The sequence below is a fragment of the Oryzias latipes genome, chromosome 4, assembly GCF_053564925.1.
Source record: "Oryzias latipes strain Hd-rR chromosome 4, Olatipes_Hd-rR_3.1".
Lineage (NCBI taxonomy): Eukaryota > Metazoa > Chordata > Actinopteri > Beloniformes > Adrianichthyidae > Oryzias > Oryzias latipes.
Genome location: NC_136240.1, coordinates 25,370,164 through 25,485,502, shown reverse-complemented (window position 1 = coordinate 25,485,502; position 115,339 = coordinate 25,370,164). Strand labels below are relative to the sequence as shown.

At 39.5% G+C, this 115,339-nt stretch overlaps 2 protein-coding genes across 3 annotated transcripts; one reads left to right on the top strand and one right to left on the bottom strand.

Moving 5' to 3' along the window:
- The first annotated feature begins 18,629 nt into the window (after positions 1 to 18,629).
- Positions 18,630 to 71,271, top strand: ghrhrb (growth hormone releasing hormone receptor b). Its single transcript, XM_011474273.3, has 13 exons — positions 18,630 to 18,933; positions 36,103 to 36,211; positions 51,449 to 51,556; positions 59,643 to 59,743; positions 60,242 to 60,339; positions 60,448 to 60,580; positions 62,577 to 62,730; positions 62,862 to 62,922; positions 63,860 to 63,929; positions 64,130 to 64,221; positions 64,299 to 64,428; positions 64,506 to 64,547; positions 66,850 to 71,271. Exons 1-13 carry the CDS (start codon positions 18,844 to 18,846, stop codon positions 67,042 to 67,044), a joined length of 1,383 nt encoding a protein of 460 aa, XP_011472575.1. The 5' UTR covers positions 18,630 to 18,843; the 3' UTR covers positions 67,045 to 71,271.
- A 3,134-nt stretch (positions 71,272 to 74,405) lies between these two features.
- Positions 74,406 to 108,305, bottom strand: adcyap1r1b (adenylate cyclase activating polypeptide 1b (pituitary) receptor type I). Of its 2 annotated transcripts, none has more exons than XM_004068130.5 (14): positions 108,030 to 108,305; positions 93,002 to 93,140; positions 87,393 to 87,489; positions 86,078 to 86,191; positions 84,544 to 84,647; positions 84,361 to 84,458; positions 83,414 to 83,546; positions 83,174 to 83,327; positions 83,025 to 83,085; positions 82,873 to 82,942; positions 82,701 to 82,792; positions 81,290 to 81,419; positions 79,916 to 79,957; positions 74,406 to 77,921 (listed from the first exon to the last, which is right to left on the bottom strand). In XM_004068130.5, the coding sequence occupies exons 2-14, from the start codon at positions 93,056 to 93,058 to the stop codon at positions 77,733 to 77,735; spliced, it is 1,341 nt and encodes a 446-aa protein (XP_004068178.1). In that variant the 5' UTR covers positions 93,059 to 93,140; positions 108,030 to 108,305; the 3' UTR covers positions 74,406 to 77,732. The 2 variants fall into 2 exon arrangements, with proteins under 2 accessions (XP_004068178.1, XP_011472574.1); XM_011474272.4 differs by having other exon boundaries at positions 74,406 to 77,934; positions 108,030 to 108,296.
- Positions 108,306 to 115,339: the final 7,034 nt, after the last annotated feature.

The following is a 115,339-nucleotide window of genomic DNA, read 5'->3' as shown; positions in this document are numbered from 1 at the left end:
GGATGGCTCCCCCTTTAAATGAAAGAGGCAACGCCTATGCACTTGAGCCGTAATGGTAATGAATGCAAGGCTTTTTGAGTGTGCAATTAGTGCAAGATCACCGGAAAGAGGAAGAGTGTGCAGCTCATCTCTCCTTTTTGATTAAACAGAGACCTTTGGAACCCTATAGTAGCTGTGATTTTTCAGAATTCTTACTTCTATAAAGGAGCAGCACGTAAACAGAAAACCTGGTTTTGGGTTGAGTAATAAGCACCCAGCAATGTATTTAAGATGAAATCCTTTTAATGCTTGTCCAGAGGTCATGCTTGTGTAGGAGAGAGCATCCAAGACTTTTAATAATTTAGGGTTTTAATATATATTGTTATTGTTGTTTTGTTTTTGTTTTTTCTTTGCTGAAAACAATGATTTTTAAAGTTACAAAAGAAGCTGGAAGAGTTAAATAAGTTAAACAAATTATGTTCTTTGTTTTTATTTATTTCTTTTTCAAAAATTGTTAACCGGTATTACTGCGTGAACATTTTTGTACGGCGGTGTAAAATAAAAAAATGAATACATTTATGAGAATTGTAAAGTTATGAGAACAAAGTTGTAATGTAACAAAATAAGGTCGTTGTGTGGAAAAAAGTCAAAAATGTATTAGAATAAAGTCTTAAAATCATGAGAAAAAAGTTTTTATTTTACCAGAATAATCTCGTAAAATTATGGTTTTACAAATTTATTCTTGTAAAATTGCTACTCAGCTGTAAAAAAGAGAATATTTTACGATAATAAAGTTATAATTTCATAAGTTATAGGTTGAGAATTTACAAGTCTCTGAGGCAAAGCTCTATCTGATAAGATAATACAAACAACAACGAAAATGAACTAATATCTTACTTCAGTATGAGAGACATTGAACGCCTTGTCAGCACTGCTTTCAGAAATAAGGAAATATGTTGTATTTAGTGAGTCAATATTGACCTCTTGTAAGTAAAAGGACATAGAAAAGAATTTGCAGAAGATTTTCAGAAGAAATTTATGGATGGAAGCTTACCTCCATGTTTTTTCTGTTTTTGAAAATACAGTTGGATATTTCTGTCCAAGAGTATTAGTTTTTTCCTCATGATTTTACGGTTTTATTTTTGTAAAATTATTATTACCGTAAATGTATTACTTTCTTCACATTAGATTACAAGTGTTTTTTCATCAATGTACAACTGTATTCTCATAAAATTATTTTTTTCCTCATGATTTTACTAATTTATTCTCATAAATGTATTTATTTTTTATTTCATGGTGGCCATAGTGCCACATCATATTTTTGTCATTAAATATGCATGAATACATATTTTTTCTTCTCTGTTTGACTGTGTCATGATTTCAAGGCGAGCGAACCCAGATGCTGGAACCCAGAAAGAGGACCGGGACGTGGCAGGTAAGAAGGATTTATTAATTTCTTCGAGGCTGGTAAAGAGAGTAGGCGAGAGGCGATCCAGATGGTGATAGGCTGTGGCATGGCTGGAGGTACAGACGCGGCGGTCCTCGGGTTCTTCCGGACAGCGGGCTTTGGTGGCTGCGCTGACGTCACTCTTGAGCAGGATTCCTGGGACAAGGAGACAAGATTTAGAGCAGAACTATAAACTAGACAAGAAGTGCTAGGACTAAGACAAGACCAGGCTAGTCACCATAATGGGTAACGATCTGGCATTGATTTCTGGCGTTGGGTCTCCTTTTAAGCAGCAGAGGTTGATGAGTGGAGAGACGGCAGCTGGGGAGTAATCAGGAGCAGAGTGGAGTCAAGCTGGAGGGGGAGGAGTCTGACAGAGGCACCATGACAGTACCCCCCCCTCAACGACCGCCTCCAGGCGGTCCAGGACGCCGATCCGGGTGGGCACGATAGAAGTCAGAGATGAGGGAACGGTCCAGGATGAGGGAACGGGAGACCCAGGAGCGTTCCTCTGGACCGTAACCCTCCCAATCCACCAGGAATTGGTGGCCACGACCCCGGCGTCGGACGTCCAGAACGCGGCTGACCGTACAGGCAGGCGCACCATCGATGAGCCGGGCGGGTGGTGGGGATGCGGAAGGCGGGCAAAGCGAGCTGTCCTGAACAGGCTTGAGCTGAGACACATGGAACGAAGGGTGAACCTTGAGAGCCGCAGGTAAGTGCAGCCGGACACAGGAAGGATTGATAACCTTCTCGATGGTGTAGGGACCAATATAACGGGGAGCGAGCTTTCAAGAGGTGGCATGAATGGGTATGTTCCGTGAGGACAACCAAACCCTCTGTCCTGGCTGGTAAGTAGGGCCCACCACCCTGTAACGATTGGCTGTACGGCAGTTGCTCTCCTTGGTGCGGAGGAGAGCAGCCCTGGTTTGATGCCAGATGTCTTGGCATTTCCTGAGGTGGTCTTGAACCGAGGGCACTGCCAAGTCCAGTTCATGAGAGGGAAATAGCGGTGGTGGGTACCCGAGGGCGGCCTCAAACGGAGACAGACCTGTAGCGGAGGAAGGGTCAGTATTATGCGCATATTCAGCCCAAACTAAGTACCTTGACCAGTCCGTAGAATTGCGGTCAACGAGGCAGCGAAGGGAGGCCTCGAGCTCCTGATTGGCACGCTCAGCTTGCCCGTTAGATTGGGGATGGTATCCGGAAGTAAGACTGATGGTAGCGCCCAAGGCTGTGCAGAAAGCCTTCCAGACTTGGGACACGAACTGGGGTCCGCGGTCTGAGACAATGTCTGAAGGCAGTCCGTGATGGCGAAACACGTTGTGAACCAGGGCGTCAGCGGTTTCAGTGGCCGTAGGCAACTGCGGGAGGGAAATGAAATGTACAAATTTGGAGAAGCGATCAATGACAGTCAAGATTACTGTGTTACCCTGAGAGACGGGAAGGCCGGTGACAAAGTCGACAGCTATGTGGGACCAAGGGCGGTTGGGAGTGGACAATGGATGGAGTAAACCGGATGGAGGATGGTTGGAGTTTTTGGAACGGGCGCAGGTTGAACAGGCAGCCACATACTCTTTGACGTCTTTGGCCATAGAGGGCCAGTAGAAGCGTCGACGGAGGAGATGAAGAGTTCTGGCTACTCCACCATGACAGGCGATACGAGAAGCATGAACCCAGGTAATAGCGTCGGACCTTAAAGATTGAGGCACATACAGGGTACCAGGAGGAGGATCAGGATGGTCGGTATCTTCACCTTGGGCCTGAATGACTTTAGTCTCGATGTCCCAGGTGAGGGCCCCAATTATGCATGTGGAGGGGATGATGTTGGTGGCGGAGTCCGGGTCGTCGTCGGAGCAGTATTTGCGGGAAAGGGCGTCTGGTTTTATGTTGCGACTGCCTGGTCTGTAGGTAATGGAAAAATTAAAACAGTCAAAATCAAACACCAGCGGGCTTGACAGGAGTTCAATCTTTTAGCAGTACGGAGATATGCAAGGTTTTTGTGATCCGTCCAGACTATGAATGGTTGTGCCGCTCCCTCCAGCCAGTGCCGCCACTCTTCCAGAGCAAGTTTGATGGCGAGTAGTTCACGGTTTCCCACGTCATAATTTCTTTCTGCGGGGGAGAGTTTCTTAGAATAGAAAGCACAGGGTTTGAGCTTCCCAGACCTCTCCTCCCGCTGGGAAAGGACGGCCCCAACCCCAGAGTCCGAAGCATCAACTGCCACCACGAGCTGCCTGGTAGGATCAGGTTGAATTAGGATGGGAGCAGACATAAAAAGTTTCTTGAGGGTGTCAAAAGCATGCTGGGCCATGGGGTTCCATTGAAAAGATCTGATGGTAGATGTGAGCTGGGTGAGTGGAGCAGCAATACTACTATAATTCCTAATGAAACGACGGTAAAAGTTTGCGAATCCGAGAAATTGCTGTAGTTTTCTGCAGCAAGATTTCTCAACAATCTTGGATACGTGACATAACTTGACAGGAACATAGAGGAAGTGCTTGGAAACAGGGGATTTTTCACCTGCCCACGGCCTGTCGTCTAGCGGGGGTCTGCAAAGTTTAAACGTGCTGCACACTGATTGACAAGATGTCCAGTTTTACTGCAATAGAAGCACGCACCTTCAGCCCGACGTCGCTGCCGCTCCTTGGAGGAGAGCTTGGAGTGCCCGATCTGCATGGGTTCCTCAGGAGAACTGCTGGAATGTTCAGACGTGTGAGCAGGTGAAGAGTATTGTGCTGTACCTTGGGCTGAGCGCACGGGGCTTTTGCGGGGATGTGAAGTCCTTTCATGATGTCTCTCTCTTAGGCGGGTGTCCGAGCGCAGGGCAGCGGTGACGAGATCCTCAAACGAGTGGGTCTCAGGTTGCGTGCATAGATGGTCCTTAATGTTATCATTCAGGGATTGATAGAACACTCCTCGTAACGCGGGATCAGTCCATCCTGCCTCCACAGCCAGGATCCTGAAATCTATGACATGGTCGCTGACTGACCGGTTACGTTGTTTCAGGGTTAGCAGATTACGTGTGGCCTCCTCCTGCTTCTTAGGATGATCAAACACCAGCTGAAACTCCCGTATGAAATGTTCAAAGGAAAGATGAGATATTGGGTTGGCCGCTAAGAACGCCTGAGCCCACTGTAAAGCTTTGTCACGAAGAGAATTAACAACCAAGGTTATTTTACTAAGGTCGGACTGATAATACCTTGGAGCTTGTTGAAATAATAAACGACACTGGAGTAGGAACCCACCACATGCCTCGACGTCGCCGAAGAATGGCTCAGGTTGCAGCCGGAAGTTTTCCGGACTTGGAGAGGAAACGGAAGTGATGACGTTACTAGGAGCCGGAAGCGTAGCGGTAGCAGCGGGGCTAACCATTTGACCAGATAAATTCATTAAAGTTTGTGTTAAACCATCCAGGCGTTGAAATAGTTCCTGCTGGGCGGACGCTATTTGAGTGAGCGCGTCGGCTTGACGCCCCAGCGCGATACCTTGTTGACTGACGGCGTAGCGGAGTCCCTCCGGGTCAGCTGGGTCCGGGGTTTGGCCAGATCGTTCTGTCATGATTTCAAAGCGAGCGAACCCAGATGCTGGAACCCAGAAAGAGGACCGGGACGTGGCAGGTAAGAAGGATTTATTAATTTCTTCGAGGCTGGTAAAGAGAGTAGGCGAGAGTTGATCCAGAAGGTGATAGGCTGTGGCACGGCTGGAGGTACAGACGCGGCGGTCCTCGGGTTCTTCCGGACAGCGGGCTTTGGTGGCTGCGCTGATGTCACTCTTGAGCAGGATTCCTGGGACAAGGAGACAAGATTTAGAGCAGAACTATAAACTAGACAAGAAGTGCTAGGACTAAGACAAGACCAGGCTAGTCACCATAATGGGCAACGATCTGGCATTGATTTCTGGCGTTGGGTCTCCTTTTAAGCAGCAGAGGTTGATGAGTGGAGAGACGGCAGCTGGGGAGTAATCAGGAGCAGAGTGGAGCCAAGCTGGAGGGGGAGGAGTCTGACAGAGGCACCATGACAGATTTAGAGCAGAACTATAAACTTGGTTTATAAGCTTGGACATCACTGCAAGCAAGCAGCAGATGTCCTCCTGGCACCCTACCCGCCAATTTTAACCGCACCTCAGACATTTAGGGCCCCTTGGTAGGGAGGGTGAGGGGACATCACTGTGAGTAATCAGGAGATGTCCCCTTAGTGCCCTACTCGCCAATTTTAACTGCACCCCCCTTAGTACACACACCCCTCCCCCTTCAATATATACATTCCAACATAAACACACACACATGCACACACACACCCTCTCAAACACACATACACGCACACACATTTTGCAAGGAAGGTGGGACCTGGGTCCATCTGTCCCCTACCCCCTTCCTGGTGGGGGGTGCGGGCCCCTTGGTGACGGCGGCCGTGTCCCTTGGGTGCCGGCTCCCTGGGCCCGGCGGTGCTCTCTCCGCACGGTGGGGGGGTTCATATTACACCTGAGCCGGGGGTGTTCGTGTCCCTGGGGGGTGGGTCCTGGTCCTTGCCCCTGAGCGCTGGGCCCCGCCAAACTTCCAACATGGCCGAGCCTGGTCGGGCCATATTTATAACACCCCTTGTGGGCCACCCTTTTTTCCCTGGGGTTCCCCCCTCCTGGGCGGGGGCGGCGGGCCCCTGCCTTGCTCCTCCCTGGACCAACCGTGGGCCGGGTGGGTGGCTGCCTGGAGTGCGGAGCGGGTCTCCCTTGGAGGGTCCTGGCTCGTACCTGGGGTTGGGGCGGGGGGATGCCCGGAACTCCTGGGTGGTGGTGGGGTGCTCGTCTGGGGCTGTGGGCGTCCTTCTCCGGTGGGGTCCTGCGTTGGGCTCTTTCGGCGCGGCGGGGGGGCTGCTTTCCTGGCTGGGCTGGGGCGGCGCTCTCTTTCCCTCCACGCCTCCCTGCTCTCTGGCTCTGGGGGCCTCGCGGCGGTCCTGCTGGCCCTGGCCTGGGTGGCGGTCTTGGTCGCCCGGGGGGCGGTTGTTCCCTGCCTGTTCCCGTGTGGCGTTGGGGGAATTCCGGCTGCCACTGCTGCTGCGCCGGGGGTCTGGGTGTGGGGGTGGCTGGGCGCTCCTCCTCCTTCTTTTCACATTCCACCATCCATTTTAGAAGAACATAAACACTCACCTGAGCACAGGTGTTAGCTCACCTTTGCACTAATAGTTTGCATGATTGAATGAATGAAAGATTTCACACTAGTTGGTTTAAAGGCATAAGTATGCGTTCTCGAACACTATCTGTTTTGTGTACATGTTGACATGTGAACATTTTTTGCAGCTAGCAGGTGTGTTGATAATATTTGAGTGTGTGTGAACAGGCCCCGCCCTTTTTGTACTACATTTGAACCGTACCGTAATGATAAGCAACCAGTAAACCTGTCTGCTCTATGCTGCTTCAAGGTCTTACCACCCCCCTCACTATCACCCCCCCCCCCCCCCCCCCCCTGACATCCCTCCCTCTTCTTCCCTTCTTTCCTTTTCCGTCCGGTCCAACACCAAAGATTTTCAAACATGGTTGAAATTAATAAAGTTTGGCCTCAATTACAAAAGGGGTTTATTCAGTCATACCTTTGGTTTGTCTGAAGATTAATAACCCCCCTTGTTAAAGTAAAATATGTCCAACACAAGAGGCCCTCAGCTTTCATGTGCCTGCCTAGCTGTTGGACAGGACAAGTAAAAAAAAAAAAAAAAAGCACTATAAACTAGACAAGAAGTGCTAGGACTAAGACAAGACCAGGCTAGTCACCATAATGGGCAACGATCTGGCATTGATTTCTGGCGTTGGGTCTCCTTTTAAGCAGCAGAGGTTGATGAGTGGAGAGGCGGCAGCTGGGGAGTAATCAGGAGCAGAGTGGAGCCAAGCTGGAGGGGGAGGAGTCTGACAGAGGCACCATGACAGACTGTTTTGATTGACTTTATGGAGATGTATTTCCTGTTTTATTTTAAAAGTATGACCCATGGGTTTGGGTCATACTTAGTTTACCATTAGCACACCTGATTATATTAGTCATATTAATACATATTCTCAATGTAGTTTTTTTTTTGTTATTAGCTACTTTCAAATAAAAATTGTCAAATGAAATTGTCTTTCTTTGACTTTTTTGCTTTATTTTCTCAAACATGTTGTAACCATAATGCAGGTCATTTTATTTTATTTTATTTTATTTTATTTTTTTATAACTGAGGAACATCACATTAGTGAGTAAATGATCAACTAAATGTTGACTCATCTGTGACCACCCAAAATAGGATGAACAGAAGCATTTTTAAAAGCTTCATTAGCTGTGCACTGATGTGACAGTTCATATTTTCTGACTATTTTCATGCTTATATATATATATATATATATATATATATATATATATATATATATATATATTTTTTTTTTTCTAATTGCAGTCTCTCTCTAATTTTCATATCTCTTCAATGTTTTTTCAGCTTTCCATACCATTGCTCTGTCATCGACATGTTAATAAACATAAGGTTTGTCATACCTACAGCAATAGGATTGGATACGTCAAAACAAAATACCATCACTATTTCTTTTAGGAACTTTACAATCATTAACATGAAAAAAAGTAAGAGTATGCTTTTGGCTTATTCATCTTTTGTTAGTTTGCCACTAATAGTCTTATACATTTTCCTCCATTGGACAGCGTCAATATGTATTTTTTTCACCTCCAGTAATGGAGTGGCGATCAGCTGAAATATGCATTTTAAAACTTGGTCACATTTCAAGTTGACATTTTGCAGAACAGAAAGAAAGTCTGACCTTGCTCGGTTGTTATTGTAATTTCATAAATTTCAGCTGCTGCAACGCCAAAAACATGACCAAAAAAACCAGCTGTGCAATCATGAACATGTGCCACAGCTGGCAAATCAGCTTTACGCTTTTCCCACTCACGCACGTGCTCACGTTCGCTCATACTCTCGCTCATGTCACCCCACCTGTCATCTCACAGTTTCAAAACAGAGGGTCATTATTACGTTTTTATTTCACCGTGGCAAACTTTTTTCCTACGGTGCGCATTATTAGAAATTGCGGATTCATGAGCCGACGCGGAAAAGTGGCCATATTTATAGAGGTGGGTGGGGTCAAAGTACCAGCGCTGCGTGAATGATCCCATGGGGGGGGCAGGGGGGTGATTGTGAGAAGAGATTGTCACTCAAGTCCGATTTTTTTCCCCCTTGAAATCCGAAAGACATAAACAAAGACAGTTCATGAACGTATTGTTGTCACATTCCCACGTGCCACAGTCTTTCCTTCTGCGTGCTACAGTTGGCACCCGTGCCCCAGGTTGCTGACCCCGGCACTAAACTATGCCGCATTACAGCGATCATCTGAAAGTATCACTTTTTGATTTGGAGATTTTTAAATAAAAAGTGTTTAAGAATAATTATATGCAGAAAAATAAATGGTCTAAGGTGGAGAAAAACATCAGATCTGTCCACAAGTTGGTACTGTGTAAACAAATACAACCTTTGCAAGAATCGTGATTTAGTTCTTGCACTATACTGCATGGTTGCACAGTGGGTTGCTCTCTCACAGGGAGAAGGCCCTGGTTCAAATCCTGGCTGGGACCTCTCTGCGTGGAGTTTGCATGTTTTTTCCCGTGCATGCGTGGATCCTTTCCAGGGACTCTGGTTTCCTCCCACAGTCCAAAAACATGCTTCATAGGTTGATTGATGACTCTGAATTGTCCTCAGGTGTGTCTGAGTTTGGGATTGTGTGGCCCTGCAGCAGACTGGCGATCTGATCTGGGTGTACCCCGCCTTTTCTCAACAGTAGCCAGGACAGGCTCCAGCAGCCCGTGACCCCGAAAGGGATTCAGCGGGATAAGAAAATGCATGGAGGAACTACTTGCAGGACTCATTTATTTAGGGAGAGGATTCTAATTGGGGAAGAGGGGGAGATTCTAATTGGGGAAGAGGGGGGGATTCAAAAGGTAAAATGATTGAGCACATGTCATAAGACGGTGAGTACCTCAATAATGAGACAGCTCCACAGTTTGATGTACAGTCTGGTCATACGTCTGTACTGGATCTTACACTGGTTTCAAAATGCCTGACTAGAAAATGTGAGTGAGAGGATTGGGACATCTAGTGACCATCAATCCACACTGAATTTTCATGGAGAAGTTTCTACGGCACTCAAGAAATATTTGAAAATATATTTGAAAAAGTATTTGAAGAAAATGTCATTGCATGACGCACAAAAATATCATGCTAAAGTACAGTAGCTTTTTTTTCTGCTTTCCATGAGGATAAACATGGTACCTTATGTCATGTAATGCAAATGAACTCGCCCTCATGAAAAGAGCAATGAAAACTTTGAAACCTTTTAACCTACCACTGATGCACAGTGGTTAGCACTCTCACCTCACTGCAAAACCTTGATGTAAATTCCAACAGGGTCCTTTCAGTATGGAGTTTGCATGTTCTGGGACAGCCTGGGATAGGCTCCAGCAACTCCATGACACCAAAAGGGATTAAGCAGGTTTAGAAAATGAATAAATTGAAACCCCAAATGTCATGAACAGTGAAGGATGTGCCTGGATCAGGTACATTAAGGCTTTTTTTTTAGCTGTGCACATTATTTTTTTAGTTCCTTTTATCGCTGACATTATTTTTTAATGGCCATTACTTCCACCACGCCACATCACTGTAAGGGGGAGTTTCCCTCGTGTTTTTTAATGGGCGATAAAGTGAAGGATTTCTTACACAAGTTCAAGTGCTTTGAGGTGGGGTTTATACATTTTTCCATCTTCTGGTGAAGGCAGTTTAGCGAAGCGGATGTTGTCAGAAAACTGTCAACAGTCTTTTTGTACAAAAAATAAATAAAAATCTTTAATTAATAGTATTAGAAAACAAAATTTACAGGAACACAATGGTGAAAAATAATGAATCACAGTTTTAATGACAAGTTTTTAAAAGGACAAAAGGATTAGTCATTAAGCTGGAGCGGTAACTTCTGGAATAAACACCATGCAAGTTTTTTTGAGTTTTTATAATTTTTTGACTTTGTGGCAAGTACAAATTATATTATCAGTCATTGTACATTCAAATATTCCCACATCTTTTTAAGAATTTTTCTCGTGATTTCAATGGATATCAAAGAAAATGTAGTAAAAGGTTAAAAACTTTACAGCAGCATAGATAATAAAGACCCATAGATGCACGAGGTGTAGTTGGTGATAGTGTTTCCTTCCTTGAATAATAATGAGCACAAGTTAGTAAAATCCAGGAAAAGGGAGTCTTAAGGGTCTGAGAGGATGTGCATTATATGTGCTCACAGGAATTCAAAAAAGAATGTTTCTTTGATCACATGTCTTCTTTTATTACAGACTTCCTCTATAGCCCCAATCTGACCTTAACACTGGTGTTTAGCACTGTGGCTTCAATGCTTCACTGACACCAGTGTTGGTTGTTCCACTTTTGCGTCTCTCCCATATCATAGCCCGCCGCTCCACATTCTGCATTAGTTACAGTAAATAAATGTTGAAAAAATATTCAGACTTTGAGCATTCAATGATAAAAGTCACAGTAAATCACAGTAATGCTCACTTGCTGAAGTGCATTAAAAGGCGAATTCATCCGCTGAAATTACAAAATCTTCATATAAACATTATTAATATAATAAAACAGAGAGGTTGCATTATTTCAAATTTTCGCAAAATTTTGGTAAGTCGAAAAGACAATGTTTAAAAGTGCTGGAGTCAGCAATGAGAAAGTCAATGAGAATGGGAGGAGATAAAAGGACTGACCAATCAGATGCCTCAAAGACAAATCACGTTGAACGTTTGAAGCGTTTGATTGACAGATTCTCCCAAGCCTGCTTTCAAGCGGTAGGGTTGTGGACTTCCAACAAGCTCACCCCTGATAGTTGAGAAGGGTTGCCATAGAAGTGATAGCTCGGACCAATTCAAGCCAGTCACTTACTGACGTTGTCTGTGTTCAACACGGTGACGTCTGTATAGCCAAAAAATGGCAACTGGATTGACTTCATTTCATTGGAGGTGGAAGCAGGTCAATTTCCATAGGTGACATCACACTCACTCTGTCCGGGTCACATATACAGTCAATGGTGACAAGTCAGATAAACTGAGCAAAATGTTGGTAAAAGTTACTGTTCCTGCAGGCTAAGTTCTTAAAGTACACAATTTCATTTAAATGCATGTATTATTTTACATTGCATTCTACACCACTGCTTTCATATTTATTTTCAATAATAAAAATATAAAAAGGATGAATTTGCATCTAAGTCAAAATGGTAAAAAAGGTCATGTTTGACTTTCTTTCAGTTTTTTATTTTAAAAAATCTCCTGCAGAGGGAACATTTTATTGCTGCTGTCAAAAAAAAGTTATTTGTGGAAAAATATAACACTGCTATAATTCAATGATTGCAAAAACAGATTTTTCATAAATAAAAGGGTTAAATGGCCTCTAAAACATTAATGTCATGGTGCCTCTGTCAGACTCCTCCCCCTCCAGCTTGGCTCCACTCTGCTCCTGATTATTCTCCAGCTGCCGTTACTCAACTCATCAACCTCTGCTGCTTAAAAGGAGACCCAACGCCAATAATCAGCGCCAGATCGTTGCCCATTATGGTGACTAGCCTGGTCTCGTCTAGCTCTAGTACATCTGGTTGAATTTCTAGTTCTAGCACTTAATCTTGTTTCCTTGTCCCAGGAATCCTGTCCAAGAGTGACGTCAGCACAGTCTCCAGCCTGCTGTCAGGAAGGATCAGAGAACTGCCGCGTCCGCACCTCCAGCCGTGCCACAGACTATCCATCTGGATCACCTCTCACCAACCCTCTTTGCCAGCCTCAAAGAAAATAATAAACCCTTCTTACCTGCCACGTCCCGGACCTCTTTCTGGGTTCCAGCATCTGGGTTCGCCCTGCCTTGAAATCATGACAGAACGATCTGGCCCAACCCCGGACCCAGCTGACCCGGAGGGACTCCGCTACGCGGTCAGCCAGCAAGGTATCGCGTTAGGGCGTCAAGCCGACGCCCTCTCTCAAGTTGCGTCCGCCCAGCAGGAACTGTTTCAGCGCCTGGATAGTTTAACGCAGACTTTAATGGATTTATCTGGTCGGGTAGCTAGCCCCGCTGCTACGGCTACACTTCCGGCTCCTAGTAACGCCGTCACTTCCGTTTCCTCTCCAAGTCCGGAAAACTTCCGGTTGCAACCTGAGCCATTCTTCGGCAACGTAGAGGCATGTGGTGGCTTCCTACTCCAGTGTCGTTTGTTATTCCAACAAGCTCCTAGTTATTATCAGTCCGACCTTAGCAAAATAACCTTGGTTGTTAATTCTCTTCGCAACAAAGCCTTACAGTGGGCTCAGGCGTTCTTAGCAGTCAACCCTACTTCTCACCTCTCTTTTGAACATTTCATACGGGAGTTTCAGCTGGTTTTTGATCATCCTAAAAAGCAGGAAGAGGCCACACGTAAGCTGCTAACCCTGAAACAACGTAACCGGTCCGTCAGCGACCATGTCATAGATTTCAGGATCCTGGCAGTGGAGGCAGGATGGACCGATCCCGCGTTACGAGGAGTGTTCTATCAATCCCTGAATGATGACATAAAGGACCATCTATGTACGCAACCGGAGACGCACTCGTTTGAGGATCTGGTCACCGCTGCCCTGCGCTCAGACACCCGCCTAAAAGAGAGACGTCATGAACGGACTTCAAATCCCCGCAAAAGTCCCGTGCGTTCAGCCCAAGGTAATGCGCCGCACTCTTCACCTGCTCACACGTCTGAACATTCCAGCAGTCCTCCTGAGGAACCCATGCAGATCGGGCACTCCAAGCTCTCTTCCGAGGAGCGGCAGAGACGTCGAGCTGAAGGTGCGTGCTTCTATTGCGGTAAAACTGGACATCTTATCAATAAGTGTGCAGCACGTTTAAACTTTGCAGCCCCCCGCTAGACGACAGGCCGCGGGCGGGTGATAGATCCCCTGTTTCCAAGCACTTCCTCTATGTTCCTGTCAAGTTATGTCATGCATCCAAGATTGTTGAGTCCCAGGCCCTCATTGACTCTGGAGCTGAACAGAGTCTCATAGACCAAAGCCTTGTTTCTCGGCTGTCTCTGCCCACAGAAGAACTTCAAGTCCCGGTCAAAACCGCTGGTTTGGGTGGTCAGCATCTGTCTATCATCACTCACCGTACCAAACCCGTACTTCTCGTCACCTCCGGCAACCATCGTGAGTCCATCCAGTTTTTTGTTACCCACTCCCCTCAGAACCCAGTCGTATTGGGGTTTTCGTGGTTACAACGTCATAATCCTCAGTTTGATTGGAGTAATCACCGGCTTACTGATTGGAGCAAATTCTGCCTCGCTAACTGTATGCTCTCTGCCATTCCTTCAGTGGACGTCACCCCGGTGATTACTTCTGAGCAGATTGATCTTTCTAACGTCCCTGAATGTTACCACGATTTACGCACTGTCTTTAGCAAATCCAAAGCCAGTTCGCTTCCCCCCCACAGGCCGTATGACTGTACCATCAACTTACTGGAAGGCGCCCCCCTTCCTAAGGGTCGACTATTTAATCTTTCCGGGCCCGAAAAGGCCGCCATGGAAAGTTACATACAGGAGGCCCTCACCTCTGGTCACATTCGTCCCTCATCTTCCCCCGTCGGTGCCGGGTTTTTTTTTGTACAGAAAAAAGACAAATCTCTCAGGCCCTGTATCGACTATCGTGAACTTAATCAAATAACCATCAAAGACAAGTACTCTCTCCCTCTCATTAGTTCCGTTTTCGACTCCATCCAGGAGGCCCGCATCTTTTCCAAACTTGACTTGCGTAACGCTTATCATCTGGTCCGGATTAAGGAGGGGGACGAATGGAAAACCGCGTTTAGTACTCCCCTGGGTCATTTTGAGTATCTTGTCATGCCCTTCGGCCTTACTAACGCCCCCGCAGTTTTTCAGCGTCTTGTCAATGACGTTCTCCGCGACTTTATCAACCGTTTCGTGTTTGTCTATCTCGATGACATTCTCATCTACTCCAAAGACCCCAGTCAACACCCAGCTCATGTTCGTCAGGTTCTGCAAAGGCTCTTAGAGAATCAGCTATTCGTCAAGGCCGAGAAATGCCAGTTCCACTCATCCGTCATTCCATTTTTAGGGTATATTTTCGAGGCAGGCGGTATCCGTCCAGATCCAGCTAAGATTGAAGCAGTTTCCCAGTGGGAACCCCCCACCACACGCAGAAAACTACAGCAATTTCTCGGATTCGCAAACTTTTACCGTCGTTTCATTAGGAATTATAGTAGTATCGCCGCTCCACTCACCCAGCTCACATCTACCACCAGATCTTTTCAATGGAACACCATGGCCCAGCATGCTTTTGACACCCTCAAGAAACTTTTTGTGTCTGCTCCCATTCTAATACAACCTGATCCTACCAGGCAGTTTGTGGTAGAGGTCGACGCTTCGGACACTGGGGTTGGGGCGGTCCTGTCCCAGCGGGAGGAGAAAACCGGGAAGCTCAAACCCTGTGCTTTTTATTCTAAGAAACTCACCCCCACAGAAAGAAATTACGACGTGGGAAACCGAGAACTACTCGCTATCAAACTTGCTTTGGAGGAGTGGCGGCACTGGCTGGAGGGAGCGGCACAACCATTTATAGTCTGGACGGATCACAAGAATCTGGCATACCTCCGTACTGCTAAAAGATTAAACTCTCGTCAAGCCCGCTGGTGTTTGTTTTTTGACCGTTTTAATTTTTCCATTACCTACAGACCAGGCAGTCGCAACATAAAACCAGACGCCCTTTCCCGCAAATACAGCTCCTCCGACGATCCCGACTCCGCTACCAACATCATCCCCTCCACATACATAATTGGGGCACTCACCTGGGACATCGAGACTAAAGTCATTCAGGCTCAAGGTGAGGATACCGACCATCCTGATCCTCCTCCTGGTACCTTGTATGTGCCTCGATCTTTAAGGTCCGACACTATTACCTGGGCTCATGCGTCTCGCATCGCCTGTCATGGTGGTGTAGCCAGAACACTACATCTTCTCCGTCGACGCTTCTACTGGCCTTCCATGGCCAAGGACGTCAAAGAGTACGTGGCTGCCTGTCCGACCTGCGCCCGCTCAAAAACTTCCAACCGTCCTCCATCCGGTTTGCTCCATCCACTGTCCACTCCCAGCCGTCCTTGGTCCCACATAGCTGTCGACTTTGTCACTGGCCTTCCCGTCTCTCAGGGTAACACTGTAATCTTGACTGTCATTGATCGTTTCTCCAAGTTCGTGCATTTCATTCCCCTCCCTCAGTTGCCTACAGCCACAGAAACTGCTGACGCTCTGGTTCACAACGTGTTTCGCCATCACGGGCTGCCATTGGACATCGTCTCAGACCGCGGACCCCAGTTCGTGTCTCAGGTCTGGAAGGCCTTCTGCACAGCCTTGGGCGCCACCATCAGCCTTACTTCCGGATACCATCCCCAATCTAACGGGCAGGCTGAGCGTGTCAATCAGGAGCTCGAGGCCTCCCTGCGCTGCCTCGTTGACCGTAATTCTACGGACTGGTCAAGGTACTTAGTTTGGGCTGAATATGCGCATAATACTCACCCTTCCTCCGCCACAGGTCTGTCTCCGTTTGAGGCGGCCCTCGGGTACCCACCACCGCTGTTTCCCTCTCATGAACTAGACTTGGCAGTGCCCTCGGTTCAGGACCACCTCAAGAGATGCCAAGACATCTGGCATCTAACCAGGGCTGCTCTCCTCCGCACCAAGGAGAGCAACTGCCGGACAGCCAATCGTCGCAGGGTGGTGGGCCCTACCTACCAGCCAGGTCAGAGGGTCTGGTTGTCCTCACGGAACATACCCATTCATGCCACCTCTCGGAAGCTTGCTCCTCGTTTTATTGGTCCCTACACCATCGAGAAGGTCATCAGTCCCTCCTGTGTCCGGCTACGATTACCTGCGGCTCTCAAGATTCACCCTACGTTCCATGTGTCTCAGCTCAAGCCTGTTCAGGACAGCACGCTTTGCCCGCCTTCCGCGTCCCCACCGCCCGCCCGGCTCATTGATGGTGCGCCTGCCTATACGGTCAGCCGCATTCTGGACGTCCGACGCCGGGGTCGTGGCCACCAGTTTCTGGTGGATTGGGAGGGTTACGGTCCGGAGGAACGCTCTTGGGTCTCCCGTTCCCTCATCCTGGACCCTTCCCTGATCTCTGACTTCTATCGTGCCCACCCGGATCGGCGTCCGGGACCGCCTGGAGGCGGTCGTTGAGGGGGGGGTACTGTCATGGTGCCTCTGTCAGACTCCTCCCCCTCCAGCTTGGCTCCACTCTGCTCCTGATTATTCTCCAGCTGCCGTTACTCAACTCATCAACCTCTGCTGCTTAAAAGGAGACCCAACGCCAATAATCAGCGCCAGATCGTTGCCCATTATGGTGACTAGCCTGGTCTCGTCTAGCTCTAGTACATCTGGTTGAATTTCTAGTTCTAGCACTTAATCTTGTTTCCTTGTCCCAGGAATCCTGTCCAAGAGTGACGTCAGCACAGTCTCCAGCCTGCTGTCAGGAAGGATCAGAGAACTGCCGCGTCCGCACCTCCAGCCGTGCCACAGACTATCCATCTGGATCACCTCTCACCAACCCTCTTTGCCAGCCTCAAAGAAAATAATAAACCCTTCTTACCTGCCACGTCCCGGACCTCTTTCTGGGTTCCAGCATCTGGGTTCGCCCTGCCTTGAAATCATGACAATTAATTTCTGAACTTTGCAGCTCTCACTGGGTTTAGGTCAGGAAGAAAGTGGCCCAAGTTGCTCTTTTAGCATTATAGGAAGTAGACCCCAGAGCAAATCTGCACTGATAACACTGATCATTGATGTCAATTTCAGACATTCAAAAAATGTATTAAAAAAATGCATCCACCACTCCACAGACAGTGGACTTTATGGAATTTTTGTCTTTTTAAGAAATTCACAACATTTACAAAAGAGCTAATACCTTATCTGCTGCATGAAGTCAAAAGATTGGAGAAAAACGTTTGTCTTCAAGCAGATGATAAAAAAAATGTCTCTTTGTAACTCCTAATATTAACTCAAAGGCTCCTCTTTCTTTTTCCACACATGCAAGCAGTCATGAAGTTCCATAGTGACATGATGCTACATGACACATCTTGAAAAGTCGCTCCCTGCAGGCTCCTCTATGCAGACCTAGACTCTGAGACCTTCATGAGGACGTGCAGCTGCAAACAGCCGGACTTTGACGACACAAACATAAACACAGGCCAAAAGAAAGTCGTTCCTTTGAGCTCAGCAGTGATCCACAGAGGGAAGAATCTGGACAAACATGGAAAAGAGGTCAACTGTAGGTTTGAGGTTACAGAACTCAAATCTGAAGACACAACATCCTGTCAGGGGACTCACACAGCATAGCAATACAAGTTTTGAAGCTAAATTTAAGTGGTTTACTTCATGTTGAGACGTGCAAAAACTCCTCCTCACAAGTAAAGAATCAGATTCAGCTGGAGCTTAGTGCAAGTGAGCTGATGCGTTCACAGTCATCGGACCTTTAGGGGATTCAACAAATCTATATCAGTGAGACTTGTTGGGAAGAATATCATATTGGTCAATGCCGATGATTACCTTTTTATGCAGCTAACTCCTAATGTTGTTCATGCTTATAAAATAAATTAAGAATGCTTTTTTTTCCTTCAAAATATTTTCTGAAATTTCATGCAAACTTGGTTGATATTTAATTATTTTATAATTCAGTAAAAAAAATGCGTGGATCTAATTTGAGACAGTGGGTAAATGATGTGTTTTTTCCACTGAACACTTATGTCAATATTTGTGTATCTTAAACTAACGTGAGCAAAAATCTATCAAATAACTCAACGCATTATAATCTACATATATCATTAAAATTATAATTTTGAATTTTTATGGGTTTTTCGAGAGTTTAATAAACATTTTTTTTATCATTTAAAAAAATTATACATTCAGTCACAGTGGGTAACCTCGAATGTTGGGAATTACTTCTTCAGTGTTATATTAAAAAGAATAAAAATCAGAATGGTGTATTACATTTATATTAGTGTATTACATTTTTCTGAACAAACAAGTGATCCCCTTAAATTTTGGAAACGCTGATGAAAGCAGGAGTGGCGCACGCGGGCGCACACACTACCCCTCCTCTCTCTCCTCCTCCTCCTCTCTTCAACCGGAGAGCTCCTCGCGCTACTCACATGAGCATACGCTTCTCCGCGCCGCACGCGGACACTCTAACGGACCCCCTCGCGCCGGCAGACCGCGCGCCGTTCATGGATCGTTCCCAGCAAAGCACTTTTATTTTCCTTTATTTTCCGTCCATCATCCCGGAACACCTACGTGCTTAACTTTTGCGCGCGAACTTTCCTGCCCCTTGAAACATGCGCGTGCACAAGCAACCGGCTTATGGAAGCTCGTGGAGGACGCACGCGCTGCTGCAGCTGTTTCTACAGCTGGTTGTGAGGAAGGCGGTGAGTGAAGAGATGTGGCTGTTTTCAGGGGGGTAGAGCACTGCACGTCACTGGGATGGGGGACTCAACAAAAATGTCTTTCATGTTACACCTATTAACCATATTTTTAAAATCATGTTTTGATTTGTTTTCTTGCTTCCAATTTCAGCTGTTTGGCTAATATTCTGCCACACACGCTGAAGTTGCCATATTCTCACAGAGTCTGAAACATTTATGTGGATTTATGACCAGCTCTTATCAGCATTTGTGCCCTTTGTTTATTAGGATCATAATTTTTAGGCTGATGACACATTTGTTCCATTTCTGCTCTAGAATTCCCATCTCTGTGCATCAGGCATGAAGATTGAGCAGCACAAACCATAAGAAGTAGATTATTTTGCATAAATCAAAAGCTTCTTTAGTAATTAGACCTATTTCTTCATTAATGACAGCATTTATCCAACATTTTGATATAAATATTAATATCTTAATATGAACTACCTGTTTTAAACAGTATACAATCTGTGTTTTGACTTAGGAAAACAACACAAAACAATATTTTTTAAGGCAACCTTAATTTGTGTCCATGCAACCCTTTGGAAACGAATTCTTTATTTTAATATGAATTTTATGAAAAAATGCAATAGTGATTTACAAAAACTGTGTCCCCATTTCAATGTCTCATTAAACCCATTTCCGTTTAATACATTTGTTACATAAGAAGTAACCATTTTTAGTTCTGAAAGTTATGCATTCATTTAGTTGAAATTTGAGGATTTTTATTTCCAGAACCAAGAAAAAAATAGTTAGTAGTGGAAATGGATTTTATGTTGATACTGAATTTAAAAAAAAATCCTTAAATTTCGAGCTTTCAGTAATTTGGCAGTGAATCTTCTTTTCCTTTACCTCCTGCATTTACATCCCTTTGTTTTTTGCATATCTATTTATCTATGAGTAAATCAGATTCTTTCTCATCAGTCTTTTAAAATAATGTTGCCTGAGCCTAAACATGAAGATGTGGGAATTGTTTATTCCAGAGATTTTATTCTTTCCATGACACAAACAGGTGAACCTAAAAAAAAATTAAAAAGAGCGAAAAGAAGAAAGATCTGTATCTCTGGTGGATCTATTACCACCGGGCGCTCACTTCGCAAAAAGACAAGAGCAAAGAGAAAGCATTAATATTTTTCCCTCATATTCTGCATGTATTCTGAAAATTGAATAATACACGTTATTGTGAAACATTGTGCCCACATTTCAGGCCATTTTAATCACTCGTTAGCGTCGGTGCAGGCATCCCTTCATGTTTTCCGATTGATGACTGTCAGATGAGTTTTTTTGCGGTCACTTGTGGACCTGCTGAATCATTACAGCAGTTTGCTGTGTCTCCTCCTGCTGCTTCCTGTTGACAATCTCTGAAGTTGGCTCTCAGTAGCTTGTTTCATTACTTTACATCATCTCCACGTTTCCAGTGTTTTCATATTAGAGGAGCAGAAGTTGTGTTATAGCTGAAAACACAGGTTTAGCTGATGTATGAGGTCACATACTATGGAAAACTCAAAAAAAAACATTGAATGTATATTAAAATTCTATATAAGGACATTTCACTTCTAAATTACATAAAAAATGATAGATTATTCGTTTTTTTTGCTATGATTTATTCTTCTGTTCCCATATTTCTTTAATGCTTTAAAGAGCCACTCCAATGAAAATTATTTAATTGTGTTTTGAACATGTTCCTGTGGTGTTTTTCTGATAATGGAGGGCATATATGAAGAAAATTAGGCTTAAAATTGCATTTCTGAGTATTTCCTTATTCAAATCATCGTGAACCAGGAGCAGACAAGTTAATGTTGTTTGAAAAAGAGCTAAAGAGCTTATTTGTCATGTGAAAGCTACAATGGCAGGCCACAAGCCTGAGGTTCAGAAAAAAAAGGGGGGGGGGGTTAAAGGTGACTTATTCTGAGGGGCCCAGACTAAAGGGGTGTTCAAAGAGGCCCCAAACAATGATGTTATAATAAAAACAGAAAAAAGTCATCAACCATAATCACAAATATTTTATTTTCAAAGTCATGGTTACAATATTTTTGTTTTGTTTTGGAAACATCAACTTCTGCAGGCCCCCCTTCCACACCCCATATTTATTTAATGGTTCAGTCTGACTGGATTGAACTTTCGCAGGAAGTGCAGCCACGTGGTTTTTGACAGACAGGGCCACAGTGTGTGAGGTAGAGAAGACATGCCTCAAAAATCAGTCAAAAAAGGAGGGAAAAGAAATTAGGGGGGAAAATGAGTTGAAGGGTTACAAATACAGTGTTCCCCTGCTTATTCACATTTCAATATTTGTGATTTACGGTATTCACAGGATTTCTTTTTAGTCATGTGACTCCTCCTGTTCCTCCATTGACTGTAAAAACAATGGACAGCTCAACCCCTCCCCTCTCGTGTTCTCAAATACGATGTACCATCTTGATACAGGTGCCGCCATGTTAAAACCAGTCGACAGTTATTGGTCCGAGTTGCTCTGTCTGGGTCATCGTATCTATGGCAACTACTGTCACCATCTCCATACATGAGATGACTCAGAGTGACTCGGACCAATTGAATTGGTTAGTTCAAAAGGGGCCCAAGTCCAAGAGGTTTGTTTTTCCAGGAAATGATTTTAATTGCACAGCTTAAAGGGAGGCTACACCAAATGATTAATACTTTACCCAGATTTGGCACCAGTTCATAGCTTACAAATGCTATAATATGAAGCACCTCACTTTTATAATTTCAGAGGACTAGCAAACTAAAGTCTTTGGGCTTCGGCCCTTCTAGAATTAAACAGGGGCGCTGCCATATTGGATAACTAGTGCTGCTTTCTATGGGATAAAGCAAAACCCATGCAAGAGAGGCCCAAGTCCAGGAATTTTGCACTAAATGCATTTTAAATGTCAAAGCATGGTCAATACATTACAACGGAATTGGGACTTTTTTTTTTTTGCACATAATCAGATAGCTTTTCCTTTGAAGACCATTGAACATATAATATCTCTATTTTGAAAAATTATGGACTAGGGCCCCTTTTGAACTAACAGATTCAATTGCTGTTGACTGGTTTCAACAAGGTGGCGCCCGTATCAGGAACAGTGGCGGCTACTGGTCTGTCAGAGAGGGGAAGCTCATTTTCGGCCTACATCATAAAATTTTTTATTTATTTAAAAGTAAATTCTGCCCTACGTTCCTTTTCAAGAAAATGGTCTGTGACCCTGTCGTACCTTTTCAAGTGACTTGACCAGTATCCTCTCAATGGCCAGCAGAGCTAGGCTGCTTAAACGGCCTTGGCCCATTGTGTTTTGGGTGTAGGACTTGAGTTGCTTTAAACAGGATTGGCTCCTTTCTACACCTGCAGATCTAGCTTCAATTGTTGCCACTTTTGAGAACAGTTTGTAAAGCTGAGGCATTGCACTGTCCCACTCCATGTCTTTAAGGAACACCAAGTTATCACACAGCTTTCCCCTGTTACCCTGCAAGTACTGATCTGTAAACACAACTTGAAGTTCTGACATCAGTCTTCCTGAATCAAAGTGAAGAATGAACGATCAAAAAAAAAAATTAAACTCTGTAAAACTGAAACAAGAAATGTGGTGTATAATTGTGTGAAATGTATGATGAGAATCAAGCAATTTCGCCAAGCAAATATCAAAGAAATAGGTTGCAGCAGTTTTTATTTTGACTGAACTTGAGAAATCCGCGATGGGACTGAGCGAATAGCTTTAGTGATTCCTTATAGTACAGAATCACTGTCAGTCAAAAGGAGATGCAGTCTTTTGACAGACCCTTCAATCATCACGCAGAAGCTCGGAGTCCGGGCCAGCCCACTCCCCATTTACCCCCAGAGACGCTGAGCGTCCGTGGGCGGGACATAATCGCAGCGTTTATCTAGTTTCGAAGCGCTGAAAAAAAACCTTCAAAGCAGCCCCATTGAAGTCAATGGACGCTGGGCTTCCATAGGGAAATGTACTGTGACGCTGCGGAAATGTATGAGAAGAAAATCGAGTCAGCCGACCTGCTATATGTAACTGATTCTGAACGAAATGGTCTTTGAGATGAACGTTTTCTAACGCATTTTTGGTCAATAAAATGTTAATACAATACAATACAATACAATAGTACATATTTGACCATTAATTTTGTGACATTATAAGGGAAGCCGAGCTTCCTTTGCATTCTTAAAGAAATCGCCACTGATCAGGAAGTAGGTGAGGGATTTTGCCTCATTTCGTGAGAGCTGGAGGTCAGGGATTTTCTGTGGGTGACGTCACACATCGATTCGTCCATTGTTTTTACAGTCTATGGGTTCATCACAAAACCTCAGACAACCAAGACGCTTATATGAGACTTTTGCATCTGAGGGAGGTGCTGCGGGAATTACTGAAGAAGGGTTACAAAGATGAAGAGCTCACCGGTCCGTCAGTGTGCTCTTTATCTACATCCACTTTTAGATCAATTTTAGATCCTTCGAGTAAACGAAAAGCTCTCAGTTAAGGGATGTGATGGGAAGGGGGCGGGGTTGGTCTGCGCCAAGCCAAATTTCTACGGAATTCCAACGGCTCTGCTGAAACTATGTCATGTTTTTTTATTTTGGCTAAAACCGGCATATTCATAATTATAAGACATCCAACTCCTTAATGCTGAGTGTCAAGCAGTAAGGCAATGGTCCCATTTTTGGAGTCTTTGGTATGACTAGGCCTGGATTTGAACTCACGACCTTACACTACAAGGCCACTTGTGGTCCTTAAAAAAACATCCTTTGTTTTAGTTAACTTGATACTTTCTAATACTTTAAAGACAAAAGTGATTTTTCTGAAAATCTTTATAGATGTTTTATGACCACCGCATACCTATTACATAAATACAAAGTCATGTAGTGGCAGCAGCAATAATGCACATTGAAAGTCATTCTCTTTGGCAGATCTGAACAGCACCACTCGTTTTCATGAGTTGCTGGATTTTTATTTTTTTGGGCAGGCCTTAAAGCTCGCCTGAACTCTGACTATAACCTACGAGGTGTTTTCAGGTCACCTTGATGCACTCAAGTGGGAGAGCAAACCAAACCGTTTGAAGTGAGTAAAAAGTTTTGGCATTTTCCACGCAGTTGAGTCAACTCAACTGGACTTTTAGAGCACATCATAGCAACTGAACATTCTATTTGTTCTTACTATTTTCTACCTAAGCAAAAAATGTATCGTTGGAACAAAATTGTGAGAGATACTAAATTGTTTCTTGTTTTCTATCAGATGTTCCAGTGTTTTGTGTCTGTCTCCTTTTTCTAATTTCTGTTGTTGTGTCTTTTGTCAGAGATATTAGTGACATTGAGTTTGTCGATCTTCGTCCTGCATTCTTGTTGTTGCAGTAACTAACATATCTCTAACACATGAACAGTAGTTTTCCTTCTCCTTATTTCTTTTTGGTTTTATAACAGATGTTTTAGGATATTAAAATTTTCCCATCTTCATCGCGTTTTCTCACCCCTTGCAGTTAGTAATCAATTTCCTTTGTCTTATATCAGATATTCAGTGACTTTGTGCTCATCTGCTTCATTCTCATTGGTTAGAAAATTCCTGATTTATGTCTCTTGTCTTATAACAGATGCTCCAGCGATGTTCTTCCATCTACTACGTGTTATTATGGTTTTAAGACAATCTGGCTTTAATGAAATGTAATCACAGCTAATTTTACTTTGTTATGAACACCAGAGAATCATTGTAAACTAAGACTATTTGTAAAAATACGACATTTGATTATAACTTATTTGGCATAATTTTATACAAAAGTATTAAACTCAAATATAAAGACATGTGTTGACACTTGGATATTTATTTCCACATTTGTAATTAATATTTTTGGACCAAAATGTAGGACTGTTAACTTTTTTTATATTTAACTATTATTGAATTTTTATTCTTAATTCATTTGTATTAAGTGCTATTTTGTCATAAAAACCTGTGCTTTTTCTTTTTCTGGTTTCTGGACATTTCCAGACCTACCGGTAATAATTGACATGAAATGACCCACCGTCTGTCTCCAGCCTGAGGCAGACTGCTTTCAAAACAAGTCTTCACAACCTTAAAGTCGACTCTAAAGGCCACAGATAATCGGTCCAGGGAGGCTAAAATGAAGGAATGTGCTGTAATTTATTTTCTGTATCCTGAGAGTCGCCTGCTTCATTTTTTGCTGTGTGTTCATGTGTGTTTGTGTGTTCACACAAAAGTGGGGCAATTGATTTTTTTGGACAAATAATAAATGACAGTAACTCATGTTACAAAGGCAGAAAGGGTACAATCAGACAAGAGATTCATCTTTACAGATGAGAAAAGGTGTTCTGCTATTTCATGCTGATACTATGAAAACATAAAATGCACACTTTGACTGCAGAGCTTCACACAGCAGTCTGTAATCTTTGACTAAGAGAATGTAATGTGTTCTGCAGCAAAGGTACGGTAATCAGGATTACCAGAAAAAAACATTCACAGTGAGGCTTTCATAAATATCTCTGATGAAATATTACAGTCAAAAGCTACAAAATCACAGAATATAATTTTATTTAAATGAAAAGAAACACTGTAAAAGTAACTGTTGCTTGAACATGGCAACGTTTATTGAGAGTCTGATTCAAACAAGCAATTTGATAGGTGACTGTATTGATGGAAAAATGTTCAATACATTTAGTAAAGTCTGATGGTTGATTTATAACCCATTTAGACTGTTCCAGTGTCACCAGAGGGTGTCCGTTTAGGTATAATGGCCATAGACATACTATATGTGCTCTCAACAGATAGTATCTGATGGGAGCCATAAGACTCTGGATCTATTTACTTAAATGTACCCTGTTAAATATTAGCCACATGCCAAATGATAACATTTTATTAAGCTCATCAATTGGTCAGATTAACGCCCCACTTCTCTCTCTTCAATAATTCACAGATTTGAGCTCCTTTAAAGATAATTTTCTACTAAAATAAAATCCTTTTTAGGAATAAATACAAAAAGAAATATATGGATTTATGGTGCAAAGGCGAACTTTTTAAGATTGGGGAAATTGTGCTCTGCTGAAACCAGTCCTTCCTGTTGTCAACTAAGGACCTGCAACATCTGATAGCTTTAAATTGGGGAGGGCTTGTATTGACACATATACTGGGTCTTTTTCTTTGACCTCGTTGGGGTACTTAGATCTTATGCCTTAGTCACAACTGCCCTTATGGGTGGTTATGGGCTGTCTGTGGGTGAAAAATGGACAAACCTGTACACGGAACACAAATGGCCTGCAGGAAATATCAACTGGTAGACCAGTCGGTTAGCCCGAGAAAATATGTTAATTCACATTTTTCTATGGGCGACAGGTCATAGAGAGAGAACACTTAAACAACATGTAAAGGTAAGTAAGGGTGAAGTAGAAGAAGCCCCTCCTGTCTATGGCCCTCCACCGGCCCGGCAAACTGAAAAACCTCCAGCACCCGTACGCATCAACCTCCGTATGGGTGCATGTGACTAAGGCTTTAGCTGAAAATACCAGGACAAATCCAGAAAAACCTAAGTTTGGTTTCCAACTTATTCAACGAACCCTCAAATGTTTATTTAAAAAAATATCAAGGTTTCTGTCCACCAAGTCACCATTCTGCAGATAGTCCAGAAATTCAAGATCTTTATACAGTATGGTCATTCACTAAGTTCACGCAAATTATGCAGTTGATGTTTTGCATTATCATGGAAAATTACAGTAATTTAGCAAAATTACAAAAATAATTAAAAGTTTAAAAAGCACAACTTCTCTTGAATGCTACATCATCCGCAAAATTGGATTTGCTCGACTGTTATGATCTAATCACACTTGATTATGAATGACTGGAGGGGACACACGAATATCACACACAGCAGAAGCACTCAACTCGCACATATTGGGCCAAATTTTGCGATGAATCCAAAGAAGTCATGCAATAACGAGTCATTGCAGTTCTTAGTGAATAACGCCTAATTAAAGGATTTCCTATTTATCAGTCTACAAGTAAACCCTGGATTGTACCAAACCCAGAAAAAAAATAGTTTTCAATGAAAAACTGAATAAGTGCATCTTAGGGGGTCCCACTAAATGCATTTCTAAAACTAAATCACATTTAACCCATCCTGACCTACTTTTTAACTGTCAGAGCCAACAAACAAAAAGAAAGGAAAAAGACAAGAAATTCAGGAGAAACTAGGCCTGTGGAATCGTCATATATTATGTTACATGATCTTTTCATTTATCCCAACATGTCAGTGCCTTTTTAAACGGTAGATGATAAATTCAAAAAAGGCATTCCTGAAACATAATTGAATTAATTTTTGCCCGTATTCTAAAGTGTGAAAAGTGCCAGTCTTACTTTTTTTGTGACAAAAATGAGTAGTTTATTTAAAGCTTTGCACATTTCTTTTAGATCAAATTCATATTGCTAGTTTTCCACCACAAAAACAAGTGAAGTAAAGCGTTCATGTAGTTTTCAATAGCTTTTCAGTTTATAACATCTGTTTGTGGCCCTTTTCCTTTCTTTTTCCATGGTAACAAAGTGATCAATTAAAAAAGGAAAAGGGAGATGACTTTGAAACCAAGATTTAATGAGGAGATTGGCAGCTTCTTACATGTCTAACTGTTACAGTAAGCTTGAATTAACATCCCCAAATAACACACAAAGTTTGAGATTTGGAAAGACAGGAAGTGTCTTTCCTCACACTTTTAACATCTGTGACCATCACAATAAAACATGGTTCACAGCTTTGCCTTTGATTTTCTATTATCATCTTTCCAAAAGAACTTCAGAAATCCAAAAAATTAAATAAAATAAAAAGCCTCTGAGATGTCAGGTAAATAAATGAGAGTATAAAAGTAAAAAATATTTTAATAAAAAAACAAGAATACGCCAATAAATAAAAAATGAAAACAAAACTAAATGCACTTAGAAGGTCCTGCCATCCTTTCCCTTAACAATGTTCAAGGAAGTTGTTGATGCAGGGATAGATAATCACTTGGTGGATGGGCCTTCTACTGGAGGGGGGATGGAAGAAAACCAGGGAAGGGAGGGATGCAGATGGATCAGGGGCAAAAAGAACTCATTTAGGTCCATCATAAGTGTCTATTTTTGCTCAACATAATCCCTCTGAACATATCTCTAATTCAGCATATCCTTTCTCTCAACTACAGTTTATTTCAAAATATCAATTGCCTTTTTATAGTCTAAAAATCCACAAATATTTTAGCAGATGTATTTATACTCCACAGGTTTAACACTTTAAAACAAATATCTGCTGGAGAAGCATGTGTGTGGCATTTAACAAACCAGCATCAGTGTTTGCAGGACATTTATGCACAAAATATGCAACATATCATTAATAAACAGAATCATAAACTACAGTCCTGGTACGTGCCTTTTCCTGACTGGTTTAGTTGAAAATAAAATGCAATTTCTTTAAGGTTTCAACGGCTTATAACATTTGATTTAGTTTCTTTATGCATGCTAACATCCAGCTGCATGAATTTGATCGTTTATCCCTTGTGCTATCTTAGATGACCCCACCCTTACATTGACGTGTTCTCCCTACCATGACAAAGGTGGATAAAGGTGGAAAGATTTCATGTAATCCATGGACACCAGTGAAGATCACAAATCATTGAAGAAAAAAGGTTCAGGGCACTGTCTAGTGGGTCTAGATGACCCAACTCCCAATGTTAAAGTGCCTAGGATAGCACAAGGGTTAGTCCAGGACAGAGTTTCTTGTTTTGTATCATTTCTGATGCTTTTTAAAACATTTATCAAAAAACTTTAGACTATTGCTCAAAAAAAAGTTCCTTTTTTATTCAGAGAAATAGACTGAACTGTAGTGTACTTCATAATGCAATTAGGATCACTCTGTCACTCTGTTAAGTTAAGTGAGAGAGGGTTTCATCCATATTAAACACCTGCTCTGGATGATAATTATTCTCCGCCATTATCTTCCTCAGTTTATCAGGATATTTTCCAGCCGCTTCTGAGTCAGCTGATGCCATTTCTCCATGCAGGAGCACAAACTTCGGTTGGTAGCGATTCAGGAACTGGTAGAACCAGCTGTGAAATATTTCTTAGCAACCAACAAGGAAGCCGACGGGCCAGTGTGCCCTCCTTCCTCTCCACAACACCTCATTTGGACGTGAAAGTCCAAATGAGTCTCATACAAATGAAAGTCTCATACAAGCATCTTGAACTGAGTTTTTATGATGAACCGGAGGAGTCACATGACTAAAAAAAAAAATCTGCGAATACGTAAAACCATGTATAGTGAACCATGAATATGCAGTATAATAGTATATAATTCTGGCTGGTTATAAAACACAATTATTCATTTCTCTTCCATGATCAATTTTCAAACGGATGGCACTTCTGTGAATAAAAGGGATGCCATCCACTTTCAAATCCGAGTCCCCAATTGGTCAAAGTTTGACGTGGTTTAACTTTCTCTGCACATTCAATGGCTACACGTTTTGTTTGTATAGCCCGAAAACGGTCATAGAATCTTGTGTAGCTATGTGTGAATGTGAAAGTTTTGAACGCAGAAGCCCGAAACATGCATTTAGGCGCGCTAGCAAAGACTTGTAGGTGGAAGTAGCCACTTCACAAGTGGTGACATTGCTGAGGACGGTGTGAACATAGCTTGAGATGACCAATCCTAGCTCAGTTTTGACTGTTCACATGGTGCATAACTACTTCACCACTTAATTATCAGGATATACTTTGTAAGAAGTGACTCTTCTGAGAGTCACAAAAAAAACAGTTTATTGTAGCTTGAGACAATAATTAGAATTCAGAAGGCTTTAGCTACCTAGTTTACATGTGCACAAGCAAGTTGAAATTCACAAATTATTAAACTTGTAAATGTGTTAATGTCTAACAACATACACTTTTAAACACCGATGTTGACCTGTGGTTTTGTGTACTTTGCAGCACGATCAAACTTTGAACATAAATGATGGCGCTTCACTGTGTGACGGCCGGAGGCGACCGCCGCCCTGCAATAATGACCCCATTAAGGTGGTGATTGAATTTAAATGACGCCACAGCCACAAAAACCATCAGGGCTTCCCATAAATAAAGTGCCTGCTGAAGTGATGTTCACCTTCTTTGTAACACACATTCAGGTTGTTTTTTTTTTGTTTTTAATCTGCATCTGCTGAAGGTATGAAACAATCTGACAGTGTCTGCTACTCCTCACAGGCGTTTATACAGATTGTGGCCCATTACTTAAGTGTAGGATGACACATTGTGTGGCCTGAAGTCAACGTATCCCCCCTTACTATCTGCCTTGTTTAAAAGAAGTTTTTTCCATAAACCTGCAGGGCAGATATGACCTTCCTGTGATGTGTCACAGTGAGGCTGCATGACTAAACTGAGGTTTTCCAACTCGCTTGTAGCTCACGTTGACACAAACTGTACCTGATGGGAGGTTTACAGGCCACCCATTTGAAAGATATTGCTTAAACATTTAGCTTTTTTAATAGACAAAGATTTGAAACGTTTTATCAGTATTATTAAGAACACATCTCAGTTTGCAGTATTTTAGAAACATTAAGTTTTCCCCTTTATTTTTAGATTTATATTTTTCCTTTTATCAAATACAATGGAAGCATGTGAACGTTTATTCTAAGTTAGTGTAATGGAAACACACTGCAGGAGATCTATTTTATTAAATTTTCTTTAGAAAGTCACTAACTTTAGCTTTGTACACAACATGCGTTGCACGTAAAAGAGCAGTATCCTTGAACACGCATTTAGCGTGTTCAGTCTGTACTGTCGCTGTCGCTACCCGATACTGGTGCATGTACTCACAGCCGGAAGAAGCTTGGTGTGAAATGTCAAAGTGTCTGGAAAATCTTGCTTCAGGCTTTTTTTTTCACAGCGCTATTCCAATATACGAAAGACTTGGTGTCACATAATTCCAGCCAAACCGCAATTATTAATTTCTCCTCCAGGAACAATTGAAAACAGTTGAAACTTCTGTGTAACATAAGTCATTACTTACTTTTTTACTTTTTCTATTTTTGCACATTTTGTATTTGTATTTTTGCACATTTTGAACACCCCTCATTCTTTTGCACATTGCTGTCATTCTTCTCTGCTTTTTGAACTGCTGTAACAATTGAATTCCCCCAATGTGGGATCAATAAAGAATATCTCTATCTTTATCTTTATCTTATAAAAAGGACAGTACCCATGCATCACTACCTAATCCGAGTCCCTGATTGGTCGTTTAATGGGTTTGAACTTTTAAAGCTTGTTGATTGGGTGCATGTTTTGTATGCAAAGCCCGGAAATAAACCTAAAAAACGTGCTTAGCAATGTATGAACATTGGGAACATTTGAGTTTGAGTTAAGTTTGAAATTTAAAAAATGCAAACTGATAAAACCTCTCAGCTGACTTAAAAAAAAAGTCAGGTATCACAAAATTACTATATATTTTCTTACTAAAATAATTCCTTAGCAAAAGGAAATTTCACGTATACAGCTTCAAATGTGTAATTGTTGTTAAAATAGATTTTTCAAAAACATTTACATTTATTAACTTATATTATTCTAATGCTATTTACCATCAGTGGTGCAATTCCTTTACATAAAGCTTAAGTTTGTTATTTTTTTAGAACATAAGAAAAAAGATCTAAAAGTCCACAAATACCCTAAATCAAAACATATCTGAAAATATCAAAATGTTTTCAGAAATGACAAAGCTGTGACAGAAAACAAGCCTTCAAAGAATGTAAGAGAGCAAAAAAAAAAAGATCCAAACAAGAAAAGGCACGATTACAGCCAAACAATGTCATATGAAGGATTTTTCCTCAAAAACACAAACAAAAATGGATATAAATGAACAGAGAATGTTGCTTTAGTCTTTAGTGTTTTAGTGTTTAATGCTAATGAAAGTTAAAGTAGACCAAGATATCTTCAGAAGTCATATAAAACCTTCCCTTTTTAACAATTACTCATGCATATTGACGATATGTTAATTTTTCATACATTTGCAGTTAAGCAGATGTTTTGTTTGTCAGGGTATGGGATGTTAAAATAAAGTAAAAACATTTTAAGCTGAGCCTTAAAAGTCTGGAGGTAGTGTGGTTCATCCACCCACAAACGAGGTGGTAGCTTAGAACCTCAGGCTTTCTTCACTGCAACAAATAGGCTGGAAAAATATCAGAAAATAAACTTTTTTTTTTTGGCAAAGGTCATCAGAGCACGCTGCAGGGCTGATAGTCTTTGACAGTGTTTTGATAAAGCTGGCAGTTGTAGCCCTCTGCATTTGCATTTGGTGATGTGACTACAGCCAGCAGAGCTGCAACACTGTGCAAACAACCATTAAAGGACATTAGTTTGTAGTTAATGTTTTTTTTCTGAGCAGCAGGCCAACAAAATGTATGGTTCGGATGTTGTAATTGTCTAACAGTTTCTATGACTTAGAATATTTCTCTTTTATGCAAAGTTGTTGTTTTTTCCGGAGCTGATTGTTTAGGTGATTTTAATGGACTGTTGTATTACAACATTTTCTTTAGAAGTACAACTGACTGGCTGCTATCTTTTATTTTGCATCGAATGTTCCCATTCGGGGCTATGGGGCTGCCAGAACCTAACCTTGCTACCGTTAGGTGAAGGTGTGATATACCCTGAACAAGTCACCAGCCTATTGCAGGGCAAACACTCATCCATCCACAGTCGCACCTTGGGACCTAGGTGTGTGACAACTAATAAGACTTAAACGTTAGATGCAGTACAACATAGCTTTCCTGGATATTTAATTGGCTTTTTGTCAAAAACATTTCAGTAAACATTTTTAACTTAGCACATTAGTCCAGTATTTTTAGCGTTCATCAGCTTCTAATGTTGGGCGCAGGTTGTATCCATAGCTAAATTGACAGTTTCCATTTTTATATCAAGAAGTTCTACCAATGGCCAGAAAGGGCTGGCCTACAGGACAGCACTGAGGCACTCATCATGGCAGGTCAGGAACAAGCCCTGAGCACCAGAGCAATAGAGGCTCAGATCTACCACACCAGACAAGACCCAAGATGTAGGCTGTGCAAAGAAGCGCCTGAAACAATCCAGCACATAACTGCAGGGTGTAAGATGCTGGCAGGGAAAGCATACATGGAGCGCCACAATCAATGGCTGGAATAATATACAGGAACATGTGTGCAGAATATGGACTGGAAACCCCAAGGTCAAAATGGGAAACACCTCCAAGCTGGTAGAGAATGAGAGGGCAAAGATCCTGTGGGACTTCCAGATCCAGACTGATAGGATGGTAATGGCGAACCAACCAGAAATTGCAATACTGGATAAAGAACAGAGAAAAGCCCGTTGTGGTGGATGTGGCAGTGCCAGGTGACGGAAATATCAGTGTGTGAAATAAAAACAAAGCTTCTTTGAAAAATATTTATTTTGACATCAGAGTTTCAAAAAAAAATCCATTGAATTACAATAATACTCAACATGATTAAAATTGAACATTTTCAAATGCTGTTTTAAAATAATGAACAGGTTTTTAAAGCAAAAATGAAATATATATTTAATAATATAATGGTTAATTTAAAATCTGTGTGCAGGTTTTTCACAATTCCATGATCTTTTTATATGTTTATGACAGATGTGTTGGTTGATTGTGTGATTGCACAAGGTTATATTTATTTTTTATATTTATTTTTTTAATTATGAACAATTTGGGGTTCCATGTCTTTCCAGGTGGAGCGTTTTCAATTGCCTCAATTTTGCACAAAGATGTGTTGTAAGGTTAACCTTTTAGGAAAACATCAATCCTATTTTTCTATAAAGTTGGCAGTAACATACTTGATCTTGATCTGTTATTAGCTGAAAGACTAAAGAATGGCAAAGGTGCCATTATTGTCACAGCAAGTGGCCATGATGAAGCCATACTGGAAATAGCAGAAAATGCTTAGATAAATATACTTTATTATTAATGGAGTTCCTATATACAAAAAGACAGAACAAGATATGCATGTTTTTTGCCAGAAAAGTTTTCTCTCCTTGCACTGTACAGTGCCACCTGGCGTGGCCATCTTCTAGCTAGAAAATTCATCCTTTTAGTTCTATTTCTAGGCATTTACAAGTTTCTATTTACTTCTTAACAAGACTTTCTACTGCAGACAATAGACTTAAAGACCTACTCCAATCAAAACTGTGTTTTTGGTGTTTTAACATATGCTTGTGGCCCTTTTCTGATGATGGAGGACATGTATAAAGAAAATTCAGTTTGAAACTGCATTTGTGAATATGACACTTGTGGACAAATAGATCCATGTATGCCTTTGTTTTCCTCGTCCGAAGGGGTATCTGGGTCAAAACTATACTACTGGATAACTCTAATACTGCTCGCCATATTTGGTACACCGGTAATGTTAGGTTGGGGTTGTGAAGGGCAGTAAGTTAGCGGAAGAGCATGTAAACAAAGGGATCATGAGGAAATGAGGTCAGGGTTACTACGCGCCAACAGTCCCACCCACAGCTCAGAGATGAATTCCTTATGAACTCCTGCAGAAACTAAGTCCTAGAAAATGACACAGGTTTTTGATTATTTCTAAAAACAGCATTGTCATAATTAAAAGACCACTGGGAACAATTTTGCAATAGATGAAAAGATGATCGTAGTGGAACTGTAATGACTTTTTGAGGTCTGGCATTTGAAAATAAGATTTTGGGAACATAAGTAGAACATGGGTCAGTTACAAGAAGACTGGTGCACTGTCCTGGATAACTTGTAAAAACTGCATCCAACCGCATGAAGTCATCATGTGGTTGGATGGAAAAACAGGTCTTGTCATAGATGCAGTTCTTCATATCAGGAGATGTCTGTGCAGACAGCTACACCTCTGGTGTTATCTTTGAACCTGCAATGTCTCCATTTGCAGCACAGGCAGGTGTCTTTGAGATCATTTTTACTTTTGAAATAGTGGCTCAACGAAAACCAGCTCAACACCCTCAAACCAATTATTCAGAATATTTCTGACCTGACAGCCATTAAAATCATCTAATTTCCCTTCTGAGGCTTTGTGGGAAGCTACGTATATGCACAAAACATAATTAATTGGGTTTATTTCTTTATTGTACAGACCATGTGAAGGAAACCAAAAATCAACAAAAACATGAGAAAACAGGACTTCAGGAGAAAGCTTTTTATCAATCGCAATCTATCATGCAGCTCTTTCTCAACCTTAATGTCCCTCCTATTCCTCCGTCTCCCTCTCTGGTCCAATTCATCCCATGCTTTTATTACCTGCAGTTTCTCCACTTACCTTGTGGCTTTCCTGTTAAATCCAGCTTGTGGCCAAGTTCAAGTATTCACCATGTCTGAGTCCAATCCCATGTTTCTAACTAAACTTCTCTCCTTGATCATCCTTTGGTCTAAGCCCATGTTGAGTACAGTTTTCTTCCCGCCTCCTTCCATATTCTCCATAGATTGAAAGTCTCAACATGAACTGCAAATCAGGCAGACTTTCTCATACTCTTCCAAGAAGACCTTTAACTCTGGATCACACCTCCTTTCTTTTCTGCTGCCATCTTCAGTGTAAGCAGTAAAACTGTCCTTGGTTGCTTCTGTGTGAGTTTTTTTAATTCCATTGTGGTCCTTTGTCTGTCAGCATCTTGTTCTTCTGTTTTGTCACCAAATAAAAACCTATTCATCTACATCAGTCCATCTTTGTTTATAATCAACACCTCTCACTCAAAGTTCCAAGGATTTATTCAAAAGGGATGTCACAGTTATGTCATACCTCTTGTTGTGATTTTTTAAAACCAATCATTTCAAAGCTTAAAACTTTTTTTTTTAAATGTCTACATTAAATTTTGCATCAAAACAATTCCAAATGAGGGTGTCAGTGTCATTCCTGGGTGGTTGTAAACAGCCGATATGATTGGGAATCTCATGGTGAGTTCAGAGACTACTGAGGGTTTAATGCAATTTAGATCCTTAAGTTACGTAAACATAACAGAAAAATTAATCTAAGTCATCTGATGAAAATAGTCAGAAATGTTTCTTTACATCTCGTAGTAAACATTAATTCAGTGTTATGGTGCACAACTGGATAAACTTTCATTTAGAAGCTGAAGCAAAGGTGTAAAACTGTATTTCTTCTTTGTTCTCCAGGTGGAAGCCATGCACCCTGACTGTGCTTTGGTTTTGCAGCTGATGAAGGCTGAGGAAGAATGTGACCTGATAATGAAGCTGGAGGAGAGGAACCACTCTGCCAGGACTGGTCAGTGTGCGCGATGGTCTTAGAGGATATGAATAGAAAATGGAGATGCTTTGGAGGTGGTAGATAGAAATTGTAAATACTGAATGCAATCATTCATTTTCCTCACACTGAGGAAAACATAAAGGCAACACTTTTTTTTTTAACTTTCATGAGATGAACTCAAAGATCTGAAACAGTTTCTACAAGCACACAATAATCAGTTCTTTTAAAAATTGTTGAAAAAAATTTCTAAATCTGTGATAGTGAACTCTCGTCCTTTGCTGAGATAATCCATTTCACCTCACAGGTATGCCATATCAATATGTCGATAAGATAGAATGATTATTGCACAACTGCATCTTCTTGGCATAGAGTCGATCAGGTTGTGGATTGTGGCCTGTGGAATGTAGGTCCACTCCTCTTCAATGGCTGTGCAAAGTTTTGGCAGGAACTGGAACATGCTTTTGTATTCGCTGATCCAGAGCTTTCCAAACTTGCTTGAACCTCAGGATGTTAACACCATAGCAAAGACTGCGTTTTAACATTTTAAAAATATTGCCCAAGAAGCAGTACAGCAACACAAACTTCTGCATTTACATTACATCCAGAATTCATGATTGCGATGCTATTCTTTCAGCTTCATGAAAAAGACAGAAAACAAACTACAGCTTGGATAGAATTCAGAAGCTGCACATGGCACCAGTTTGGAAGTGTCTTGGAAGTGTCTTCCAGTCAGCTTTAGGATACTTTTTGTGATTTTTATTGATTTTTTGGTTCATAAATATTTTAACTACCTTGGACCTTCCAATGGAACAGAACTGGATACACTTTATGAAACTTCCAGAGTCCTCAGATACTCAGGTGTAGTGTCTCACAGTTCCCAGAGTCTACAGTTTGCAGTCTCTCCCTGTAGCTCACAGCCCCTCACACCCCTAAGAAGTCATGCAACAAAAATGGCGAGCAATGTTGGAGCTATCCAGCTGTACAGTTTTGTGCCAAATCCCAGCTCAGAGAAAAACTAAGTTGTACATGGATTTATTCGTCCATAAGAATGGGGAATGGGGAAGGGGGCTTTTGGCCTATCAATTGTAACAACTGCAAACTTTTTGAAATGGCCTAAAGAAATACTCAGAAATGCATTTTTAAGCTTAACTTTCCACTTTTACATCCTCTGTCATCAAAAAAATGCCATGAGAACATGTTAAAAAATCAAAACACCATTTTCAACAGTGAGTCTTTAAATAAGTAGGACTTGAAACCTTGTTAATCTTGTAATTTCAGCACTAAATGGGAATGCTCAAAGAGAACATTTTCTTTAACAATTTTTTTTTTAAAAGTTTCATAATTCCAAAAGATGCTTTACTAAATTTATTGGCAAAAATCATATTAAAAGGTTAAACCTTGGAAACTAGAATCATTTAGTGCTTGAATGCAAACTGAGTGTGGTCCTTTGCAAAGAACGAAACCAAAAGAGAAATAAAGAGTGGGATGTGAATCTTTCCCCCAAGATTTTTTACTACTGTTGAAGTACAAAATATTGAAAGAGCTATAAATTAAGGAAAAGCAAAAGCAGATGTACTTGTCTGCTTAAAATAACCACTATGGTGTCAAAATGTTTGTATTTCCAGAGCAATAATGCCAAAAAAAAAAGAAATCAGTATTAGGATTCTGTTGATCTGTTTCAGCTTTAATGCACATGCTTGGTTTGGTGAAGCATTAGCATTAATTTACACCATATAGTAAACAGCATATCGATCTGAGAAAACATTTATCAAATCAAATCAAACTTTATTTAAGATGGTTATTTAAATGAAAGATGCATGATTTCTGGTGCTTCGAAGGAGGTGAAAATTCTTTCTAACGTCTGCTTCTGGGGCGCCGAGTGGACAATGAATCCCACTTCCTTTGTAAAAACAAAACACTTGAGCAGCTCGTCCTTCAATTTCCATCTCAGATTACATCTGCGGGATGGTTGATTAAGTTTCAAAGATGGATCCTTTCTCTTCTGAAGTGGGTTATTACACCACAAGGTCTCTCCAGTCAGGCCTGCTCCCCCCTATCTTTTGGTGTAACTCACACAATGAGACAGTCATCGGCTTCCGAGAGCCTGTTGTCACCCACAATTAATTGCATCATTTGCCACCTTTCCAGTGTTTGTCCAAAACAAAAGATCTGACAGTTTGAATATGAATAAGAGGCCTGAGCTGATCTGAGTATGTGTTGAACATTGAATGAGAACATCGTGATTCAAATGAGGCAGCTTCCCTGGAGGTTTAACCAAATTATTTCATGCTAAGCTTCACCTGTATAAGTTTATCTTTAGTGACTTAAGGTGGGAAAACGTTTAAATATAGCTGGAAATATGCATCATCTGCAAAAGTATTTCTAACAAGAATCAATAGTTGAAGGTGTTTATGTAGATGTGTGAAGCTATGGACACTCCAGGCATGTGTTTAGTCCATGGCGTTCACATTGGACAAGCAGGGAGGGGATTCTTTTTTTCTTTACTGTTTACTAGCACATGTCTGCCATGTCTGGTGCAAAATATCGAAATGTTGAAGTGGTGCAAATCTGGGGAATCTTGCTCCAGGATTTTTCTTTCACAGCTTTATTCCGATATATGAAAAAAATTGAATTATATGACTTGATGACATATAATTCCAGCCGGGTACAAACCGCAGTTCTTAATTTCTCCCCCATGATCAATTTACAAACGGCTGACACTTCCGTTAACTAAAGTACAGTAACTAAAGTATAGTAAACATACATCACTGCCAAATCGGAGTCCCTGATAAGTCAAGGTCTGACCTGGTTTAGTTTGCAACCTGCATTCAGTGGCGACGCGCTTTGTACGTAGCGACAGAAAACAGTCACGTTTACATAGACTCTTGGAAAGTGCAACTCGACCTGCAGAAGGGGCTTTTCCTGTTTGAACACTTTTGAAACTGTGTCTTATGTATTTTTAAAAAAAATTTTTTTTGCTGACCGCTGTCTGACGCGTGCTTTGTGCATGATTGAAACAAGCCTGCATAATTAAATCAGCAGCACGCTAAAGAGGCTGTCCGTGAAATGCGCCAAAGAAGGTGTGTCCATGTGTTATAAGAAACCTGAGAAATAAAAGGCACAAAAGCTGACAGAGGGAAGCCATGAAGGTGGAGAGAAAAAAATCATTTTACTGTGTACTGAAAAGAACAAAACAACAAAGACGCTGCGGGATCATGCAAAGCTCCAAAAAATGAAAGAAGGCAATAAAAACAACATGGAGCCGGCTATTACTATGAAGTGACCACTGAGAGAAAAATGAGCAGAACATAAAACATTCAAACAAATGATCTGGGTGCTATTTACTCAAATTGTGAAACAAAAAAAGGGAAAAAGTTTCTTCCTGTATGAATACCCATTTATGTGACTCTCTTTGTTCTTTTACATCTGCATATCAGCCTATTGATATTCATTCATTCATCTCCTTCCGTTTGTTCCTTTTGGGGTCATGGGGCTGTTGGAGCCTATCCTGGCCACTTATGGGCGAAGGCAGGGGACACCCTGGACAGGTCGTCAGTCCGTCACAGGGTCACACATATCACACACCCATGCACACTCACATCTATGGATAATTTGGAGTGATGAAGCATGTTTTTGGATGGTGGGAGGAAGCCGGAGCCCCCAGAGAAAAACCAACAAGCAAACTCCACACAGAAAGGTCCCCCACTGTTGTTCTGTTTTAGGTCCCCCCCAGCCGGGTCCGTCTTGCTGTGAGACAAGAGCACTAACCACTGCGCCACCATGCACCCAGCCTATTGATATGACTATACAATTTGATCAGTGGGAATAATCAGATTATCTGTAGATCTGATGGGTTATTATATACTTCAGAAATCTGATGATCAAAAAAATACAGGGTTTATCCTTCAGGCCATTATCGGTACTATTTTCTTCCAACCTCTCATCCTGTGTGACAACTAAAACTGAATAAATAAAGGTCAGCTTCAGTTCAGCTTGATATTAAGGCACTTGAAAGAGTGTTGGAGATTTTAAAAGCAAAACATGCCCATCATTTAATTTGCTGGACAGTCAATCAATCAATCAATCAGTCCATCAATCCATCCATCTTTATCAATCCATCAATCATTGTTTCAGCTATAAATCCATGCACCATCCATTGACTGTATATGAGAACTGGAGCGAGTAAGTGTAAAGCCACACATAAAAAATGTCTTGCTTCCGGTTCCAATAAATTGATGGAAATTCAGTTGCCAATTTTTTGGCATATGGAACCAGAAATCTTCAGTAAGTAATGATTGGTCAGAGTTGTTCTGAGTAAACATTGCTATGGCAACATCTTTAGCCAATCAGGAGTGAGCTCATTTGAAGTTCACACCCTTACCACTTAAAAGGCTGGGGGGAATCTCTCAAACAAATGTTTCGAAAGTTGGACATGAGACCGCATACTTTTATCGAGGCATCTGATTGGGTGACATACACTATATATATAAAAATGTGGAAAAAAATAGGAACCTCAACGGGACCATCATCAAAGAGCTGTTTTTTGTCAAAAATACAAGTCAGGCTTGGATGCATTCTATTTCTTAATATTTTATTTATGGCACAGATTTCAAGCTAAAGAGGAAGCAAAACCTGCTGGTTCTGCTGAGACAAAGCTGCAGGAACAGAGAGATGTGGCTTACATTTCTATAGCTGTGGAGACCAAATTGTATTCAAATAAATTCAGCTTTCAATATTTCAGGATATTCAAAAATTCATTATAATTCTTTTTCTGAAACTAGATTTTTGCAGCAAAGCTGAGAAAATATTGCATAAACAAATTAGGCGTCAAAGACAGACAAAAAAACTAGTACTTTACGTCATTTTCCTCACACATGACTGTCATTTCTGTAATAGTTTGCACTATTAGGGAAAACAGTTTAAGCTGCTTTTTTCTCTAATTTTGTTACAAAAACAGTTTTACTGAATTTATTCGTGATGAGCCTTTTTTAAGATCCAACATGGAGATTTTCATGGTCGCAGTTGCTGTCAACACAAGAAAAGTAGCAACACAGAAAAGTCCTGCATCCACAAAGTAGGGAAAGTGATGAAAAAAGCCAAGACAATAAAAGAGTGCACATTAATCTCTGCAGGTGACAGCTAATCTGAAACAAAAAGTGGTTCATCATTAAAGAGCTGTTCACACAGACACACACACACACACATATATTAACACATAAAAAACACCTTTAATGAGGTTTGGAGACATAAATATTCATCCCGGTTTCATCTGTCTAGAGGAGAGGCTTTTGGGTTTTGAGGGTCACAGACTGAAGGTAGTGGAAAACATTTTATTCACTTTTAAAGACCTTACATTGATTTTTAGATTTTTTAATTTGTTTACAGTTTTCCGCTCAAACTGCCATTCCTATAGATTAGAGTTTTATGCCTACCATCATGGATCTCCTGGTGGTGCCCTTGAGCAAGGCCCTTGACCTCAGTTGCAACAACAGACAAGTCAGGGTTTGGCAGCTCCCAGCTGTGAATGTGAACAGCGTGCATCTTAAAACCCCTCGTGTAAATAAACACGGTGTTAAAAAATTATTTAAATTGAGTGCTTGAATTGGGTTTGTGAATTATTTAATTGGTGAGCTGCCACAATGAACACGTAGAAGATTTGTAATGTTGGTAGAATTTATTTTGATTAAACAACAATAATAATATGGTTTAAGTAACATTTTTAAAACATTACAATTGTCATGGTATATATTTTTTATGATTATTTTAGGAATATTATGTCTTTGAGATAAAGTGGAATATGATAATTATGATTTGAAATGAATAAATGCTTTTCGGGGGATTTTCTTCGTTATGCATCTCCCAACACATCTCACTCATGTGATCTTGAAAAAAACAGAAGTTAGTCCAACTTTCAAAACATTGGCTTTTGGCAGAATGCCGCCACTGACAATACTGACTCATCTGTTTAGTTCAATTAAGTTTTTTTTTTTAAACCACCTGGAATTTGCATTTTTAAGTTAGAGATCACTCATTCAAGATGGGAAACATCTTCAACTAAAAAAACTGGGTCCAAATGGATTTTTTGGTGCTATGGAACCATCCTTAATGAATAAGTTACTTTACAGCTACAATTGAGTTAATTTACGAAGAGCTGCTTTACAACAAAGATGCTGCACAAAAATAGCTAAACGGATCAAACCAAGTAAAATTGTCTTGTTCATTCCGATTTATTGAAAGATGTTGTCGTGTGCTCTGCGCTTTAGATAAAAGCATCTGCCTAATGGCTAAAAGTAAAAATGTCTTTCTAATTGCGTGTTTTGCTATTGCAAAGTGAGCTTTGTGACATGTCAACAAAGTAGAATTTTTAAAGAGTTGATTAGATCTGACTGGTGACAGAATATTTGACAGTCGGTTGCACAGAAAGAAGAAAAGGAAGAGAAAAAAAAGACATGCACATGTTAAAAGTTAAGAAATCTGTGCCAGGAAGGATTCCAGTTTCGATTCCCAGGGACTTGATAATGTTAATGGGTTTTTCCCCAGTCCTGCATACCAGCTGAAATACCCTTAAATAAGGCCAACCACTAATTGCTCCCTGGATATTCCTCATGAAGCTGCCCACTACTGTCTGTGGAAGCTGGTCAGATCATATGTTCCCAGACTGGGACAAACGCGATCATTTAATTTCCCTGAAGGGAATAATGAACTCAAAGAATTCTTGCAATGCACCACTCCACTGATTCTGATACAGTTTAGGAAACATTTTTTTCTCTTAAAGGAACCAGTTGTACTAAGCTCTACATTGCTTACCCCACTTAGCAATATCTTCCTTAAATATAGTATATGTCTTCACTGTTATGCTGACAACAGCCAGTAAGCATAATTTCACAACTACTCCCTGTTCTATCCCTTTTAACATTCCACTTTGACGTCAATAACCTTGCGCTGTCAGTATATTTTCTCAGCTGTAACATCAATGCCCCCTCCCCCCTTCTGCCTAGTCTAGTTCACACCTTTGTCAACTCCAGTATAGATTTTTAAAATTCTCTTCAGTTTCCCCCATTAAAACTTCAATAGGCTTCTACTGGTTCCAAACTTAGCTACTTAGACCCCTTCTACCCACCAAGAATGATTCCAAGATCTTTCTATGTGTTTTCAAAATCACCCCCCCCCCCCCCCCCCCATATCTCCCCAATCTTCTTCACATCTCCATTTCCTCTTGGTTTTCTTAGATCATCCTTCTCCATCACAGTTCTCTCTGTTCGGCTCACCACAAAGGGGATAACAGTAATTTTCAAAGTTCCGCTGCTTTAATTAAGCTCATTAAGGTAGCAGTGAACACTTACACCACACGCAAGGGTAAGTAAGGGTATAGGTTAGGTGAGATGCAGACGTAATGATTTTTCCCTTTTTTACCCCAAAATCCTGCAAACTGCACTAGGCGCTCATGATTGCCTTTCACATGACAAGTGCAGGCTCCTTGCTGTGCAGCCTGGTGTTAGAAATAAGGAAATTAGACAATCAGAGAGTAGTTTGTGTGGGCATCACTTGCATGTCACGTGTAACACACCTACCACATGCAGAACAATGATACTTTCCATTTTCTTGCAGCAACTCCCATACAGGAACATGTGACTAAGGCTTCAACAAATGTTTCTTTCTTTCATGATGTCCTGCTTGATCACACTTGATGGAACTCATCATCAAGCTCTGCAGAAGCCTGATAATGGCAGTCATGGCAGGTGTGTTTGAGCAGGGTAGGATTAAAAAAATTCTGTGCAATGTGCCCCGGAACCAGAGTAAAGAAATGTTACCGTGCAGTAATTTAGAATCTCTTGAATGGCACTCCTAAATAAAATGAATTATTATTAGCATGATTATTAGCAGGGTGGGTTGGTCACAAAATGATCTGGAAAGAAATTGGGATAAAATGTCCACAAGAAGAATATCACAACTGTTGGATCGCACCATTAGAATAATTATTGTTACTTCTTATCACAGAAGCATTTAAAAAATTACCCAGAATATTATTAAATAACCAAATTGTGCAAAAAAACTACCTCAATACTCCATGCTTAAGAACTAAAATTACCAAAGACAAAAAGAAAGATACACATTAGGTTATGTTTGCTATTCAATATTTCTTGAAATATGATGTAGTGGCCTTATATTAATGATTAGTGCTTATGTGAAAGTGAAAATCAGTAATTGACTTAATAGACTTTTTTTGCTTGACTTAGTCCTGAATATTCCAATGGCACAGAAAAATGGCAGGAGAAGAAATTGTTATTCCTATGTTGATACTCTTATTACTCTGAATTGTACTAAAACAAGGGTTGGTGTGTTGCTGCTGTTTGCACATGGCTGTCACGTTGTGCTGCCGGCATTTTCTCACATTATCACACAGCGTTGGCGTCCTGCCCTTTTCTTACTCTCCACACTTTTCAGAACTAATTATTCTGCGAGGAACTTTGCAAACTATGGTAAATGGTTTTGCAAAGTAAAAAAAATGTGAATGGCTGTGTGGAGTTGGACAACACTAGGTTGCTGTGTTTAGTGGGACTAAAACAAATTTTTGCCTCTTAACCATATTCGGTTGATAAAGGAAAACATTATCTTACAAATTTGGACACTTATTTATTTATTATTTTTATATAAAAGCATCAGGGCATTTGAAAATTGATGGCAGAAAAGTTTGAACACAGGCAACAATAAACTGGTTCTGCTTTCAAAGCAAAACCTGCACCAGCTTCGCAGAACTATGAACGTAAATTTGCAGCAGTTCATGGTATGAACAGAGTTCTAACAAGAAACAGAATCTCTCAAAATTAAGCGCAATTAATCTGTAAAACCCTCTAAAAAAAGTGATGAAATAGCTTTCCTGTCCTTTACATTGATTAAAATCTCAAAGTTTAAGAAATGTATGAAGAAATCTCTGAGCGCTTGGACATGTACAAAATCAGCAGTTGACCACTAAAGATAACAGTTTTTTCTTCTTGGAAAAAAAAACATGCATTAATTTGCAATTACGCTGTTGAAACATGCCAGCTTTGATGTCTTATACAATGTATTTATGAAAACAGAGATTTTTATTTAGCTCAACAGTTTAAAGTCCTACTGTAAGTTTATTTTTATCTATTGTAAAAGCATTCCCAGTGGTCTTTTATTTATGATTATGCAGTTTTCTGTCAAAATCATAAAGCCTGTGTCATTTTCTAGGACATAGTTTCTTCAGAGCGGCAGTAGTTCATGAAAAATTCACCTCTGAGTTGTGGGCCGACAGTTTGCGCCGCTGATATCCCATCATCCCTTTGTTTACACTCTCTCCTGCTAGCTAATAGACCCTTACAACCCCAACTAACATTAGCTAGCAAGAAAAATGGAGGGCAATATCACAGCTATCAAGTCATAGCAGTTTTTCACAGTTTTGAGCCGGATGGCAGATCAGGCGAGGGAAACGAAAACCATAATGGATCTAGTCATCTGAAAGTAGATGCATCAAAATCGAGCGAAGCAGGGAGGGTTTTTATGTGCTCCTGTTACAACATAATTAGAAGAAAAAATACTCAGTTTAAGATTAAAACACAGTTTTAAGATCATGTTAAAAACATGATTTTTTTATTGGAGTGGATCTTTAACCCTTGTGCTATCCAATGGGGTCAAGATGACCATTGACGTGTTATTCCTACCATGACAAAGGTGGATAAAGGTGGAGAGGATTTCCTGTTGTCCATGGACACCAGTGAAGATCACAAATCATTGAAGAAAAAGGTTCAGAGCACTGTCTAGTGGGGTCTAGATGACCCAACTCCCAATGTTAAAGTGCCAAGGATAGCACAAGGGTTGAGGACCTCCTTTCTAGGCACATCTGACTTTTGGGATTGCAGTGAATTTTTTAATCCTTAGCCTGAACTGCTGGATGAGAGCAGAAACTCTGTTCTACAAAAAGTGTTTGCATTTTAATTAATCTTACTGTTTTTAATTTGACTTTGCTTCTTATACAAAAACATTTAATATTTTCCTTTGTTAAAAAACAACAACAATATTTTAACTATATATATTACCTTATATATATTACCTAATATTCAAGATTTTACCTTACATGATGCTGGCATAACCCTATCACAGACTTGCCTTGTGATTTCCTTTGTGGTTTCATAGAAGGTTTAGTCACAGCTTTGATTATATTACCCTACACATTATCACTGAAGATACATGATAATTGTTTTGTTGTGCAACTTGAAGATTTTATTGTTTTGCTTTTTTTACAATTATAAAAAATCTAATGATGAACTGCATGTAATAACTTTTAAATGAATTTTACATTTTCCACCATGTTAATTCAGTATCATCCTTTTGATGTTTAATCTTCGTCTATTTCTTACTTTTTGTCATCAGGGAAATGGTTTGTGATTGCATTTTTCAGATTCACTTTAAAACCCGATGAAACCCATTTTGAGTCACATCATTGCATGTCCAGAACGACAGAGAAAGAGAACTGAGAATAACTCTTCTGGGTAATTGAGTATTTACACAGTAAATCTTAAAGCTGCCACAGCGTCTGAGTATGGATGATTACCCCAGATTGGTTGAAAGACAAGGTCAGCTTTGCGTGAAAAAGCATATATGTATATAAATATATATACACACTTTTAATTTTTATTTTACTTTTGTCAGTTTTTATTTGACTTCCTTTTTTCATCATCTTGAGGTTTTCTCTTCAAGCTCAAGTTTGACACATCATTAGAATTTGTGAGCAGTGACTGAATTGTATTATGCAGTTAATTTAAATGTCTTTGTCTTTTTCATCTGATTATTCCCACACTGTGTGCAGTAGAAAAAATAAATAAAAATGTTGTTTATCTTGGCCTGGAGGCAGATTAGATGAACATTTTATATCAGAGATCTGTGTAGAGCTAACATTTGTACATCTTTGGACTCAGACTACACAAATGACAGACTGAGTTTACATTGAAGTCATTTTTTCTGTTAGATTATCCTCCCTCTGTTTCTCTTTGATCGCGTAACAAGGAGAATAAAGGGCAGTTTTGGTAGAATTTGTCCCAGCAGAGCCTCCTTCTCTGATAACAGTTGTAGCAATATTACAAAAGCAGCTGTGTGCTTGTGCTTTATTGAACCATCAAGAAAGGGAATAGAATAGAGGAGCAAGAGGCAAAACTGTTGGAGAAGAAAAAGGAAAACATTAAGATAGTCTGAGGAGGGAAAAAGAAATAAAGGACATACGTTCAGAAGGACAGTTGATCAATCTAATTCTGCTCCTTCCTCTGTCGCTGTCCGCGGGAATGACAAAGTTTCTTCATAAGTCTGCCTCAACGTTAGTACTCGGTTGCACAAAAACGTTAAAGGGATGAATTCTTGATTAAGGCAGGTATATCAAGGACATGACTCAAACCGAAGAGCCAGGTTTGACCTTTTGCAGCTTACAGCAACATTAGCAATCTAATAAGTCATTTTAAATGATAGATGTACTTTCAAAAGACAACATGCACCACAAAAGGTTTGTTTGGTCCCAGTTTGGGGGCTTTTGTGTGTTTTTTTGTTTTGATTTGCGTGCTCGTCTCTCTGCAAACATCTGCCTGCACTTGCAGGATTCCTTAGTGTTTTTAAAGTTGTCCTCATGCTGCTTCGGGATGTCGATGCACTTTGGTTTGGTTGCCTCTGTGTCACTCCTAAATTTGCATCTCATGAATTCTTGATTTGTAATGGAATGTCGTCACATATTTTATTTTTAAAAACTAAGCATAATGCCAACTTTATTTTTTTAAAGCTCTTCACAGTATAAGAAAATATAATCTATTACTTTAGGTGAAGCCTTAAAAGGATCAGTGTCATTTTCACGAAGCATCATTTGTGACAGTCATAGATAGGAGCTTACAGTTGTTTAGTAAAGTGTTGCAGCAGATCTCTTATGTTATATAAAAACTTGCCTGTGTGAACTCGTTACACGGCGGCTCATTGCAGGAATCCTGTGGGGTTCGGATTCTTGAGCGATGTCGTCAAAATGCCGCACACTGAATGATGGGAAGGTCGCGAGGTCATTCGTCCATCCTTTCTCGTATCCACAAGGTCACCAGTGACCCTGTAATGTAGCTCATTTACCTCATCCTCATCTTTAGAGATGATACAATTAAAACTCTACCTGCTTTTAGTCTCTCGGTCTGTTTGTGTCCTTCATCACTTTGAGGGTCATTAAGGCTTTTAAGATAATGTTGTTTGACTGAAAATAGTGTTGGGTTAAAAACAATAAGCATGAATAGGAGTTCAAAGCTGCAGTTATCCAGCGAGATGTCTGTCTGCATGCAGCAATGGCATCAGGACCTGCAGCAGTAGCCAGAAGCTGTGTTTTATTATGAATGAGTCCTGGAGTGTCCCTGTGCGCGGCTGTTTTAATTGACACAAGGCCGAGCAGCTTTGATGTACGCGGCGTTGTGATGGCGGAGGGAGACGGGTGCCTCATTACCGCGCCCTCTCATCACACGCGCGCAAACACCAGCCGCCTTTCATTGGGAAGCTGCAGGGAGAGCGTGTCAGCTAGCGAGGAGAGCCACGTAGATGAGGCAGGGGATGAAGGGAGGGATGAGCACGTCACAAAATCATTGTCCCAGGCTGAGGAGGAAACCCCCCCAAAAAAACATTCTCAAAGTCAATGAGCAATTTGATGAGCGTTCAAGGTCAAACACGTTTGATGAGGATCAACTACTGGGTTGACTCTTGTATATAAAGGCGGCAAACTGACAGACATCCTATGAAAAAAATTCAAGCTAACTTCTCAGGTCTGCATTTGAAATTCAATATGCAGAAAGAAAAGATATTGTATCTCCCCCTTTGTATCTGCAACAATAGTGTAGAGGCATGGGGTTTAAACTCAAATCCAGACAACCAAATCAAGAGCTAGACTAAGTGGAATTTTTATATTTTTTGTCAAAAATGAAATTTGATTGGTTCACCCTTGATTAAATCCCTGAATTATGCAAAAACTTGAAAGACTTTGACCTTCCTCAATTTAAATCAGAGTAAGTGCAAAATAATTACTTTGTGTGGGTCATGATTGTTAAATTCTATCTGACAGCGCTGTAGGTCCTCTGAGCTTGTTAAACAAATCCTGTAGAGTAACCATAAATAACTGTATTTAATGAGAGCAGCAGATTAGTTCTGTGGTTAGGAGTGACTTTTACCATCTGAGACTTCTTGTTGAGTGTAAACCTTAACCTTTTTGAAAATATGCTCATCATGTCACATTTAAAGTTCAGATATTCTCTGCCGAGGTTAAACCAATTTTCCATTCCTCACTTACCCAAAAGGCAGCTGTACTCCTTCTTTTAAACTGAAAATTATTTTACCGGTACTTCCTTTTTGACTTGTATTTATTGTTTTTGCAGCTAATAACAGTTTGCCATGCTTGTTTTTAAAGAGCTTTTTAGATGTCATACTTCACCGAGGCTACGTTCACATCTAGCATGTGACAGTGGTTTAGGATATTATATTCACATTCAGTACTAGCATATTTCCACCACTTACATTTGCAAGAGGCTTGGTGCAAAATGTCAATGCAGTGTAAAATTTGTAAATCTTGATTCTTCTTCCTTTTTCTTTCATAGCTCTATTCTGATTTATGAAAGAAATCTATAGAATTCCAGCCGATTCCCTGGTTGGTCAAAGTCTGACTTGGTTTAACTTTCATTCAATGGACGTGCATTCTGTACATAGAACCCGAAAACCCTTGTAAAGGTTGCATGGCTACGCTTGAATGCAAGAGTTTTTAATGCGGTAGCCGGAAATGTGCATTCACACAGACTTTTCATTGATAGTGGTAGTTTTAACACCAATGCAGAAGGTGGTGTTAATGTACCTTAAGAGTTTAAGGTTCTTCCTCCCAGCTTCTACTTCTTCTTTGGCAGCCCACAACATGTGCTATAGATTTCCTTTTCATGCCAGAGCTGACCTTTCAACTGGATATTTTAGGTCAACATCAAAAAGCTATCACTTTACCCTGCTCAACAAATATTTGTATCCTGGAGCCAAATTTTTTAAAGCAGGTTTAGCTCTTTTTTAGGTTACTGTATGACTTCTTAGGTTATCAGACAAAGTTGCGTCTTCGTCGAAGAAGGAAGACATCCTTCAAAACACATCAGGTATGCCAAATAAAGAAAACCATGTCTGATAACAAAAGAACCTAATAAGTCAGTTAACAATATAGACACTATGAACATTATTGAACTAGATTACTTATATTTTCTGTTTTTAGTGTACTGCTTTGTGCAGGGGCTGCACGGTGGCGCAGTGGTTAGCGCTCTTGCCTCACAGCCTCCGGTTCAAGTCCCGGCTGGGGGACATGTAAAACACAACATTTGGGGGCCTTTCTGTGTGGAGTTTGCATGTTCTCCCCGTGCATGCGTGGGTTTTCTCCGGGATCTCCAGCTTCCTCCCACCATCCAAAAACATGCTTCATAGGTTGATTGGCAACTCTAAATTGTCCATAGGTGTGAGTGTGAGTGTGAGAGTGAATGGATGTGTGATTGACGATATTCCACCCTGCGGCAGACTGGCAACCAGTCCAGGGCATCCCTTGCCTATACGCCCAAGTGGCCGGGATAGGCTCCGGCAACCCTGTGACCCCGAAAGGTTAAGAAGATGATGAATGCTTTGTTTTTTTATCAAATGCAACACACATCATTCCATCCTTCAAGCCTGCTTAATCCATTTTGGGATTGCAGAGTTGCTGGAGCCTATCCTAGCTGCTGCTGGGCTAAGGCTAGGGGTCAAGGGATTAAACCATAAACAGGCGGCCAATCAGTTGCAGGGCCATCAAATATGCTTACATAATAAAAATACAACAATTCATGTTTGCATTTCAAAAAAAGTTATATTTATTAGAAATATGATATATCATATAAACTGAACACATTTGGGATACAATAAAGAGTCAAGGACATTTTTTGGCAACTTTGGAACCCTCAGTTTACAAAAAAGTTAAATTAAAAATGTTTAGTTCTCTGTAAGTTTGTGTGAGTCAGGTGTCTGTTGTCTTTTTCAGTTTATAAATCACACATTTGTTATTCTCTACTGCCATAAGACATAGCTCTCCAACCTAGAAGACGATAGCAGTTTTAGGAACTCGGGTGTATTTATAATTCAGTTTTATCACTTAAAAAACGCTTTGATGCATTTTTTAAATGGAAGCACTAACTTCACAGCTTTATTTTTACTGATTAAATAAAACTTTTTTTCTTGTCTCAGGCTGTCCGACGACTTGGGACAACATTTGCTGCTGGCAGGGTGTTGAGGTGGGACAGGTGATCAGCGTCTCGTGTGCAAATGTCTCCCAGCTGTTCAGCAACAATCAAGGTAAATTTCTTTCTTCCATCTTCAAAACAATAGGCCACAGCTGAAACAAAACATTTGTTGCCTGCAGGCAAAGCATGTCTTCAAATTTATAAAAACAAAAAAAAAAAACGAAAGTGTTTTTTAGCTGTTTTTAACATGTTCTTGTAGCGTTTTTTCTGATGATGGCGGAAACACAGTATATAAAGAAATTTAAGCTCAAAATTGTGTTGCACTTTACACACACATGCTGAAAAAATGCGGCTTGAAAATAATGTAGTTGTGATGTAGAAAATACAGTGGGCAGGCTACAAACTCCCTGCTCCGCTCAATCTGATGCATCCACTTGCAGACAAATAGATCCATGTACGTCTTTGTTTTCCTCGTTTGAGCTGGAATCTGGATCTAAACCGTACAGCTGGGTATCTCCAACATTACGCTCCATTTTTGTCCCCCCGGTAATGCCAGGTTGGGGTTGTGAGGTGTTACAATCTAGCAGTAGAGCGTGTAAACAGATGAGTGATGGGAAGTGGGGGCATCGTTGCTCTGTGCCATCAGTTCTGCCTACACCTCAGAGGGGAATTCCTAATGAACTACTGCTGCTCTGAAGAAACTATATGTCCTTGAAAAAAAGACACATTTTTAACCTTTTTCTAAAACCTGTATAATCATCATTAAAAGACCATTGGAAATGCGTTTATGATCGATCAAATGATGACTGAAATGAGTCGTTAATGGTTTCTTGAAGATAAAATGGAAGATATACTTTTCTGCAATGGTGTACTGTTTTTAAAGCTCTGGGTGATACTCAGAGCTCAAGATACTCAAACATGGAAATTCTATTTTTGTGTCTCAACTGAAAGGCTCACATCAGCTTGATGTGAACAGAGAAGTGATTAATAATCCTCCCATCAGTCATGCTGATCCTCTTTTTATCCCTGCTCTGGTTCTGCCCCTGATGGTCCTCCGGCACTTCTCTGTCTTGTGTTCACCAAAGCAGGTGTTTTTCATGAATTTGTTTTCCAAAATCCTCAAACAGGTAAATAAGCTTAGAACATCCATCTTTGTGTTCCAGTGCAGCAGAGCCAGCATGTGACTATGAGATCAGGCATTTTTCTCTGTTTGTTTACATGACCTCCCTCCCCAACTAACCTCTCTGCCCCCCTGTCCCTGCAGCTGGCCAGTCTTAAAAATACTAAATGTTCTCCCCGAGCTGTCAAGACGCATCAAGGATGAAGACACAGATGACAAATTGTAGTTTGAGCAAAAAGAGAAAACTGTAAAAATGGTTGGCAATGGTTATCTGGTGATAATCCTCATAAAATCTCTCTGTAATCCTTCAATAGTTGGATTAACAGATTAACTTTGTGGGAATACATTATTTTCTTGAAAATAAAGTCTACAGATCAAAACCTCCTGCTCTCCGAGGCAGTTGTATTCACAGCTTTGTCTCCACAGCGAGGCTTACCTCAACGTCTGCTGGATCCATGTAAGAAAACAGAGATACATCAGTATTTAGTGCTTTATATCATAACAGTTTATTTGTAATTAGACAGAGTCTTAAGGGATTCAGTGCATTGAATGGCTTTCACCCCTCATTATACCCCCTGTGGCTCATGAACTGTGATTTCCCCAAAAACAGGTGGGCTTCAGGTGTGCACAAATATTGAAGTGATTTTCTTTTTTTTTTGGACAGATAACAAGTCCATTTTAGCATCTTTTCATGTCTCAAGCTGATGAATTAGTGAATATGTTTTGATTTCTGTGTGTCTACTTTCAAGTAAATATGACATTAAAGAGCATAATGGATTTTTGTGTTTGGGGAACCTACAGCTTTTGGGCTGTTGTGTAAATCAGATAAAGGGTTCAGTTTACCATGTGTTTAAAAAGAACACGTTCAAACTTGACAGTGGGAGCAAAAATAAGTAACAGATGATTTATTGAATATGAAAGTTTCTGCCAGAATGTACACAAAACTTGGAAGCGTTGCTTCAAATAGATTCAATTGAATCCCACAGTAAGCTTTGCAATAACTGCTGCTGTTTTGTGTCTATATTTTGCCCATTATTTGAGAGGCAGATCCAGTCCGACGCAGCTTTTTGCACATTTATCTGCAGTCATAGCTATAAGAAGGAGATTATGATGCAGTGAAAGGCAACAGAAAGAAAGAATCCTTTATGCTAATGTAAATAGTTTGGAATACCATCAGCAGCAACTTTTCAGGGAAAAGCTGCCGCATATCCATCATCGCGATTTATGGGTTTGAGGAAGAGTCAAGGGAACTGATCGTGGTAAATATATGGGGTGTAACGATTAATCGACTTAATCAATTGATGGATTTTTATTCCTATGATCCAACCAGATTAATCTGTCTGAGGCAAATTAGTCATCGATTTGACCCATACCATCATAAAACTATTTCAAAATGAAACAAATGGCTTATAGATATTGGAAACTACCATTTGGATTGAGGTTTATTTTATAATAACGTAAAAACGACCAAGTGCGATCACAGCAGAAAACACATGTGATGGCAGCAAAAAATGATCAAGTCATCATTACAATCCAATGTGTGGAAACGCTTTGAATTTTGCAAAGATATGTCACTATACAGTGTGCTAGAATGTTATTATTTGTTTGTAATTTTCAGTACCCAGGTATTTTTCTCTGAGTCAAACCTTTTGGGCTAAAAACTCTCTGGATCAATTGTAGGTCAGTGAATCGGATTGAATCAGATCGCTCAAATGGAACAAATATTGAATATAACTCATAACAATAACCTCAAGTTGCGATATGAATCAAACCGCTGTTGAAAGGAATTGCTACACCCCTAGTAAATATTGGTGACAAGGATTATAACTCTTTGTTTTCCCCCTTTTCCCAGTGCCATGATGTACATAATAACACAGGGATCTCACAATCAAATTTAGAGAAATTTTACTCTCTGTCTACCTGTTTATGATTGAACGTCGGTGCAAATCGATAGAACTGTCACTCATTTGAAGATGTGTGTTTGCTTGGTCACGTGATGCAGCTTACTGCTTTTCAACAGAAACCTTGGATAACACAGAAGAAGAACAATCAGATAGAAAACCAACATTGTGTGGAGGGATTAGGAGGCGGAGGTTGGTGCAGATGACCTCATAACTCATAAATTTAGCTGTGCTGCTCATCCTGCCTTTCCAATGGGACTCAACATGCACAGAAAATAATGAATTGGAAAATCAAAGAGTTCACCGAGGAGCCACGGGGCTTGTGTAGAGGAGTTGGCATTGCCTGATAAGCATGGCAGTATAAGCTTTAGTCCCTTCCCAAGAGTCTCGGCCTTCAAACTTGCATTCACATTCAAGCGTTTGCTGCGGCCGCAGGCCTGCAGGCTCTGCATGTTACTCTCAGCTCAGGCTAATGCACAAGGATATCGGTGAAGCCACCCACAACTCGACCCCCGCATGCAACTATTTGACTTCATGAAACACTGATTTTGCTGCTAACTTTGAGCATGTATCACTAAAAAAATCTTTACTTTACGTACCTGATAATTTATTCCAAAATATAAAAAAAAAGTTCTGAGTTCAGCCAAGTTTGCTGCATCGACTTAAAAAAAATCAATAAAAAATCACAAGTATTTACCTACAAGTTTTTTGAGGAAATAAATTTAGACATTAGTATTTATTTATTTATTTATTTATTTATTTATTTATTTATATATTTATATATTTATCACTTACCTCACAGCAAGAAGGCCCAGGTTCAAGTGCCAGTGGGGGCTTTCTATGTGGAGTTTGCGTGTTCGCCGCATGAATATGAGTGTTTTCTCTGGGCACTCCAGCTACCTCCCACGGCCCAAAAACATGCTTTTTAGGTTAATTGATGACTCTAAGTTGTCCCTAGATGTGAATGTGTGTGTGCATGGGTGCGTGATTGTGGCCCTGTGACAGACTGGCGACTTGTCCAGGTTGTAGTAGCATGGGGCTGGTGAGCTTTCGATAAAAGCAACTACTGCTAATGTTTTTATTTTTTTATTTTTTACATGGACACATCTTTAGGAATAGTGGACAAGCCAACAGCAAAACTACTTTCAGAATCTGAGACAAAATGTGAGTGTGTGGTTGTTGTGTCTGTGTGTCTGTCTGCTTGCCCTGCAATCGACTAACAAACGATCCAGGGTGTAGCTGCGTAAGCTCCAGGGACCCCATGACCCTAGATGGGAATAAAACGAGTCTAGAAGATGGAATCTGAGAAAAGTAAATAAGCAGTAGAATGGATTCAAAAATAATTTTAAAACAGATTTTTTTTGAGGTAAGAGTAATTTTGTCTCATGCAGCTACATTTATGTGATCTGTTTTGGGATTGTACAAGAGATGACCAAGCTACTAACACTGCAAAAATAGGCCCACTAGAAGTATGGAAAAAAATTTGTAATGTTTGAAAACTTTTCTTTAGACAAACAAAATAAATAAATAAATAAGCATCTGCCAGTGGGGTAAAAAAAAAGAATTCTTATTTTAAGAAAAATCAATCTAGCCACTAAAACATGTTTTCTTAGAGTAAAATTAGTTGTTATTGAAAAGCTTTCTCTATAGGATTAATTTTCTTGCAAGACTGAAAATAAGACTTTTTTTTTAACAATTGTCTTTTTGCTTTCTGAAGATTCAGTTTTTGCAGTGAAACGACTGCTCAGGGTTATACTGAAAATAATTCATAAAGTTTTTTGGAAAAAGATGAGAAAAACCACCAAGTGTTTCATTTGAGACTGTTTTGGTGCCAGCAGATTGAAGTGTCTCCAAGAAAAAAAAATCCACTCAATTCACTTGCATTTATTATGACGCCACTTAAACATTTCTAAAATGCCCCCAAATCATCAAAAAAGTTTTAAATGTAATATGCTGTTTTTTTCAAACCAAGTGTGTGAGCAGCTTTACCTGAGTGGAAGAAGGTTTCAGGTGTGGTTTGTGACAAAAGAGTGTCAGCAAGATTGAAACAGAGGTGTTGCAGGCTGTGGTTCTGAGAGAACTAAAGATGTTGATGCTCTCTTTGGGAGTGACGAGGGAGGATGAGATCAGGAATGAATCCATCAGAGGGACTGCTCATGTTAGGTGTTTTGAAGATTAATGCAGAAAGGAAGACTGAGATGGTTTGGACACACTGAGAGGAGGAACAGATAATGTTGATAAAAGGATGCTGACATTGAAGCTACTTAGAAAGAGGCAGAGATGGAGACTAAGGAGGAGCTTCATGGATGTAGTCAAGGCGGACTAGAATTACATGGAGATGGGTGATTCATTGTGGAAAACTTTAAAAAGAGCAACCAAAACTAAAAGAATATAATAATAATAATAATAATAATAATAATAATAATAATAATAATAATGGATTAGATTTATCTGCGCTTTTCCAGACGCTCAAAGCGCTTACATTGTGTCCATTATTCATTCACTCCTCATTCATACTTGGTGATGGTAAGCTACTGATGTAGCCACAGCTGCCTGGGGCAGACTGACAGAGGCGTGGCTGCCATTTCACACCTACGGCCCCTCGGACCATCACCAGGACATTCATACGCATTCACACTGCAGTGGAGCCACACTGGAGGCAAGGAGTGTGAAGTGTCTTGCCCAAGGACACAACGACAGTTGGCTGGGGGGAAACTGCCGACCCTTCCATCATTGGACGACCTGCTCAACCGCCTGACCCACCGCTATGATGTGTATTTGTTATTAATTACACAAGCCTTTACTTAAATTTCTGCATCAAAGCAACACGTTTTTGTTCTTTGTAAATTGATTGTGTAGTGCTGTCATGCAATTAATTTTTCAAGCGATTAATAACTTATGACCTGTAATTATTTAATCAAATTAATCTATGTTTAATTTAACCTCATAATTGCTGTGAAAAACTTAATTTTGAGGTATTTTCATTGAAATTTGTGACGATATAGCACAGTAAAAGATCAAAATACAACTAAAAAAGTGGCTTTATGAAGTTTCATATTATAAGACTTCTTTCCAATCTTTACTTTTACACCACCAAAGACTATTTTTTAATCTCGAACAACGAGGAAAAAAAATACAAAAACACATAAGGTGCTCTAATTTAATACACCATAACAAACAGTATACTTTTTTGAGGAATCCGAAAAATATCGACCACAAACTTTGATACCTGAGCATTAACATCGGAATATATATGTTGAGATGCCAAAAGAGGTTACACTGGAGGAATTGAACATTTTAGACAAGCAGGAAAAGGGGCTTTTTCCCTTTGAAATGATGCTTTGTTTAACTTATCATAATGTTCAGAATATATACCACTTCCCTTCACTGCTGAAGTGCAGGTTGGTGCGGGATTGGCAGCCGTTACCATGATAACACGTTGCAGCACTTATCGAATAATCCGCTTATTGCAAAAAAACATTTAAACCTAGAAAAATAGCAAGATTAAAGTACTAATAATTGATTGAATAAGTATTTATTTTGTAAGTAACCATGATATGAGCAGGATAATGACCAAAATGTGATCAGCCCTCCCTGTATCCCATCATTTCATGACAGGGGACACCCAGTCAGGCACTCTCACTTACATAATAGATAAAAGTTATACATTACAAATTTGATTAACACAATAAAAAAAACCACTAATTTGTCTGTAATTCATTTATGGCGCCTAATCATGTGTGTAGTTTATCCATCTCCCACTTTCTTACATAAAACTTTTGAGTGATGTTTCATTTATGTCAAGACCAGGTGTCTTCTGGCTGATGGTAAATGGTGTATAATGTACTTATTTATCGGTTTTCCACCTTGATTAAGGCCCAAAGTGCTTTACAGTAACAGTCCCATTCAGCCACTGACACACATTCACACACTGATGGCGACAGAGCTGCCATGCAAGATGCCAACCAGACCACCAGGAGCAATGTGCGGCTCAGTGTCTTGCCCAAGGACACTCGGAGTGGGAACCGAACCTTTGCCTTTTCATAGGTCAACCACCCCACCTCTGCACGACAGCTGCCCCATTCAACAACAACAATCTAACGGCTAACTGAATGCTGAATGTTTATTATTTGACTGACTATTCACAGCCCCAGATTTAAAATGTTCCAAATATGTTTGTATGAAGCAGACAGCCCAGTGTGGAGCATTACCTCGACAATAGAAGACATAAAAGCAGCTTTTCAATGTGGAGCTGTTTCTTTGGAGGCCATGGGGTAATGACCTGCAAAGCAATGTTTTATATGAGGACAGAGAAAGGGTCTGGCACTAGATTCATTACTTTTTAGGCAGCCCCTTGACAAATGCAGACATTTCCTTATTTAGGAAGGAGCTTAATGACAAATTTAGCTTAATTTAAATTTTTGTTTCAAAACTATTCTGTGTACGGTAATTTAATACATTAAAAAACTCAAATCTCACAGTTGTGTTCTGTTCATGAAAAACAACTGCATCCACTGCTCCCTGCTATTAACATTTGGGGATGAGAGCCACTGATCTCATTATTCAGAGCCATAAACAAATTTCTTGATTAATACAAGAACCCAATATGTTGCCCTCTCCAACAAAAACAGCAAACACACTTAACCCTTGTGCTGTCCTATGGGGTCAAGATGACCATTGACGTGTTATCCCTTCTATGACACAGGTGGATAAAGGTGGAGAGGATTTCATGTAAACTATGGACAGCAGTGAAGATAAAAAATCATTGAAGAAAAAAGATTCAGCGCAAACTCTCACAACCCCAACCTAACATTACCTCATGCGAGCGAGATGCCAGCTTCAATGAGGAAAACAAAGACACGGATCTAGTTTTTTAGAAGGGTGCATCAGAATGGAGCGGAGCGGAGCTTATGGCCTGCCAATCATAATTTCTATATAACAAATGTAATCATTTTTAAACGTCATTTTTTTGTCTCCTCCGGATTCACAACAATTTAAATAAATACTCAGAAATGAAATGCGCTTAATTATCTTTATATATGTCCTCCACCATCAGAAAAATGCTACAAGATCATGTTAAAAGGACAAAAAGCACCATTTTCATTGTAGTGTGTCTTTAATGTCTTTCCATTCTGTCAGTTACAGTTTACTGCAGAGACCACTTTTTCTGCTTCCAGGTTACATTTACAGGAATTGCACCGAGGAGGGATGGTCAGACCCCTACCCGTCCTACGAGGAAGCCTGCGAGTTCACAGAAGTTGAAGATGCAGAACCAGAGGTGGGCATTTTATTTATAATATTTGAGTGTAATTACTGCAATGTGTCTGTGCTGCCAGACTTAACACATTCACAATTTTCAGTTATTAATAGACTACACCACTTTTGCACATTCAAGGAACCGTCACACATTTTTTGTTCATAACCACATAGTGAGTTATTTTATATGCAGTGCACTGCAGTCTATGCATCTCATTCCAAGAAAATCAACTTCTGCTCTACGAGAGGCCACAGACAGGCAGGCTAAATAAAAGAGTTTTATTTTAAATGTGCTGGAAAGGTGATAATTAGTCCTGTGCAGCAACTTGAGTATTTCAAGACTGGTGTAGAAGCATGTCTCATTCCTTTTATTCATGGGCAATGCATGCCAATAGATAAGCTTATTATAGGTAAATCAATAAGCAAAGTAATTTAAGTTGAAAATAGTCCTTTTTTAAGCCTCATTTGTTGCAGAGATGGTGATTGATTCAAACTAACATTATCCAATGTGTTTTTTCAGACAACATACTTCTCCAACTTCAAGCAGGTGTACACTGCCGGCTACGCTACCTCCCTCATCTCTCTCATATCGGCTATTTTTGTCTTCACTGCCTTTAGGTAACACTCACTATTCCTATTTTGGTTTGTGAAATTGTGATTTACCCCCTCCCCATGGAGACACATTTGATACAAAAGGAGTCTTTCAAGTAAAGTTTGTCTCTCTAGGAAGTTTCACTGCACCAGGAACTACATCCACATTAACCTGTTCTTCTCCTTCATCCTGAGAGCGAGTGCCGTTTTCATCAAAGACGCCGTTCTGTTCTCTGATGAAAACCTGGATCACTGCTTCATGTCCACAGTGAGTCTGCAGCGCCTCTGCTCCGTCATGGGGTCTAAACGGTCTCAATCACAAACAGATTTAAAAGGTCGGCTGGAATTTTTATTTTTTTTACTGCAGTACAATGTAGGGAATGATGGAGAGCATTAATGATGAGTCTTTCTCTTCGTACCTTTCTGCTGATAAAGCTGCTGTGCTGAAGGTAAGAGTCCCTCTTGTGTCTGCGAGAGATCAGCGTCAGCACTCTGTGACTCATTTGCAGAGGAAGTGAGGCAGAGACAGTCAGTGATTCAAGAACACAAAGCCCTCCTGCTCCATCAAAGCCAGAAGGAAAAGCTTTTTTGGGAAAAAAACACAGTTTTGACAAATGAACAAAATTGTTAAATTACATATCCCATAAAGTTATTAGGTCATTGTTAGCATTTTGCATAAAATATTTGATTTGTACTTCCTAAAACTTTTAGACTGCTGCGATCATATCTGAAATCTTGCAATCTCAGAAATCCAATGGAAGCTGAGGAAATCCCATCATTAGAAAACAAAAAGTATGTGGGGGGGGGTGGAGCTGTGGTTGCGCGGTGATCTCTGGGTTGCTTGGGTCGGGTGCCGGGGCTGGCCTGCGGAGACAGGGCGCCGGCTGGGTGGTGGGCGGCTCATGGCTGGGCCAGGGCCCAGAGGGCCGCTTCTCGGTGTCCGGCGCCTGGGTCCCAGACGCCGGGGGTGCTCCTGGCTTGGGTCCCCCCTGTCCTGGTCTGGCTGGTCGGGCTGGGTAGGATCTGGTTCCCCTGATAAACACGCGGTTCACTTCGGCAGCATGCATGTATCTCCACCCCCACTTGCACATGCACACTTCCAAACTGCTCCCTGTCTGTTTCATCCCTCCTCGTAACCCAAAGGGTATTGATGGACAGATGTCTTCCGCTCATCTTCGTTTCACCTTCAGATGTAAAATTTGTCGTCTCAGCAGATCCGGTATAATTGTTACACAGCTTAAAATAATAACTTATTTAAATCAGCGTTTGTATCCCCCACATTCTCCACCTCTATTCCTTTTATTCGATTCCACCCCCTACCCCCACGTTCTTCCCCTCTCCCTCCCCCCACACACTAAATGTAACAAATACATAAAAATAATAAAAAACAAAAAAGGGTTTCTACAAATTTACACTCTGGTTTTCGAAGATATATTACCTCTTTTTGTGATAGTAAAACCTGTCCAACACAAAAGGCCTTCAGCTCTAATCTGTTTGCTCAGTTGTTGAACAGAACAAGTAAAAAAAAAAAAAAGAAAAAGAAAAAAGACAACAAAAGGTTTTTAAAAAAGGTAAAAATTCTTCAAAATTCTTAGTCCTGCCTAAAAACCCGTTCTGATCATCTTTTGATTGATTGTAAAAGCTTTCCTAGTCTTTCAATTATAATTATAATATTTTAATTAAAATTATGCCATTTTTAGCCGTATTCTAGGCCGTATTTCCTGCAGAAATTAAACTCTGAGCTGTAAGTAAGCCAATTGGCGCAAAGAAAGCCCAGCCCTACTGACCAACATCATCTGTTTACACGTCCATCTGCTAATTTACAGCCCCTCATGCCGCCAAACTAACATTACCGGTGAGGAAATGGTGAGCGTTATTGGTGCTATCCAGCCGTACAGTTTTGAGCCAGATGTAAATGGATCTGGTCGTCTACAACCTGATTCATCAGAATCGAGCAGAACAGAAAGCTTGCGGCCTGTACAAGCTTTTACCAATGGCAATTTTTTTGTCTGATATTGATTCACGATTTATATAAAGACATACTTAGAAATGCAATTTTAAGCTTAACTTTCTTTATACTGTATACGTCCTTTATCAAGATTAAAGATTAAAATGATAAAAACACCCAAAACACAATTTTCATCCAACCTTTTCGTTCTAATGTTTTATATCACGGAAAAGCTGTCATCACTCCAACCTTCCACATGAACAAGGTTCCCAGACTGATCCATGTTTGTTTGTTTGTTTGTTTGTTTGATTGACAGACATCCTGTAAGTCTGCTGTGGCCTTCTTCCAGTTCAGCATCCTGGCCAACTACTTCTGGCTGCTGGTGGAGGGCATGTACCTGCAGACACTGCTGGCTCTCACATTTGTCTTCCAGAAGAAGTACTTCTGGTGGTATATACTCATAGGCTGGGGTGAGTATATCTCTTGTTAGGATACGTCTCCCCTCTGACAGTTTTCTTCCCCTCTGTGAGTCTGTACTCCTTGTTAGAGCTCCTTTGTTCCTCCTTCCTAATGACCAGGTCACTGTGTTTGTTCATCCCAGGTCTCCCAACCACCATCATAACAGCCTGGATCCTAACTCGAAACTTCTACGATAACAGGGGGTGAGCTGCTGCTTGGAGATATTTAGAGAAAACACCAAATAACTTGGAGAAAACTTAAGAAAGTGTAAACATAAATAAAGAAGAAAACTTAAAAAAGTATGCAATCAACCAAGATATAACTGGCAAACTGTTTATTGTATATCTCTTCAAATACATCCATGTCATACTCCAAGTTGGTTGTTTTTAATTTGACCACACTGTAACACTAATGACAAACAGTCCAAAGAAAGATTTTAAGGAAAACTTGAATTCTGTTTTTACTGGAAGACCTTCCTCCCCCAGCACTACTTCCAGCTGGGACGGCTTTCGGGTGTCACTTTTAAGCTACATTAACACCAAACACAATTCCTGCATCAGGGGCATCCAGTTTCAATAGTAAGTCGTTGTACAGACGCGATCAGTGGCTCTGCATCGTGTTCTGGGCGTCGCGGTGCTTCCAGAGTTCAAATATCTGCTTTTTTACCTGAACACTCAAGCCAATGTTTTTTAAATTAACATTGTTGTGAATAAAAACGTACCAAATCACCCAACATATTATAATTTATACCATCTATATCTCATTTAAAAAAATAACAATGTGTGTTTTCATCAAAGGGCTTGAAAAAACATCCTAATCCCAAAAGATTTGGAATTTCTGTCAATTCTTTGATGTAGTGGGCTTTACAGGGTTAAGATAAAACAATTCTTTCTAACCTGTCTTTTTTAGACCTGTGTATTTGGTTCTATTTAAACTAACCGAGCTGGTTATATTCAGTGTTCTTCCTGATGGTCGTGAATCACAAGTTGCATCTGAGTCAGATATAAAAGTACTCAGTCATGGCTTTTATTTTTAGGAGGACATTTTGTCTCTTTTCTTTATTGCGTCTTCTGTGATGAAACAAACAAACTGTAGCTTTGAGACTATCTTGTTTATGTCGTTATTGGTTTTGTGCGTCAGGTGTTGGGATGACACAGATGTGGCCTTCATCTGGTGGATCATAAAAGCCCCAATAACCATATCACTGCTGGTGAGTATGAATCCCTGAAAATGGAAGGACCTGAAGAGTCTTCCATCCTGGAATTTAATCAAGAAAATCTGATTCCTTTTTACACAAAGATTGTTGGAAATGGATACAGTTGCATCAAAGTTTGAAACTTTGCTTTTATGAATAACAGTTTGAAGTGCTTTCAAACCAATATATTGGGGCTAAGAGTTTGTTTCACACAGGTAAACTTCATCATCTTCATCAATGTGATCCGGATTCTGGTCCAGAAGCTCAGGTCTCCCGGAGTTGGTGGCAACGACACCAGCCACTTTAAGTAAGACGCAGCATTCCTGTCAACATTTTGCACAAATAAAGCTTGAGTCCACACATGTGTGCTGCACATTTATGCAGGAGATTGGCCAAATCCACCCTGCTGCTCATTCCCCTGTTTGGGATGCACTACATGGTGTTCGCCTTCCTGCCAGAAAACACAGGAGCTGAAGCCCGAATCTTTATCGAGCTGGGACTGGGATCCTTCCAGGTGCAGCAGCAGACACACATGCAAAGAAAAGAAATGATCACACCTCAGCTGCATTTAATGTTTTTTTGTTCCTGCAGGGCTTTGTTGTGGCGTTACTGTATTGTTTCCTGAATGGTGAGGTAAGGAAACACGGCATAGTTTTTTATGCGATTTACATCTTTTTGTACTGCTTAACATTTACTTTACAAAAAAAGCTAAAACTTGGGACTGATGTGGTTTTGTGGTTTTGCTCTCATCTTGTGAAAAAAGCTGCAGGCAGAAACAATAATGAGAAAACGAAATAGATTTTGAGAAGCCTGAGGTCTTAGTTCCAGTTTATTCAAGGTCCGTTTAATGAAGTCTAGTCCGCAGCCGTAAGAAAACTACTCAATTGCTCTATAACTGCAGCTGCAGGGCAGAGTTTGGGTGAAGTCTACTTTGTTTTGACAGTAATTTGTTGTTCTGCAACAGCCTGATGAGTAAAAATCAGGAATAAGAAAAGGAACCACATATAAATGTTAGGCTAGCATGCATTAAGTACAGAATATGAGCACAACATCTCGTAGTTAGGAAGAAGAAAATGTTGTTTTTCTAGAAAAACTAAAAATAAACTACATCAACTAGATTAAATTCTAATAATAAAAACAATATCAGTTACATAAAATAGCACAAAAATGAAAATATTGATGAAATAACAATAAAAAAGGAGATTTGACTTTTATAATCTAAAAGAAAAATTAAGAAAACAGCAAAGAAAACTGTCAAATCAAAAAATGTTTAAAATTCTAAAATAAACTGAATTAATAAACAGTAATAAAAGGCATCTAGGGATTGTCTCTGTTAAGTTTTCTTTTTGCATCAGTTATTAAGTGTGGCGGTTCTACATTAACTTCTGCTCTGCAGAAACTATGTCCTAAAAAAGGACAGATTTTTCTTTTTTTTTATCTAAAAACAACATAATCATGGGACTTTTAAAACCAATAAGTGTGGTTGGAAAATGCTGGTGGGACTGAATTAAGTACTTCCTTTTAACCCTTGTGCTATCTTAGATGACCCCACCCTTGCATTGATGTCTTTTCCCTACCATGAAAAAGGTGGATAAAGGTGGAAAGATTTCATGTAATCCATGGACACCAGTGAGGTTCACAAATCATTGAAGAAAAAAGGTTCAGAGCACTGTCTAGTGGGTCTAGATCAGTGTTTTTCAACCAGTGTGCCGCGGCACACTAGTGTGCCGTGGGAGATGGTCAAGTGTGCCGTGGGAAATTGCCCTCATTAACTGAAAAATTAAACATTTCCCATCTCCAGGATTTCAGCTCTCTGTTCATCCAAACAGGCCCTGATAAAACACTGAGGAGTTAGGAATATAAAAGATCGTAAAATACTTTTTCTTTGCGTTTATTTTATTTTATTAAAGACATTTTGATAAGAATGACGTACCGCGATTCAGCTGCAACTCCGGCTGTATTTTGGAAAAGTCCCGTCCCGTAATTGCTTTATCACTTTTAGTTGGCTGGGTGTAGAGCTTAGGCATGAATCTGCCTATCTGAGTATCCTTGTCCCTTGAAAAAACAGGGCTGTGTCAGGAAGGGCAGAAAGACTCTGCCAAGCCACCTGTGTGGAACAGTGAAAGCCAATTCTAATGAAAGCTGATTCCAGTGAAAGCTGATTTGCTGTGGCAACCCCTAACAGGAGAAGCCGAAAGCTAAAAAAAAAAAAAATGATAAAATAAGTAGCTTGCAAACATAAAGCAAACATAAAATTGTCAGTCAAAGGGAGGGTGTTTAATTCTCACCTGATGATGCTTGAATCGGCAGACAGGATGGAGGTATTTGCTATCTCGGTTTGTATAACCATGATGCGCTTGAGCAAGCTACTGCTAAAGAAGCTCTGTCTGTGTTACAGTGGCCTCTGCTGGAATATGTTGCATTATCCAAGATGTTCAGAAAATAGTTGGGGAAGCAGGATCTGCCTTTTAATGCATCTCTTGTTGAGTGGGATGGAATAATTTTTTATGTATGTCAAAGATTAGTCTAAATTATTACCATGGCTTTCATTCTGAATAATCTGCATCTTGTGGATGCTTTGGACTTATGTGCACCTCTTGTTACTGAGTGTAGTCACAGCAAAGCAAAATATTGGCAAATGGATTAAGGGCTCGGGCTGGAACTGTTCTATTGGAGAGACACAAATTCTTAATAACTAAATGGCAAGGCAGTCAAATTGAGCTGAGACAAAGGGTGACTTGGTTAGAGCCAAAAGCCTCCCTATACTCGCTTCCCTGCTTCCTGGAGAAATGGTAAATGATTGATGGATGTCTATTTTTCCCCCTAACAAAACCATTTTTGGAATCAATTTTACGGGATATTCTTAAGCATGTTCAAATAAAGAGTAAAACAGCCAAAGTGGATGTAATAGAACTAATGTTGACTTGTTTTTCAGGTGCAGGCGGAGCTGAAGAAGCGGTTCTGGAAGTGGCAGACTCAGAGTTATCTCAGCTACAGTAAACGACGGCGTACATTTTTCAACGAAAGCAGCACCATCACTCAAATATCTGTCCTGGACAAATCCAGTCCCAAAGAGCAGCTGGGCTCAGAAGCACAGGCACTCACACCGAGCAACGTTTCTACTGTGTGAACCCCCCCCCCAAAGAAAAATCATCTGACTGCAGCTGGTACTCAAGTACTTTTCTGGGAGCCTGATTGATCTTTGGACCTGAGCAATGACTAAACCACAAAGCTTGAATGTAGAAGGTACTTCATATGTTTCTAGGAATTTATTACTGAAAACAATGAGACATAAATGCTTAGAAAGAAGTCAGTAGCTCCCTCACTTAACAACTCAATGTGTGATTCAGTGACAAATCATATCTTGTATCTTTGTTGTTTTGGGGATAATTCATTGAGAATTACTTAACAGTTTAATTTTAAAAACGGATTTTGTTATGGTTTGTGCTTAGTCTCATAAATATTGACAAATACTTGCTCTAACTTGTATCCCTCTCATGCTACGTACACACCGGGTATGTAACGTGCATTCAAGAATGCATTAAAAGCAAGTTCTTAAATGAACTTTTAGCAAATTGTGTTCCCACTTTGACTATTGCTACCCGATACTAGCGCGTGTAACTACAGTTGGAAGAGGCTTGGTGTAAAATGTTTAAGCGGTGACATTTGGCACCAGACTTTTTCTTTCACAGCTCGATTCTGATATATGAAAGACTTGGTGTCAAATAATTACAGCCGGACAAAACTGCAATCAATAATTTCTCCTTCATGATTGATTTTGAACAGTTGGCAATTCCGTATATAAATCAATCCGAGTCCATGAATGGTCAAAGTTTACCTGGTTTAACACTCAACGTGCGTTTAATGGCAGAGTTTTGTACAAAAACGGTCACAGAGACTTGTGCAGCTAAGCGTGAACGTGAGAGTTTTGAATGCAAAAGCCTGAAATGCGCTTATATATGCATTTAAATAAACCGTTTATTGGAAGTGGGCACTTGAACGTACATTCCCGAGGGCGGTGTGAATGTAGCACTAATACGTGTTTGTGGTATTTTGTTCACATTTCATGCTAACATAATTAAAAGGGAAAAAGATTAGCACAAATAAAACTAAAGTTTTCAGGATGTTTAAAGACTTTAATGCATTTATATATTTGCATTGGAGATTTCTTTTTTTTAAATTGTGAAAACTGGACCAGTTTAGCGCCAGCTCCACATCACAAAACACAACATGGAACCTTTACATAAGACACAATGTAGTTTACACAGTTGAATAAAGTCTTTGACTTTGACTCTCAACTCATGGGCATCCAGTAGCTGTCCGTTAATTCATAGAATCTAAGAAAAGGTTTGCTGGAAAAAGCACTGACCAAGCTGCAGAAGACTTTGAAAGATGTCAATGATTTTGAGTTTCATTACATAAATATTTGAAAGTTTTACAAGAACCACATTTAACATGAACAACACATTGCAATTACAGTTTAAAAAAATATCCTGGCATATGCCAGAAGAGGTACAGTGTTCCTTCATCAATTGCTGGGGATAGATTCTAAAACTAACCTGCAATAGACTCCTAACTACACACTTCATACACTTTTCTTTGACAGACATGAACATTTCAAACGTTTCTTTGTTGTTTAAACTGTCAAAGTTCTAACCTTTATTGAAAAATTTGTATTGTGGAATGAAAACAAAGATCTGATTGCAATTTAAGATTTATGCAGATTTGGCGAACTGAAGTGAGGAGATTGATTGGCAAGTTTTACAGCCAATCAGGATGCAGCAAACAGTTCCCTGTATAAATAAACAAACAAAAGATATGCAAGCCTCCAAAAAGTTAACCGTAATATAGCAAAACAACACTTTCATTTAAGAAAGTTATGTAACAATGGATGGATTTCTTTTTGATTCAATGTGCACAGTTTAGATTTAGAAAATGCCTTATGATGGTAATTTATATGATTTCTTTTCGACAACAGATACGATAATCTGCTTGTTTAAGCCCCAGATTGTTTTTACTGTTAACATGTAGAGTTGTAGCTCTAGGAAACATTTTTAAGGCATGCTGTATATGAAAAGGAGCTCCTTAGCCTGTCAATTGACCACATAGATGCACACACAAAAAATGAAAGCATAACTCATGTCAAAATAAGGAGTTAAAAAATTAACATTGCCCATGAAGGCAGACACAATTCATGTTCTTTGTCATTCTATTTAAATTCTTTTAACTTTTCAAAAACTTTTTCTGAGCTGGAACTTTCATGGTGATAGCTATGCTCCAACCAAACAAAATGTTGGATGAAAACTTTCTTTGTGATCAGTCCAGTCATTTTTGAGAATGCCTCATTTATAGGTCAATTGGTGATCCTGTGCGTGTGTGTGTGTGTTTGTGGCCCTTTGATGGACTAGCTGCATGTCTACGGTTTTGCCCTGCCTTTGCCATAACTGGGATAGGCTCCAGCAACCTCAATGATCTCACACAGGATAAAGCAAGTGTTGAAAATGGATGGATACAAAGCCTTAATTTATAATGGGAGAAAATTCTGGATTTTAAATTTCCAAAAGAAAATATAGTTATAGCTTAAGTTGGATTACAGGAATAAGTTTCTCATTCAATGCTAATTAAAATAAAAACTGTGTAATGTTTGGGTTTAATGCTATGTGCAACCAACTCAATTTTCTCTAAATTCTGGTTTAGAAAGTTTGAAAGATCTTCTTTTAGTCATATGATTTGAATGAGTCATTGCTGCAAAACTCAAAACAATTTTTTTTATTTAGTTAAAGCTTTTATTTTTAATGTCATATTCGTTTTTCACATACATTTTAAAACCTTTGATTTTTCTTTTTCTTTTTAAATATATATATTTTCATGTTTACTGGACACCAAAAAGGCTGTTATGCTTTGCTCATGTCATATATAAACAGTTTCAGTTAGCAAGAAACAAGGCTTTTCTTATATTATCTGTCTCAGCTCATACGATGAGTTTTAATAAACTGAACACGAGTTCAGGCTGATTAACCCTTTAATACTAGAGCTTTAGCTCTAGTATTTTCATTCTTTCAACTACCATAACTCTTCCACCATTTATGCAATTGACGTATTTCCAGCTGATTCTGAAGAAGAGAAAAGCAGCCTTTTGCTGTTATGCAACACTTAACAGCAGTGAAGACCTTACGCAATCAACGTAAATCAGCTGATTCTGTTGGGGGAAAAAGCAGCTTGGCGCTGTTATGCAACACTTTACATTAGTAAAGTGTTGGATTTTGGCGCAAAGCTGATATGAGAAGCTGCTTTTCTCCTTGTGAGAATCTGCTGATTTATGTTGATCGTGTAAATGGTCACATATTTAAAGAGTTGTTTTTTTTTTTTTTTTTACTTGTTCTGTCCAACAACTGAGCGAATAGATAAGACCTGAAAGCCTTTTGTGTTGGACCGGGTTTACTATTACAAAAAGAGGTTATGTATCTTCGGATAACCAGGGTGTATATTTGCAGTGTCACAGTGTGCACGTGGGGGTGAAGATGCAAGCACGCTGCCAAAGTGTACCATGTGATGTCATGAGTATGAGTTGTTAGATGTCGTGAGTGACAGCTCCGGTGTTAAAGGGTTGAACAGAGCCAGGTGTCCTGAGCCAGTTGTTCCATTGCTAAAGGACATTCTTTTCCCTAGTGTTTGGCAAATCATTATTTAATTTTGTTCATCTTTATCTTATAGTACGTTAATCCTTAACTGTGTGTGACGTCTGTGTTGTATTACCAACTCAGAGCCATCTGGTTTGTTGGCATTCCTGTGTGATCACGATACATTGGAGTTCATGGGAAACCGTCCGTCTTGTTATCAGTGGTTCTGCCTGCAACATCTTGCACAGCGCATTAGCGCACATCTGGAGCACTAGACTGTAAAAGCTATTTAATCAGCAGATTATTTCGTTGCTAGTGTGAATGTAAGTTGACACAAAGCAGAGTTGTTTTGTAGAGTTCGAATTAAGGAACATTTTGGTGTAGGAATCTTTGCCTAGTGCGTGTTTAAATGCCACATATTTTTGTAGAGTAAAATGGCTGTTTAATTTTTGTACAATAACAAGATGTTGTAATATAACCTGATCAATAATCAGGATTATGTATAATCTGTGTGTTAATGCTGTGGTCACCTGTCTTTTGGCATTTTCATTTCATCCATTTTGCATGCATGTACAGCGAAGAGTGTACTAAACATGTACAGATGTATAGCTCCTAACTTTCTAAATAAGTTTTAGATTAGTACTCAGCTTTGGGTCACTGCAGTGCCTTTCTACAATACAGGATACATCAGTGTTTAGTTACCATTTATGTGAGTTAAATCTATTTGTAGTCCTTAACCTTTGTGTACATGTGCATCATTTTTCCAAAACCTGTTTTGAAAAGGTGTGTTTCTAGAAAAATATATAATAACATCCGTGTTTATGATTTCCCTCACCAGAATGAAGTTATGAAATACGTAAAAAGTCCACTTGAACCATTGCCGTAATCACCCTAGTTATGAGATAATATCCTTTGTATCATGGTTCGGGTGAATTCTCTATTCTGATTGGCTGCTGAGTGTGCATTAAAAAAGTGATATAACACAGTGAAAACTGCACGTCTAAAAAAGAAGTTCCGTCACATAGCATAAATGTTCTATATCACCGCGCTGGCTTCTTTACAAAGAACTTTTGCTTCATCATCTGAAGAGGTGAACTTTCTCTCTGGACTGATGCTTTATTTAACACATTGTGACGATCAGCATATTTATTGCTTTCCTTCGCTGCTGCACTTGAGGTCTGCGCCGGCTCACCCAGCTAAGGGGCGCGAAAGTTATGTTCCCGTGACAACGCACCGCACCAGATAACAAATAGTCTGCTTTTTGTGAAAGAAGCAATCTAAACCGAAAAAATAGCAAGAATAAAGTACTAAAAACTGATTGAATATTAATTTCTTTTGTAAGTGACCATGGTATAAGCGGGTTAGTGACCACTCCGATTCGCGTCGCACAGTTCAGGCGTGCGTTGATTTCTGATAATGCACACTTTGTCGGCCACTAAACCCTTACTTGGAGAAGCCATATTGTCTTGTAACGTTTGGACTCACAGATAAAATATTCTGAGTGAACCTCGCGCTTCATTTTTTATGTTTGAACAGTGTACATGTTTGTTTTTAACCCCTCCATAGGACCTGAATATTATAAGGAGTTAACAAGCCTAATGTTGGAGCCAGTTTAGCTCGTGCTGGTTTGCGGCGCCTTCCGTCCGTGAAACCCGGGTTCGACTCCGGGCTGCTCCCTGTTCCCTTCTCTACCTCGGCCGGTTCCAAGCCCAGTTTGAGAAGGTTGCGTCAGGAAGGGCATCCGGCGTAAAACATTGCCAAATTTACCATGCGACTTGTTCGCTGTGGCGACCCCTGATGGGAGAAGCCGAAAGTGGAAGGAACAAGCCTAATGTTACGTTTACACCGAGGATGTGTAAAGCGCTTAGCGTAAGGTGTTCACACTGGAGTGTTGCTACCTGATACTAGCACATGCTGTTGGTGTAGTTGGAAGAGGTGTGAAATGTCAAAGCAAATCTCACAAATTTTACTCCAGGCTTTTTCTTTCACAGCTCTATTCCGATAGATGAAATACTTGACGTCATATAATCCCAGCCAGACACAAACTGCAATTATTAATTTCTCCTTCATGATCAATTTTCAAGTGGTTGGCTTCTGTGAATTAAAAAGGACACCATCCATACATCACTACCAAATCTCAGTCCCTGATTGGTCAAAATTGAACTGGTTTAACTTTCAGTATGTGTTTGATGGCCATGCATTTTGTACATAGAGCAAGAGAAACAAATAATAAAAAATTTTATAAAAATTGTTAGGTTTTGTTTTGTTTGTTAAAACAAACAAACTAGATAATAAATAATTGCTTAGAATGAATTATTTGAATCTTGAAGTCATCCACCAATATATCACTCAGAAAATGACCAGAAAACAAATACACGGCATTAGTTCTATTCACACCACACTGTGCTCCTACATTTAACATTATAAAATACCAGTGGCTGATGACATCACTGTTAAAAGCTTTCTTTCAATAAATCTCTTTTTTTTATTTAATCAAAGACATCGTTTTCAAAACATGGAGATTGAAAGGCATCATGGCTAATTTTGTAATATTACTGTAAATAAGAGCTTTACTTTAGCCATTTAAGTTGAATAATACACCAAAAAAAAGCTTTTTATAAGTGCAGCGATTGAGCTTGGTAGCTTGTTGTTGATTTCATAATCACTCAGAGTTTAGTCAAAAGTAAAAAAAAAGACAAAGATATTCAGACAGACATTTTTCACAGCAGGTTCCATAACATTGTCAGAAAACACAATTATCCCTGTTGTTTTTAATCTGCTCATTTACACTAGATTTTTTAATACAAAACGATCAAACCATCTGCTAACAAGTTCTTCTTAAATGTGACTTAATGTGGGATAGGGTTGGAATATTGTTGTACTGTTTGTGTAAATGTAAATTATGTGGCATAATAAAGCTTATTTTATACAGCTGTGGTGGTCTACCCTTCTGTTGCACTGCAATTACAAATGTATCATCTGATTCTGCTTGGATGAGTTTGTATGTTGTGGACTTTGTAATGTAGATTTTTAACCTTTAACAATTACATGTGACGTGTGAAAGTGTTTGATTTTCTCTTTGTAATAAGTAGTTTGTTGTAAATATTTCACAAACAGACTCCTGTATATTTCATAAATGGGACACATACGTATTGATTGATCGATTGATTAATTTCTTTTTTATTTTCAAATAAAAATAAAAATAATTACAAGTAACTAAATACGATAAACAGAAAATGATAAAGTGCTCAAAAAAAGTGGCAAAAAAAAATTGTATTAATTCCCACCCTCAGTCTGTGTTTCTTGGCCTAATGTGTATTTGCATGTATTCAATGAGATGTGTTGCATTCATTGACTGTATAAGAGAACTGGACCGAGTGGATGTGACCCATAGAAAATGGCTTACTCCAACCAAATAAAGTCAGATCAGTCACCAGTTTTGGAGCCAATCAAAATAAATAAGCAGTGATTGGTCAAAGTCAGGCGAGTAAACACTTCTATGGCAACCATTCTCGCCAATAAGGAGTGAGCTTGTTGGAAGTCCACACCCCTGCCACCCCAAGCTCAGGGCAATCTGTCTATCAAATGTTTTCAACGTAAACTTATTTAGACATCAGATTGGCCATTTTATAACTTAAAAAAAAAAAAAAATTCTGACAATTAGAATGACTGAATACTAGCTGTTTATTTCTCTATGGAAGTCTATGGGATTTTGGCTTCTTGGAACCAGCAGATACTCCCTATTTAGAATGTGAAAGGGGAGGGGTCACTCAGTCGTGTTGTCATGTACAGTCAATAGTTGTATTACATGAAGGGGGTGACATGTTTTTGACCTAGGAAAGTCCTAAAGTCAACAACCAAACTAGAGCCAACAAGTTAAAAACATTTATTCTCGATAGTTTCATAGCTTACAAAAATGTGCACAGACAGAAAAAAGACAAAACTGTTGCATTAAAATCGAATTACATTCAGCCATTGTGTGGTCAGACTTTTTTAAACAAGCAAATTCAGTAAACCATTAAACATCATGCAGACTAGCTACTGATGGCACTGTGATTTTCTTCGTGTCTGTGAAGAAAAAACACTCAAAGGAAAAGCATTGGACGGGCATGCACGCGTCTCTGCTGGAGAGCTGAGGCTTTAGCAGACACAATTATCACTGTAAAGAAGAACATTTGTAAAAGAAGAAAAAAAACCATGAGCACAAAACTCATTGAATGCAACTATTTCACTTAGAACCACAGAAAACTTTAGCTTCACAAGTTACAAGTGTTGGCAGTTTGTTTCTGTTTCACACACTGAAACTGCAGTTCATTTAGTCACAGGTTTTATTTCTTTACACAACCTTTAAACTACTCACTATACTTCATGGTTCAGGACAGCTGTTTCAAATGAATATTTATTTGTCATAGTAATAGCAACAACTTTGCGTGACATCAACATAGTACTGGCGTTATAAGGCTCCAACTCCGATATTAAAACACCAAAAAAAGCGATTCCTCACAAAGGGATCAGAAGGAGAAGAAAGAGAAAGCGGGATTGTCCGGATGTGTGTGATGCACGTTGTGGATGAACTAGAGCAGTTGTGCTGATTGTCCAGCCCTTTCCCGAAAGCAACAGGGCCCCCTTATGGCTGCTGTTGGTTCTGCTCTGCTATTACTGCAGCACAGACACACACACATACACACACGCATGGCATAACAAGCAGGTCAGGACCGTGTCTGGTCAGCCCATCTCTCCCCGAGACTGGCATGGACCTCCGAATAAGGACATTTCATGTTTAATGTGTCAGGGTTGAATAAATTCAGTTTTTATGTCCAATGTGAGGGTAAAAAGGTTAACATGCACAAACTAATGTAACCTTTGAACACCAGAGCTTTAGCTTCAGTGTTGACATTATTTCGGCTATTGCAACTTTTACGCAATTAACGTAATTTCAGCAGATTCTGAAGAGAAGAAAACCAGTCTTTTACTGATACGTGACACTTTATAGTAGTGAAGTGCAATCAATGCATGTCCAGCTGATTCAGCCTTGAAGAAAAGTGGTTGTGCTCCACGTTAGCAAATGTGAAATGAAATACCAATTTTCTCTGCGTCTGAATCAGAGTTACGGCACATCAAAGAGTTTGTTTTTGTCTTTAGCTGTTACAGGCAACAGCTGTGGTGTTAAAGGGTTAAAGAAAGTTGTTTTAAGCTACGTTCACACCGCCCTCGCTAACATGCATTCAAGTGACCAACTTCAATGAAAAGTCTATATAAACGTCCGTAAATCTGCGTTTCAGGCTTCTGCGTTCAAAACTCTCGTTTACGTGGAGTTACGCACATTTTTATAATCATTTTCGTGATCTACATTCAAAATGCGTTGAACATTTAACCAGTTCAAATTTTGACCAGTCAGTGACGTGGATTTGATTGTGACGTATGGATGGCGCCCCTTGCGCGTTCAAAACTCTCACGTTCACACATAGCTACACACATTTTAAGACCGTTTTCGGGCTCTACGTTCAAACCAAACGACCATCGAATGTGCGTTGAAAGTTTAACCATTTTGAATTTTACCCAATCAGTTGTGACGTGTGGATGGCTTCCCTTTTAATTCACGGAAGTGCCAACTTGAGAAATTAATAATTGCTGTTTGTTGTGGATGGAATTATATGACAACAGAGCTGTGAAAGAGAAAGCCTGATTTTCGAGATTTGCACCGCTTCAAGATTTCGCACCGAACCTCTTCCAACACGCGGACACGCGCTAGTACCGTGTAGTGACAGACCAGTGTGAACACCGTGCTTGTTCAAGAATGGGTGTTTACAATTTCACGCGGGTATGAGTGTTGCTTCACAAAAGGGGACATTTTCTTGATATGTGAGTCTTCTTGATCTGTTTAGACCGACGTCAATACACAGAAACTTGTCCTTTTTGGGCTTGATTTGGTCGTATGTTTTGCTCATCTTTATAAACTGAGTTAGTACTCAGAAGGCCTCCAGGTTTTAAAAACAGATTTCCTCTCCAGCATCAGAGAAGCACTTTCAGAACCTCATTTTTTTCTGTATTCTGCGGGTTTGTTTTTCCAAATTACGTTTAAAAATCATCCAATACGTTTAGTGCTGAAAGGCACTTCTGGAGGTAGCAGAGTAAAGTCGTCTGGATCGGTAGGAGACTTGACATCAGCTGCAGTGTGAAACGGCTGTGCAAAAAGAAAAACTCATCTTTGGAAGAATTCTCCTCAAATGAAAGGCTGAAATCTGTGTGCTTGCTTTTTAGAGTGAAGAGGCCAGACATCACTGACACACTAGCTGCAGAAAAAAGGATGAATAAGACAGGAATTTGGGTTTTTCCTATTACTTAAACAAAAAGTTAGAAACTAGAAAAAACATAAAAAGGAAAATATTGAAATCTGTGATAAATGAAAGTAGACAGAAAACTCATGCAACTTTTTAAGTTCATTGACATTTTTTGTACTAATGGCTGCCAACTTAATTTTTCTTTTTCCACTTCACAATTTTTTGAGTTTCACAGAACTGTAGAAAATCCTTTCTTTAAAATAAATATTGCCCTTCACCTCCACCTCTGACTGTGCCACAGCTTGATCGATAACACTGAACGCTCCCGTCTTTCAAAGACTCTTGTAACCTCTTAAAGGGTCGCTGCAGGGACTTTGAGGTGGAGTAAGGAGCCAGCATTTTTTCAGCTACTACATTTCCCATGATGCAACACAATCATATGTTGAAAAAACCCCTCTCCCAAGCTGCAGGAGACTTGTATGTGTTCACTGGTTAAACAGCAGCCGACAATAAAGTATTTACACTATCAGAGTGTCTTTCTGCGCTTGGACCTGCAGACGTCTGGACTCAGAGGGGAATGCAGTGAGAATGCAGAAATGTGTTGGACGGACTGGAATGATGAGAGAGACACGAGCGGACCCCTTGTGTCCTGTAGCACCACATTTAAACACAATATATACAGATCCCATCGGATTCCTCCATCCTGCCAAATCCCCGGCAGCTCCTCATTTGGCACATCCGGGTTTAGACGAGAGGTTGCTCTGGGTCGCTCGAGCTCAGCTGTGTTTCCATGGTGATATCATCCGGGTATGAGTCGAGGAACGGGTTGGTAAGGCTGGTCATCGGGATGAGAGTGGGCACGGTGGGTTTCTCCGGTCCGGATGGGTCTGCGGACGCTGCATCCACGCCGGAGCCGCTCAGGTGGCCGGGGTCTCGGCCTGTAGGCTGGACATGCGGATCTGCGAGCTGCTCTTGCTGAGGATTGACAGCTGCGTGCCCCCGTTCACCCCACTGCTCGCCAGCGAAGGATGCCGGTGCTTCAGGTCCACAGCAAAGTACCTGTTCACCGTCCAGCTGCGCCATTTCCTCTTGATCTCCGATTGCACCTTGAGGGATATACTTCACAAGGTCATTATTAATGAACCTCGCTGGAAGGAGATAAACTCAGTTTCTACACAACACTTTCACAAAATCTGCAACTTTATCCACATTTTTCTGTGACAGAAAAAACTCCCATCACACTACAGAGAAACCAAACTTTCATAAAGAACTTCACAGTCAAAACAAATACGGCAGGATCTCAGGAGAATCTGCTCCCTTTCAGGATTCAAGCAATAATTGCAGAATCCAGAAAACATTTTCTATGACCATTCTATGAATTTTATGGTATATGCAACTATAAGCTTCTGTCTTTTTTTACCTGACATGTGATGATGATATTACAAATGATTGGAAGCTCATTTGTTTGATTTACAGTTTTATTAATGTTTTATTCATTGATTGGTGGCTTGCAGGATCTCTGCAGCCTGTCAATATCACTACAACTGTCCACTTTCAATTCTTTCTTCCTCCACCAAAGACAGGATCTCCTTCAGGTCTGTGTGATGCTTCCCTCTGAAGAGGCATTTTGAACGTTTTTATGCTAAAATAACAGGCTATTTTAATTCCTCTGTGTTGTTTGTGTTCAATCGGGATGTTTCATACGGAGGACGGGGTGTATGTTGCACCGTTTTCCTTCCGCTTTGGTGTTTCTCCTGCGCATGACGTGAGGTGACAAATGGACTTCTGGCTATGTGAATAAAAAGGCAGAATAAAGTAGCGGCCCTCCTCACCCAAACGTGTCTCTGAGCTCCTTATTTTACATATGAAACTAATATGAAACTTAGAAGTATTAGTAATTAGTACACTGCCTACAGAACGTGTACATGGTCTGTAGTATACTTAGAAAATGTGTACTGCGTTCTGCTAAGGAAACACCCAGAGAAATACAGACAGAGGTTTATCTAAGACTTCAGGGTCTATATATGAGAAAGCCAAATGTTGTGGTCAAGGACACATCGGTAAAATAAGATTCTGTGGTTTGCTTTGATGACTTGTGCTGAAAGAAAAACCTTTTTGATCTAAGCCCCCGTCCCATAAATAAATAAATACACTTTGACTGCCATGAGCAAAGCTGCACCAAGGAGCTGGAAAACATGCTCTAGAAAAGGGTTGCCATGACTTTTCCAGCTGTCCCTGAACTGCTTGATGCTGACTGACTTTATCAGGTGTGTGCAGTCAATCAGGAAGTGGAATCACCTGAGTCAGCTAATCAGCAGTAAGCTGGGCAATAGGAAGTGGAGAACAGAATGGAGTGGCTCTTGAGGACCAGGTTTTATTAGAAAACCCCGCTCAAGAAGACTAGCAATAATTGTAATGCGTGTTAGTACAGGTAATGATTTGGACAAAAATGTGTTTTGGTAAAACAACAAATACGATCTAAAGCTTGGCATAAATTAAAAAAAACAATGTTTAATTAAAATAATTGTTTGGAGTCTTGATTGAAACCACACCAAAACAAAAATCTGCATCATGAACGCTCAAAAAATGTAACAGCAATGTTATGATTAATTTTGTTAATGAAAAAGAGTCAACAGCTATTTTTAAAAAAAAGCTGATATTAAGATAATTTGAGAATGTGTGTACTTTAAATTGTGACTTTAAAGCTCTTGTATTGAACAGGTATTACATGCCTGTTGTTGTTGTTTTTCTTTCTCTTTAGTAAATGCTTTTTTGAAAGATTTTTTTAAATAAATAAGAGTATCATATAAAGAACTACTTTAATGATTGTTTGAGTCTGATTTATAATTCTTTTAAAAGCACCAACTAATAAATGAAAGAAAATCTGAAATAATTAAACAATCCAACAATCTAATTTATGAATAAACAACTTAAGTAAATATATTTGTGTGTTTTATGTCTTCTTTTTAAAAGCTAATTTGAAAAGATTTTTTTTTAAATTTTATTTATATTGGACACCATATACCTTCCATATCAGGCCTGTTTTGGAACAAAGCACTAAATATGAGAGTACTTTGATATAGTATAAAATGAGAATTACCTCTCCATTCAGGAAGCAATACAGGACAGCCACCACAAAGCCCTGAAGAAAAACAAAAATGGTCAAAAATGATTTTCAAACACACTTTCTGCAGGAATTACAGGAATTTTTATGTTGCACTGAATCAACAATCGAAGTGAAAAGAATCAAACCTATCAAAGAAAATCAACTTCAACTGTTGTCTGTAAAGCCTTTAACAGCCCGTCTCTTCACACTGACAGAATCCATCAGTGTTTACTCTGCATCTCACAGTTTACAGAGTTTTACATCAGTTCACTTTTGAGTCATTCATGCTCTGCTGCTGCTGAACTGGTGCAGTAAACAGTAGCGGTAGCGAGGAGTGAAAACAACAAAAGCAGGTTGTCTGCATCAAGAATCAGTCAAAATTTGATCGTGCATTTCCCTTTTTTGCCCACAGGAGGGAGACAAAGCTCAACATTGCAACATTAGCATGTTACTGCTGCTATTCTGTTGTAAAATATACCCTGAGGTAGATTTGTTTAATTATTTATGTATTTATTTATTTAAAAGCCAATTTGATTAGTGTGAATGATCTTGAGCTACAAACTGCCATATAATTTCCTTTGGGATCAATAAAGTATCTACTATCAATAATCTAAGGTATAAACAAACAAATGACAAAATATGTAAAAGAAAGCAGAGCGTGATTGCAAATAAATATACTTCTTTAAAAAAGAAAGAGAAAATCTTGGTCTATATATTTATAAAGAAATAAGAGCATACACCTGAACAGAAGCACATTTTAAAAGTGTTTTAAAATGTTGTGCTTGTAAAATTGAAAAAAAAAATTTTTATTCAAAACAAGCACGACTTGCTTAGGTGTTTTTGTTATTTATTTTTTGCCCTTCTGTTTTAATTGTTATTGTTGATTAGTAAAGCAGCTTTTAGTGCTTTCTGGAACATTTAGGTTTGTCAAAAAGTCAGTAAAAGAAACATGTTTCTCAACTTCATGTTGCTTAACACCCCATTATTTCCAAAATCGGAAAAACTTGCCTGTGTGCTAAATTGCTTTTTTGTGTCTTCGATGTCAAATGCTATTTTCTTTGTTACTCATCCTTGTTTTTTTTTTACTTTTTCTTACCCCTTAAATTTGGTTCTCACTCTCTTTCTGCAGTTGCTATAACTGAGATATGTTGTCTGACAATTTGATCCACTCTCAAGACTGCAGTGTGAAAGTACATCTGTCTACAGCAATCAAAATGAGTCCGACTGGTTCTTTTATTTTGAAAAGGCCCTCAGACACGGTAACAAAAATTCTTAAAATTTAAAGAGCAAACTGTCAAGACATTGTCCGCAGCCCATTGACACGGGCTGATGCTTTTGCAGGTGAAGCACTTATGTGCGATCTATTACCTGAAAAGAACCGAGGCCGAGTTCAAACACCAAACGCTCCCTTTTGCTGACGTTCTCTGGAGAAAAGGCGAACACGGTGTAGTGGATCCCAAAGAGCGGGATCAGCAGCAGAGTGGAGCGGGCCAGTCTCCTGCACAATAACACATAAATAGGTTGATCCTTTCTGTTCTGTGATTTTACCAACTGAAACTCCAAACTTATCACCCTGTCTGTGCCTGATATCTTCCAATTCAGTCTTTTACTGTATCTTTCATTGTATGCAGCTTCCTTTACAAATGATTACATTTACCTAACCCCTTTGATATAATAAATTCTGAATACAACTAAATAAATAAGTAATTCAGAAACAAAAATGTGTTGGTTAAATCAATTGACAAGTAAATAAACAATACAACAAGTAAGACCAAAGTTGAAGTAAAAAATGTTTAAATGTAAAATAAAATATTCTAAATTAATTTGAAACCACATTATGCACTTTGATCAAAAATATAAACCATCCTGTAATATATATATATATATATATATATATATATATATATATATATATATATATATATATATATATATATATATATATATATATATAATTTTTATTTTTTTATTTTTATTTTTTATTTTTTACTTTTTTTGCTTATAACATTAATCAAAACATGTAAAATTTCAAATTTCAAACTTAAAACTAAATAACAACCCTATATAACTATTAATATATATATAAAATATTTCATGGACCCTTTTTCATTTGCCTTATCCAAACTTTCCATAAAAACACACTGTTAAGAACTTCCTTCACGTTTTGTGTCCTGTAGTCCATCATTATTCCACTAGGGGGCAGTAGAAAGGCCTTTCCTGCTCATTTCAAAATGGCTGCTTCCGTGTAATCTCAAAAGTCCTTTTGGCGGGAAAAGGTTTTGCTAATTTTTTTAACTTTATGGTGAGAATACCTTTAAGGTGAAAATACCATTTTTTGAAATGACTACTTTCTGTATTGCAAAAAACTGAAAATGTGTTGATTTTAAATGTTCTATAATACAGTTACAGCATGCAAAAAATGTGTGGATCAAATTTGCACCAGTGGTTAAATGAGGTGATTTTTTACTTAACACTTAAACTAACATCGTTAGAGCAAATATTTACCGAAATTCGGTAACATTTCATGATCGAAACGATCAATATCTCATAAAAAATAAAGGGATAGAGCAAATTTTTTGTCGACTTCATTAAAAGGATTAAAAACATCTTAAATCTAGAGAGAAAAAAAGAAATCTCTCAATTTTTGATGTAGTAGGCTCTACTGGGTTAAAGGATTTAGCAATTGACTATGCTGCAAGCTTGTTTAACATAAAAAATCTTTTATTTTAGTTAAGGGTTCACAGAAGGTAGGTAGGACATGTCAGACAGAAGCACTTACAGGTAAATACTGGATTCATTTCCACCAATATCTGGAGACTGAAGCTTTTGGACCAGAATGACGATGATGCCAATGAAGAGCACAAAGTTGACCTGCAGACAAAGAGCATACTATTAATTGTAACAATCAATGAGTTTGTATAGACTAAAAGGAATAATAATTTTTCTTTTACCATAATCGAAGCCAGCACAGGTCCTTTAATCACCCACCAGATGGCAGCGTTGTCATTTGTGTCCCAACAACTGAGAGAATAAAAAAAAAGCAGCAGTCAATGCCTGATTGAGCAGACCTCTACGTGGGGCTCATCACTTATTCAAAACAAACCCGAAGTCATCAAAGTGTAGCCTCAGTACAGCCCAGATGGTCACGCACACTGTTGGCGTTCCTGTTGAGACACGTGCATCGTCTGGTTAGCACCATGGTGATCACAGAGCTCTGATTCATCTGCCTGCATGTGTGTGACCACGCCTCACCCCAGCCAATGATGATGTACCAGTAGAAATACCTCCTCTCAGGGAAGAAGGTCTCCACCAGCAAAGTGAAGAGGTACAGACCCTCGATGAAGAGCCAGAAGTAGTTGGAGAGGACGCAGTAGTGGAAAAAAATCATCACGGCTCGACACTCCAGCTGCACAAAAACAGGAAAGCGGGCTACAGCATTGAAAAGATGAGGCAGGCTGCTTTTCTGAGTGTGTGTGTGTGTGTGTTACCCACAGTGTGTATGAAACAGTGGTCGCTGTCCTCTTCGGCGTACAGCACGCCGTCTTTGATGAAGACAGAAATGGCTCTCAAGATGAAAGACACAAACAGGTTCATGTGGATGAAGTTCCTGGTACAATGCAGCTTCCTGTTCAGTAAAAAAACAAAAAAAGGCTTCAAACGTGTGGACTCAAACATAACATATACTCAAATTAAAGTAAATTTGGACATCAAATGTACTCTGATCATCTTTTGATCTATTATAAAAGCCTTCTCAGAGGTCCTTTAATTATGATTGTGCCGTTTTTAGCCAAAATAAAAATAAAACTGTTGTTTTCTAGGACATAGTTTCTGCAAAGCGGCGGGGGTTATTTAGAAATTCACCTCTGAATTGTGGGCAGGACTGTTGCTGTGAAGTAAGCAAACCCCTACATACACATCTATGTGTTTATGACACAGGTAAAAGGTTTTTCAAACAGCATTTACACGTCTGCTCCTGATTTATAACAATTTGAATAAAGAACTACTCAGAAAAGGCAATTTTTAGCTTAATTTTATTAATATATTTCCTCCACTATCAGGAGTGGGTCTTTAACATTTGTCATCTTTTACAAAGCCAGGAATTTTTTTGTTTGTTTCTTTCATCCAATAACTACATAACATCTCTGACACAAAGATCTATTGATGCTTCCACAGTGTTCATGGGAATCATTTGCAGCTAACGGTAACCTCAGCTTACGGCAGCCTTTCAAATTTCCCCTAACTCAGCAGGCAATGCAGGGAAACAAATATGAACGCCTTAACGCCTGGATTTATTTCCAGCTATAAAAAAAAAATCCCTTATGTTTTTGCTTTCAAGTAAATGCTAAATGAATATATTTGCATCAATAAGCGTCAAGGGATTAAAGTGATATATTTTTAAAAAGTTTTAAGATAACTTGGTAGTTTCATTTGAGTCTTACCTGAACCTGCAGAGTATGACCATAGCTGTGGTGAGAGACACCAGAGAGGTGCTGTAGCCGACAGTGTAGAGGGCCTTCACCGACACGAAGTACATGTCCTGATGGGAATGGATGAATAGATTTGTGTGTGACGAGGTGAAATGTCTACTGTGATGCAGCTGCAGATGGGGGAGGCAAACTCACCGGGTGGCTGCTGTTTCCTTCCTCAACCAGGCAGGCGTCGACATAATGGGGGAAAGTCTCTGACCAGCCAAACTCAGTGCAATTGCGGCTCACTTTTCCCAGCTCTGTGGACAAGCAACACTTCGTAAGACTACATGTTAACAAGAAAAACAAAATAACACTGCGCGTTATATATGGATTAGATCTGTTTTTGTTTTTTTTACTGATGTTAAAGATATTTTGAGAGTTAAATGGCACTCTGTCAAAACATTTGTTTGGTTATTATTGTGAATATGCTATGCAGCTAATATGTATTACTGTCTGATTATATATATATATACAGTATATAGTTAGCATAGTCACGGTGACGTTTGTTTTATTGGTATCAGTATGTTTTTTTGCATTTTGCAAACAAGGTTGGGAGGTATACAGATATTGTAAGTACGCTAAGACTATCATATCCTGAAATGACACTGCTTTCCGACCTAGATGCAAGTTTTTCAGGATATTTGGCTGTTGGCCATGCGGCTGCATTTGTAATCGGGAGGCGGAAGTCACATTTTACACGCAACGCAGTAGAGGTTTTAGGATTTTTTTTTTTTTTTAGGAACAATTTTTGACGTCGGTCAGTGGCCACACAGGCACCTTTCAAGGTTGCGTGATTGCAGTCCAGTAACAAGAGGGTGGCAGGAAGGCGGCAGCGCGATAATTGACTGATGAGAGGGTCTCCAAGGTCCCCAAGATCTTCTGAAGATTGGCTGATTTCCAGCCACCCCCCTGCCCCTGTGCTGCCGTACCACTCAACAAGGGCTGTTGACATGGGCCTGGGGCCCGGCAATGACCAGATGACAATCTGGCAATCCTAGCCACCAAATGAGGAGATGGCATTGATGATGCATTGATGCATTGATACTCTTTATCCGAAGACTCCTCTTGTGGTTGGACCGTTTGGATATTGGTTTTCCTGGGCACCGGAGCTTTGCCTTCGCTGGGTTTCTTGGAAAATATGATGTCTAAAAAATTCTAAACTGACAAGATTATAATGTATGCTCCTAATCTGAGTTGCGAATGACCAGTGGTGCAAAATGGCCCGCCTTTTATATACCCGCAGGGTACCGGGCAGCTGACAGCCGGAGATGTGGCTGATGCCCTGTGGCCGCCCAGCTGTGTGACCGCACCATTTAACCCTTCTACAAGGCTAACATGTAGCGTGTTACAAACAAGTTCTAAAATTACTGTGAATGCAAAATGTTTTTTCTCACTTAAAGTTACTTGTAGTACAGTGCGGCGTATATATGACATAAGTTCAAAAACTGCTGATACATGGTTATTAGAGATAATGAAATTGAGACTTTTGTAAAAACCTATTAAACACTCGTGTTTATTTCAAAAACCCACTTTTTTTTTTCAAGAGACCAACATGGGCTAAAGCAAATTTTGAAAAAAAACCAGTATGTGCCTAAAGTGCATGTCATTCTGCACATTCAATGCTAGAATGTCATAACAGAAGCAGGATTTTATGGAAACTATGTTCAAAGAATCACCAGACACTGACCATAGTCTTCCTCACTCATGAACTGCGAGAAGAGTTCAGGACAGTTAACCTCGATGACGTCGCCAACCTTTGCTGGCTGCCAACACGTAAGGTTGTCCCAAAACCATGGACAGTCTAGGCGGGAAAAAAACACAACCATAAGAATCACACTGGCTAGCATTTTTGTAGATATTTGTTTGGTTCCTGAAGGATAAAATGTAACAAGGCTGTAAGGAGTTCTAAATAAAACGTTCTTCTGCTGCAGCCCACGCTGCAGCCACCGTCACACTTTGAATCATTTTGGTGATGCAGTCTTAAGAAAACCTTTTTAGAGCGTTTTCCAATTAGGTTGTTTAGTCATTACTAGAGGAATTTCTATAGATAATCAGCTTAGTTGGTGAATTGTTAAAGACCCACTCCAAAGACGATTCTGTTTTTTGTGTTTTAAACATATTCTTGTGGTATTTGTCTGATGATGGAGGGCATATAGGCTATAAAGAAAATTACGCTTAAAGGTGTGGCTGCAAGTTAGCGGGAAAACGTGTAAACAGACGGGTGATGGGAAGTGCGGGTGGGGTTGCTCCCGAGCCAAAAGTCCCACCCACAACGCAGAGGTGAAAACAAATAAATGAAAAAATGTAAATAAAGAAAATAGATCAAGAGATGTTTGGAGTGGGACTTTAAAGCTCCCAGGAAATCTGAAGCAAACCAAAGAGGTCAATTTTGATACGCTTACAAATTAGTGCATTTTACACTCTTTTAAATGAATCCTCCTATGTTTTATTATAGTTTCAATTAAGATAAAATATTAAGTGGGCAGTCGAACAGTAATGAAATTTAGACACGTTTTTAAAGATCTAAACCAACCAGTCAAGAAAATAAAACCTCAATTTGCACAATGAGGTAAAGAAACAAAACAAAACATCTTTTTAGTTTGAAAGAGAGCCTTAACTGAGCATCTCTAAACTTAATTTCATCCATCATCTCTCTAGTCAACTTGAATTTTCCGCAATGCTCACCACACTGAAAATGTCTCAGTGAAGACACACAGTCATCCGGCAGACTTGATTAAGAGTGCTGAATTACTCCGTCAATATGTGATTATTCTGTGTCACAATAAAGCGCAGAACCAAGCTGTAAAATCCTCCAATGATCTGTTTTTGCAGACAGGCATCTGCAGTTTGTAGAACAATTTCCAGATCATTACTGTGAAGACTCTCAAGATGTTACAGTTTTTTGTGTGTGTTCCTTTCTTATTTTTTAATCAATTCATCTGACCATTATTGCAAATATAAACAGGAAATGATTAAAGTCTAAGGGTTAAAAAAAAGCCAACCGAATTCAGAGTTGGGATCGTGCAGCGCCATCATCTCCATGCATTTCTCCTGCTCCCTCTTGATCACGCAATTGGAGGGCACCTGCTGATTTGAACCCTGCAAGAGGAAACAAACCAGAGAAAGTGTCATCATGAATGAACGACTCAAAGCTCTGCCTGCAGCTCTGCAGAGCTGCTGGCATCCCCATGCTCAGCGACCCAAAGGAAGGTCATTTCTCTGATTGAACCCAAACAGAAAAGGCTTTCAGACATTATCTTTCCCAACAGTAGGAAAAAAAGGAAAAGTGGCACAACAAATAGGGTGACAGATCACAAAGGAGGGGCATGAGGATTAGGATGGTGATATGATCAGTCACAGCTGGGGGAGCATCCATCATAGTCACTCTGCTTCACAATTGATTCAGTTGATGGATGGAAGCACTTTCTCAGTGGGAGGCTCAATGCTGAGTGAGTGTTTCCACAATTCTGGATGATTTCTAAACTGCTCTCTGTCTGAAAAGAAGACAGCAGAATCCGCTGCAGCCTCCGGACAGAACATTGAACTTGGCTTATCCAGCTTGATACTTTATCGCCCATGAGTGGCCTTCACTGATGTCAAATTCTTTTTTCACAAAAGCCCCATATGGTCACTTTGGTTTGTCGATGGTGGGATTTGGGGAAGGGGTTCTAAAGTTTTCCTGAAGTAATGGTCAGTGTTTTCAAAAAGTAATCTTTGACGTCACCAGTGTGATCCTGAACGGCAAAAGCTTGCCATGAAATGGTTAGACACACTTACTGGAGTTTACTCCACTCAGTTCAAAAACACTAAAAATGGGGCATTGGGCAAGAAAAGATAAAGTGTGAGATATTTCAGTCCATTGGGATCCATGGGAATGGCACCAGCCGATCAAAAAAAAAAAACCCTGGAACACTTTAATCATGCAATAGGTTTAAACTCTATCCATCAATCCATTTTCTTAACCCAATGTATCCCTATCGGGGTCAAGGGTTGCCAGAGCATGTCCTAGCTACCGCTGGGCCAAGGCAGGGTACACCCTGGACAGGTTGCCGGTCTGTGGCAGGGCAAACAATCGCTCCTGCACTCCACTCACACATGCACACTTAAGGGTCAGTCAACCAGTCAACCTATGAAGCCTGTTTTCTGACTGTGGTAGGAAGCCGGAGTGCCCAGAAAAAAAACCACGCATGCATGAGGAGAACACGCAAACTGTACAAAGAAAGATTCAAACCAGTGCCTCGTCACAGTGAGGCGAGAGCGCTACCCACTTCACCACCATGCAGCTGAACTTTGCAGTCCAATAAAATCAAAACTCTTGATTTAAAAATAATGTCTGTAGATGCGTTTTTTATTCAATTTAACACAGGACTTAATGAGAGTTGGCTTCCTCCTGAAAGCTGTTCAGTACCATTCGGAATCTACGGGTTCTCTTCTTCTAATTTGAATAATTTAAATCTTAAAAAAAAGAACAAAAATTTTATCAAATGACTGCAGCATAGGAGTTTGCATGTTCTCCCCGTGTATGCGTGGGTTCTCTCCGGGATCTCCGGCTTCCTCCCACTGTCCAAAAACATGCTTCATAGGTTAATTGGCAACTCTAAATTGTCCATAGGTGTGAGTGTGAGAGTGCATGGGTGTGTGATTGTGGACGTTCTACCCTGCGACAGACTGGCGACCTGTCCAGGGCATCCCCTGCCTACGCCCAAGTAGCCGGGATAGGCTCCGGCAGCCCCGTGACCCCGAAAGGGACAAAGCGGTACAGAAAATGAATGAATGAATAAATGAATGACTGCAGCATAAAAACAAAGAAAAACTGACGAGAAATGTTAGATGGGGGTCTTTAAATCTATCATAAACGAGATGAATGTCTGTTAATTAGAAGAATAGATGCACTTCTCTCAGCCTTCTCACTTTATTGTCTCTGACCTCATCTCATTGGTCTTAAAGAAGACAACTTCATGGATCAATGGGGAAATTATACAAACATACTTCATCTCAGCCACTTGGTTCAGACAATGAAGCCCCACAGACAACAGTCATGACAGAATGTGAGTTTAATTGTGAACTCAAAGCATTTTCTTTTATCAGCTGTGGACAGAATCCACTGGAGATTCATAATAACAAATAAAACATGGATGGATGGAACTCAGATTTATTCAAAATTTGACAATCTCGACATTTGTTGGACAAATGTTTGCAAGACTTATAAAACTTGTTATGTCTAAAACTAGTTGGTTTTCCCCCCATTTAAGAGATGAAATAAATGTTTTTGTAATTTTCTGTTATTTTCTTAACTTTTTTAAATTTACCCCCTGCCACATCTACTTTGCTGTTTACTTATCCTGCTCGTTTTGTTCCTTTTATCTTTTTTTTTTTTAGAATACTTATCGCCAAATAAAAAATATGAGCTAGTCTGTTATCTAAAAAGACATATTATTTCTTTACAACTCATCTGCTTTTATCTCTGATGTCATGATCGTAAGCTTCAGTTAAAGGAACCATAATTATATTAGATCTATCTTGAATGACTTCACTGAATGTCAATAGTTCAAATTGAGAAAGCCCAGGAGGATTGGCTTCACACAAAGATACAACTGTATTGATTCTTGTAACTGCTGTACTATCATGACTAATAGATGTTACACTGAGCACAGGAGCAAACCATCAACTGGTTGCTAACAAAACATTTGAAAGACTTTGGCAGTTCCAAACTTTGCTCTTCTAGTTGTTGTATTGCTCAAAAAACTAAAATCCCCTTTTTTACTATCTGGGATGCACACTAATAGTCTATTTTTAATCCTTTAGGATTGAACTGATGATGACCCTTGATGACCCTTGGTCGTTTTTATGCTATAGTAAAATAAACCTATAATGCCTCAATCCAAATGGTATTTTCCAATTTTGATTATAATCGACTTTTGAAATTTTATAAAGAGTTGGGCAATTTGATTAAAAACTTACTTCAGACAGATGGATCTAGTTGGATTTTAGGAATATACGTTGCTTTATCGATTAAGTCAATTATTGGTCACACCCCTAACAGATGGAGAAGCATGATTTGTGGCTCCACAGAATTTGTCTCCGCTAATCTGCGCTTAAAGCCCGGTTAAAGTCCCTTAAGCCATCACACAAAAATATGTTCTCCACATTTAACTCATCACTCAGGGGAGCAGTAAGCTGCTGTCACAACAAGGATCAGTGACTATTTGGTGGGTAAACACCTTAATCCAACCCAAAATGCGAAGCATCAAGTAGGGAGGCATTGGCTCTCAGTCTTTGATATGAGCCATGGATTTGAAGTCTCAGGAAAGACAGTCCTGTAGCAGCTTTATAGAGTCCAGCAGTGGCATACTTTACACTTTGCATCCACTCAACCCACTGTCAGTATACATAGTTTAAAACTTTGTGGTCGAATAAAATAAATTTTGGTTTAACCACAGACAAATGACTAATCTTCAGCAAAGTGGAAATTTCATGACTGGTCTAGCCCATGTGCTGTCTTGTGGGTTCCTGATGACCCCACTCCCATCATTAATGTGCCTTGGATAGCACATGGGTTAGTTGCACAGGCAGTATCCTATCACAGTACCAGGCAGGAATTCACTGAGCTCCTAAGAGTCGCCCAGTGAGCCACAAACATTTGCAGATGCCGTCTCCATGCCTGGATGCATAATTCTATTCATCTGTGGCCATAGAAGTGATCAAAACACCCAAAGTCAATGATTTGGCTAAAAAGTGTGTGAATGCTTTACTAAATTCCATGAAAATGAATAATATTTTTCATATAGTGCTTTTCAGATTTAGCTTCAATCCCAGCTTCTTTTACTTGAAGCTGTTCTTGGAAGGACTTCTTGTCCCTTTCACAGTTAACAGACAGGAACAATGTAGAACAATGAATTAATGATAAGATTCTTACCCATTGGTTCTGACACACGCTGATCGATGCATAATTGATGGAAACTTTCCCTAAGGTTTCGATGAAAATCAATCCTTGTTTGAATTAATTTAAGGTGTCCACCTGTTGCTGCGGTTTATTGATTTTTCAGGACTCTTTCTGCTCCGCAGTGAATGGGTGAATGTTGTAAAGCAGACAGTTTAACTTATCAGGAGGAAACTGAAATACTCCCAGGATTAAGAGGTGATCATAGCTTTTAAGCTGTAGTTTTGTGCTAAAGTAGATTTGTGTAAAGCTAAGAAGCATCCAATTGGACATAGAAGTTCTGGCACCCTCAAGATTTTCTTTTGTGAAGCTGGAACCGTCAAATAGGATAAAAGGCTCAGTAGAACGATTCGCCAGAAAGTAAAGAAAGGCATCACAGCAGGTCCATTTAAAATAGTTAAATGTCACAGTAAGTAGTATTAGTGATAGTAGGACCTTTATTTATCCAGGTAGAGATGTTTAAGAACAAGTTGTCATTTACAAAATGGCCTGGCCGAATGCTGTTACAATAACATCTAAAAGATCATCTTAAAAAAAGTCTAAAAGATAACTTCTAAATTAATGCCATCCATCCATCCATCCATTCATCCATCCATCCATCCATCCATCCATCCATCCATCCATCCATCCTGCTAATTCCTCACAGGGCCCCTAACACATGAATGCTAGTCAATCAGAGTGTTAACCTGAATCAGCTTTCAATGAACTCATCTCTAAATCTTGTCTCCTATCCATCCATTCATCTATCTATTGTGGTTGCTGGAGGCTGTTCCAGCTCCTGTTTGGTGAAGGGGGGTTACACCCTGAACAGGTCACCAGTCTGTTGCCCGGCCACACGCACATGCAATCCTATGGGTGATTTAGAATCACCAATTTACCTTTTTTGGATCGTGGGAGGACAGACATGGGGAAAACATGCAAACTCCACACAGAAAGAACCCAGTTGGGATTCAAACCAGAACATTCTTACTTTGAGGTGAGAGCGCTAACCATTTTACCACTGTACAGCCCAAGTCTAGTTTTTTTTTTCTGCTTATCTTAAATATTTACTAGTTGTAAACATTGGAACAGAGTTGTGTGAGCCTTCACTGCATCCCAACTGTCCACACCAACCTCATTAGTGGCTCAAAATAGGTCTTTCTTAAAATAATCTCTTCAGAGTCTAAGGTTTCTGTAAATCACAATGTGAAAATTGTACAGCAGTTTTGTTGGAACATTGCAACTTCCAGAAAAATATTGAGAAAGATTTACCAAGAGCTCCTGCATTTGCTTTTTTTACCCCCAAAGATTGTGTTACAATCAAGTTCAAAATGGAATAAAAGGGAAAATAATCCTATATTCCTGAATGTTGTCTACATCTACAGTTACATTGGGATTTTAAAAGGGAAATCAAAGCCTGATTTATAGATTATAGACAATGATCAATAAATATTTGAGCAAATGGTTTATGTTGTATTATTTTGTCAATAAAAAAATCTTTGTCCATTCAAAGATGAATTAATAGCATTTTAACATGTATCTAAGTTTGTCAAGCAGACATGCTGATCAGAAAGAATAATATAGTCAAAACTTCTACACAGCAATTTATATTTATTTTTTCCTTTTTTCACGGAAATTTACGTTTTAAAAAAGAATGGTGTACAAAACTAGAATCAGACAAAGCAAACTTACCAAAGGCAAAAGGAGGAGCAGGGTGAGGATCAGCAGGCGGATGATGCCGGTAGACATCTTGAGATTCTTGTGAAGGATTTCCTCTGAACACGGAGCTCAAACGGAAGCACAGAGCGAAGACACCGGCTCACCTCGGTATCTGTAAGAGACAGTGGGATAATCAGGAATGTTTCGTCCTCGCCAGCTCATCCGGTTAACAGACACATTACCATCTCCATCCTCAGGTCTTCACAAGTGTCATAAACCTGAAACTACCTTGTAATTGTGGTACCTCACCTTAAAGGAAAATGTTAAGAGCAACATAAATCAATATGTCCTGAATGAATTTGTTATTTTTTACTTCAGTTTAACAAACATAAAATTAACAGAAAATAACACAGCAGGTTGCAAAAGCTATTTCAGCCTTTTAATGAGATTCCTCTGTGCTAAAAAGCTTCCATAGTGTCATGTACTCAAAGCCAGGATTTGCAATCAACGGTTTTTGGAAGTGTCCTTTTTAAACGCATTGATGAGCCAACATATGAATGTTGTCACTGAGTCTGCTGCATGCATGTCTGTGTTCTGTTGAATGCACTGTGGCTCTGCAGGCCAGACCGCTTTGCTTGGATTCAGCCAAGTATTAGGACGAGCACTCGGCCTCGTCCCACGGGGAGAACTTGGCAGTCTGGCATTCCCACTCCATCAGAATCCTGCCAGCAGAAAGCGTTGTCAGGGGCAACAGCTGAGCGAGCCGCAGAGTTTGGATCTGAAATGAACCACGTGGATCTGGAACCTCCTCCTGCCTCTTTCTCTGCTGTAAATAGACTCACTCGGATTCAATGATTTTCACTAACGCATCTGACCTTCGCTGACATATTCCACAAGGATCACAGGAACCCCCCTTCCACTTGAAAATGTTTAGTTGACTGTAATGAATATGATCTTCCATGGAAAAGCTTTCATGTGTGCTGAAGCCTGAAATCCAAGGAATCCATTTCTGAAGACAATTAAGCCCCATCATAAATCACAGAAACACAACTTGTGGGCTTGAAAAGAATCATAACACTTGCATTGCTCTCTGTGGGAACATCAGCGCACTGGTCTACAGTTGTTTTGTTTTGTTGCAACAATCATGTAATTCAGTCAGAAACTGCAGAAACACTTTTTTTGTTCATGCATCACTGCTGGGTCTATCTTTAATTATTAAGTGTAAGATCACAGAAGAGGTGAGGTTTACTTTGGGAACATTCCTCCCCAAACAACACAATCAAGAATTTCATAGCATGCAGAAAAAAGGATATTTGAGAGACTTGGTATAAACAAATGAAATCATGCACCAACACCTTTAGGTGCAATTGGAAGGTGTTATAGCAACATGGGGTGCAATGGGCTTCACCCAGTGCGCGTCCTTAGGCAAGACCCTTCGCGCTACTGCCTAACTATGTAGCCACAAGGGTACCCAAGCCTGAGGTATTTTATTTAGAGAAGTATTTTGCTGCACCAATTATATTGAATGTTTTACCATTTTCCAAACTGGTAAACTAGCTGTTGAAAATATGGCCACCAGGTTATTAACAGCTTTATGTGCCACTACTTGACTTTCTAAAGCACGTTGGTTGTTTAGATTAGACCAGTGATAGGACTTTTAGGATTAGTGAACACCACTACACTGCTAATCGTTTGCAAAGATGGCCAGATTTGGTGCAATAAAAATGTGTGAAGGCCAACCTCACTTCATCTCGTGGCCCAACGCTCAAAACACGCCACAGGACCTCTGATTGGGTCTGTGCATTGACTTAACACAGGCACTGCCGCGTGAATCGTGTTTGGTGTGAACACAGCTTTACAAAGACAACAGCTTTATGGTTAGAGGGGAAACCATTGTAAGCAGCATAGACTTCCCTGCAACATTAAAAAGGGTTAAGAGTGTCCTAAATTGCATAAATTAGTATGTCATTCAGTGTTCTCATTTGGAAGAGTAAAGCTTAGTTGCAATGAGAAATTAGAATATTTACTTGAAAACAGAAACATAGAAAGGGCTATACATTATCATCAGACCCTAACATGAAATTCTGTGAATTAAACAGCACAGAAGATGCTGGTTACAACCTAAAATGGGACTTCTTGCACATTTTTTGCTCCAAACACTTCAAAGAACATCAAAGGATTCTTCTTATCATGTCAAAGAGCTGAACCATGACTCTCATTGCAAATGGTCTGTCGGGTATGATCAGATTGACTTAAAGGCAGCTGCAAAAATCTCATTTTTACTTTCTCTGTGAAGTCGGCATTGAAGGCTTTAATTATTAGCATGTTCCCTTTAAACAAGTTTGTTGACAATGCAGTCAGAGTTCACATTTTTAAATCCCAAATGAAATCAATAGACACTCCACTTTGTTACTTGAAAATAATCAAGCATTCTGCTTTTGTTACATAGTGTGCATTGATGATTTCTGCAATAGCGTATGAATATGTTTTCAAAGGGAACTTCATCTTTGTTACTTGATTAACAATCTGCATTTGCATTGAAAAAGTAAGAATTTCTTTAAAAAGATGTTAAGAACCAGGTTATAGTAACTATGGGGAAAGTAAAAAATACTATGATTGAGATTATATCAATTTGTTTCTTCCCAATTCCTTTTAAGCAATTACTTGATTATATAAAATAAATTCCATGTGTCACGTGTGTGTACTGCATAAATAAGTGCCTATTTATGATTTGTAGCAATTATGCTGTCAATCATATTGTTCTTTCAGCTTATAAATCATTTATGAACTAATATCCCTAATAGATTTTACTTATTTATAATAATCTTGCTTTTTCCTTTTGTATAAATTGCTTAATAATAAGTCCATTTGAGGAGCAATGGATGGATATGCAAGTTCCCTCGGGATTGATAAAGTACTCTATCTATCTATCTATCTATCTATCTATCTATCTATCTATCTATCTATCTATCTATCTATCTATCTATCTATCTATCTATCTATCTATCTATCTATCTATCTATCTATCTATCTATCTATCTATCTATCTATCTATCTATCTATCTATCTATCTATCTATCTATCTATCTATCTATCTATCTATCTACCCACTAGACAGTGCGCTGAACCTTTTTTCTTCGATGATTTGTGATCTTCACTGGTGTCCATGGATTACATGAAATTTTCCACCTTTATCCACCTTTGTCATGGCAGGAAGAACACGTCAATGTCAGTGGGGACGTCTAAGATAGTACAAGGGTTAAAATCAAATCAACCAATATACCAAGTTTCAAGATGTCTAAAAAATGTCCCATTTTAGATTCTAAATTTGGCTTCAAGAATTTTGAGGATTATTTTCTAGCATTTAGAGCTTCAATTACCTAAATAACTCAAAGAGTGTTTTTGTAATTAATTCCTTAAGTCCCAGTTCTGTTCCTTAATTACACACAGCTTTAGAAAGAACTAAAAATATCCCTGTATGTTTTTGTCGGTGTGTTTTAACTGAGCGACTGCTCACAACCATCTTCCTCAAGCTGTAATCACTGGTTTAATGAGTCTCAGCGGCTTTTATGTGCAACACAGTCAGCCTGAGTATGTGTGTGTGTCTGCAATTTATGAGGCTCCATCATAATGTACACAACGCATTCAAGCATGTTCATCCTTTAATCAAAACCTTTTGGACTTCAGGTTTTTCTGAAATACTTGCATAAAGTTACACCAGACAGAAAAAAGCAGAAAAAGGTTTTCAAAAATGTGTGTGCTTGTGTAAAAGAAAGCTTGAAAGGAAAAAAGTTATTTTTCTAGAGGAGAAAAGCAGAAAAAAACGAGCAAAGCTTTCAGTCTCTTTGAAAAGCGCAGCATGGAGGGGCATCATTAGACTGCGAAGAAGGCTGAGCGACAGCAGCAAGAAGTCAACCACTTTTGTTTTAAGTGGGAGCACTTAACTCCCCCACGACATGTTCTGGTCAGATTTTGACAGCCGCTGGAGCTTGCAGAGTAAAGGCCATTGCATCACCCTCTGCTTCTGAAGAGATGCTGAGCCCTTTTTGACATTACATCAGTTCTTCAAGACATCAACTGTTGTGTTATAATCAAGCAATGGACTGTCTAATTCCATCTGAATAACATTGAAATTCGCTCACATCTCTGACTCTATAATTAGCCTAAAGAATTATGGGAGGAATTAATACAAGCAGACAGACTTCATTATTTTGCAGAGGTAGAGGGAGATGGAGACTAGGAGAACTGTCCTGGTTTCTTGCTCCCATTACGTCCCATTTTTCCCACAAATCATTTGGGAGCTGTGCCATCACAAGTCAGAGACAAAGACACTTTGAAGCGAAAATAGAGGAGTAATAAAAATAACATTGCAATATCCCAGGAGACAGGAAAACCAAGAGTGTCTCCACAGCTGATAAGCTACAGTATTAAGCACATTTTCTCTGCTGTGAAACAATTTAATGACGTACTTTTCCTCAACTCTAAAATATGTTTTGTAAAGTTTTTTTTTTTTTTAATTCCACATTTTTCTTACATTTACATAGTCATCCTCAATAAACAGTTAATTACAATAGTTTAGATGACAAAAATTCCTGACATAAAAGACAATCTTTTTTTTATTTGTAATTATCTCCAAGAAGTAAAACTTTGACCAGTAGAATTCATTAAAATACTCTCTGAAGACATTAATTAATTAAACACATCTATATTTGTCAGGCTCGAGTGGACAGTGGACCCGGGAGAGCCAATTTGCTGCCTGAAGTGTGGAATCACACCAACAGGAATATTACCCTGACATTTGGCCCTCTGTGAACCTAAGTGGAGTTAATTATCTGTTAGTCGCTGCTAAATGTCTGTCCAGTAGCTTTGAAATTTCATTTAATTCAAATGGACAATGAAGCAGCATGTCATCAGCATATAATAAAGTCTAAAACAGCAACATCTGATATTAAATTGACTCAAATGAACATTGGGGAAGTTAAAATTAGACAATGTATATTTTTTTAATCAAATACATGAATTCATTTTTATTTTTTATTTTGCTTAGCTTTAACTTATTTTTTGTATTTTCTATTTATGTAACCCTTTTGATAGAATGGGGGAGAGATGGGGATCTACAGGGGCAAAGGACTGCACCCACATATAAAGACTTCAATAATACAGTTTTTCTCAGTCGCTTTAGTACAATTCTCAGAAATTCCCAAAACTACTTGTTCAATCTTCACATCATGATGTCACTTGTGCACATCATATAAACAGTTTCTCACTTCTTTGAACAAGTTGCAATTGCTTTGGTACATCCATGCAAATGATTATGTACAATTCTCTGCTCTTTGCTACATTATCAATTGTTTATGTCATGTTGATCAAAATGTATTATATAGTTCACTGTGCAATAGTCTTACTCCTTAAAACACCTAGTCATTAGTTCATCGTATAAGTCATTAACTGCAAAATGGTTGACCAAGTTGTCATAATGAGACAAACAAATTTCGCTGCATTGCAAGAGAGGATATTCGCTGTGATGTGGATGAGAATTTGTGTGAATGAGAATCATACAGGAATGACAAGAGGTGTAGGAAGACCACACCAATTCCTACTGCACTGCCTGTACTGTTGTACAGAATATTGTCCTATCTTTTTTTTCCCTTTGTGTTACTGTTTGCAGTGGGTTTTTTCTATTTTGGTATGACATGATCTGTCAACAAATTACAATATGAACAATAAAAGTGTAAATGTGAATCTTGTCCAGTCTCTTGCAATCAAACAAAAAAGGTGTAACTTACATTTTACAACAATAATTGTCATCAAAACTTTAGCCATAGTTTACATCAGAACCTCCCTCTAAAGTACACAGTTACATTGACAACATGACTAAGTAATTTGACTGTCTTGTTCGTAGACAATGACACAAGGACTTGACATTCTGATGGCACTGACATGTTAAATGACATAAAGACTTAGTTTTGAGAGATGAACTAAAGGTTTTGAGCAAGTTACAGGCTTTTGCAAGAAATCCATAGTGTTTTGCTGTATGTACAAATTGTTTTGAGAAATTTAAACACGTATTTGCAAACTTCAATCCTGATCTGAGAATTGTACTAAAGTGACTGAGAAAAACTGTAAATTGCTGAATCAAAAATAATGACTACGTTCACATCCATATGAAAGTTTCTAAAAGCTGAAAACGATGGAATCCATCTGATCTCTGTCCCCTAAGACTGCAACCCCCAAAAAATGTTGCTGTTGGTTGTGAATAGATGATGTAAAAACCATTCACTGAATATGAGAGCTGCAGACACAGCCGCTCTCAGGAACCATTTGGTGGTTTAGCAAAAATAATCAAATCCTGCCTATGGGGCATGGAGCAGAGAATTTTTATTTCAAGGGGTAAATAACCTACTATTGATTTTGCTACTCAAAATTATTTTTTAATTAAATTAATTTACTCACAATACAGAAAATAGGACTAGTTTTCTTAAAGTAAGGGTCTTTTTAATTTTAAATACAAAGTATATTAAAAAAAAACATTAGAAACAGAACAAATTGTTCCCTAACATTTCTATAATTACAGTCCGTGGTGCTTGATGCTCCAGTAATTCATAGTCTCTATGGCAGATGTGACATTTAGTTCTGGTTGCCACTGGAAACTGTGTTGTTCAAGGTAAAGTCCTGAATCAACATCAGCGCTTAATGTTTTCTTCAAGCCCTGCCATTTTCCAAGTAGGAAAGGGACATTAAAAAGGCTGTACTCAGAGATACTACAGATTGGGACAAAAACACACAAAAAAAAAACAGGACAATACTTAGGATTTACTAAATAATAATATTTATGTAGAAAAATCACATACACGATGACAAGGATAAAATCTACTTTGTTTCACAAATGTCTGTTTAGCTATTATAACCAAAATTAAAGTTGTGATTTCTAATGATTTATCTTTCCTGATTTAATGCCGGATTTCACAATGTTCTATTGACAGCAATTTTGGATGTTTTACATTATCAAAAACTGTTTTGCTGCCTTCCATAATCATAGTAATTTCAGCAAGTTGCTCTTTAAGGCATAGAGTTAAAAATCTAGAGGCAGTACTGGCCATATGATCCTGTGACTCTATGGAGAGTCACAGCCAATTATCAGATGTCTTCATAGTCCTGTTGACATTCATGCTTTAAAACTCCCTCATGTATAGCATGTATGACCATTGTTTCGGCTAAAACTGCACCAAAAAGTGTTTGTCATGCCCCTTTATAGCTAGGAAACTCTAAAATATACAATTACCCCCAAATTTTTTTAATATGTCTAGGAATACAGCTGGTAAACTTAGGGAAGAAACAATCCATTTGTACAACAATTCTATTTCTATAAATTGTAGTTGCCGATTCGATTCATAGTCGATATTTGTTCATTTTGAACAATCCGATTCACAAACCTAAAATTGATTCAGGACATCTTTAGCCAAAACCTCAACCAGTGTGACTCAGAGAACATAAATCCATTCATCGATTGAGTTTATTATTCATTACAACATATTGAGACAGCAGCAATTCTACGGTTTAAACCTTATTTTGACTTAGGCTTTACAAAAACTGTGAAATGTTTCAGCCTTGATTGACCAATGTATGGAATTCACTGCTTAGTCTAAAGAATGGGTTGCACTGTTATAACATAATCACAACTTACAATGTGAACCTGAAATAGAAAAAAAGTAGCACTACAGTCCGTATCTAACAATTGACAAAATTCTCTGCTTTTACTCCAGTAAAAAAAGTGCATTTCAAAGACAAATGAAATGATTTAAAATAATCCTTATTGACAATTGTATGATTCCCTGCTCACTCCTGTTTAAGTCTTTTATTTACTGCCTTTTTGGTTTTTATTTAGTTTATTTTGTGCCGCTGATATAAGAAGTTTGAAAAAAGTCTATTCTAGTCAATAACTAAAAAAAAACGACATATGTCAAAGACAATGTTTTCCAGTCAAGTAGCTGTGTTTGAAGACAACTGCTCCTATTTTGGTGGACATTTTGTATCCTACACAACATCACTACCCTTCGACAGAAAAGGAGCTCTATCATTCTTTTCTACCACATGTTCACAGTAATGAAAGTGTAAAATTGGTCAAAGCAGGTGTGATAAGGTCCAGGCCACATCTGTGAGCTCAGGACTTTACATAATAGCCTCTTACCTCCCATAAGGAGGAATTCCAGGCACTTTTGTGCAGTCACATAGAAAATTCAAATGAGAAAACAGCAGAGGCTGCAGCTTCCCCTGAACAGATTCTGGTTTTGGTCGGTGATCTGCCAGCACTGATTCGAATGCATGACCTGGGATGAGGTTGGCCGATGTTCACACCTCTGTGATCAAACCAGCTGTGTATAAAATCTGAGAGTAAATGAACTGAAACAGAACAACCAGCTGACTTTCAGAGTTACTGACGTTATCCTGTCATAAAAGGTCCATTGACCAAAAACCCATTTGAACAAAAAAAAGTGAACATATTAATAGAGAGAGCGAGATAGATCAATATATAGCAAGGTATATTATTATGATTGTTATTATTATTGTAAAAGAAATTTATTAGAAAGGTAGTGTTACTCTATTTGATGAGTTACAAAACATTTTGCTGTGTTTTGGGTATATTTATTTAAAGATATTAAGCCAATGTAAAAATGTTTTTTCTATGCTGCCTTCTGAACATTTCCTGGCCTGTCAAATGCCAATACATCATTTATATATACATATCACACTTTTTCTTTTCAAATATATAAAAATATTTAAAACAACAATCAGCAAATGTTACATATTGATCTAAAAAAATATGAGATGTGTAAAATATATTACGTACAAACAACTGTACAAACGAATGTTCTCCTGAGCATTCCCACCCTTTTGCAATGCTTTAACGGCAAATAATACTGTAAATATAAACATTAAAGTGAACTTTAACTGGAAGGAAAAAAACACTAAGCACAGCTGCCAGGAGATGATTAAAATGAATGTGATGAAGCACGTGGGGGCAGACAATTGACCTCAGATGACATCAATGTGGAGGAGATGGTGCCAGTGTCATTTCTGTGAGCTCATAATGGACCGACACATGAACAAGAAAAAACGGGTTTAGTACAAAGTTGCAAAATGTGTTTTCGTCTGCTTTTATTTATTACTCTTTTAAATTAAAATATGATGTTTTATTTAAAGGATTCAAATGTAATGTTTGTGCTTGGTTCCCTCCGAAGCATTGCTTCCATCCCTATCAATGCTGACCCTGCACAGCCTTCTTAGACCAACAGAAAAAATTCAAGTCTCACAATAACAGAATCATTTGAGTGGCTCACAATTGTTTTTCACCAAACAATCTTGTTGCTAGTGAAACTGAACTCCTGTAGGGAACTTGTGTTCCTTTACACTGATTCTTCAGAATAAAATTCATTTTAGTTGCTCCGATCCATCTCCCACCTTTATATTATTTTAACAAAATCCAAATCTGTCCTCTTTAGTATTTCTAAACTTCAACTGAAACAGTTCTGATCTCTCTCAGCAATCTGAAACTGTTGCAGTGGCAACAAACACACTATTCAAATTTCCAAAAGACCTGAAAACATGTCTTAAATTTACATATTGTCACAAAGACTGACTAATAAACTGGTCAGGACCTTGGAAAAAAACACCTGTGTCCATGACCTCTGACCTCTTGACCTCCGACCTTGAGTCAATGTATAACATTTAGCGTAAAAAAATTGCAAACCTCGTGTCTGAATGTTTCATTCATTTAGACACTTAAGGGCATCAAATGTTTCAGTTATTACAAAAGAATAATTTAGGGATGACTCTTTTCATCATTTTGTGTTGCTATGACAACAAATGCATCTTAGTGAAAGAGTACAATTTTAATCTACTGCAATCTTGAACAAAACATAAAAACCTGGTTGAATTTAAATTTTCTTCCTCTTAATTATAATCTGAGTTGTTGAGGTTCTTGTACCTCAGTGCCTCAGAAATTGACTTTTCATTGCGTTAGGTACCCAGAACTACTTTGAGAAATTGAATAAAGTTTAACCAGGACATGTCTGTGAGCTGGCACATTTATCAAGTTTTTCAAGCTACTTAGTTCCAGCTACATAATGTTCCAAAAATCAGGAGCATCCTGTCATGCACAGAAACCAGTCTATGCTTAAGAGACTTTGTGTGTACCACTGCAATTTCATGGCAGGCTGTCCCTGTAGGTAGTCCAAAATTGTCAAATGGTTTATATTTTTCTCATTTTTCTGTTTTGTTTTGTTTTTTATATTAAGGAAATAAATATTGATGAAAAAGCTCATATTCTAGCTCTAATATATCTTCAAGACTCAATTCTTCCATAAACTTCATTTTATTTCTGCAAGATTCCAGCTCTTCTTCAGATGACTGAGCCTAGAATTTCTACTTTCACTTTTTACTTTCTTCCAGTGGAAGACACCATTTCTATGTGTAAGGCTAGATCTAAGACTTCCCCTTCCAGAAAAGAAGTGAAGGTCTGTGGTTTTGTTTTTCATGTTTATACCCTTCCTATACTGTTTTAATCATGGTTGGGTCAACATTTTATTTGCTACTTTTGATTCTGTGATTTGATTCTTTTAGTCAATCACCTATCGTGTTCACTCAAGATTTTAGTCACTAATCTTTTTTGTTGTTTTTGTTGTTGTTGTTATTGTTGTTGAACACCCTCAGTGGTTTTTTATAAATTGCTAGATCGATGCATCAATCACCACCTCTTTTTCACTCTGTCAAGGTTTTCTTTAGTTTAGTTTAGTTCAGTTTAATTTGTGTGGTTTTGAGATTTAGTTTGACCATATTTAACAAATTGGGTTTCCCTTGACTATTTTGTTCACCAAAACCCCATTACATGGAAAAAGCTAAGGAAAAAAGTTGACTTTCTGCAAACCTTTCTCTATTTCATCTATTAACTTCCCACAAGTTAGCAGCTAAAACGTTGTTGAAACTGCAATCTTGTCTTTTTTAATAAACTCAGCACATTATTTCATTTTTATACTTATATAACATTGATTATACTTAATTATTTATATTTTTCATTTTTAATAAAGGCTTTGAAAATTTAGAACTTTTAAAAAGCCTTTTTTTTCTTCTTTTTCTCATAGTTCTACTTTTGGAAGGAAATTACATTCTGGGATAAGCAGCAGATCTGACATTGTTGATGGGGCCATGGAAAAATATGTCAAATGCTTTCTGCCAAAAACACTCAAACAATCTCTGAAACGTCAACCTTGTTTCCTCTTTATACAGAAACTGTTATCGAGCAACTAGTTCACCATTTCTCCTCAGTCTCCTGGATTTATCAGCAGCATTCTATCAATTTTATCGCCAGCATGCATCGCTTTGGTTGAATCATTAGAAACACTAGAATGTCATTCCTCTATTGGTCCATTCGCTTAAATGGACCATAACATCTATTACATTATAGGCATCAATCCTTCATCTTCGGGTTAATACCCTCCCTGGAGGCAAAAATTTCACAGATGCAAGAAAACTATCTCCACCTAATAAGCTCTACATCTGAAAACAACTGAGCACCCCACCAGATTCAATCATCCTCCGTTGCTGCATGACTTTCTTAGGCCACAACATGCAACATCTCATCGCAAATCTTTGATTTGATCTGCAACTTACCCTCCAAGCTTACTCAACACATGTGCAAAGTTTCACTCTATCAATGACGTGTTCAGATTCCGCTCAGCTGATTTAACACATTTCACCCTCAAACTGGACGACTGCCATGCCCTCCTCATGGAGTTCTCCAACAAGAGCCTCCAGAAACTAAACTTCTATAAGAAAAACTGTCATACATCTCATGAGGAGCAGAAGATAGAGCACATTGCTCATCTTTTTCCTTTATTTACTGACTTCCCGTCAGTCACTGATAGACATATTTCCCCAAAAATTTATTATGGAACCTCTCGTGTTACAAACTAATCTCTAATCTCGTGGCTCAATTTAGAGTCATTGACATCATGTTTAAGCCTTTGCATTCTGTCAGATCTAGAGATAAACCAACATTTATCAAACATATGCAAGAAGGAAGAAAGGACACGGACTCAGTTGGTACCTTTTACCGGAGAGCCACTGAGCTGGTCAACTGCCACAAATGTGGAAAATTTTTGAGGTTACACAAAAAACAACGAATGGTGTCACAAACTTTTTTTTTTTTTAAACAATTTTCTCCAATCAATTTGTCATTATCGTAAGTTCATGTATAATTAAGAATGAGTTTCCTTCATTGTAAAGCAGTTGGTCCAATGGGTGCAACCCGATAAATATAAACCATTATGTTGATGGTACCGCCTATTTACCCATTTTTTGGCGACATATCCATATAGAAGTAAACTTCAACATCTGTCCTATTTTATGCTACATCTTTTTTTTTTTTTTTACTTGTCCTGTCCAGCAGCTGGGCAAACAGATGAGAGCTGAAGGCCTCTTGTGTTGGACATATTTTATTGTAACAATAGGGGTTATGAATCTTCTGACAAATCAGAGGTATGTCTGAATAAACCCCTTTTGGAATCAAGGCCAAACTTTATTCATTTTAATCATATTTGAAAATCTTTGGTGTTGGACCGGACGGAAAATGAAAGGACGGAAGAAGAGAGAAGGATATTAGGGGGGGTGATTATAGAAGGGGGGGGGGGGGGGGGTGAAACCATGAAGCAGCATAAAGCAACAAGTTGCTGGATGGTCATACTCATTACAGTGAGGTTCAGATGTAATCCACGTCTTTAAGGCCGGGGCCTGTCCACACACACACTCAAATGTTATAAACACACCTATTGGCTCCAAAAATGTTCACATGTCAATATGTACACAATACAGATGCTGTTCACACACACATACTTATGCCTTCAAACCGACTAGTATTAAATATTTCATTCAATCACGCAAAATATTAGTGCAAAGGTGAGCTAACACCTGTGCTCAAGTGAGTGTTTATGTTCTTCTAAAATGGATGATGGAATGTAAAAAGAAGGAAGGAGAGTGCCCAGTCATCCCAACACCAAGACCCCCGCCGCAGCAGCAGCGGCAGCCAGAACCCCCCAACACCTGCAGTGGTTGAAGATAGAGTACAACCGCCCCCCGGGCAATGACATCCGCCACCCAGGCCAGGGCCAGTAGGATTGCCACGGGGGCCCCCAAAACCAGAGAGCAGGGAGGCATGGGGGGACAGAGAGTGCAGTTCCAGCCAGACCAGGGGAGCAGCCTCCCTGCCGCGCTGGGAGGGCCCAACGCAGGCCCCAGAAGAGTCCCCACAGCCCCAGACGAGCACCTCATTACCACCCAGGAGTTCTGGGCATCCCCCCATATGCTACATCTTTTTAAATAGATGTTTTGGTCACTATGGGCCACTCTTAGGCGAGTAAACTCTCCACAAGTCTGTCTGAGAGCCCCCCGTACATTAAAAACTTCATAGTAAAAATACCTCTAGTTGGGTCAAACTGAAACTACTTTAACCCAAAGAATTGGTATTGCTCTAAAAAGTAAGCCTTAAATATCCCTACATGAATAAACCAAGAATGGGGTTGATGAAATAACCGATAAGAGGATCAATAACTTACCATCATAGTTGTTTGCTGCTTGATTCTAAATGACAGAAATACATTAATATACACTGGTAATTTGGAGTTCTTAATACTGTTAATAGATGGTGATTTTTTAACAACACAGTTTGCTATCACCATATGTTTGCCTTTAGATACACATTTTGCTTTTAATTCGAAATAACTTCTTTTTAAATCGCCTCAAATGTGCAGCTTAGAGATAAAAATGTGTGATCTCGGGGCCTTGCAGCTTTTTGCATCATCTGAGTCTCATTGATATGACTGAATGATTCTCATGCACAATCCTGGGTGTGTTACAATGTTGTTGTTTTTTTTGCAGAGGCTGGCTCTGACGTCTGACATCCTTTCCTCCTCCTTCACTGTCTGTCTCATCTGCAGCCAACGCAAGACCAATAGATCACTCAGGATCTGGGAGACAAATGGAAGCTCTACATCCACAGCTGTGCAGTTACTCCCCATACATTTCATTCTTGTCGTCCCACGGATGTGTTTGTCTTATACGTCAGGCCAGCATAAACAGGATTTTACAGTTTAACAAATGTTCTAGACCAGATGTGAAGTGCTAAATTAAACAAATAAAGCATGAGTCGCCACAGTCACAGTTAAGCAGTCCCGGTACACAAACTGTTTGCACACATTCAGCAGCGTGAGTATACTCAAAGACGTCTGCTGTGTTTTCTCTTTCCCTTTTTGGCATAGTGGTTCCTATAACACCTGTTTGGCCTTGAGTCTTGAGTGAGGATGCATGAAGCGGATGCAGGACTCATTCATCACCCAGGTCTGAATGAGGCAGCTGAGCACTGAGCACTATATATATATATATATATATATATATATATATATATATATATGTGTGTGTGTGTGTGTGTGTGTGTGTGTGTGTGTGTGTGTGTGTGTGTGTGTTTATCAAACTAGAGGGATCACAAAGATGTTGGAGTACACCCACACTCACTGCTTTTTTTCTTCATCTAAATATTTATGAGCATGAGGTGCTGACAGAACGGACAGAGGAGAGTAGATGATGGGGTGGCTCCGGTTGAGGGGTTTTCAGTTCTGTGTGAAGCAGAGAAGAGCAGCAGTTGTGATTCAGTGACACGGGATGCGTGCAAGGTCATACACCTCACCCCAAGGACCTGAATTTCAGCAAATATCAATCCATGACAATTGAGATTAATTGATTTTTGGCGGTAAATGAGAACTTAATTGATTTTAATTCAAATTTAAACGTAAATGAATGTAAAGCCTCAAAGTTGATATAATTTCTAACGTTTACTCATGTATCTATTACTATAGGGGTGACAACAGAGCAGGGCGCAGCCGCTGATGGATAGGCGGCTCCTCACTGACAGGATCCTGCACGTTTTTGTTTCCCTCCCTGACACTCACGCCCCTCCGTGCAACACGGTTCGAGATGAAGCTTTTTTCATTCATGCACTCTTTCAAAATCTTACCATTTCCCTCAAATCCTCCAAGAAAAATTCCGGTTCTGCGGCAGTGTGCGCGAAATTCCCCGAGGGTTCCGTCCGGCTCAATTTCCGGCTGATATAAACTGTTTCTTTTTCCTGATAAATGAAAGAAAGCAGCAGAATCAATGAGGATGCTGAGGGAGACGTGCGTCCTGCGTGAGGAAGAGTTGAGCTGCGATGGCTCGCCGTCCTGCAGATGCCTGATCGTTTCGCCCTCCACACAAGAATGCGCAGCGCATTTCAACTAAGCCCCCCTCTCCCGCTGGCTCCCTTTCTCTCATCGACACTCATGCGCGCTGACAATGCGCACAGGCAGGCACAAATCCAATCTAGCCTGATAGATGGAAGGGTAAATAATCCAGATTCAACGTGGAACGGTGGGGTGTGAGGTCCTGGGACCACCATCTTAATCAAACTTGAGTGGCCGGCTGGTCCCTTTGGTTCTGATGGAGTACTGACCTTTAGTAAAAGAACTTTCTCTGGTCCAGTCTCTCAACAGGATTGAGGCTGACTTAATGATGTTTTTTTTTTCTATAAATACCTTTAAAAACTCACAAACTTTGAGGCTTTTGCTAAAAATGAATAAATCAATAAGAGGATGATCAGAAAATCATGAAAAACATTCAAACATGACGAATTTTCCTTCTTTGGAAGCTGTTTTTGATCTGTTGACTCACATGTAGTACAACACCAGGGCCAAAAGGTGTTCTTTAACGTACAAAACCTTTTTCTTCAGAGGGCCTGGCTGATTGCAACTAAAACAGTAGATTTGATGAAGTTCTATTGGTGCTTTACTCAAGGAATGAACATGTTTCATACCCCTGTCCACTAGTCTGTTGATGGAACTGTTGACAACAGCAGGTTTGTTAGTCCGTGTTTGTTAGTGCAAGTAGAGCAGACAGACACAGGTGCAGAACCAATGTCAAATAATGTTTTTAAAAAATTATATCATAGCACACAAACGAAAAAATACCAGTTCTGCAAAAACAGAGCCCCTGGAAATGAGTTTAAAATTCTTAAAGTTTGAAAACTTTAATAAGAATGTTTTTTTTCCAATGGGTAAAAACATTCTAGAGACCCTAGACACGTTTTATTAAACTAGGATTAGTGAAAAACTTAATTGAAAAGATTATTTTTCCTGCAAGACAGAAAATAAGACTTTTTTTCTTGAAACAAAAGGCTGTCCACTTTTTTAAAATTGAGTTTTTACAGTGTGGAGCATATGTGGGACCAATATAACCACATCGGGACCAATTTAGCCAGGACAGCTAATACACTATTGATCCCAATAGCAAAATTATCTTAGTTTAAGAAAATACTGTATGTCTCATTGACTAGATTTTTTTTCTTAAAATAAGAATTCTTGGTCCCCCCCTTTTTTTTGTTGAAAAACTTTTTGAAGAACTTGAAGAACCTTTGACCTATTTCTAGCAGGCCTGTTATTGCAGAGCTACACAAAGCACACCAGACAAAATGCACCTAGCACCATGGAAAAAGACAATTTTAGGAAAAAGAAAACTTAACCTCTTTGCATTGTATGTTGCTTATTTGTAAAGAACCATTTAAACACTGAATAATTTTTTTTGTAATACTTGGAAATCAATTTGGGGCATGAATGGGTTAAGTCCTTCAGTGTTTGCAGCAGAAGCTTCCTTATTGTCAGAAGTCAGTTGCTGAAAGTGTTATCACATCTGGTGTGACATCATCGGAGCAAGTGACTTGAAGATGTTTAGCAAACTGATTAAGGGCTGATCCAAGTTCTGCTTTTTAATCCTTTTATTGTGTTTGGGTCAAAATTGAATCGTTTTAACAAAAACATCACTTTTGACCAAAACACAATATAAGCTTAAGCTGAAAACTATTATGAAATATCTTGAGAATCTCCCTAATGACAAAACAACAGCAGAACGCCTTCAGTAAGAGGCTTCTTCAATCTGCTGCAACGCTGAACACTTATAATAATAGATTGGATTTATCTGCGCTTTTCAAGTCACTCAAAGTGCTTACATTGTGTCCATTATTCATTCACTGCTCATTCATACTTGGTGATGGTAAGTTACTGTTGTAGCCACAGCTGCCCTGGGGCAGACTGTCAGGCTGCCAGTTCGCGCCTATGGCCACTCTGACCATCACCGGGACATTCATACCCATTCACACAGCAGTGGAGCCACACTGGAGGCAAGGAGGGTGAAGTGTCTTGCCCAAGGACACAACGACAGTTGGCTGGGGGGAGCAGGGATCAAACCGCCGACCCTTCGATCATTGAACGACGCGCTCAACCGCCTGAGCCACTGCCGCCCTCAGGGATACCCTTATCCCCACACAAACCAATTCTGTGGTAATGGCATTTAAACAAAATCAATGTTTGAAATGTCTTTAGGAATGATTTACAGTTGGATAAAGTCTTTCTGGCCAACATTCTTGTTTTTATTTGTACACGTCGTTTTATGAATTTAGTGGTTCCACCATTTTTATAAATGGTGCTGCACCCCCTTTTTGAAGCATTAAAGACTCGCTGCTTCTGCATTTTGGTCTGAATGCTTCTCAAATCATTGGGGCTAATTTGTGGATCAGATTTCTATATTAATGCATCACAGGTGCTTCGTTACGGTAGTTTACAGAAATGCAATCAAACTGTATCTTTAGGTAAACTCTCCTGACCAATAGATGGCGCTCAGACCTGGAAACAGATCCAAATGCTCTGCCTATGTCATATAGCACAACTTTGTGGCTGCATCTGGGCCTTAACGTCTTTTAAAATTAAAAGGTTTTGGTTTTTGCACTTGGAATCACAATCATGAGAACTAAATAATACAGAATGCGTAATGCATACCAATGCATGTCAACATTTAGGGCAGTATTTTGCCATGTGGTTTTGGCCATAAATCCCAACAACTGTAAAATTACTATTGACTGTATGTTTGAAAAAGAGATTAATGCAACCAATTTCTAAACTCTGTTTTCCAACTTTTTTTGATTCTCAACACTCTTTTGATGTAAAACCTTTTAATCATAGTTGTAGGAAAGAACAAGTAAAGAAAAGAGTTTGAAACATCTAAGTTTACAATGGGAATGATCCATCGACGTCAATTGCCCCGTCACCAGTTGTGTCCAAATTCCTTTACTACTCACCACTTAATGCATGATTAGTGTCCAGATCTACAATTCCAAAATCCAGTGTCGTCTCTGAGAAAACTAGTGTGCATCGATGCTCACTAGACTGGTAAATATAGACCACAACGCATTGCATTTGAATGATTTTTCACGTGAAAAAAAATATATTTACATTTATTTTTCATAAACCACACAAGTTTTTATCATCAGAATATAATAGGTTCGTAAATAGTCATCATAAAATGTTCATACTAACTAGGATTTTACCTTGTAATATCTGTGATGTCATGTTTGGCCTTTAAAAATAAGTCATGAGTGTGTTATCCAAGTTCCTTTTAAAATCCACTTGATATTCTTGCACTATGTAGTTTTCTAGTAGAGTAGGCAGGAAATTCAAATCAACACAAAACAAGATTCTATAAGCTCTTCCCATCCCTGTCTTTATGAACACGTGGATTTTGTGGACTTTATTTGGCAGAAATCGTATCCCTGATAAAACCATTGCAACCCCACCTCATTGCGCTGTTTTACAACCGCACTACATCCAACAATCCATCAATGAAATGTTATTATAATAAACATAGAGGGCTTTGTGAAGCTATTAAGCAAAATAGATTTGTAAATTTGCAGATTATAGCAAACAGAGGTCTGCACAGTCACAACATCAGAGATTTGTGTCTGTTCATCCCTTCTGGTGATGTCCCAGATGGCCAATGAGGGTTTCAGCTGGGTCTCCAAGGAACTACACCTCCATTAACCTTACTTAATCCTGGTGTTGGTTTGGAATTTCCACTTTTCAGTCAACATACACTTTAGATCAGAGAGCTGTCAGGAAGCTCATATTTTTAGTAGCTGGTGCGTGGGCGAGACTCGCAATTGATGTACAACCAAGAATAAATGTTGGAATACTAAGAAACGAAAACCTGTCAAAGCTGTAGGAGCAAAATGACGCCCCCTTGCCCTTCTGTTAGAGGTTAGGATATTTTGAGAGATTTCCGGCTGGCTTGTAGAAGTATGAGCTGGATTATTTCCTGAATTTGCACTGCAGCAGAAAAGGCAGGGCAAGGTCTGATGTGTTTGATGCATCTTTTCGTTTTCCACTGGAATCCTGCAGAGAACTCCGGACCAAACTCCCCTGAAAATGCAGCATCTGTGTTTTTCCCTCTTTTTTTTCCATCCAAGCTGAAATCTGTGAATTTCAATCTCCTCTTACTCTTCATCCTGCTGTCATCCAACCCTCCCACACAGAATGCAGCAGTGACTCAAGCACCTCAAGTCTGCCTTTATCTTCCAACCCGCAGATGCTAAACAGAAACAATCCTGGCTCACTTTTTCTCATGGAACCCATAGGGATCAGAATATTTTGTCGTGAATAGCGGCGCAATTTCAGGCCGCTTCTCTGAAACAATCAGTGTTCCTCTTGATGTAATGACGTCATTCCTAATTGATCATTTTTTTGAAGTCTGAGTGGGGAATAATATGCTCCTGCATAGTGTTGCCATGGAAACTGGCCCATTTCAGCGCAAGGGGGGATGTGGAGAGCTGGAGGCTCCGGGGTAAATTGGGATGCTGGGGTGGAAACAGGGCTTCACTGGGTGTTATGATGCATCAGTGTGAAGCAAAAACTCTGCGTCGTCTTCACTTTTTCCAGGTATGGAGACAAAAAGAAAGAAAGAAAGTTCTCCACCAAAGACTAGAACAGAGATAGACTCAGATCGGTCTCCGGATTTTCACTCACATGAATCAATCTATGGGTCAAACACATCCATGGGAAAAATCACTTAAAAAAACAACCAAGTAATTGTTTTGTTTAAGCTTGTGAAGACTGTTTTGGAAGTGTGTGCGTTGTGTAAACCTGTAAAAAAAAAAAGGCTCTGTTTGTGTATTCATTTTATTTATTTATTTATTTTACATTTTGTTTGTTTTAAACAATATGACTAAAGTTAAATTTATCTTTAATTATTAATTTGTCCTTCTTGAATTTTTTCAAACGGTTGGCATTTCTGTGAATGAAAAGGGACACTATCCATAAGTCACTACCAAATCCAACTGATTAGGTAATCAAAGTTTAACTGCTTGAACTTTCAATGTACGTTATTTGTGTGTACTAAACGGTTGTAGAAATTTGCGTAGCTTCGCATGAAGTGGATACTCAAAGGTAACATAAGAACATTCAGCAGTGCTTTGACTAAGCTACTTTTCAATTTTAACCTGCTGCCAAACGATTATGATTTTTTTTAATAACAATTTTGTGACTCAGAGCTAAAAAATGTTGTTTTGGTTGTGAAAAAAAACATTTACATGCTATTTTTACAAAGACAGCAGTAAAACATGTGAATGGAGTTTTCAGAGAAATAAGCTTTTAATGCCTTTATTTTACATCAAAAAAATTAGCTGATACTGGCGAGTCAGCCACTCTCACATGCGGCTGAAGTTCAGTGGATTTCTGCTGGTGCATCAAGTGCAGGCTGGCCAAAACCAACGCCAACCAGCTGGTATACCACTGCCCCTAATACCTCCATACCATTGTTTTGCCACCAAATCATCCTGAAACCTCTATGGAAAGGAACTCTTTTTGTCTTTGGACCATTCCCCAAATTTAAATGGCAAATTTATTATAGGTATTCAAAGGATTTATACAACAAGTAACTTATCTATAAAGAAATCATACATTTTGATATGAATCTTAACTTTCCACTAATTTTACGTTAATTGCTTTTGACATGCAGAAAGATCAGCTACACTGCAGAGCCTGGAATCCTGCCCAGAAAGCAGTATGAAGAAACACCTCACAAGGTGTTATGTCTTAATGGCTCACAGAAGAGATGAACGTATGAATCCTGCCTTCCACACTGTTAAGCGTATGATGGGCAATGCTGCATTCCCAGGGAAAGGAGCAGACCCGTATGTCCTCTGTGAACGTACAGGAATGTAAACACAATGCATCTCCCTCACTGGGAGCAGGTTCTCCTAATCAGGCCGAAGCAATAACGGCAATTGAGATCACTATGGCAACAGAGTTTCTACTTGAATGCCAGGCAGGGAAGAAACTGGAGAAAAACAAAGAGAATGAGAAAAAGATTCTGAGGCCGCTCATAACGCAGCATGATTTATGAAGCTGTGGGAAAGAATGGCGACATTTCCTTAAACAATGAAAGGATCAGGACCGTCCTTCTCCATTTCCAGTTAAACACATGCACTGTGATCCTCATATAGTCCTTCAATAATGGCATGAATTAAAGCCAGTGACTCTTGAGGATTTATTTCCAGACAGCAGTTTTTTTAACTGTTTTGGAAATGCCCCAAATACCACAGCTTACCACTGCATTCCTGTTTGTTTATTCCAAAAACTAGATCCCTGCTTATTTTGTAGAATATTGTTGAGGTTGGTATCCTCACCTAAAGGCAAACCTGGTTATGTGGGCGCCAGGGCTCCCTCTAAGTTTTGTTCCTTTAAAATCCCACTCATCTTTTGATCTATTTTCCAAGCATTCCCAATTGTCTTTTAAGTATGATTTTGTGACATTCTTACAATTGTGTTGTTTTCTAGGACATCGTTTCTGCAGAGCAGCAGTTGTTCATTCGAAATTTCCCTCTGAGTTGTGTGTGGGACATTAGAGTGGAAAAACCCCTTCGCCCCTTCCTGTCATCCATAAGGGAGAGCTTTTTACACGCTGCCCAGCCAGCTTACGGCCCTTCACAACCCCAACCAAACATTGTGCAACAAAAATGGTGTGCAATATTGGAACTATGCAGCCATACAGTTCTAAACCAGATATACAATTTTAAGCTTAATTTTCTTCATATGTGTCCTTTATCATCAGAAAAATGCTACAAGAACATGTAAAAAGCACAGTTTTCATCAGAGTGGGTCTTTGAGGATTTTGTTTCATTTTCCAGTTTGTCTGGTGGAATCTGTGTCAGTTTTTTTTTAAATACTGACTCTTTTGTCGGCACACACCTGCCCACCTCTGCCTTAGTAAGTTAACCATAGACAGTCATCATCATTTTCGTGACTGTCACTGGCCTTTTGTTCAGAACCGAGGTCCTTCTTCTTTCTGTTTTGGTTCAGCTCCCTTTACACTGAGATTTTTCTGATGGACAATGAACAAGAAAGCCGGAGGAAAGTTATTGATTTTACTGAATGTTGAAGTCTGAAGAAGCAGGCTATGAATCCTGGT

Coding starts and splice junctions, on each gene's coding strand:
- adcyap1r1b (XM_011474272.4), bottom strand. CDS start 93,058: ATGTCTACCGGCATCATCCGCCTGCTGATCCTCACCCTGCTCCTCCTT. Junction 87,490..93,001: donor TGCTCCTCCTTTTGCCTTTG/GTAAGTTTGCTT, acceptor TTCCTCTTGCAG/GGTTCAAATCAGCAGGTGCC. Junction 84,459..84,543: donor AAGGAAACAGCAGCCACCCG/GTGAGTTTGCCT, acceptor CATTCCCATCAG/GACATGTACTTCGTGTCGGT.
- ghrhrb (XM_011474273.3), top strand. CDS start 18,844: ATGCGCGTGCACAAGCAACCGGCTTATGGAAGCTCGTGGAGGACGCAC. Junction 51,557..59,642: donor GCTGTTCAGCAACAATCAAG/GTAAATTTCTTT, acceptor TTCTGCTTCCAG/GTTACATTTACAGGAATTGC. Junction 62,923..63,859: donor AACTTCTACGATAACAGGGG/GTGAGCTGCTGC, acceptor TTTGTGCGTCAG/GTGTTGGGATGACACAGATG.